At 42.5% G+C, this 144,179-nt stretch overlaps 4 protein-coding genes across 14 annotated transcripts in view; 2 read left to right on the forward strand and 2 right to left on the reverse strand.

Moving 5' to 3' along the window:
* Window positions 1-12,078: 12,078 nt before the first annotated feature.
* Window positions 12,079-58,773, reverse strand: atp11a (ATPase phospholipid transporting 11A). 6 transcript variants are annotated; one of them, XM_071464217.1, is made up of 33 exons: window positions 58,636-58,773; window positions 58,352-58,523; window positions 34,932-35,054; window positions 34,112-34,201; window positions 33,386-33,466; window positions 33,144-33,251; window positions 32,396-32,524; window positions 31,984-32,087; window positions 31,853-31,900; window positions 31,277-31,341; window positions 30,870-30,951; window positions 29,756-29,906; window positions 29,473-29,670; window positions 29,282-29,395; window positions 29,080-29,139; window positions 28,826-28,992; window positions 28,667-28,738; window positions 28,047-28,120; window positions 27,809-27,912; window positions 26,737-26,918; window positions 26,098-26,349; window positions 25,800-25,977; window positions 25,568-25,670; window positions 25,230-25,375; window positions 24,816-24,875; window positions 24,596-24,723; window positions 23,768-23,903; window positions 22,532-22,555; window positions 20,775-20,840; window positions 20,559-20,662; window positions 20,299-20,464; window positions 18,631-18,731; window positions 17,218-17,357 (listed from the first exon to the last, which is right to left on the reverse strand). In XM_071464217.1, the coding sequence occupies exons 2-32, from the start codon at window positions 58,394-58,396 to the stop codon at window positions 18,645-18,647; spliced, it is 3,447 nt and encodes a 1,148-aa protein (XP_071320318.1). In that variant the 5' UTR covers window positions 58,397-58,523; window positions 58,636-58,773; the 3' UTR covers window positions 17,218-17,357; window positions 18,631-18,644. The 6 variants fall into 6 exon arrangements, with proteins under 6 accessions (XP_071320316.1, XP_071320317.1, XP_071320318.1 ...); XM_071464218.1 differs by lacking the exon at window positions 18,631-18,731 and adding an exon at window positions 18,980-19,073 and having other exon boundaries at window positions 17,231-17,357; XM_071464219.1 differs by lacking the exon at window positions 17,218-17,357 and adding an exon at window positions 18,980-19,073.
* A 1,545-nt stretch (window positions 58,774-60,318) lies between these two features.
* On the forward strand, window positions 60,319-75,132 carry tubgcp3 (tubulin gamma complex component 3). The gene is made up of 23 exons (XM_071464761.1): window positions 60,319-60,507; window positions 61,638-61,745; window positions 62,871-62,938; window positions 63,180-63,257; window positions 63,448-63,656; window positions 64,458-64,636; window positions 64,960-65,072; window positions 66,306-66,431; window positions 66,540-66,608; window positions 66,693-66,825; window positions 66,924-67,090; window positions 68,383-68,493; window positions 68,598-68,706; window positions 69,471-69,660; window positions 69,805-69,940; window positions 70,076-70,144; window positions 70,291-70,426; window positions 70,539-70,627; window positions 71,019-71,150; window positions 71,248-71,388; window positions 71,533-71,649; window positions 71,773-71,867; window positions 72,424-75,132. Exons 1-23 carry the CDS (start codon window positions 60,432-60,434, stop codon window positions 72,488-72,490), a joined length of 2,718 nt encoding a protein of 905 aa, XP_071320862.1. The 5' UTR covers window positions 60,319-60,431; the 3' UTR covers window positions 72,491-75,132.
* Window positions 75,133-89,537: 14,405 nt separating this feature from the next.
* LOC139609774 (fibroblast growth factor 14-like) lies at window positions 89,538-138,446 on the reverse strand. 4 transcript variants are annotated; one of them, XR_011685352.1, is made up of 6 exons: window positions 137,107-138,446; window positions 110,798-110,908; window positions 107,109-107,212; window positions 95,717-95,915; window positions 95,356-95,608; window positions 89,538-95,269 (listed from the first exon to the last, which is right to left on the reverse strand). XR_011685352.1 is itself a non-coding variant. In XM_071464741.1 (5 exons), the coding sequence occupies exons 1-5, from the start codon at window positions 137,780-137,782 to the stop codon at window positions 95,460-95,462; spliced, it is 1,239 nt and encodes a 412-aa protein (XP_071320842.1). In that variant the 5' UTR covers window positions 137,783-138,446; the 3' UTR covers window positions 89,538-95,459. The 4 variants fall into 4 exon arrangements, 3 of the variants coding, with proteins under 3 accessions (XP_071320842.1, XP_071320844.1, XP_071320843.1); XM_071464741.1 differs by having other exon boundaries at window positions 89,538-95,608; XM_071464743.1 differs by lacking the exon at window positions 137,107-138,446 and adding an exon at window positions 118,657-119,371 and having other exon boundaries at window positions 89,538-95,608.
* A 4,663-nt stretch (window positions 138,447-143,109) lies between these two features.
* The window catches only part of rcbtb1 (regulator of chromosome condensation (RCC1) and BTB (POZ) domain containing protein 1), an 8,932-nt gene continuing 7,862 nt past the window's right edge, over window positions 143,110-144,179 (forward strand). For 2 of the 3 annotated variants that reach the window (XM_071464919.1, XM_071464921.1), the window contains exon 1: window positions 143,385-143,416. In XM_071464919.1, coding sequence (XP_071321020.1) covers window positions 143,400-143,416 — 17 coding nt within the window. In that variant the 5' untranslated portion in view covers window positions 143,385-143,399. Of the gene's footprint in view, window positions 143,279-143,384; window positions 143,417-144,179 lie in introns of those variants that run through there. The other variant, XM_071464920.1, reaches the window with a different exon arrangement.

A 144,179-nucleotide genomic window follows, 5' to 3' on the forward strand; every position in this document is an offset into this window, starting at 1 on the left:
TCGTTCTGGGCTCTACACTAAAAATAATAGAGAAGAAATAGAATAAAAATCTGAACAATTGCCTTGTATACGCGTCCTCCAGCTCACCGCGGGCTTGGACCCCTAAATATTTGATAACTAAGCCACACTTTAAGAACCACTGCTCTGACATTTACTATCAAATGTTCAATACATTGTGATACACAGATATACTGACGTAGAGTAGACATTGGCAGAAGCTAGGATGTGTGCATTAATCATATTTATAGGTTTTTAGGGTCACCTCTTCCCCTAACCGCTGACTTGTGTTCCCATCCTCCTTTCTTTAAGTCCTTTCTTGCAATATTTAAAATAATAAGGTAGAGCAGGTGAATGAGCAGCGTAACCAGATGTTTCAATGAAAACAAATACTGATTGTGGCAGAAGCAAAGAACATCAGACTGTGAAGCAGAGTGGCGTCTCTTATTTTTTAATCCAATTTCTGTTTTTGTTTTTAAATGTAATTATTAAAATTCTGAAGGCTAAAATAAAACACACTTATTGTCTACTTGTAAATTGCTTACTTACTGAATATTTGCCCATTAAATGACAAAAGCAATATTGCGTCTTCTTTCAAAACTCCAGAGAAAGCAGCAAACACAAAACACTTAGCAGTGATCTGTTGATGAGGGCATTTCCACTTTTGTTTCTGGGATGAGATAATTTGTGTACTGACGTTCTTAGGAAAATGTTTCTATGCTGCATCTCTCACACACACACACAGACACACACACACACACAGCGTTTCCTCCAGAAGCTGCTGGAAACATTCACACACTGACACTAATGTATGCTGCTGCTTTGAAGATAGCTGAGCAAGTGAGTAGGAGTAGGGAGGGAGAGGCAGAGAGGGAATAGCTGAGGGTCTTACTGTGCTTTCTAGCAATCAATAACAAAGTGACAGTGAGTCGTCACCGACATGTTTAGGTGTAACCTTCTCTATACTGGCGACGTCTGTAATTCAACATTCAGCAATGTTTATGTTGTACAGTTTGTCCCGGGGTTAGTCTTCACATTGTCACCTTTTTTCTACAGATTAAAGAAAAGCAGATACAAGGTAGCTACTGTAAGATTTTTGTTTTTCCTTGAATGTGGTGAAACAATGACGCCTGAATTTTTGCCTGCTTATCGTTAAACTTGTTAAACTTCCTCTGAGCAGCAGGATTAAGATACCTTTGATTTTCAATTCAATCTGTTTCTATAGTTTATCTGTTCACACATTTAGACCATCACTGCTTATGCAAACTACACAGCTGCACAAGTGACAAAGGCTTTTGAGTTGTTTTGCTGTTTTAACACTTTCCAGTTTCAGCGAGCACTGGGCTATGCCGTCTGCTACTTTTTGACTTAATATCATATGTTTTGTTAAAGAATGACAAAAATACTGCAAACACAAAAGGCATGGTGGCAAATTACCAGCAAACAATAACTGCTTCACATGCTTCCAAAAGGTAAAACTAACATTTAAAAAACTTTTGCACTGACCAACATAATATTGACATAAGATTGTTTTGATAAACTGCTATTGGAAAAAGTGCTTGAGATGCTCTTAAAACAAAATTACTGTACCGTGGATGAAAGTATGGTCCCTATCCACTAACAGAAACACTACAAAAAAACCCCAAAACACTTAACCTCTAAGATTGATTATCAGATAACACCGCCCTCCATTGTACCCAAGCCTTGTCCATACAAACACACCCACCACAGCTCTCACCTGTCGAGCTCCTCCAGCGTTCTTTACCTGCCGCTGGGACCGGCTCCAACAACTGTCAGTTATCTGTAAGTCAATCCCACAAGTGAATGACAAGCCAGTAGAGCCAGGGATCGAGTTCAGTCTCTTGGGGATCTGTGTGTATGTGTGTGAGTTAGTGTGTGTGTGTGGGATCAACCAGCAACACTACTAAGCTCTGACTTCAAGCAGCTCAGGTTAACTAGAAGTCGATGGGCTGATAAAAAACCACCAAGTGTGTGTGTGTGTGTGTGTGTGTGTGTGTGTGGTAGAGACCTTGACAGAGACCATGGGAACACATGGACACCGCTAATCCTTTAACTGCTATTGAGGGGAACCGCCCCATAAAGACACTCACACAAGAAGGCTTTTAACCTACATTCAGCATCTGTTAGTTTGATTTTCTGAAGTCAGTAATTAAACGTATTAATGCTGACTGATTAAACATAGAAAAGATTCCAGCAGTCAAAGCTACATCACATTTGTTGACCTCGACACCGACAGTAGAGAGGGATCTTTTGTTACATGAAAAATGAACCATCCTCATCAGAAAAACAACAGCAACGGTTATTTTTATTTTCATGCCACAAAATATTTATGTTATACTTTAAAGCAAAGCTTAACAAAGTACTTCAGTTGATGTCTTACGTATAACCATGTTTCTTGGCAGCTTTTAACAGTACACGTGTGCTTCACGGAGACTTCAGGCAGGACAGGATGTAGCATCTTTGTTGCTGTGAGGGAATTTCTTTTTTTTTTTTTTTCCAACATTCATTTGGACTCAACTCAGATGAACAGGTTAGATTTTGGTGGTTAAAGGTCAAAGGTGAAGGTCAAGGTGACTGCACAAAATACGGTTTTAGCCATAATTTAAGGATTCACACAGCAATTATGACCAAGTTTAACACAAATGGTTGATATTTTATTTAGTTAATAGAGTTAATATTTTTTATATGACTCTAGATAAACAGGGATGTAACCTGAAGCTATTCATAGTGCAGCTAAAACCCACACTGACAAACTGCTTCTGTAGTCCAACACTATTACTACAATTACTCAACTGCTGCAGATAGGGATACACAAATGTTGTAAACATGCCCACCAACACCAAAGCAATGCTTATTACAAAACAATGATAAGTGCTAACTGTAGTGTTGTGTGGAGAACCAAACATAAACAGACATAAAATGTTCTCATTTTTCATTTATCTAAGATCTTGCAGCAGATTTTCAACAGATCTGTACAACTGGCTTTCCTCTTCCTTCTCCTCATCTAAAAGTCAGGACCATGAAGCGCTGTAGGTACTCGGTGTGAAGTTGCTTTTGTTGCAAAAGAATTGACTCAAATGCATCAAGAAGAGGAACACCGGACTGTGGAGTCATTTTTCTCTCTCAGATTTCCTCTGTGAAAGAGGATTTGAGCAAATTCAACTGAAAGTAAAAGTTGAACTTGGATCAATCATCAGCCTAGAATCCTGTGGAGGTGGGGTATTAATGTCCTGACCTTAACACTGTAATTATTCACATTTATTGTCCCTGTAATAAAGCCCTATCCATCCGAACCTGACCTGACTAAATCAAAGAGGCACTTTTCAGCCTCTGTCAGATGACTGCTGAAAGAGGAGAGAGGAGGTCGGGGTAGAGGTGGAGAGAAAGGGTTAAAGAAGACTTCGTTTTCTACTTTTCTAATGATATTTTTGTTGCAGATGAGAAGTGAAAAGAAAAAAAGAAAAATGCTCACTTTTATCTGAGTGCAAGTTACTGCACTGTCCCTGCTCACAAATAATCCAAGTTTTTTATTTTATTTTTTTTATTTTCAACACTTGTCCATGGGAGGCTTTTAAGAAATAATGATAACAATAATAACATTAATGACAATAATAATATTTATAACAATAAAAACACAATAGAGAAAGAAAGAGGGACCATAAAATGTAAATTATTACAAAGACCGTAAAAGAAACGGTGTATTCAGAATTAAATACATGAATGATCTATGGAGCAAAGGCAACATGACCAGACATTAAACCAGTGACAGGAAATTCACGTGAACACTGTTGTTTAGAATTTAGCCACTGCTTGAGTCCTCCGTTGAAAATGTTATTACTGGTCTCTAGTTTGAAGTTAATAGGTAGGGAGCTCCAAAGTGTAGCCCCCTTTGCGGAGAAAGCAGACTGACGGAAAGAGGTCTCGTACATTGGGACAAGACAATCACCACTGCTGTGTCCTCTGAGCGCTCTGACACCTAAGGGCTAATTCGTGAAATTGCAATAACTGCCCATATATTTACTGCCCACAGTTTAACCTTACATTGTACATACATGCTTATACGTTAGGTAAAAGTATTTTTCAAGGTATTTTATAGATAAGGTTAGGGAAGAAGTTCTGCAGTAAAGAAGTGAATGACACCAACTGGCTCCAAGTATCAGCCCTGCTTCTATTGACACTGTATTCAGCTCCACCATCCTTGAAAACTCCCTGACAGTTTAAAAAAAAAATATGTAACCAAGTACCACAGCTTCCCAGATTGTCAACAGCTCCACCTTGAGAACAGCAACTCTCAGAGGCATCCAAGGTTGGAGGAAAAAGAAACACAGCTGGAGAGGCGGAGAGTGGAGGAAAAAGAGAGAGATGACGAAGAAAGACAAGAATAAATGCTAACAAAAGTGAATGCAGTTTTCCAAGGCTGCTCAGATTTGAGCGATTCAGACCGAGGTATGTGAAGAGAGGTAAACACGTTAGACTGTGTGTGTGTGTAGGGAGGGGGTGGGGTTAAGTTTTATGGATGAGAGTGTAGGAGTTTGAATTGTGTTAGTGTGGTCTGTGTCTTCAAATGAACAGAGTTCAATGGAAGGACGAGGAGAAATATGAATCCTCAGTCCAAACCAATTGATTATTCGCAAGGTTAGCAACTGTAACAGTGAAATATTATCGAAGATAAAGAGACAGACTGACGGAACAACGATCCTCTATTCTCTGTTTGTGCATCCTTGTTTTCTAGCACTGTCTGGTGTTTCCATGTCTTGGATCAGTGTGAATAAAGAGGTTTTGAAATTCCACCGGTGTTCACTGGATGTTCCCCTTCCTAGCCCCGATGAAAGAATTCATAAAACCAATTTCATCAATCAATTAAGGGCTTCTGCAGTACAAAAAAACCAAGCCCTTGGCTTGACCCCTTCCAGGCTCTTTGAAACCATGAAGCGGTTGTCAAATAAAGAGTCCGACTAAAAACATCTGAGACACGATTTCCGCTGTTTGTCACAGCGACAAAGTTTGGTTTTCAGTCTTTGTTTCAAAATTCTGATGATATATAAATGGGTTTGGAAGATTATTGTAGCAAATCATATTTAGTGAGCCTGCATGGGTTTGACTGTAACTGTATTTTCTGTTATATCCGAAGTCACTGCAACAAACGGGGGGGGGGGGGGTTCTTATGAACCCAGAAAGCGACACTGGACAAAACTGAAAGGGACTCATCTTTCGCTTAAAACCAAGGTTATTCTCTCGAGTATGTGCACCGTGTGTGTGCAATAGAAGCTTTCAAAAACCCGTATGATTCACACAGAGGTCGTCTTGAATTCACTGGAATTGCTGTCTTGCTTTCTTCTTTCTCTGGCTGACCTGGCCTAATTATCCATGTAATGATACAACCCTGGGGGGAAAGGGGATCTACCTCTGTCTCACGCACACACACACACACACACACACACACACACACAAATACACCGGGCCTTCCTATTCCCACAGAAGACCAGAAAGCCTCCTGCTGAAAGAAGCGATGGCAGGGAATGAATTTCACCCACTAATTAGACTGGACCCTGCCTTGTATTCACAGTGTAGAAGCAACCTGGCCATGAGAACAAAACCGAATATTTCAGAATACAAAAAGGTACAGTCTTCAAAAGGGGAGTTCATGTGCACATCTGCTTCTATATGCTTTTGTATGTCGCAAACCTTTTCCACAATAACACTTCAGTAAAGTGTCATTGACCAGATAAATGGACCATCATGACCCAGCATCACAGCCCAGTGAGGACGGACGAACATGCTGTTCCTGTCTGCGCTCTCTCATGGACTGCCACAGTTAGATTTTATGCTTTTATTATAGTTGCAGTGAGATAGAGACAGGAAAGTTGGGGGGAGAGAGAGAGGGGATGTCGGACTCAAAACCCTGGGCCGCTGTGGTTAGGACTGAGGACTGTCAGAATTTTTTTTACAAGTATAGTTTCTCTTCATATGATAGAAGTTTCCTGCTATTTTAGATCCTATTTTCTATTATTTCTTAATGTCAGACACCGACTGCCAGTCTACATTTTTACAAAGGTTGGCTGACTGCGTAAACACCAGGGACAACAATGGAAATAATTCAAAGACTTGAGTTTTCTACCCCTTAAAAAGCCTGATATATGTCGTCAATGAGCCAAACCAAACCAAAAAGAATGAAGGTTTGGGTCCTGAGCAAGATATCCGGACAACTTCTGTGCTGTGGAAATTACCGGAGGATGATATATGTCATGGACTGCTAATAATGACATAAGACTGTAATTCAAATCTTAAATCTTTTTTAGTTTGTGCTGTAGCCTATGCAACAATTATGGCTCCGGCAAACATTTAACTCTAACTATTAATTAGACAATAGAAAATAAATAACTAGTAATGGTCCAGATTACAGTATATTTTAATATTGGAGCTAAAGTAGAGTTGAAGGACAACCCACACATCCACCAGCAGGCCTGCGACAGCCCGGGCCTTTGAACGGTGAGGCGGGTCAGAGCAATTATATGAGATTGATAGCAGCTACACTAAAACAGACAGACAGACACACACACACACACACACAGAGCAGAGAGAGACTGATAGAGTCCTCATGGACAGCGATACAGTGCGTCTCATGTGTCTTGCCCCAGTGTTTTTGGTCTATTTATCATCGGCATGTTTGACAGTAACAGTGCGGTGATACTGCAGCTAAAATTAGCAAAGTAAGTTTGTTTAGCAGTTGTGCTTAAAAAAAAAAAAAAAAAAAAGGTACAAACTTGTGTGACCCCTGACAATCTGTATGATAACGGGTTAACTCATTTTTTCCTGTGAAATTATTATTACATTTCAAATTCATAATCAACTTTCTAAGGGTTTTTTAGAAGTAAGATCACAAACAAAGTTGTTCTTTGCATCGTACTCTTTCATTGTTAAATAGTTTTGAAAATGCCGGGGGGGCTTTGTTTTCCTCTTGAAAAGCTACCACCAGGAGAGCAATCCACAAAAAACTGAATGATGTTCTTTTCTGTCTGCAGTTGTGTGAAACTGAGGAAAAAAGACACTGACGAGGGGGAAACATTTGGGCACATTTTCAAATGGTAAAACATCTGAACTCATTTCTGTGACAGTCAAACAGAAACAGCAAAAACAAAAAAAACGGTTTTCTATAGACATGCAGAGCCTCAGGTGCAATTCAACAACTGGATTCATTCGCTTCTTTAAAACATTATGCCAGAATGTGACTAAGCCTTGTTTATATTTTTTAACCAAAAAAAACACCAAGGTCTTACATGCATATACTGTTATAGCATAATAGCTACAGTTATAACTAGGGACCATTGGTGATGTTCTGTAGGAGACACAGCAAAGAAACTGAGTGAATGAACAAGACAAAGGCTTCAGAAACATGAGTCACTCCCAGTTTCTGATTTTGTTTATGTGCAGATGGTTGGCGACTCTCTAGCTGGTCGAACCTCTATGAACAGGGACTCCAGTCGAAGAGTGAGATCCGGAGAGTCACCGCCAAAATCTTCAATGATCGTCCCGTTTAATGGGAAAGACAACAGTGAATGTTTTTTTTTCTTCCTCCCAACAGCAAATGGCAAAAAAAAGCCGGTTCCACAGTGGAAAACTTCCTCATACAAGCAACACACGGGAAACACTTCATCTGCATGGCATGCATGACAGATACCTATAGTCTCTATAACCACGACATCCAAGCACTGCTGAGTCGTGTTTAATCAATAACAACAATCAGGATTGATAAAGTGAGAAAAGCAACATGATAAACAAGGAACCATGGGACTGCTAGTGAAGTCTGAAAGGCAAAAAGGCTGCTCATACTGCTGTGTGTGTGTGTGTGTGTGTGTGTGTGTGTGTGTGTGTGTGTGTGTGTGTGTGAGAGAGAGCAGGGACAGGCGACATTTATTGACAACGGCTGCTCCGCTCGATAAGAAGAGGCATAAAAATCGATCAACCTGATTGGTAGACAGCAGTGAGGGAGGAGGAGAGTACAAAGGGCTGGAGGGGAAGTTGTGGGGCTAAATACAAATAAATAAATAAATAAATAAAAAATAAAGGAGGAGATTGGAGGTTTGATATCTGGGATGGAGGGAGGAGAAGGGGGAGCTACTGGGAAGAGGAGAGGAGAGAGAGAAAGCCTGAGGAAACTCTTCTTCTGTGATACTTTACAAACACTTCAAAACATAATTCGGCGTCTGAATCACTTGTGATTTAGTTATTGGTGAAGAAAACAGGAAATGAATTCATAGCAGAAAACAGAAAGAAAAAAAAAGAAAATGTCAGATTTCTGCCTCTGGCACTTGGACTCCATTCAGCACTGATAAGGGGGCTGCACACTAATCAGATTAGTTTGTTTCTGCACTTGTAAGAGGAGACAGTCATCGGCATGATGCAGCCTGTGTCCCATATTTAGCCTCCATCAGCATGAAATCAGCTCAGCCGTGGCTCCGGCCCATTTTAAATCCACAGGGGCCACACTGAGGCCAGCAAAACCCACCAACTTTAAGGCGACAACAGATTTAGGTTCACATCAAAAAAAAAAAAAGAAACAATGCACATATCATGTTTGCCCTCACACAAAAATACACACAATACTACAAAGCATGTTCTCTGATCCAGATAAAACTGGGGCTGGAATACTGAATGGATCAAACTCTGCAAACATTCACAGATCTAAAACTTCAAGAAGCAATGCATGACTCACATCTACACGACTGGCACACAAAGCACACAACAAGAACTACATTGCTGCAGTTATAGAGGCCAATCACTCCACAAACACACAGCTTAAAAGCAACACAGGAACTATTTGCAGAGCCTCTGCACAGGCCTCAGATCACTGAGCAAACAGCACATATGGGAAACAAATCACATATTCTTTCAAAGCTCACATACAAGCAGCAGCACAACAGCTTCAGTGTTCAGATGATTAAAAATAAAAACAGCATAGCAGGCATAACAACCCATCAGCAAGAGCACAGCAAAGAGTTAAAGACACGCAGGAAGCCACGGCGGGACATTTAAAGCAGCAGGAAATAAACGAAGCCACACAAACAGACTCACAGGTGCAGCGGAGCTCCTCTCTCCTCTCTCCTCTCTCTCAGGAAGACCACGTCTGCGTTCACCGTCCAGCCCCACCTGTTGCTCTGACAGTCACCTCGTCAAACTGTGTGTTGACAGGAAGTCCTGGGCTCCTCTCTCTGGCGCTGTGAAATGAAATGACCGTTGTTTGCCGTGCGGTGACTCGGGGGACAGGCTGCTTTAATCAAGACGTAAGGACTCTCACCTGGCGCCACTTCGGGAAACTTCGGAAAACTTCGGCGATGGTGCAGCGCCCCCCGAGGGAGCTGCTTCACTTGTTTCACCTGTTTGAGGTTTTTTTTTTTTTTTTAATGGAAAATGAGTGTGTGTGTGTATATATATATATATATATATATATATATATATATATATATATATATATATATATATATATATATATATATATTTTTTTTTTTTTTTTTTTTTTTTTTTTAATTTTTATTTTAGATGTAATCGTGAAGTAAACGTGTGCGCACTCCAGGTGACATCTCCAGCTCCATCAGTATTCAGCTCACCCGCAGTCTCCGAGGCTCAGATTGTCTCGTATTGTATTGTGTGTCAGGACATTGACGGGAGTGACAAAGACAGGACAGGACCAGAGGACAGCTGGGGATGAGGTTTCTGCACAATTTCCCCCCCGTTCAGACGAGATGCGGAGGCTGATGGTGATGGAAAATCTAAGATGGGGGGGGGGGAGCCAATCACAGTTTCACTGTTTCATTCCCAGAAACAACCAAAACTGTAAGTGCAATGTACATATTTTTTCCTCAGGTTTGTCAGTTTTTGTATTTAAAGCTCATCAAACAAGTTCAGTTTGTAAACTTCCCTGTTGGTGAGAGTTATGTGTGTGTGCATCCATCCTCAAATAACTCCCTTAAAAGCCAGGACATAATAATGAGAGAGGCTTTTGTACAGACAAAAGAGACCCCCCCCCCCCCCCCCCCCCAAAAAAAAAAAAAAAAGAAAAAGAAACAGAAACAGTGTGTACTGACTCATAAACAATTGATGGCAAATAACAGCAATTTCACAGCTAATTCATAGATTTTACGTGTGGCTGCCTCCATCACCTCCCTCCATTTAATACTGTGAATAGAGACACAGGCTGACATTACAGCCATGAGGGAGACTCACTGTGTGTGTGTGTGTGTGTGTGGTAGGTCTGATGATTTAAGGCTAGCTTTAGTGTCAGACCAACTGCTGAGCACAGAAATGTGCGGCAACACACACAAACACACACACCGTTATTACCCCAGGTGTCAAAATGACTGTAATCGAGAGCTGATTGATAATTACCAATCAAATTAACAAATCGATTCCCCTAAATTCTTTAGCAAGTCAACAAAGCCAGAGTGCATGACAATCACACAGCTGAAATGACTTGCAGCTTTATTTATCATCCCAGAAATTATGCATTAAAGGGTCAAAATACACCAGTTTGGGTTGAATTTAAGTAGTTGAGACAATTAATTCCTCTTTTTTTTGTGTGTGCCTGAACTAGATTATCACCAGTTCCTTCCCATGTCATCGGCTTTGACCATTTGTGCTGACAAAACTTTGCTCTGAGAAGAGATACCCTGTTAATTCCTCAGCAGCTCCAAACATGCAGAAAGAGCACAACCTGTGCAGCTTGCTAGCCCACATCGCTTCTTCGTTCTCTCGCTGGAGTTAGATGAGAAGATTTTCACCACCCCTCATTTCTGAAGGGTAAATAAGGAGCTGGAACTTGCACCCAGTTCGCTTAGTTTAGCACAATGTTGTGGTTGTAGCGGAGGGTTGTGTGTTCTTGGCTTTGTGTGCAGCACCTTGCAGATATCTTTGAGTCACTTGTTGCTGCAGCCTCAGACAGATAAGTCTGACTCTCAGCAGCCTCTGATCCGGAGACATTTCTCTGCCAGGCCCATTTCCGTCTCCACCGCGCCGTTCTGTGGATCTACTCCACGTACATATCCATGTGACCGGGGGTGTGAATTCATCTGAATGTCACATTCTTTTGTTACAGCCCTCACTGACACACATAACACCTATCTTTAAAAAAAAAAAAGTGTGTCATTAAGTCTCACTAATGTGCTTCAAGCGATCCAGCCTCAGGCACTTTGACATAAAGGAAGTCTAAACAGGTGGTGAAGAGGTTGTAAAGGACTTACTGCACCTCAAATTACGCCTCCCACCTGTCTGTATATTTTAAGTAATACGCCATAAAAATGAAATCAAAGGTAGACACAGTACATATTTATAGTTTAAGTTTTTAAGAGGTGTTGGAGTTGATGAAATAGGTGGTAAAACATTAAGACTTTGTTAAGTCGTTCTGCTGTCAGTCTGAAAGTGGCTGAATGAGTCAGGGAGTTTAATTTGGTGAAAACATCTCCTGAAAAAAAAAAAAAGGTGGACCGTGCAATGAAAACGCACTGCCACTTTTCAACATCTACTTTTCTTATGTGCAATTCCCCCCCCCCCCCTTCCTGTGATTTCACCTCTGACAGTCGTGCCCTAGATATTTCTCCATCCTTGTCAGACACACTAGCAGGTCTCAGCGGCTGCCAGCTGTGGAGGAGAGGACGTGGAGATCAGCGCAGATGAGAAGTGAAAAGGATGAAGGGAATCCAATCGATCCAAAACCTCCATCCTAATCTTGTTGACATCCTCAGATGGTGCAGACAGGAGCCCTGAAGCAACTTCGGGGAGGAAATTAAATCTAAAAATTGTCCTTTTTTTTTTTTTTTTTTTTAAACCATTTTCAACACAGCTGGTAGCGTAATTTGAGAAAACACAGCACATGTGAACACAGGTTAGTTAGATGCTCTGAATCCTGAGACTTCCTCTCATCCCTTCAGGTATTTAGAAACTCTTCAGGTGTGTTTCGATTTGTCAGCTCAGTTGGTAAGGTCTGACACATCAGAAATGCTCTACTGCATCCCTGTGGCTGATGCAGGAAGTGTAGGAAAAGAAACCACATCATCTCAGATTTGAATATTTCCACTTCTGGCTTTTATTTTCAAGCAAATGTACAGTTGTTTGCTCTTGATAGCTACAGAAAGGTTGGCAAAAATCCACAAGTAAATCTTGATATGACTCTGTTAAAAACTGTATACAAAAAGACCCCAAAACTGTACATTAATTAACATAACTACATTTATATATATATATATATATATATATATATATATATATATATATATATATATATATACTGTATCCGAGTGTACAGCGATTATAGATACTGTTGGTTATGAGAAATACACTATACAGTAATCCATTGCAAAAGAGAAAAGATAACATTCGGTTTGAAGGCTGTCAGTTAAGGTGGTCTTGAAAGATCAGGACAGAGAGGACAAGAGTGATCGGTACAGTAAGACCTTAAATCCACCATTAATGGCTTTGAAAAATTTCTACAGCAAAAGTGTCGATCATCAGACAAGACGGTTCAGTGCAGGGGTGTATCCGAGCTGACACCACAGAAATCTCTCTTTAAAGCTATGCAAACAGACATGTCCAGTGTTGTTTTGTCACAACCCAGTGTGAAAACTCTTCTACACAAATAAGACACACATCAAATATCCAGAAAGTAAAAAAAAAAAGTAACAAAGCCTCACATGATCTTTAACACACATACAAAAAGCTCTGAAGTAACTGGATATTTTTCGTAACATGTTCATTTATTTATATGGATCCCACAGTTTTCTGACGGTCTGTCTTCCAGATTGAGATACAGGACGTACCTGACTGTATTGCAATGATTAAATGAATCTTTAAAGAACCCTCAGGCGCCTCTAAGTTTTCAGAAAACTCCTATCATAAAGGATAAGTGTTTCTCAGATACTGATCATTATATAGTCAGGGAGGATTTTAGTCAACGATTGTATTGATTTCTATCTTATTACTTGTGGATTCAGGTGGGGAAACATGATTCGATTTTACGATGCTGAATACTGGCGCAGTTATGGGTGACAAACCTCTCCCTCTCCCCAAACATGTATCTGTCGGAGCCCAGTTTGAATTCACACACAGCAGGAGGAAGAACAGGATCCTTGATTACACGTTTACATTCACAAGCCTGAGAACATTAAAGGGCCAGTTCACCCAAATTATAAAAAACACATATAGTATTTTCTCACTTACCTCTAGTGACACTAAGCGATGCAGATATAGTTTTGGTTTTATATTTCCAAGTTTGGAGATATGTATCTCTAAGATTTGTGTGTGTTCATGTTACGCTTTTTTTTCTTTTGTAATTTTGGCCGAACTGACCCTTTAAATAGCAAATCACAGAGACAAGTGGATTTTACCTCAGAATCCAACAGTATTACTGTTTTTTTATATAAATATTTAAGTAGAAAACCAGGATCTCAAGTCAGACATTAAAGGAATCATACACAGAATATTTTCTAAAAAAAATCCCAGTTTATAATATTGATCGACCGCAGTTGATCGATCAAGCAGAGCAAGAGCTCTTCAAGTTTTCTATGTCTTTAAAATAAAGATTAAAGATCTTTCCAGTGTGCTCTGACCACGGAGTGAGACCTTCACTCACTCTTATTGTGGTGAATGGGACATTTATACTTTAAACATTAATGAAAACAGTAAAAATAACATTTCAGAGACAAATGCCCTCCTGGACATATATATAAAAAAATGAATAAAAAGAATAAAAAACATTAAACATTAGCTGTTGAATGTTCTGGTGCAAGTGGTCGTTAATTTGTTCATTGATTGTGTGTTAACAGTAATATTTCAGTGCTGTATTTGTTCCAAATGAGTCTTCTTGGACAGTAGAATCTGCGTTAAAATGAACTTTTACATTCACATCCATCATCTGCACTGCTTTCCCATCCAAACGCCTATTATTAATAGTCAATTTACCATAAAAGCAAGCAAAGACAGTTCAGCACGGACAGAGAAACTACCACAAGGCACCTAATGTAAAGCAGCTATGAGTATCTCTAGCAGCAACAAGGCTTTGGTTCAGAAAACTACTAAAAGTAGAGTACAAAACATCATTTCTACTCTGTCTCACGATGGATGGGTGGATGGATGGATGGATGGATAGATGGATGGATGGATGGATGGACAGACCTATGGAGGAATGGCCGAGACAGATGAGAGCGTGATGATGAGGATGGGCGGAGGCGGCTGTCGCGGAGGTAGGAAAACTTCCACATCACTTCAGCAGAGGGAGAAACAGAGAAAGAAAGGAAGAGCGATAGAGAGACAGCTAGAAAGAAAGACAGAGAGGAGAAGCGTTGAAACAGGAAAAGAGTGAGACAGAATTCATAGACTGCACAGCGACGGCGTCGCACTCTTGTGACGCCATCGTAAGGCTTTTAAAAGCATGAGCGCTGAGCAGTCGGATGCTATCATCAATCTACCATGCAAAACTACAACAGCTCACAAATATATTCTGTTCACGACATCAGGTTGAATGAACGTCTGATACATGAATTTCCTATAGCTCATAAACTAAAAGCTGACTGATGACGAGCAGACTAATTAAAGGCTTCATCTTGCTGTGATTTTTAACCAAACAGACCAGGTCAAAGTTTGGATCTGAATCATATTGAGAAAGACTCTGACCTTGGAGCACCATTCTGTAACATTGCACTGCCTTTTACTAGAACAGGTTTTTTTTTTTTTTTTTTTTTTGCAGACTGTCCCATTCGATGTTACTGCTCAGGTAAGTCAGGAAACAGTTTACTTTCTCAGGAGCAGACTTCAAGGTGAGCTCGGCTACGACAAAATAATGTTTTTGATGAATCAGTTAAAGAAAAAACATCAACATTTTGGGAAATATGCTTGAACTCGCTTTCTTGCTGATAGTCAGACTATCTCTCATGTTTGTACGATGAATATGAAGCTACAGCCAGGAGACGTTCAGCTTAGCTTGGCTGTCCGAAGGTAAAATAAAGCCACACTTTATTAGAGGTTTTTAGAGCTTTGTGGTTCTGATACATTTTCACAAAGCCGGGCTGTTTTCAGTCCTTGTGCTAAGCTGAGCGAACCAGCTGCTGGGGGTACCTTCACCTTTTTTTTTTTTTGTACAGACTCGAGAATGTGTCAGTAACTCTCAGCAAGAAAGGGAATAAACATCTCGCTCTGGCAAACGTTACATCGGCCGAGATTGAGAACATGAAACCGTGGAGCATGTCTAAGGCTGAATGATGAGTCACATGAATTTAACTTTCAGCTAAAAGATGGAAGGATCATAATAAAAACCACTGTGGAGATAATTTAAATTAATTCTATTATTCCATGTTCCACTTAATACCTTTCGTTTCTATATGTCCAGCTCCAATGCTGGATCAAATTTGTTTTGTTTCTCGTTTTTTTTTCTTTTCTTGTATTTTGTGAATATTATTAAGTCTGCTATGTGCAGGTTGTGTATGAGTAAAACCAAAACCATCAGTGTATATTACAGTGTTATGATTTTCTAGCACGACTAGGATGGGTGTGTGTGTGTTCTCCTGAATAAATGTCTATATGACCAACGAGCAAGTCTCATAAATATTATCTACTAATTTAAGGCATTAAGTAGATTGGAGCACTTGATAGAATCCTTGCGTTATGATTGGTATGTTTGTATGTTAATTTTTAAGGTGCTAAAAATAGTATGTAACATAAACTCAAACCTCCCCAAACTTGACAACTGACTTACAGACCACGCATCTAATTTAATAATTAAATAAACCTGCAGTACTTCTATCAGCTGTTGCCTCCAGGAGGTCAGGTTTTTCTGTCTTCTTTGGTTCATAATCTCTGTATTTACAAGGTGACATTAAGGCATTAAGAAACAGCTAGGAAAGCCGTCACACAGCCACTTCTACTGGATTCTATCACTAAATCAATAAGGCATAAAATAACTTAATTAGTCTCTCAGCGTTATAGATAAATATAAGATGAATGTCTATAGTTTAAAGTGCTTCAAAGACAATAAGAGAGGAGGAGAACCTGCAGAGATGAACACAGCACACACACTAACACGACCACTAGCTATCAGCACACAGATACACACATCTATCGCTACCTACAAGCTTAAAAGCTTGTGTTGGACACGGAGCTGAAGTTGGACTTTTTTCTTTAAGACACAATAAAGAATAAGTAATAAGACAGGAAAAAAGGCCAACTCAGATCCGCTTTTCAAACACAAGAGCTGTACTTCTCCACTACACTCCTCCTTACAATGCTGTAGGATCTGACCCCAGAGTCCTACGGAGTGTTTCGGGACAAAAGGTTTGCACACAGGCAACACCAGTTAGTCCTATAAAGAGGCAGAGCAGACACATGGAAAGAGAGAAGGAAGGAAAGAAAAGAAAATGTTTGGTCAGAGAAAGCCTGTGCTGGCTTTAAGCACTGTTACTGTCTTCGTCATCATCATCATCATTATCATCAGCAGCACAGTTCCAGTCACAACACGTCGTGATTATCGCCATGATCAGTTTTTAAAAAGTCATATAAATCCTAGTAATTAGAGGAAGGTACACTTCAGCTGCCTGCTGTCAGAGGCAGATGGATTTAAAGGGCCAGTGCACATATTTTCAGTGTGACATACTGTGCTTTATGGAATCATAACTTATTGTTTTTTTTCGTTGTGACATCAGTACACTGAGCCCTTTGCACGCCGTGGCGGTGAGCGAGGCCCTGTGGATGGAGTCCTCTCCAGAGTCGTCCCATAGTGCTTTGAGGCCATACTTGGCTGCTGACCTGGGACCAGTTATGAAAGTTACTTTCATTATAATCCCTCAGAGATGGATTACATAAACCTGCCATTAGCAACATAGCCTGTTATTTGACTCCAGCTCAGTAACATGAATAAACTCAGTTACTTTTCATTGACTTTACTTCCCAGCTCTGGTAGCAGTGACCTGATCCACTTCTGGACCAATCTATCATAATCACTCCTTTGTTCAGTTCGTCTCCAAATGGATGTCACTGTATCTGATATCAGAATGTAAGAATAGAAAAACACCAAAGATAAATTAGACTGAAGTCTCGGGCCCCGCCCCGCTGTATGCGTGCTCCTGCCTTGGTTGGCGGGACCCATCTGTGAATCGGAGGAGGGGGGTGAAGGTGCAGTAGTCTGGAGTTCTTTGCCAGCGTGTGAACATGACTTTCTTGGTAAAGGGTTCAGACCTTCGAGGGTTCGGGGCGTTCCTTTGGTGGCCCAAGCCCTGCCGGTGGCTGCCAGCCTTGGATGGGGCATGGAGAGATGCCAGGGGGGTGAACTCAGAGAGCTGGCCCTTGTAGAGTTTATCAGCATTCTGTATGAGAGCAAAGAGGGAGGAGGAGACAGAGAGGGAGAGAGGGAGAGAAGAGGGAGGAGAGACAAAGTAAAAATAGAAAAGAAAGCATGTTACTTGTGGAGTAATGCAGAGAGCAAGTGGAGGCCATACACTCAGGAGACACTGTTATCCCAGCTGGTCAAAATTCACACTGTGATGTGATTCACTAAAAACGTATGGACAGATCCTGTTTAATGGTCTGGTTTTTTTCAGCTACAGCCTGAAATTATATTATTATTACATTCAATTATTTATAATCCACCAATCATATCTGGGCGTAGTGTTTGTCTGTACACGTGGTAATGGTCGGTAACTTTATATCTGATTCATCAAACTGACTTTATATCTAAATAACGTCCCCTTCTGTATTACTTCCTAGCAGCTGCTTGTGAACTACAGCAGCATTTGCTATACCAGGTTAATTTTCTGGCTGTTTCACAAGCTAACTGAGCCGAGACCTAATTTTTTCAGGGCACTTGCTCTTCTTCAGCCGCAGCTCAGATGTTTTGGAGCAGAGCTAAAGAAGGGAACGACTGAAGAGGCAAGTGCTAAATGAGCGACTGCACAGGACAAGACAGTTTCCTGTGTCAGTAACCTGACCCTGAACACAACTCTGCATTACCAGACCATTCGGTTGTTTATATAATATAATTAATAATGTATTGCATTGCCTTTAATCCAATTGTCCAGCTGTGATAATGATGTCCCGCGTGCTCTTTTTAGACACAAGCGATGCAACCCGAGCACATTGCACATGAGTAGAAAAAAAAAAAAAGAATAAATAAGTAGATACGGTATCACCATGTAACACCATAAGCTTGCTTTTATGGAACCAAACCATGCAAATGAAAAAATGACAAACATGCATGAATGTCCAGTCCCACGGCAAGTAACAGTCTTTGGCCTCTGTAGTGATGCTGAAACGTGTCACTAGAGGGCGCCAGAGCTCCACATGAAGAACCACCCAACAGGCTGCAAACGCATTATACAATACCTGGAGACGCATCGGATCGATGGACTTTGAAGACGTTCCCACAGACACACAAACAAACACACTGCAACTCAGATGTTAGTCAGGTACAACATCCAAAAGTCAAATCCGCAGAACCACACACCACGGCAAAGTAAACCCCATCACTGCAGGATGTTAATCCATTACCCATTTACCACCATTACCCAGTCCACCCATCGCACACACACACACACACACACACACACACACACACACACAGGCAGGCTGTGTGTCTTTTACCGTGCTGAAGCTCTCTAGGCTTCTGTGACAGCTACTCCATCTAGTAACGAGTCCGAACTCTGGTAGGACAGGGCCCTCTCAAACCCTTTATCCCTCACACACTGCAGACACACACACACACACACACACACACACACACATTCAGAGACAAACACATTGAGGGTCTACCACTGAAACATAAACACATACATATTCTAACCTTAGTGTTAAAAGAAAACATGCACTGGCATGCAATCAGGCTGGTTCACATGAGAGTCACTTCATGCAAAAGAGTGGAAGGGATGTAGAAAAAGGAAAATACAGAGAGAAACAGGGAGCGTTAGAGACAGGAGGAAAGGCAGAGGGTCACCTCCAGGAGGGCTGGGTTAGAAACTGATTCTGCTGGAGGTCTGAGACAGCATAAAGATGGTGGAGGGCTCGGAGGCAAGGCACCGACGCTTAGTCTGCCGCGGAGGACGACCAGAGGGAGGGGTGCGGCAGGAGAGGAGGACGAGGAAGTTAGGAACCAGGAGATCAGAGGGACGAGTGAAGAGGGAGAGGGGAGTCAGTCAGATCTTTCAAAGAGCCACATGATCAACGTGACTTAAAACAGAAAGCAAAAGTTCCTCTGAGGCTTCCCCACAAGTTTCACATTTAAACAGCTGAGAGAAGATAAAGCCTGGTTATCAGCTCCTCACAACCACAGATAGTAGGACAGGTATGGGAAAGGGAGAAATTTAGGTCACGGAAGACACAGGAAAATGGTTTTAAGGTCATTAGAAGGCAAAAGTTCAAACCTCACTGCAAACAGTTAGAAAACAAACATGACAGACTGTGCACGTCATTCTCACTGCAGCAGCTGATCTAACTATCTAAACAATCACACAGGCCCTGGAGGAAAGTCCCTAGTTATCCATGTACTGCACCTGCACCGAAAATAACATCAGTGCTGTGCTTATCACAAGCTCCTCTGACTAGATTCCAGGGCCTGGGAGTGGTGTGGTTCAGCCTTTACAGTCACTTTAAACCGACATTTGGTTTCATGATGAGTGTCTCTAGTGCTGTTGTTGCAGAGAAGATCACACATCTTATCTGTTTCTTTGTCTTTGTCTTTTAGGGCTGCAGGTAATTATTTTTCATTATCAATGAAATTGATTAATTAATCAAAACTATTTAGTTTATAAAATGCTTAGAGAGTGGTGAAAAATGCCAATCACAGTTCCCCAGAGCTCAAGCTGACTTAATTAAAGGAAATCTATTATTGTCTATTATTGTATTATTGTACAGTATTCTGTCTCCTTTGTGACTATTAAAAAGTACATGTAAAGTTTTCCTGCATGTGACAAAATCCCTTCTGTACTTGACCTAGAAACAAAGGAGCACTGCACACAGACAGAGAGGAGCTCACTGACTTACATCCAACAGAGCAGGGACATAACGAAAGCCAGCGTACATCTGCTGAGCCACAGTCATGAGTTAAACATTTCACACACTGTGTTAGAGCTTTCAGAGCTGCTAACATTGTGATTAATATTCACTATACAGAGTAATGAAGCAGCAACATCCTGTTTGTGACAGGAACAAAATTTAGGTTTAAAAGCAGGACAATTTAGGATGTCATTTTTTTTTACTTTTTAAGTTAATAATATTATTTATACTTATTCTGTATGTACTGTTTAATGTGCCCACCTGGATGCGTTCAGTAGTTGTCGGCCACAGCGCCCTCCAGATCACCTTCTTCACCACATCTGGCAACAAACTGGCCGTTATCAGAAGGATTATACTGAGCCAGGCCGGACCACTGGACAACATCTGCATGAACACATAGTACATCCTCTGGTAGTTGAGGAAGGGCCTGGAGGAGAGGAGAGGAGAGGAGAGACTTTCAGAAATCCATCCAACATTATTTTTAAAAATGAAATGTAAAAAAATATGTTTTCAAAACCTACCAGATGATTCCTCCCCACAGCAGAGAGAAGACCACAAAGAAAATCAGGGAGCCCCAGATGACAAAATGATTGATCCAAGTCCAGTAATGAGTATCTAGAGCCAACTACAAGAGAGACAGGAGTCAAATGTTGGGTTTTACAGCTCCACCAGCGAGCTTTAATCCAGCCCTCCTTGGTCGCAGATACTGTCCGTACTGTATGAGTATGTGTGGTTACCTTGAATGTAACAGTGAAGACTAACACAGTGAAGACCAGAGTCCCAAACGTCCAGTTTCCAAACATCTACAGAGGCAAAGGGACAACAGCTGCTGTTAGTGACACGTTTCATCTTCAGTACATTTATTGTGAAATAAAACTCCCTCTGAATACCACACATACCGTCACATCAGTGAGTACACACTTTAGTGTTGTTGCAACTCATTGTTTATTTTCAGACAATCAGATTCAAAGCTGAAACTGTTTAAAAACCTTCTGTACACCTTTAACATGCATCATGAGTCACATGACTGTAATCGGGAAAAGTAAACGCACTCTTTCTGCAGGCCTGGTGTTAATATGGCACAAGGTGATGAACTTAAGTGCACATATTCAGTGAGGAATCAATCAATCAAACAGATGGCAGGGAGATTATCAATGACTGATGAATGAACAGGTGCAGTTATGGGTTAAATGTTTCTAGAAGAAGTGAGGTGCATGTTAAATGTGCAATGTATCATTTAGATATTAAAGAATAATAATTAGTCATGTAAATTTAAAACTTAGAGACAGTCAACATGGAGCAGGGCAGCCTCTGTCTACAGTATAATTACTACAGTTTCTCCACAATATTCTGATGATGATGATGACCATTGTTTAACACTTAAATGTGCTTTTTCCTGAAAATTCATAATAGTAAAATAAAAATGCCATACTTTAAAATCATAACTGTGTCATGTGGATTTTCACTCTGGCTCGACTTTAAATCCTTTGGCCACAAATATGCAAATTTATTTTTGCCGAGTTTCCCCAAATGTATTAAATCCATGAGAAAGAATAAAAATATGTGATATAAGAGTAAAGAAAGTAGAAAAGAACATGAAGAGAGGGAAAATAATGTAAAAAGTCCACCTGATGTGATGAGCTGTTAAATGACAAACCAGTGAGCCTTAAAATATTTGGTGGCTGCTATTATTTAAGCAACGCATTGTGATGTTTAACAGTTGTAACTAATAGGATTTTTTTTTTAACTTTTACTTCATATAATTAAAAAAAAACTGCTTGGCTGTTCAAAAACCAAAGGATAACTTTTAAAAAAGCCTTTAAAGGTTATAAAGAACAAATAAAATGTGAGTAGTGACACAGCAACACTTAAAACAGACGCTTCTGTGTAAATAATTCACCTACCAGTGGATTACAACATCATAAATATTCTGGGTCTTCCCTTTTACAATTTGTAACAAGTCAAAAGCTTCAGATTTGCATCCTGATGGATGAAAACATCGCTACATCTGCATCCAACCTCTTTCTTTACAAATGAACCTATAAATAGTCCTGAAGGTTCAGAGAGTAACCACAAACGTGACAATGTTCCTCCGATCTAAAAGGAGAACCATCATCTGAAGGAGAATTAGATTAGAAAGATGGCTCGGATGTCATGTAATGGAAGTAGGAGTGCAAATCTCTTTTCTATATTTATTTATCCTGCGCTTTAACTGAACACACACACACACACACACACACACACACACAATGCACACACAGTGTATCGCTAAGGTGTTTGATCACTACATTAACACCTGGACACGTGAGGAAAAAAGCAGGTCACTACACAAAAGCCTACAGTTGCTGTATCTACGGCAGGCACTAAGGGCTGGACGGGAGATGAACGGGGGACAGATGACGGGTGGTTCGGTATCAGGATGTGTGACGGGACGAAACAGGAAACTGAAAAGTGAAACTAGGGAGAGATGACAGAGAGACAGGGACAGGCTTACCATCTGTGTGTTGGTTGTCATTAGCTGGGAGGAGGAAAGAGAAGCAAAAAGAAAAAGCAACACAAAGGTAAGAGAAGAGGAAGAAGAAGAGGAGAAGGCCAGAAGAAGAAAATCATAATGAAATAAACAACAGTTTTGTGGCTGGAGAAGAAAAAAAAAAAAGAAATAAAAAATTAGATGCAAAACAATAAGTGAAATCAACCGACTCAAAGCAGTCCAAAAGGTTTCCGGGAGAGTAGCACTTCTCGAAAATGAAAGGAAGCAAACTGAGAACACAGAGGAAGATGGTGGGAAACCCGCCATGCTGTCGTGTCTTGGATGCGAATGGAAGAATGTCTGTCATCTCTTATACATAAAACTGTCAGTCCACTAAAATCATTCTTCACTCAGGGGAACACGTTAGAGCAGCAGCCCTCAAACTTTTTCTGCAAATTCTGCAGAAACAGAGGAGGGTTGCAAGGCCGTTATCTCAGACACTATTACAAACTAATTATTTGTAATTATCTGGAGACAAAATATCACATAATTAACATGTGCAAAACTGCAAGGCAATTAACAGCTTTACCTGTTTGCTACATTCACTAAAAACAATCCACCTTTAATGTTAACTCATGGTACAACCTGACAAATGACCTGCAAATTGTGCTTATGACATAATAACAAGCTACACGTCAGACTTGGCCACACTGTAAAATGAAGAGCTATAAAATGCAGTACAGACCACATTTAACTTTGAGCTACAATCAAAGTACAAAATAAAAACCTAAAAGCCAAAAATAAAACTCTCAGATGCTTCATAGTAAAAGATCCACTATCAAAGCAACTCTGTGTCTGTCATAAAGGCTACAGTTAATAAACCTGGGAAACAAAAAGGAGGAAAAATGTCTCTGGTTTATATTTATTAATAAACTGAAAACATCCCAGATAGACAGAAAAAGACAAATGATGAGCAGCAAATTATAGATGTGGCTGTGCCTGTCGAAAATGGAAATCAAAAGCAAAATATTTTTGATAAAATGATGCAGCCTTCAGTTTAATATAAATATAAATGTCCAGGATCCATGGATTTCAGTTTCTTTTTTAATGAAAAACTGGAGACACAGGCAGCAGTTCTGTCTCCACTCAGCAGTCTGTGGATACTGTCTCTTTGAAAGAAGTAAATCTCGTCCAAATTAGAAACATTTCAAGTAAAAAATAATAAATGTCTATGAGCCGGCATAGAGACACGGGTGTTACCTGTCCTTTGCTGGTGAAGGTGGTGTTGTCAAACAGGAAGTAAGCACCAAAGAACATCACAACGGCGTCGTACACGCCCAGGATGGTCCAATATATGAAGATAGGCCACCGCAGCAAAGAGTTCTTAGCAATATCTCTGTGGAGACAAACAGTAAACATCATGAATTACTCATGTCGACCTCTAACATGAGTGATGACACATTTATTGATCAATACTACATTAGCAGCCTTAGGGACCTTCCTTTACCCAGAAACTGATGTAAAGAGATATTTTAACCTGATTTAGCACAGGCACTGATTGATGAATACATTACTGATACAAGCCCATCATAAACACTAAAACACTACATGATCTGAGGCTTTTATTTCTCTTCAGGAGTCTGGCTGTCTGTGACAAGAGACGAGGGTCATACCACGAGAAAAAGGAAGAATTCAGCCTGAGAGGAAGAAATTCTTCATCTGATCATGTGAAACCTCGAGTTCTCACTTTGGAAAAGTTTCAGCTGTGACCAAACTGAATCCAAGAACAAGCCTGATCTGAATCCATTCAACAAATGTCTCCTCTGCGTGGACGCTAACACAATAGCAAATTGTTTGTGCCTGCAGTTTATTAGAGCCATAATGAATGAGTATGCTTTTGTTTTTGAAATAAAATCAACGTTATTATTTTGTACACCAACAATTAAATGGAAGTATTATGATTGGGATGTTTGAAATGTATGAAATTGAAATCTTCATGTGTTTCTTTTGCTTATGAAGGTGGAGTAAACACATAGTTCAGTATAAAACTGATAGTTTTCAATGGCTTAGGAAGATTTCAACACGAACCTATAGAGAGATGGGTCCTTCTTCAGGATGTCCATATTAATGTGCTGCTCTATGAGGCTGTAGAGCAGGATGGGCAGCGAGGTGAAGCTGATGTTGTACAGAGTCAAGTAGGCGGTATCATACAGAGGCTGGGGACACGCACAGAGAGCAGCACTTCAGTCATTTTTTCCCTTTCATTCTCAGTGGTTATTTGTGTGTGTGTGTGTATGTGTGTGCCTACCTGCTGTGAGAAGCCACAGAAGAACTGGTAGAGGAACTGGGGGAAGATGAAACAGACATTCTGCGAAAAGACAAAATAAATAAGAGAAGAAACAAGCAGCAGGTAAGTAGATGAAACTGTGAATGGAAATGTTAAAATCCTTCAGTTTTTATTTCTGTTTTTTTTTTTTTTTGGACAAAAAAAAAAGTAAATAGAAGATTAAAGGAGTGTTTCAATAGAAGAGATATTTTGGCTATTCTTACTAATTTCATGTGCATAACTACAAAATAAACAAATATTCAGAAACAGAATTGTAACTAAACCACAAGCAAAAAAAAAAAAAAATGAACCTGACAAAATAAAAATTCAACTTAATATCAAGCTAAAAACAGACAAAATCCAAAACGACTCGTCTTAAACAAACTCTGCTTCTACCTTGTAGAAGAAGTATTGCACGAGTTCAGAGATGCGTATGTAGTAATAGTGTCCATGGACGAGCAGCATCTTCTTGAGGTGTTTGAACTTTGGGATGGCGTAGTCACTGTTCCTCACGGCCTGACGACCCTCCTTACCCATAATACCTGGAGAGGCAGACAGAGGTTTGTCACTTCCTGGTTATTTCAGATTAAAACTGTACTGAGTGAAAATGTTTATATATATATTCTTTGGTTAAAGGAGCACTGTGCATGTAACAGTAACTGTATTGTGGTGCAAAGTAACTTGAAACGTCGTAGCATGTTGACGAGATGCAGGATGGCTACCAGAGTACTAACCAATGCCGACATGGGCCTCCAGGATCATGCTGACATCATTAGCTCCATCTCCAATCGCCAGTGTGATTGGGTGCTCCTTGGAGGCTTTGATCAGCTTCACAATCTAAAAGCAAAAGCCACATCTTACCTCGAAACTCTTACAGACCGAAAACCATCAACAGTTGTTTCACTGCTGCCCGTTCTGACTGAAATCTGTATGTTCAGATACAGGTGCCACCAGAGGTCTGGGTACCTGGGCTTTCTGGAGCGGCGCCATTCGACAGCAGAGCACAGCGCTGCAGTTGCGGCAGATTTCTAGGAAGATCTCTTTGTAGTTCCCTGAGTTTGAGTCCTCCTGGCCGGGCCTCAGCACTGCAGAGAGGGTGGCTCCATCGATGATCAGACCAAAGTCAGTACAGTCAGCTGACAAACTAGACAAACAACAGACCAGTCAATACTCAGGGAAACTCTATGGGAAAATAAAATACACAAGAATGTATCTCGTGGAGCTAAAGAGTGAACTATTGTCTCTAACAAACACAGACACACACCCAGAGAACGTGTCCCTGGTCATGCCTCCGTGCTGCCTCAGGACGGTCCGGCTCAGGTCAAACAGGACGTCGTGAAGGCTCTGCTCCTCCGTGCGTTTGGTGGTCAGCTCCAGGATCTGGGTGTTGCGACGGAAGAGCTTGCTGGCATAGCAGGTTGCAGCCGCCGTCTCCATCTTGTCTCCGGTCAGCACCCACACCTTCATACCGGCCTTGTGGAGAGACTCAATGGTGTCCGCCGCTTTTTCCTGGAGCCTGTTGTGTGAAGGAGGAGATGTGTGCAAGTGAATGGTTTAGTTGCACAAAAACAAATATTAAAAACATTCCTCAGTGGCAACAATAATGATACTTGGATCATTTTCTGACTGCGCAGGATGAGCTGACTTGCAGCGTCCTCTGAGTTACAGATCCCTTTGAAGCCTGCACTATAACTGCCCCAGTACTGTGTGTAATTGGAGGGTTGAACTGCCACTTGGTCTTGCTCAGTTTGGCTCATTTAGAAGTGGGGCAGCACTTGTCATGGCGGCAGCAAACACAGACTCAAGAGTTAGTGCTGAAGTGCAGACATAATGGTTATAAGAGACCAAAAGCAAAGACTGGATTTCTATACAATACAATTGCCATTTAAAGGAGATCCTCCACCTGTCCTCCACAGCTGTGGCTCCCAGCAGTATCAGGTCCTTCTCTATGAGGTCATAGGCCTCCGCCAGTCTTTTGTCCCGGTCCTGTAGTGCCAACTTGGCCCCGCTCAGCAGGTGGCAAACCTCCTGGTACTGTTCAGGGCTCAGAGGCCTGTAGGCAACACAAAGTGTCCTCAGACCCTCCTGGAGGACACAGAAGATTCAAACAGGGTTAGTCTGACACACCAAGGAAGAATTAATGATCTACTCAGAAGAACACAAGCATTTTCCATCCTCCAAAACACATTCAGAGTTTGGTCTCTGAATGCGAGTGTGTGGGCAGCGACTGCTCTTTCTATTTGGGCCTCACCAGCACAACACCCACCACAGATCATTCTGTTTTCACTGAAAACTACAATTTATCTGCAGCTGCAACCTCGACAAGTGTTGTCTTAGTGACCTGGTTTCCACTACAGGTTCCATTCGCTTTATTTAGCTCATCTTTATGGGTAAACTGAACCACAGACTCCATCCCTCTGATACTCTGCCACTGTGAGAATCAGCTCTGCATTTTGGGAGTTACTTTGTGATAAGATTTTGCAGTTTATTGCTTTATTGTATGTATTTCTGTAGAACCTGTCTATTTCTCGACAACCTGTCTACTTATCTTCAAGCTGTCTTCTTCCACCTCAGTTGGTTTTGGTGTTTTTTTCTTTAAAGTAGCTTTTCTCACAGAATTTGTTTTGTGTCTAAGGTAAAAGGTAACTGCCAGTACAGTTTTTGTCTATTAGAAGTCACACTGGACGCTCAGTACAAATACAGAACAACTGCTTGGTGGAAGTGCGCCGTGCTCCACTGATCTACTTCCTGTGGTAACCATAGGAACAGCTGAGGTCATGTGCTGTAACTGTGGAAACCACTGAAATCACCCAACCTTTTAAAACGCTCAGAAATGTTCCAGGAGAAAATGACTTCTATAGGTCTATGAGAGGATGAGAAAGTGTGTGTGTGTGTGTGTGTGTGTGTGCGTGTGTGTGTGTGTGTGTGCGTGTGTGTGTGTGTGTGTGTGTGTGCGTGCGTGTGTGTGCTCTCACCACTGCGTTGTGCTCCACCCGAGCTCTAACCTGATCCACCTTGCCTGAGATAACCCTGGGGAAGATGGAGGAGTCTGCACCTTTGCAGAACAGATAGAGCTCACCTGCTCACGCACACACAGGAAAAAAGAGAGGAAGAGAAAGTGTGTCAGAGAGAAACCATGCACAGAAATCTAACCACATATCCGTGCTGCATATATATACTTATACATATTTGTAACAGCTTCCTGTGTATTACCAGTGCTGGCCCTGACAATGACGCTCATCCTCCGTCTGACTGAGTCGAATGTCAAAACCTCCAGCAGCTCAAACCTGATAAAGATAATAATAATGATAAAAACACACAGAAACACTGAAAATATCCTCAAGCTACATTAGAATCATCTTATTTCATTAACTGAAACATGATCTGTCACCAGCTTGAAAGCTGAAAATGCTGAAAGTCCAGAGATACAAAATTTACCGGCAACAATAATCATCTCTGTTCATCACTGGTCTAAATTTATAATCGTGGCTGGAGGGCTGCTGGTTTTCACTGTTACTAGGCTACTCAGACTTGTTGCAGGAGTGACGTAATATTACAAACGCAGTTCGGATCAACTCTAATCACTGCTCTAAATTTATGTGTTGTTAACCAAACTGTGTAAGTATGGTAACATGCTGAAACTGTAAACTGAGTCCATAATGTCAAATAAACCTTTGGATAATCCAGTCAGTGGTGAAAAAAGAAAATACAAAAACAGTGATAATAAATACTACAGTTGCTATAAATACCTTGAAATAAATAAAAAGCTGATAAGAGAATTGTTGCTGAGGGTTAAAAAGATAAACAACATTGTTTCAAAGGGACGCACTCACCTCTCAATCTCATCCTCTCTATTCAAGATCTCCATGTGGCTGTCCTTCAGTCTCAGGTAGGTGAAACCGAGCCTGCGGCAAAGAGCGACACACAATTCAACTGTCTGATTATCACTGGCATTGTGTATGTGTGTGTGTGTGTGTGTCTGCGTGCTGCACCTCTTCATTCCCTCCACCAGCGCCACCTCGTCTGGAGAGGAGGAGATGTAGAAGGAGGTGGACTTGCCCTGGTGGATGCCGTGCTTGATCCCGTCCACCGTCTCCTCCTCCTTCACCTGCACCGTGTGGCACAGACACAGCGCCCGGAAAAACAGCTCCTCGTGCTCCTGTGGTGGACGACCAACACTGTTACCCTCTCTCTCACACACACACACACATACACACACACGCACTAACAGACAGGCTGCGCTCACCCTGGCTTCAGGACCTGGCGACGTGTCGATCATGTCCATACTGGCCGCACCAGGCATCACCTGCCAACAAGTCAAATCAGTTACATAAAAACTTTTATGTGACACATTAACATTGAGGAAATCCGATTCGAATACAAATACCAAAAGTTAAAAATATATAGATACAGATGAAGATGCATCGATCCATCCATCGGGTTGTTACCTGTCCGTTACAGATGGCATGAGGCACGTAAACGTGTCCGTCCACGCAGCACTCGATGAACTCCATGTTGTTCTCTGTCAGAGTCCCTGTCTTGTCTGTGAACACATACTCCACCTGGAAAGAGAGCAGGGTGAGCTCTGTGTAATATTTGCCTTTACGTTGGTCTGCTCAGAGTGAATGGACTTTGCTACCTGTCCCAGCTCCTCGTTCAGGTCCGACGTGTTGACCACGGCTCTCTCCCCCAGCTCCTCGTCGAACATCTCATCGTCCCACATGATGAAGTAGGAGCCCAGGAACTTCTGCATCTCCACGGTGACGTACATGGAGACGGGAATGATGTAGTTGAAAAGAACCATGAAGGCCAGGAAGTCCGTGAACGCCCTGATCAACTGAGGATGAGGATGAAGAGTGTGAGATGGTGAAGAAAACACACATTTGTTTCTGTCAGTGAAGCAGCGTAATGAGGAGACTCACGATGTGCCTCTGCCTCTCTGTTTCTGTCCTCTCGTTGTACCACGGCTCGTCTCTGTTGGGATCCGCCTGCCACACGTACTTCAGCGCAGTGTTGATGAGGGCCTTGCTGATAAGAATGCACAGGTAGACCACCAGGTAGGCGTTCATCGACCTGCAGGGGGAGACAACAAGCAGCTGCTCAGGGGGCTTCAGGGTTAGCATGATTTTTTCTTGTACCTGGTTCGAACAGTAAACTCGGTGCTTGTTAGCCTGTCTGCACACTTTGACTCAGTCACTCTGTCCCTTATCTACATCTTATTGTTTTGATTTAATGCTTAAATCCTCCCCATTCATTTCTTATCTCTGGTTCTCTCATGATGCAACACACACAAGTTCTGGGGTTTGTTTTTGTTAATTTAGCAGAAAAATAATGCACATGTAGAATAAGTAAAAAGATGCAAGCATGGTGCAATCATCCAAACTATCTACAGAGGCTGCCTGATAAGCATTTGACAACATCAACACAAAAATATCTGATCCACAGATAGAAACTAGAACAACAAATGCACAAGGGTTCAAAGAGACGGTGCAGTGTAGTCCCACAGGTACTACTGGTTTCGACTGTGACACACTGTACTTATCAGAATAGATACTTGTGTAAATGGAACAGCTGAGAGAAGGCATTTACTCCATGCCAAGTTCATTTTTGGCAAGAGGAAGACAAATACAATTCCGATGAGTTAATCAGGCACACACTGTAACCAAGTGTAAATGTAATCCACCTACAGCCAGTCATATCTACAAGCCATCTGGATACAAGACGCATGTCAACGCCAGATGGAAAGAAAGTGATCCAGTCAGTGCAGCGAGCCAGAGACACACAAGGACCCTCAGCCGGTGGAAAAATGAAGAATTGAAAAGTGAGCAGATGGATGGAGGGATGGGTAAAAATATTACAGATTATCTAAGATGTTGAGAAAAGAAAGATGATGCCAAAGAAAAAAAAAAAAACTGAGAAAAAAAGATGATGCCAAAGTGAACTGATGCTAACAGGTTCTCCTCCAGAAACAGTTTATATTATGTAAGAGAGAGAGAGAGAGATAGAGAGAGATAGAGAGAGAGAGAGAGCGCTTACTTTTCTACTGCAGACCGTTTCTGAGACTTGGACTGGTAGTTGAGAGCCATCTTGGTTTCCATGCCTGTGTAGATGGCAACAGCTAAAGGAGAAGAAGAGGTGAATGATGAACATAACAGTAATTCTTGACCAGTAGAGCCATTTATTAGCTCTTTCCAGAGCTTTCAATCAAACCTCGCAGTATCCATCAGCAGATGGAGTTTGCTCTGTTGTCAGGGAGATATATGCGACCACATACGACCACCTATCAACAAAGATCACCTGATGACAACTGAGCAAGCTTCATCCACTGAAGAAGACAGCAAAATGCATTTGAAAGCCCCCCAAAAAAGCTAGTAAGTGGACTTTGAGTTAAAAAGTGAATGTTTCTTCTTTCTACCATTTTAGCGGATTTCAGGTGATATTACCATAGATGTGCTCGGTGTTCTTGAGTGTGGCCCCTCGCAGCAGCAGGTTCTCGGATCCTAAGGGTCTGCACACAGACAACAGCTCATTCAGACGCAGTTTCATCACTGTCGTTGTGAAGGGGTTATTGATTTATCCGTATCTCCCAGCACAACTTCACAAGTTGATAAAAATTCACAGATAAATGTGAAAAAAGATTTAGACATTTAGAGCACAGGAAAAAGTTTCTTATGTTTTTTTTTTAAATATTTTTTTTCGAAATATTGACAGTTATAAAATACAGTACAGTAAGAACAAGTTTAGTCAAGTATTCCCCACTTTTTCATTTCTAATGTTTGTTAGAAATCACAAAAAACATTTCTATTTTAATTATTTTGAGGTTATTACTTAATAAAGACAAAAAAAAAAAAAACAACTCAGAAATAAAAGTCAGGAATTTTGTGTAAATGTAAACTAATTAGTGCATTAAGGTGGAATTTAAAGTTGTATTTTGGACAACTTGAATTTAATTGATTTATTCTTTATAAAAATTAGCAGAGTGGGTCGTTACACTGTAATGTGTGAGGGGTTGGGGTTACCTGGCAACTGGCTCATTGTCCATGTAGATGTTGATTCGTCCCACAAATCTGTGTAGAGAGAAGACGCTTTCAGATATTTATGAGGGGAGAGAGCGTTTTTTCAACTCTGCGAGTGTTTGGGTTGCACTGACTTGTACAGGTCGGGCTGTGGTTGTTCACACTCTATAGTGGCGTGGATGGAGTCCACCTCCTCCTCTGTGTTGTAAGCTTTGGTGTCCTGGACTGCATAATATGTCTGTGAGGGGAGGAAGAGAAAAAAAAACAAGAAATCAAGACGGACAAAGAGGAAGGCAGAAAAAGACAGAAGTGGGACAAATATCAGAGAGAGAGGAGGAGGAACTGAAAGACAAAGATTATTACAGAGGATAGATGAGTAAGAAATGAGAGAGAAATGTAGGATGGAGAGGTGATGAGAGGATGATGGAAGGAGGGAGGGAGAATGAAGGGGAACAGGGATGGTGGGAGGAACAGAGGAAGACAAAAAAGGGGGAAGAGGTAAAGAAAGAGAGAGATTATAAGTATAACACACACACACACACACACCTTGTGGCTGCTCTCTCCGTCCAGACTGGCTGTCGTGACGTAGCAGGTCCCATCATCTCGAGACGAGGAGAGAAGTATGAGGTCGCAAGGAAACGTTTCATTTTCTTTCACAAAGACAACATCTCCCACCTGAGACAGACAGACAGACAGACAGACAGACAGACAGAGGCCTTTTATATTCATCCCTATTATATACTGTGTGCTGAATAAAATATAAACAATTCTGAATTTTTAATCCATTTTCTTCATGCTAAGTTTCTTGTTTTGATCACTCAGGTCCCACGAGAGCATCCACTGGTCAACTCGATGACTCCAGAACAACATGGTCAAATTCATCTTCTGGGTCCAAATGAAAAACTCACCCCTGGATGTAATGTCTTAGAGGACAACAGGCACTTATCCCTTTAGTATTGCTAATGCACTTTCTACTAATACAGTTTGCCTAACAAGCTAACCTTCTGCTTTACCACCTGCAAGCTTCTCAAGTTCAGCCAGCAGTCAAAGACATTTGTCCTCTCACAGGATCGTCGATCCTCCATATCCGTTATTTTACCTTTAATTTCACTCCAGGAATTTGTTACATAACATACATTAATGTGACAGATTTTAAAAGCTACATTGCTCTCAAATGTGGACATGTACACACACACATGCACACATCACATGCACACACAGCTTAACAGCAGGAAAATCCCTCAGCATGAGCCAATACAACGAATGCACCAAAGCCGGGGTGAGAGTGATTTACCCTGAGCTTGCGACTTTGTTTGCGGACAACTTTCCCATGTTGCACCACGTGGACGGGACACTGGTTGACAGCGTTGTCCGCTTTGTGTCTCAACCAGTCCTCATAACCCTGAGAGAGAGACAGGAGAAGTTGAGAGGGCGCGGTGTGTTTGAGTGATGAGGCGTGTGTAGGTTTTTCCGGTGGTGATGTGTAAAGCAAATGAAGTTAAATTAAACCGATCACAAAAACCTTTTGTGTCTCACCTGTTTAATGGCGGTGACTGTGATGACGAAGAAGAGCGGCAGCCCGCTGGTGATCGGACTGGTGGGAGTGTCGATGATCAACTGAAGTCACACACACACACACACACACACACACACACACACACACACACACACACACACACAGAGGAGTGAATAAGTGACGATGAATTTAGGGCAGAAGAATATATCAAGATGACAGACAGCAGTAAAAGTGGCACTAAGTAATATCTGACCTTCTACATGGAGGTAATTATTATTTATTAATATTGACAGACCTCATCTCCTCCGACACTCAAACAAACAACGACTCCTTTGATTACAACTTTACTGCTACACTCACTAATCCTACGACACCTCCTGGAGAGGTGAAAAAGAAACAATCAAGTGAAGAAGATTGAGTCTGTACAACAGGTCAATCAGTAGATACATAAAAGCAGCACATAAATTAAAGGAATTTTTAGTGATGGTTTCCTTTTTAGCCTCATTATGCTGCACAGTGTTACCAGAATAAGTAACATAGTAACATATCTATATCTACAGGTAAAGTATCTTATGATCCTTTGTGGCAAAACTACAAATTAAAAAAGTAGAAATATACAGATAGAAATTATTTGGAAGCATTTAACTGCAGAATAGAAGCACGTAAGACAAATAAGACAGGAAAATGTATTTTAAAAATCTGCAGTGAATTAGAAATCAGCACAAAGAGAAAAAAAAAGCTTTTACCTGGACCAGAAATATGATGAGAAAGTAGAAGTTGGCGACTCTCCTGAACTGCTCAAACATATTCTTAGGGATGAAGTTCCAAAATGTGTACTGGAAAATATGAGACGGGATCATGTTCAGTCAAACAATACACTGATTGTTAAAATACCAACAAAACAAACAAAAAGTGTTAAAATCCCAGCCCCCAAAAGGGGCCACTCAGCGGCTATCCATGTCAACTACAGTGGGAACTTCAGGCAGTATTAATATATTTAATGTCATTTTAGCTTTTTGTAAGAAGTAGAAGACAACACAGTGCCTGTGTTTTGAATGCCAACAGGCTCTGAGGACATCAACAGATGCTTTTCATTGGCAACACCATCTGTAGGACTCAATATTTCAATAAAGACTTCATATATCATCTATCACAGTACAAATATAGATCTGTTATCAACAGGAGGAGGAGTATGATTCATAAACTACGGGATAAAGCGGCTAAAAACAGATTTTTAAAATATAATATCCAAAATCAGCTGGTCTCTCTTCCCAAAACACCTCGAACACTGAGTAGTCTTTTCAACACAGTGTGCAATTACCAGGAATAACTCACCCACACAATAAAAGACTGGGTTGAACTGTGCTGCAGCACTAACTGTTCTTTACTGTCACGTCCTTTTGTCTGTGCCCTGCTCTCTTACCCTGAATAGAGTAGAGTAGTAGAGTAATTGACTTTGAACAGGACAGAATAAAGAGAGACTTCTTTAACTCTGAACAATGTTTCTGCCCCGTCTGAATAAAGTGTGTTTGATCTTTCTGTGTACGTGTGGGTGTTTTCACTGACCTTGGAGGAGACTATTCTGTTGTCTGGAAATCTTTGTTGAATGAAGGCCTCAGTTCCAGGAGGAGGCTCCTTGTGTCCAATGTAAATGGTCCTGCTGTCCACCCAGTTCTCCTCACCAACACACTGCAAATACAGAACAATTCAGCGGATGAATCTTTGCATTAATACAACCAAGGTCTGAATTGATTTTCTGGATGAAAACATCCAACATCTGTCCAAGCATTTTTCATTTTGACTTAGGTTTAAATAAATAAATGTGTAATGACCCTTTACTTTCACACACACTCTGTCAATACACTCCTAATAACTAATGACAGAACACTGTGTTACACACACACACACACACACACACACACACAGATTCACAGACGTTTACAGAGCCTAACAATGAATGAGTAATTTCTCCTCAATGAATGAGAGCTTTTGTTACCACGGATACACAGACCTGCATGTGACTCACACTGGTATGCAGAATACACACACACACATTCTCCGAGACACACATACACACACTTGAATATATACAAACACACTGATAAGACACCTGAAGGCTGAGGCCTCTTTTGTTCTTTTGGTATTTTGTTGTTAGTTTTTTTTTCTTGTCTTTAACTAGGCTGATGTTTCTGAATGCAAATCAAATATTCTGACTTCAATGAAGACGACAGTCTGTTAGCAGTGATTTCTTTTTTCAGTCATTTGCAAGAAAATCACACAGCACATTTACCAAATACAACCATGATACACAGTGTTAATAGATGTAGTGTACAGGCCTGTTACTTCCTCATAACATCTGATTGTTTATGGTCTAATGTCTCAAATTTAAGTGCTAATAATTATTATGTAAAATGCATCATGCAACATCTGTTACAAATGATATATAAAGCTTCAATCTAAAAAATAACCTTTACCCTATGAATTTCAAAATGCTTTGACACTCGATGGTCAAAAACTGCAGCAGCTGTCATGTCACTGTAACCTCTGATGCATTTTTCTGTTTCATAACGCCACAATATTTAAGACCCAAAGAATATATCTGTTACCTTTTTATTTCTCTCATAAAAACCATCTAAGAACTACTAATCCCAGCAGAGAGCTTACAGTCTGGCAGTTATATAAACAAGAACAAGCAGTCTTTCAACTGGAGAGTATGTAGGAGACTCTAATGCTCCAGCTTTAAGTATTTCAGGCAGGACTGCACTCACTTCATGACCAGATGGATTTGGGGAACAGCCGACTAATCCAGCTCCCAAAGTTTCACAGAACAAAACCAACACAAAAATGCGAGTGTTGTTGTATTTATATGAGTCACAAGTGCACTCTAGTGTTTTTATCAAATGCTATGCTGAGCACAAACAAACGATTTGCCTACAACAGAAGAAGTGGAGGTAATCTCCTCTTATTCAAAATGTCATATTTCCCAAATCAGCAAAGCATAAAACCTCTTGAGGTGATAGTTGTGTGTTTTTTACTGACATTTCCACGTTTTTATGTGCAAACTGAACACGTGCATAAAAATGTGGTTGTAATGTTTTAAAATGAGACCATCAGCAGCTTCTGGCAAACAGTAGTTTGACTTGTGTCCAGAGGGCGTTCGTGTCATAGCAGGCCACAGCCATCATTAAGCACCTGGTCATTTTCAACGTTAGCATAGTAGCCAGGACCAGAGACAGGCCTGGGCGAGACAGCTAAACTTTAAACACACCTAATCCTCTCTCTCTCTTTCTCTCTCTGTCTCTTTCTTTCAATTAGGAGACATTTTCCATACATGTCCACTGGCAGCTGTCCATCACGACAATCACAACAAATAAACATGGTGTTAGTTGCTCACTCTTAGTGTGTATACAGACACACACACACACACACACACACACAAATTCACACAGGCTAACAAGAGGTGACAGTAATCTGTGGCCGGTCAATGAGATTGAGTGTCAAGAGGCCACATGGCCCAGTTTCTGTACTCTCTCTCCCTCTCTGTCTTTCTGACACACACACACACACACACACACAAACATACACACACACACACACACAGAGTAACCAGTTAACTCACTGCTCTAAGATTACCTTGTTTAAAATGGAGAGCTATTTATATCCTGTGACCTCCAATTATCTATGGGAGAGCAGAGGACTGGAGATGGAGAGGAAGAGAAAACTGATGCACGAATAAAAATTGATATCTTCAAGACACAGCACCCGTACTGCCGTCTTCTTTACCTTTCTGAGGTCAGTTAGAATTATGTGCTTCCCATTAACAACCAGTTGTAAAATGAATATGTAATCAAACCAGCGTCATATCCATCATATCACGGGAGGACCACACTGACGGGCTAATATCCGATTTACAGTGAAGCAGGAGATGAAAACCAGATCAGGCGGTCAGCTTGCCAACTCCGTCGCCCACACAGTGTTGCTGTTCCTCCTCTTCGCGCCCACCTGCCTGCTCCGTCTGCTTCACCTAACACATCTCTCACACGCCTCCCGTGAGCTGTCTGCATATGGACCAGGACCATACATACACACAGCACAGTGGTTGGTGCGCTATTAGCGAGCGCTGACATCAGATCTGACGATGACTTTTTCTCATAATGAAAGCAGTGTCTGGTTTCTGTCTCCTGCAGCTACTGACAAAACACTCAGTAGTGAGCAATGCATTCTGGTGTGGTTTTAATGCTCATCACTGACTGTTTGCTGCTGCATGGCTAGCCTCTGGCCTGCAAAAACATCCCAATTAGTAAAATGCAGAGGCGCTTGTAGGCTGGACGGAGGCTGGCTAGCTGTTTCCCCATGTTTCCAGTCTTTATGCTAAGCTAAGCTAACCGTCTCCCGGCTGCAGCAATCTTTCCATATACCTCTGTGCAAAAAAAAAAAGAGTATTTCCTAACATGTTGAACTGTTCCTTTAAATCAATCAGCAGTACAGAGTGGCTCAACGCTCACTGTTACACATGACAATGTAATTTATTTAATATTTATTTAATAAACAAGTGAGCGCAGTAAATGCAAAGAGGACAAAATAAAGGCACAAATATTAGCACAAGCTTTAAAGCTACAGTTGTCTGATGACAGTTACACAATAATATGTTAAAAACAGGCATCAGTTGACTTTCAGCGTTGTGGTTTGGTGTCATGTGTTTAAAAGACAGATACTTTAAAAACACACCTTGTCATTTGTTGCGTGAGCCTCCGTTATGATCGTGAAACTGCACCGTGTGGGAACAAATAGCTACAGCATCTTATAAAGGACAGTAAACTGAATCTATATGGAAGTCGTGAGTCTGTGTTGATCAGATACAGTGAATGGAGACAGATGGCACTGACTGAGAATCAGTGGGTCTCCTCTCTTACTGTCATCTCCTCCATTTTGCCTGTAATGCAGCTTTATTGGTTTTCTCACCTCTTTCCTCTCCATCTCTCACCACAACCTGGACGGCTTTAAGCCAGCAATCTCCCTCCTTATCGATTACGTTTAGCTTTCATCCGGATTCAGGCTTTTTACACGGAGGCCTGTCTGTGCTTAATCAAATAAAATGGCATCTTTACAAAATAAAAGCTGGGCTTATAAAATAAAACTGAACTGTATTACCTCAGGCCTTTAGCCTTTGAATGTAACTGGAGACTTTGGACTATTCTGGACCTTGATAATCACTTTTAGCGGCGTTTCATGTTTCAGGACGCGGCAGGTTTCAGGGGTGTATTTATAGTTGGAAGGGAAACATTTGTGGTCAGGGGAGAAGGATGGAGAGAGCTCGCTGGCTTTGTTTCTGTCCGTCTCACTCAGCACCCACATCCACTTTCCTTAAAGCGCAGGGAGCCCATCAGGGCATCACACACACACACATCCCTGCCACATCAAACATATATGAGGGCAGTCATGACACACAATGGTAGTCACTGGTTCACAGGATATATTTAGATGAGCAGACAAGCCCCACTTCTCCTTTTCTTCTCGTCACTTGTGTGTTTGAACATAAAGGTTGGTGTATTTTTTTCTTAAGTTAACACAGGTGCATAGAGCAGCTGCGTGCGTCTGTCTGGGTGTTTTAAAGAAGTGAAATTAACATTGGAAAATTAAAATGTGTTACGTCTGTTTCATGACAGAGCAATTTTTTAGTTTTCACTTTTCACAGTTTTCAAGGACATTGTTTTATTTCTCTCTGTATTTTGAGGATTTGTCTGAAGGTTTGTGCAAAAGTGATATTTACCTTCTGAAGGCTGCAAATGAGCTACTGTAAGTAAAAAACAAAAAAAAAAACTCCTGGCTTCAGAAAAATCCACTTTTTTTGATTTCATCTTTTTATAGACACTGTCAACTATCTACACTGCACAGGAAAAATGACTTATATCCTTTCACTACAGAAAGAAACTATTGAAACCATTGAAAATATTGGATAAAATGGGATTGTTGCTACACTCTCATTCCACTAATATAAAATGTTATAAAAAATCAAAAATAAATAAAAAATAAAAAATGCACAGGCATCCTAAGATTTTTAAACTTCAACCACTGCATCTAAACACTGATTTAAATGTGTTAAATCGGTGCTGATAAATGACATACATTATTCCCACATAACCCGAACACAGCATTGGAACCAGAAACTGAAGTCCCACTGTGATCAGGAACAGAGGACCATATTGTAAACAGGAAGAGCTGCACCCACCCACAAACTCACAGACACACAGATACACACACTTCCTGAAACAAACTCCCTCCACCCCCAACCCCACCCGGTCCACTAGAGACACAGAGGACAGAAAGATTCAGGAACAGGAAAAGACGAGAGAGCATGAGACGTGGAGCTTTGGATCTGACCAGGTGTGTGTGTGTGTGTGTGTGTGTGTGTGTGTGTGTGTGTGTGTGTGTGTGTGTGTGTGTGTGTGTGTGTGTGTGTGTGTTAAACAAAGGAGCTGATATCTAATGTCACTGTCTGTTGTCTCTGCCAGTATCACCAACAAACGAGGTGCCATTCTGATCAAAGAAGCACAGAAAACTTTGAAGACATCCTCTGGATTCATTTCCATCAGATTAGAGACGCTTCTGTGTTTCTGCATAAGAAGGAAATTCATTTCCAAGGCCAGGCAGACTCAAACACCTCCATAAAAATCCATCACTACACAGCACATGACTTAGACGTGACTTCCAGACTGACATGATTCAGACACACATCATCATCCTCACGGAGGCAGAGCACAGCAGGAAAACTGGGCCAAAGTACTGGAGATTATTATCAGCACGAATGTCACTGGATCAGTATGATATTAAATTATTATATTATATTAAATTATTCGTCTTGTATGATGATTTTTGGAATGGTTTGAAATCAACATCTGTTTTGAGAAATGTCAGGTCATCTCAGCAAATCTCTACTTCTTCAAGTTTCAAAGTGGAAACAGTGCAACACAGGCAACATCTGGTGGGACAGATGTTGGTGGCTCAGCTGGTTAAACCTCCCTTCAGTGCCCTCCTGCTCTCCATCATCTCCCACCGTGTTTGAAGCAGTGCACATTTAACAAAGGTTATTTGACTGTAGGTTATTAAAACCACCTACATAATCATTGTCCTGCAGAGCCCAGAGGCTGATAAAAACAAGTCAAATTTAACTATACGACCAAACATCTGAAATCAGAAATTTGCCTCAAGGGTTTTAATCTGTACAGCACTCGAATTGGACAAAGAGAACACCACCCCCAGACAAAACCCTTTAATGAAAAAAAAAGGAAGAAACTTGATGGAATGCAAAAAGGACAAAATACGTAATGAATGACGGAGGAGGGATCCCGCTTCCACAAAGACAGACAGATTTCCTGTTTACAGAGTACAGCAGTGAAGAAGATTTACAGTGCGAACAGTCAGGACGTCGAGCAACTTCCAGGTGCTGCCAACGGACACGACCTCCTCTCCACCAGTTTATACCTGTATCATGTGATCGGCTACACTTTACATTAAAAAAGGGGATGGATTTAACTTTGAAGACAAACAGCTCCCAGTCAAGCTCAGGCAAAAGCTCTGCTTAACCTGCCCACATCAAAACATGCAACTGGTGTATTGAGTTTTCTTGACGTAAAAAGCAGAGGATGTATCACACGTACAAGAGCTGCAGACTCTAGAAAACAACTACAACAGTCATCAGCATAGTATTCAGTCTCCGCAGCAACATTAGAGTTGCTGTATGAAGCCTGAAAAGTAAAGATAACATTGCCGGATACTGCGAGCAGAAAAGAGGAATCACTGCAACACACACACACACAACTTTTGTTTTTTCTGACGCTTTAAAGGTTGAGCTGTTGTTCGACTGATGACCAATCCCGAAGTATTTATCTCCCGCTGCAACAGGCGGCGCCGAAAATGAGGCTCAACAAAAGCTACGGACGGAAACCTGCTCTCTGCGATACCGCCGACAGACACACACACACACACACACACATCCTTCACACATCTAAATCCTGCAGCATATATCGGGGGTTGCATGTGCAAACAGCATTGAACACATGAATGTGTGTTATCTCTGCTGCCACTGAGCTGGGGAGATAAGAGAAATCCCATCCTGCTCCCTAAATCACTCGGCATCAAATACAGACATGCAGCGTGTGTGTGAGAGTGAGAGTGTGTGTGAGCGTGCCTGTTGACTACTGCAGTTAAGACTGGGTAGTAAATGTTTTGGCAAGAAGGGTGAAAGCATGAATACATGCAGGGGTGTGAAAACGGGTAGAGATCATACTCTCAGTATTTAGAGCAGCTCTTTAGCAGAGCATTTTTTTTCAAAGTCACCACTTTTCTCCACATCTGCTCCCGATGGACTCAGAGTTTAAAAAAGACACTGGAGTAGGTCGAAAATAGCAGCGTACATGTACTATCCTGCGTTTTCTATGCACGTGCAGATCCTGTGCTCCTGTGCTGTACGTCAGCTGGTAGGCCTGGGAGGTAATAAAGTGAGAGAGACCGTGTGTGTGTGTGTATGTGTTACCTGAGTCACCCATTAAATACCAGCTGTGCTACCCATCTGTCACTATGTCGCTCAGCCTCACCTGGGCCAACAGGCCAGACCAAATAAGGTAGTGATAAATCCTCATCATCCACCTTTAAACGCCGCCCGTTAACCTTTATCCATGACGCAGTGTCCGCGTGTTTAGAGCTGAGTCAAGATGGTCTGAAAAGCAGCCTGGTCCGTTAAGCCAATCAGAAATCTGTGGTCCAGATTTTAAATTCAGCCTTTGTGAAAAAGTGAGAAGAAGCTCAATAATAATTGTGTTTAAACAAACCGTGAAGACTGACGGAAATAATAACAGGAAGTAGAAGTATGTGGTTAAAAGCTCCAGAAAAAGTAAGTAAGTTGACCCTAAGTTGGCTTTAACAAGTGCTGTTGATGAAATCATAACCGCTACTGATCTGGTATATTAACAGATCTGTCTCCGTGACAACTGAGCAAACACAATCCACTGATTAAGACCATGTGATACGACTGAAAAAGTAATTTGTCAGTGATATACTTTGTTTTCCTACAAACACGGCAAGATTTTAACACAACATCTCTACGATCTCCATCACAAGATGATCACAGATGTCAACAGTCAGAACAGGGACAGGCAGAGAAAACTGTTTCCCATAAATCCCCAGCAGTAATACCGAGGTAATACTGGTACAGCAGTTGTACCTTGAGGATTTATGTTGGGATGCTTGATTATGTGTCCCAACAAATGCCTGTAAGGAGGGGGTTGACATGACTAGTGATGCTCCTGGCTGCAGGAGGAGCTGCAGGCCACAACGGGGAGAAATAAATATATAAAATAGCTCCAAAAAGCCAAAGTAAATCCAGAAAAAGGGATAAAGAGAAATTAAATAAATCTGTGATTGTGGTACTGTTGTGTGTGTGTGTGTGGAGATAAAACAGTAAGCCACTGTGGTATTACGAGAGATGGGACAACAGAATAATAATCAGTTAAAACCAAGCTAGTCTATAAAGCAAACTGTGTGTGTGTGTGTGTGTGTGTGTGTGTGTGTGTCACCGGAGGATTTAGTGATCTGGCCCTTCTAGTCCTCACTGCTTTGTAACCATCCACACACACACACACAGCTGGTATATTAATCAGAGTCAGTGGACTTTACGATTCAGCATTTGTACTTGTAGGTGTGTGTGTGTGTGTGTGTGTGTGTGTGTGTGTGTGTGTAATAATTTTTTCACAGCTCTACACCTGCGTATCCTTACATGCCCTCATTTCTGAAAAACATAGGATGATAATAAAAACACAGGGAGGATGATACAAAGTCTCAAATTAATGAAGAAACAAGTGTAATTCATCACAAAATAGCCTTTGTTTTTGTTACAATTCTATTTACTATTTACTGTTACTACACCTGCTACACTTAGCTACTGCTACTACTTCCTATATTAATACTTTAAGTGCTATTATTACTGCAAGTGCTGCAACAGATAGTAAAACCATTCTTCTCTCTGTTAGAACCTCTGCAACTCCTCCTCCTCCTCCTCCCGTTGCCACAACTGGAAACATAACAATGCTCCTCCCTTCGACGCTAACACGTTTAATTATCCTGACTGTGCTGCCTTGACCTGAGTACAATCAGGTCATGCAGCAATATCTGCATCCATGCAATAAAACCTGAAGCAAACCGTCTCAATCAGCAGCTCTGTCCTAAGTAGTGATTTGAACCTCCTGAGCTTCCATTGACTCCTCTCCTCTTTGATTAATGAGCGACGGCATCGCTCAAAGTGACAGGCGGTTGGTCCAAACCTATCTGTGGACCGCGAAACACGCGCACACTACATGCCAACACACCTGATACAAAATCATGATGTGGTGTGGGGGCGACGGTTATAAAGGTTCCTAGCTCTTTCAACATTGCTCGTGTGGTTATTTGTATTAATAAATCAAAGTGACGTGACCACAGGTGCTGTAGACAGCGGTGGTCAACCAGATGATGCATGGTTTTAAGTGAGTAAGCTTTTTCTTCCACTTTGCACTTGCCTACCGTCCCAGATGGCGAGGTAAAACTCATCCTATCAGGAGATTTTATGGAATGAATATGCAGATAAATACAAATCGCTTCCATGCACTTTCAGCTTACGATTGACCTCTGATCAAAAAAGTGTCGGTCTACAGTCAGTTAAATGCAGTAGATAATTTCTGAAGCCCATTTCAAGATGACTGTATGAAAATACACTGTGAAACTTCTGATCTAACAAAGCATTAACTTAAAGGAAGAAGACAGATACAGTAAGACATGCATCTGCAGGAGTGTGGAAGAAAAGTGAATTTTGGCCAGAGTTGGCCCAAGTTATCATCAAATCTTGGGGTTCATGGTTGATAAAATACACCTGACTTATTGTCATATTCATGCAGAACTAACATGACAATGACAAAATTAAAGTAAAGATCTGAAGCCTAAGGAGATGTATCTGAGGGTGAATGACGGCTGACTCTCTGGAGATCCACTACTTATGTGGGTCAGCAGACCACTGTGCAGCCGTGTGTGTGTGTGTTGACTTTTCTGTGGTTTTAACTTTTAAAGAGCTGTGTAACTTGCTTTTTGAGAAAGTATTGTATAAATGATATTATCAATTATTAACAAGCACTTATGTGTATGATGATAAATCACAAGGCTACTGCAGCCTGCACTGTACCTCTGTTATTTGTTGATGCAATAAAACTCATCTTATGAGAGGATGAATACAGGTTAATCTTATCTACAACAGATACATATGTGAATACATGAGAACATCATTATGCTGTTTGAGAGAGGTAGTGTTATCTTTGCACACCCACACACACACACACACACGCCCACACACCACTCCCACAGAGCAAACCCTTCCTGCTGAATCACTGTTTCCCTGCTTTGATAAACTATAGAAAAAGAAATAGGACGAGAGCAGAGAACAGGAGTGGTGTAACCTCAGTGCTTCTGTCAGCTATACAGAGAAATTCATTAGCCTGGTTTTCACAGAGCAGATCTCAGTAGGGAACCGGGATAACACGCCTGCTTCTCCGCACTGTATGGACGTCTAGCACTAGATTAAAATTTTACAGCTTTGATGACCCAAAATGACAAATACCCAGTGTTTTTCCAGGATATTTTCTTCAGCAGCAGCATTAATACAGACACTCCTTTGAAGGCTACAGTGGCTGCACAGATTTAAGTAGGTTTTAAGCTGATTTAAGCAGTTATTGCACTTAATGAAGCAGATGCAGGATAATGCAGGATAGATGCAAGGCGGGAGGCGGACCAGCTAATACACCAACTACTGTGCTTTTCCTCAGAGCTGGACAGAGGGCCACTGTTGTGGATTTCCTGTGGATAAGCACAGTCATTCTTTGAGGAGAAGGGAATAAACTTACATGTGCTCATACTTGTTTCATTGTGTCTGCTCCTGGGTGTGAAGCAGAGGGACTGGAGGGGAGGGCTGCTGCTGGTCACATGACCCTCCCCCCATGATTTGACCTAATGCTGCATTCAGGTCACATGGGAGGAAATGTCGTAAAGGTTTGGCGGTTAAAATCTACGACTCAGAAGCTTCCAGGACTGCTCTCTTGATCACCTATTGATCACCTATTGATCACCTGATGACAGCTGCAAGGAGGACAGTCCCTTTAAGTGGGAAGTTTGCAAAATAATTAATAATGCAGCACAATAGGAAGAGGTTTTCTTCTTTGCTCTCTGTCTCTTACTCTTCAGGGGTTTGTATATTACTAAATGATAATCAATGATTCAGCTCACAAACATCACACAGAAAACATGACCAGTCTCACTCTGTGTCAAAAATGTGCAGAGATTTTGGGATTAGGGCGACTCAACCAACATGCATACCAAGCAAATCAAATCAATTCCAGCAAATAAGGCCTACAACTCTCCCGCATTTCCTATGCAATAAAAAAAAAAGTGTTGAAAATGATTTAAATCCATGTGTAACACTGCTCTCCTTCCCTCAGCAAACTCTTCTGTTAAATATGTCTATTTGAGAGAGTGTGTGTGTGTGTTAGTAGCCAGGTCACACAAAGTGCTGGCATTGATCTGTGGACACTCAACTGGCTTTAAATAACTCCAGCGCTGCCATTCAAAAGCAGTGGGCTGAAACGAGTGGATAACACCTCACTTCTGCAGGGATAGCACCCCCCTCCTCACTGATATGTAGAAGAGACATCAAATATTATGTGGGCACAGCTAAATTTGATGGGTTTTTGTGCAGGATATGGTGTGGAAAACAACTGTTTTCACTCATTTTGACTAATTAGACGTTGTTACGTGTTGAAGTTGAGGGTCAATTATCTTCACAGATTCCTCAACCATATAAAAAAAAATATATATATATTTATATATATCTCATTAAGGTGCGAGCTATCCCGGCTACATCATGACCAACAGAAGAGTCAAGGACATGTCAATCAAGCAAGATCTGACCATGTCCACACACTCCAAAAATCAGCCGAAATAAGTGTGTGTGTAAAAAGTCAAACTGCTCATTTAAACGTGGTGGTTTTCGTCTTTGCTTCAAAACTATTGTAGCTCACATTTTGTTATTATCTTCATGTCAACTGTGCACAATCACATAGAATCAGGATTATAGTACAAAAATATGATAAATGCATCATCCACTGCATGAGTTTCTTTAATATTTAAGATTTTAGTTTTTAGTAATATCTGATTTGGCTCATCCACCTATAAAAACTCTTATGGCAGGAGCCCTAATGCTTTGATATGATTGGTAATGACCTGCAGCCCTGTGGGGTTTCATTATATGGGACTCTTCTGTTCATCAGACATTTTTATTTTCCTCAGGGTGACAGTGCCATTAGCTGTCGGTCTAGTGTAGACGTGTTTTACCTCACTCCGTTAGTGCTCTCACTTCCTGCTGTAATGTAATACTGTCTTCTTGCCTCTGAGGAGCTCAGAGAAAAGTACCAAAAATGCTTTTAATACTTTGTATCTTCTGCCAATGTGTTTATTTCCCAACTTTTCATCCTCTGTTTTTCTTTTAGTCGCTAATGGGAGCACTTCTCGGTCTTCCCTAATGTTTGTCCTGCGGGGACACAGCTGCCTAATGGTGTTATTACACTGTTTGTGTTGCCGGTAATCATAACAAGGAATGATGAGCACGCGCACGCACACACACACACACACACACACGTGCGTGCGCAGACACACTAAAATAATATAAATGAAAGCTGTGTCTAGTCTGCTGCTGCATTTCCTCAACTCAGCAATAAAATTAGGGCCACAATTAACATTTTTTTCACTCCCAATTAATCGCCCAATTATTTTTGGGTTAATGAATAAACTGATAATCACTAACAAAATGATCAATAAAATGTACATATACATACATTATTCAGTTTACTATCATATGTATATGACAAAGAAAAGTGATGACTAAACTTAACATTTAGGAAAGTTTAAGTGTCCACACATAAACCAGCAGACGTCTCACTTTGTCCCCACAATACTGCGTGAGTCAACATGAGCGTGCTGTAGGCAGTGACGTCACCTCACAGGTATCAAAGTTCAGCTAATGCCACAAGTGAAATAGGAATTATCCAAAATGAAGAGTGTAGCTTTACATAGTTAATTGATATCAATACAAACTGCCTCCAACAGATTGTAAGCTTGCCAAAAGCTGGGTTCAGGAGAGTTGGGTGCGATCAGATATTGTTATGGTGTACCATTAGCTCTCCAGGTTACTGCTGTCCTACTGAAACTATGCCACAGTGGAGCCAGGCCAAATAAAAACAGAGAGACAACAGAGAGAGAGAGAGAGAGACTGGATGAAAAGAAAACATGAGGAAACGAGGCAGTGAAATATTTGAGGAAATGAAAGCTTTACCTGAGTCAGCCTGTTCATTCTCACTGTCTTAGCAATCCATTCATACCCTATCAGACAGAAACTGAAGCCCCGCTGTAGTCTGGGGTTATGCTACCAGGAGTTGGCATTAATGAGGCCTCACTCTGCCTGATTATTCATGTCTGTCTGACCTTTCTCTGTCTCTCTGTCTCCAGTCCTTTTCTGTCTGTTTGCCAGTGTATCTGACTCCTCAGTAGCCGGTCCACCCTCCCTCGTTGGTCTCGCTGGTCGAGGCTCCAGGGGCTTAAAATCGATCACATGATGATCAACTGATAAAGAACTGCAGTCAAATCCTAATTCAAGCCTCCCTCAGTTTCCATCCAGCTTCCAGTCTGAAGGAACTTCTGAAACACTGTTAGCATTTTGTTAATGTTAACAATGTTTCCTAACAGACTGTCAGCAAAAAAAAAACATCCACGAGACAATGAAAGGGATTTTTGTTTCGGCTCAGTTACTCTCCTTTCCTCCTGACGACCAAAACAAACACTTGAAAAGCACAAACTAATGATCACATATTTACAACAGGTACAACACCTTTACACTATTTATGAAACAACAACACATGCAGAACATCTTTTGGTGGCTGTGATTTCTGAATCTCAGCTACAGCCCCAGCTTTGACACCAATGGGCCAATCATGTATACACTTTACATTTTACTTTGAAAAACTGCCTTGAAAATAATCACTCAGAATTACTACTGTACCTGATCAAAATTAAAACTAAAAAACATACTGAAATGATGTTCTTACTTTTCTAATATTCATCTGTCGGCCTTGGATCGTTCCAAATGCTGTCCTGATTGCATCTCTGCAGTCGGCTACTCTGGTCTTTTGCATCACTGTTACTGTTATATGATACAAAGGACTCTGTTGAATTAAACAGATTTTATGTTTAATTTTATAACAGATGTTATGATTTTTGTGATTTTATGCAACATTTTCCATTTTCTCTGCTCTGTGGCGTGACAAGATTTCGCACTACGTTACTTCCTGGTTTGTTGCGTTAAGTTCAGATCCTCATTGGTCCGTTATGTTTGTTTAAATGAAGGTTAGAGGGTTTGTGACATTGCAGCACAGTAAACAAGGCATCACATTGGATCACAACAAGTTGCGACTGTGCAAAACTATTTTTTATCTTCTGTTCTACTGTATTTTTGTCTAACTTGTCCTGTGCTCCGTGCCGTTTTTACGTCACTTCATTTCACGTCCCCTCAGTTGAGTTCAGGTCTGTTGAGCGTCACTCTCTCTGCTCTGTTCTTTTCTGTCCTATTGTTACACCGTCACGTCCTCATGAATCCTGCTGCCCTTCCATGTCACCTACGAAGACAAACACACACTCACACACACTCGAATGTTGGAGGGTGCAAGGGAGGAGAAAATTACTATATGGTCAGTTTGTTCTTCATTATCTCCTTGACAACCATGAGATTAACAATTTCCCTCTTTCCCTGCACTCACTTCTACCACTGACTCTATTATCTCACTGTCTCAGTTGCCTTTCTTTTTTTTCTTTCTTTTGATTTTGTCTATCTTCTCTGAATCTTTTTTTCTGACTGCTCATCTCCTCCTTCTGACTCTGCCTCTCACAGTGTGATACTGATGCTATTTTAAGGTCAACTGCTGTAGAGGGACGACACGGCATCAAGTAAAAAAACTTTTTAGGGTATTATTTCCATCAAGAATCATCACAAGTTCCTGAAACAGCTTTGCAATTTGTGTGATCATCTCATCTCAGTGGGAGTAAAAGTCACAGGATGAGTCAGAGGGGTGAGGGGAACCTAATGGCATCATGTGGCCCCCATGTGACCAGTCACCTGACAGGGGCCGAGCACCATGGATTCCTGCAAATTATGAGACCTTTGCAAGATCTTCACACTGTCCAGCTTTCTGAGACATGCAAGTGGTGCAGTGCTTCCTTGCATAGTCACAATTACAGTTGCAGCAGTGGGAGCTTCAACAACACTTTTTTATTGCCTGGGACTGAGGGATTTTATTTACAGTACCATTAAATATACTCAGTGTTTCATATAGCTGCAGCTGTAGGACAAAATAATCGATTATGAAACAAAGTCAAACTACCCACTGAATAGAAAGCAGTTTAAAAAAAAAAAAAAAACACACAAATGCAATTCGCTCCTGGTGTTGGCACAACACCATGCTGGTTTGATGCACCAATCCTGGCAGAGGTCCAGTCCACTACTTCTCACCAGCGCCAGGCTCAACTATTTTAAAGATGTTGCTGTAGCTGAGTTGTATTTACTGTACAGAAATCTTTAAGACCACTTAAAACCTCAGAGGAAATTTACAGCAACAAGTCTTCTTCATTAAATATGTAGAAAACAGAAACCTGCACGATCCAAGTCCAGTATTTACCTCCATGTTAACGATGATCCTAATTCAAAAGATGCATTTACTTATATATAATTATACATTATATAATTGGTAGCTTAATAAAACAACCGGCAGCTTTCATCTCATAATAATTTTAAACTGGACAAAAACAAAATCTCCAAAAACCCTAATGCTGCTTTTTGCCTTGTTCTTCATTTAAGTGTTTTATCTTTGGCTTTGCTGATGACAATTCATATGTTTAAAGCAATTGTTTCCATTGTACTTCCGCTATCTTCTATTGCCAAACCTTTTGAGAGCTTAAGTCTAATGGAAACACTGCTCTTCATTCCTGAGTTTGTGCCCTTTGCGTCGACCTTTGTGCCGTAAATCAATCCAGCAGATTTAGAGCCTGATCCAACCTGGTGGGCACACAATGAAATAAAAGTGCTGATGGGTCGCAAATTTAGTGGTGGCCTCTTTTGTTTGTGGCAATTACCCTTAAAATATTAATGCAGTGATTATTTATTCATGTTAAAACGCTACACATAGCACCTTTAAATGATTAGGCGCTGTCACTCTGGCTCACCGTGAGTAATGCTGCACTCAGAGAAATTTATTTAATGCGACCATACTTCCATTATTTATATTGTTCTCCTGCGTATGGTCCTCTGCTTTATCTGTTTCTTCAACCAAATTCTCAGAAACATCTTCATGAACCACTTCCAGCACAACTCCACCGCTCCTCAGTGCCGAGCAGCTTCTATTCTTGGGTTTAGTAGTCAAAAAGAATAATATCTACAGCCTTATCCATCATGGACTTCAGAAGAACAACTTTTTGATTCGATCCCAGAGTCTGAATTGAATGGATGTAGTCCTGTCATCATCTAAACCAAAAATGAATACATGTGTAAAGCACGTTTTGGCTCCAATGTGACAACATGCCATCTCAATTCCGTCAGACATTTCAAAATGCAGCGGTGTGTATGCTCAGTATTATATTACGTGGCCCTGCTCTGCTCTGACAGCCTGACAGAGCAGAGTGGTTAGAGAGGATCACTGTTATGGCGGCCGCCGAAGTGCATTGATAATGTTACAGCGCAATCAATGTTGTTTCATGTGCACAAGTTGTTCGACTGTGGAAAAAACTTTCGCGCTCAGCAGTTTCAGCTTAATACTGAACCTTCACATGCAGCTCACAGCCACTTATCATCTGCATTTCCAGGCAATAACAATAAAGGCTTGTATCGAGGAGCCAACTGCACCTTTTATAAGTTGCTGTACTACGGCTTGCAAGCTGCAAAAGTGGCTTCACAAGTGCTCCCTTTAGGTGTCATTGAAAAGCTTTTAACTCTGCCTCTGCTGGAGCTCCATATTCTGTAATAAATCAGCCATTTGGGAAAGAAAACACACTCAAATGTCAGTGTTAATCTCACGAGGGAAAGATAAGACGAATGCCAAAAGGATGACCTCTTGACTGCAAATCCCCCGTATTTTCTTTTCTGCAAGTACAAACTTGTAACGACATAAAAACAGTGTCTTCCGCAGATGCTACAGAGGTGACAAAAAGTGTAAAGCCTCCCTGCATTTGAAAGCACAACCTGAGATCGGTTGAGTCAATACACAAAAAGAAGGGAAACCGATTTAACTTTGCGTTGTTTAAACTTCCTCTGTTTGATTTTTCATTGTTGCAACAGGAGTTAAGTTCTGCACTTTACAATAGCTGGTGTGTGTGCGTGCAGCACGGTGTGGGGCCACTTTCACAGGTATAAAGTCATCTCATCACCTCCACACTGCAGATTCAGGATGAAGACACACACTCAGACAGAGCAGAAGCAGTGGAAATACATGCAAAGTCAGGAAAAAGGAGGCAAACAGCACTGATAATATTTGTGAGAAGTTTGTCTGATAAAGTGAAGCAAAAGCCAATTAACTCCAACAACCCTTGGATTCCCTGGAGAAGATATATAAAAACGGCCTCCAACTCATCATACACCACTGACAAAAGAAGACAAGCACCTGCTTTATTATGGATAAATGTCCATCAAACCATTTATCTTAATGGGGCTAATTGGAAGAAACTGACCACAAGTGATCAGTTTCTTGCAAGCAGGCAAAATATAGCTTCACTTCCTGTGTGAATGTACGGTTAGAGGTGAGTGCTGGTAACCAATAATCCTAACGATCAATAGCTAATGTCTCAAGAAAACAAAGCAAAGAGAAGGAAAAAGAGGGAGATGTTAGGGCTAAATGGAGGGGGGGGGGTTGATGTCTGCAGAGTGCACCCTCAGCATTTAGGAAGAGGGGGTGTTCGTTCTTCCTCTCTCTCTCTCCCACATGAGGACCGCGGGGAATGGTGCGTTCCAGCACTGAGTCGACCAGCTATCACTCCCTCAGACAGGGAGAACATTAAGGTGTACCTGCCCCCCTCAGCACTTTCACTGGCAACCCGGAGCAATGTTATTATGATGGCCCAAGTTCAAACAACATCTCTCTCGCTCTCTTTCTCTCTATCAGTCTCTCTTTGGATAGAGGCCTCTACGCGCCATTAACCCGGGGCCATCCATCATCTGTCTCCTTGTTCAGTGGGCTGTAATACACTGTCAATGTTACTGCTGCAACACTGATACCGTCCCTTGATGGAGCTCGCACTCTTCAGCGGGCACTGTTGCAACGAGGAGATAAACTGTTTTAAAAAGCAATGATAAGGGAATTTTATAGCCGACTTTACTCATTATGAAATCTTTTCTTTTTAATTTTGAGAGAAAGCAGCTTCAGACATTTACGCCATGAAAAATATATATATATATATATTTTTTTTTTTCTTCTGAACCAAATAATGAATAATCAATTTACATGGTTTATAGATGCAGATTAATATTTTAAATATAATCTGTGACTTAAATACTTTGGATGACCATTTAGATGTATATTGTTGGAGCAGATATTTTTTTCTAATCTGTAAAATAGAACTAACAGAATAAAACATATTCCTATATTCCTATTTTCTTCATCTACAGTTATTAAATTAGTGTTTTAATGACTAACAGCATAACTCATGCTGCTAAATGAGACTGAAAAGTGACAGCAGACAAAGCGAGGGGCTTAGTGGGAGCCTGTAAATCCTTCAGGTAAAGAGGTTAACGCTGGTGCACTCTGAGGACTGTGCAGAGTGTGGACGGGCAGGTGTTCCATGATTATCAGGAGGCTAAGAGGAAACCTGCTGGTGTTGGCATACACACGGGCATGTTTCATTACACAGCAATACAACAATACAGCTCTCCTTCAAAATAAAAGACTGGCATCTGAAAGTAATCATCATCTTCTGTCACACCCACACACCTCTTATCATTCATGTACTATCGTATATAACTACACCTACTGCTACTGTCAACTACAGTTATTTTAGCATCAGTGGCAGAAAAAAAAGTTTGAATTCTGCTATTCTTTCCAGCAGTATTAAAAATAATTAACAGGGCCTTTAAAAAAAAAAAAAAGCGTACTACAATAATCACAAGTTAATCAGTCTAATCTGTCTGTCATAACTGATTTATTCTGTCCTGTCCCATCACCCTCTCTAAAGGGTCCAAGCAGTCTTGTGACCCAAGTAGGTTCCTGGAGAAACTCTCAGGTGGTCATCAGCAAAGAGGAAATATTGAACTTTCACTGCCTTAAAATGACCATTTATTGACAATTAACAGTTTAAAAGCATTTACTCTCATGTGTGTCAGATAAGATACCATAGGACAAAAAAAATGGAGACAGAAACTGAGGAAGGATCCTTGAAGTGTTTGAATGATTAACAACTACACAACGTCACCGATGGTAAAACTAGTCTACGCTGTATTTGACTGTGGTTCGTGGTTAAGCTAAAAACTATAATTAATTGGGATATTTTCAACTTAAGTTGATATCAATACGATTTATCTACTCCTTATTTGGCTGGGGTCCCCCTGGGATCCTATCAGGCACCCCTGGGTGTCCCTGGACCCCACAGTGAGCAGCGCTGCTGTGGAAGCCTCCATAACAAGCTACATAAACGCCAGCCCACATTGTCAGCGAGTGCGCTTATGAATTATTGACAAACAGACAGCGCCAAGGAGTGCATGTGATCCGCTGCCCTCAGCGTCACCTGGCTACTACTGTATTCCACCTCCTCACTCACCAGCCTGCATGAAGTAACAGTAACACAGCACAGAGGCAACAATAGGCTCACCAGCCACTATTCACTCGCTCTAAACAATTATTTTTGCCTATGCACCAAATAGAACAGACAGCAGGTAGAATATAAGCAGTAGGGGATCAGTGATTTAGCTTAGATTTGAAAGTATTGCTGTAAACTGGATTAAGTGGGAGAAGGTATAGTGAACACCAGTAACCCTTTAATCCACTATGTGAAGGCAGGAAGCCAGACAGGGAGGGAGAGGAGGCACTTCCTGTCAGGGAATCCAGATTAGTCAGCGGCAGAGGAATGCTGCCCGGCTGCTTTAACGCACCTCGACACAGACAAGACGTCTTCCGTTTCTTTCATTCGCAGCTGCAGCTGTTGATTCTGCAGTATATCATTCACCCAAGACAGCAGAACAGAAATGTAAATATCATTTTTTCAAACAGGTAAATTCAGTGTAGGTAAATCCAGATTTACTGCACACTACTTCCTTGTTGATTTCACGGTACAACTATCAAAGCTCCTCTTCTTACTCATTTAATCAGGGGTGAAGCCTCAAACACTGAGAGAATTGATGTCATTCTAAGACAGAAACGACTTTCCGCTACATTACACATAATGTCTTGTCATCTTTACCCATCTTTTGTCTTGCTTTACCCAAGTCCCAGTTTGTGCCTCTCATGTATTAACATCACATTCGAGAGCCTGAAATGACAAATATCTTTCTTTTGTTTGTATGAAATGAAAAAATTATAATTCATTAATTTGTTAGAATTCTGTATATTGACATTACTTTCTGCTATTTCATATTTTCACATGAAAATAGTGTGTTTCTAGTTTTTGTATGTCAAATAAAAAGAGCAAGGAGATACATCAGTTCTGACCTGGATAGGAAACAAGAGTCGCAGCTTGGGAAACAGGTTAAAAATAATCAAGCAATGGAGAGATGTTTGTTTTTCAGATGGTTTGAAGAGTCTTTGATGCTTCTGGAAATAACTTCAGAACAACAGTAAGTGTTCTTAAATGACCTTCTTCTTCATTAAAATGGATGTTTTTGGCTGTGATGCGGATGTAATGAAAATACATGACAGACACAGACTGAAGCTAATTTTACCTCTGACATTTTATCAACACACATGTGGGTAACCATCAGGAAATCAGTACCTCATTTCTGTCCCACTTCTTTTAAATCAGTATATATGTCAGTATGGTGAATTTGTTTCTTCTTTCTACAGTAGAAAATAGAGAAGCGTCACCATCATATAGGTATGAGATACTACGCTGGCTAATTAAGGATGTTCTGTTAGTCCAGAGGTAAATGGTAAGAAAATAAAGATCATAATCAGGGTAGAAGGATTAGAGAAGCTAAATTAATGTGATGTTATAAAAATGGAATCATTCAAAAAACTAAAATACAGCTGAGAAGAAAAGATTTCTCTGGATTGAACAACCATCAATCAGCAAAACACAAAAAAAGGTCAATTGAAAACACCCATAAATGCTACTTCTAAAACTGTCTGAGCCTAAATCTGCCCCGAGAGGAGAACGAGAGAAGGGAGGCGAGCCAGCAGAGTGAGTACAGTACAAGTACACTAGGTCTCAGTGCTCCTGCCCGTCACTGTGATTACAGTTTGTTCTCATTCAGCCTGGACAAGAGCGACAGCCACAAAGATTACAACTCTGCATGTTAAGCTTTCAAAGAGAGCTATAGGATTATATAACATCTTCTGCCTTTTACTTGATCAGAGATGTCAGCAACTGGAGAGACCGGCCTTAACGACCAAATCACCCTGCAACAGTGCAACTGGTATCAAACACGACCTCAGCTAAACTTAATTTGAGTAACGTGGTTAGAAATAATCAAGACAACTTAGCCTTGTTTCTGCAGATCTCTGTCAACACTGACAGCACGCTTTTTGTTTTTTTTTTTTTTGAGGCGATATATTATTTTCTGGTGACTCCACTTTAGTTTTATAAAAGTCACTGTAAAAATATTAAGCAATGTGTGATCACTTTTGCAATTAAAAGGAGTTTTTATTTTGGAAAAAAGTCAGACAAGTAAATCTTGTGTACCATTTTTTATACAAATTTAAATCTTTGTCAGGGTGAAGATGCTAATTTATAGATATTAAATTCAAGATTAGACTCATGCAATGTAACTGCATTTACAGTGTGTGTCAGACGCAGGTTTATTAGACACAGAAATGAACTTTCAGAGCTTTAAAGTCCAACGGCGTTTTCACAAACCCAGCTTGATTCAGTTCTGTTTATTGTTTAGTTATCATGAGACTACCTGGATATCTATCACTCCGTAAAATCTGTTTGTTCTTGAATCACAGCCGTTATCTGTTAGTGAGTTTACAAACCTCAACATGCCCGAAGCATAACGACTGTCCGTCCAAACAGCGGACTGCTTCCTGGATGACAGCCGCTAATAAGAAAGCCTGGTATCAACCAGTGGAAAGCTTCTAACGTCGGAGAAATACTGGAGAACGCACTGCATTTGAAAAGAATGTTGTTATCATGGATATTAGATTGATTCTGGTCCATATTATTTGTTCCTTTACACAACAGTTTCTAATTACGTAGTTATGGACATGTTGCACATAGAAAGGCAGATGTAGAATTGGCATGAAATACTTTGACATTTCACATGATCATGTGAGTTCTTAAGAGCATAGCAAACTGATATGTTAGGTTTTTAAATAAAGACTGAAGAACAGATAATTGCCCCATGCTCTAATCTCAAGTATTCAGCAGTCTCTTTGCATCTGGGTTCTTGCAATGGCAATACGATCAATTTAACCCTAACCCATTTGTCTAAAGCAGTTATCCAGATCAATTACAGCAGTAGACCTCATCAGCATCCCACATCCTACCAGTCACGGGCTTGTCTCTGCACGCTCCTCACTTTAAGGCTCCATTTCACCCTCCACACAGCAGGGATTTTATTTAATCAGCCATTTGCAACAGTTGGGAGGCCATGTCTAAGCCTCAGCTGAGCATGTAGCCCGGGTGTAAACCTCACTATCTCTCATGTGAGCCGGGCTTGCTCTGTCTGGATTATCGTCAAACACATTACTGTGGAGCCTAGTGCAACCCACAGCCATACAGGCCGGCTGCTCCACCGCTGCCCATCGATTTGACTAGCAGGGAGAAAACAACTGGATTACATAATTCATGCCACTGACTGTTCCATTTGTAGTCGTGTGCAACTGGAAGAGGCAGCATAATAAATGAAGAGTGAGCGGCACAGGAGCTGCCTCACTTCACTGGGAATGAATCAGCTCAGCATCTCTACAGGGGATAAAAGAACATCCATCAAATTATTATCTGATGCAAAAACATGTAAGAGCCGGAAATCATCTTCTTCTACACTTGGAATTCTCCACAAATACAAGAAACACTGATTTTGAGATTCTGACTCGTCAACATGTCAAAATGAATGATCTTTTCCGTCCGTCGACATTTCTCAGCATGTTCTGTCATGAATGGATAAACTCCACATGGTAATAACATGAACCGACTCCACCTTCCACCTATTTGAGTGCCAGTGTGGTTTTGTTGACTGGAGACGAAGGCTGGCGTGCAACAGTTTTATCAAGATCCAAAAATAATAAAAGATAAATTTAATGTGTGGAAAATCCCATTCAAAAACCCTGCCTTTAAACGCATCCTTTATTACTAACAAAAGTCACTACTTAATTTAACAGAAATACTTCACTTGTACTAAGAAAATCACTTTTTTTTAATAGTTTCACAAGTGTGTTCGGATTTAAAATGAACAAATAAATATTATATAGGCTTTATATAATATATAAGACACGGTTTTGAGTCCTTTAGTGGTTTATACTCTTCAACTTCAAACTGACATTTCTTTTATGTACAGGGAGTTTCCCAGTAGTTTTACCCATGAGCTTCTTTTCACTCCCCCTTCGTGAGTGAAACTTCATCCGGATGAGTAGCTGCTTCGGCGGAATTTGAAACCGACCAGTGACAGAAGCTCCCGCTTTCTGTTTACTGTCGGAAACTGCGCAAAAGAGAGAACAAGTGAGGCTGCAAAGACTCACATATCTGCTGATGAGGGTCCGAAGAGTGCTGAAGTCCATCCCCATCCTGCTCCTCTGCCCTCCCCGGGCTCCTCTCCGTCTCTCTGAGTCGCGTTTTCACTTCACCGCAGGCGCTGGCTTCTTTCTAAACCTCCTCCTCTGGCCATGACTCCCCTCTGTCTTTCTCGTCTTCCTGGGTTTAAAAAATAAATAAATAAATAAATTATAAATAAATAAAGAAAAAGAGAGAGGACTCGGTTCGACAAAGCTGTTTCCCCACTGCGCTCTGCGAAGAGAGAGTTTACCAGCAGGCTGTGAGGTGGGAGGAGGAGAGGGCTTCAGGACGGCTCCTGCAGGTACAGACAAGTGCGCCGCTCCTCCCTCCTCCCTGGGATCAAACTCATTTCCAGCCCCCCCCCCCCCCCTCTGCGCATCCACCAATAATCTTCTTGCCGAAAGAAGCTTTACTTTCAACCAGCGACGTCACAGGGAGCCAGGTGGTGATGATTGTTGGAGCATGCGCACTGTGGTGCTTTTTTTTTTTTTTATGGGGGGGGGGGGGGTGTAATTGATCGGATATTTCAGTTCAGACAAAACTGACCTTTAACTTTAATGAAACTGAGTAAAAATAGGTTGCATTTTTGGCAGTATTTGTTTTGTTTTTTTTACTAAACTTTACTAAACTGAACATAATTATGTGTTGCTATTTTTTTTTTTTTTTAAATAAGAAGCGCGAAACAAAAAGCAGCAACCGTCCACTTTTTCTGTACAGCAAATTAGTTGAGTTTAAATTATTTTGTTTTATAAATGATCACAGCAGAACTTTAACACAATTAATACAATATTAAGTTAAGGGTTTGATTAAGGGTCAGAACCAAGGTCCATGGTACAATGTTTCCGGAGGGAAATGTTTTCATTCATTTGTCCAACGTCTGTTTCCTGGAGACGCTTTTCGGCGGGTTCTGTAGAAACACAAGCGTCAAAGCCACAACAATAACAACCACAATATCCGGTTGTAATCTTCACAATAAAACCCTTGCTGAAGCGAGATTACTTTATCCTTTTTCTCCAAGTGAGGCGCTTGTAGAGGAATTTAAATTTAATGGGCAATTTGTGATTTGGACTTTTACTTTATATACTACATCACAACCATTCAGGTCTCTTTGTTTTTAGATCATGAACATTTTTTAAATTGATATATTCCCGGGATTGTGCTTTTTAGAATCATGTCAACATTTGTCTATATTTCAAGTTTGTTATACTTTTACTTTCGCACTACTCGATTATAGCTGACTACACCATTATATACATTTTCAGCCCTGCTAAGGAACCTTTCACACCAAGGCTTAATTCAGTACCAGTAAACCAGTCGAGTATATATATATATATATATATATATATATATATATATATATAATATAAAGCTGATTAAAGTGCAATTCCTGAAAGTTATAGTTTTTCACTTTGCAACCCTGTTTGAACTGTCAGAAATTGGCTATATTTTAAAAATTAAAAAAAAAAAAAAGATCTTATTTTTCTGGCCTATCCTCCATTCAATTCAAAATGCAATTGGCTATTGTCAGTATTAATTTGAGGCAATAAACACAGTTAGAGGTTACACAGTTCCTATGTTGTATAACATGTTTCCAGAATTTAGAAGTAAACATTCCTTAAGTGGTAAAATAATATGTAATCCATGGTTTCTTTTCCATCCTTATTTTTATTCTGACATAATAGAGCTTTAACTGTTTACTTAAATCCATTACACTCTACTATTATTATATTATACCATTATTTTATACAATTAACTTCTATTTAGTTAGTGTTATGTGGCAGTGTTTCCATTTTAGCCTGATATTTCATCCCCATTCATTCATCCTTGCTGATACTCATGCAAGGCTTCACCATGAGTGAGAAATTCCGTGCTTTTACTTTGAAGGGAACATGGCGTCAGCTGCGGTCATATTCTTCCTGCTTCGTGCCAGCTTGGCTCAACTTGTCAAAATGGCGGTGCTCATAGTGGGAGACCGGAGTTAGTGCATATTATCCAGTGGCATTTATCATTTGCTGGGCAGCTCACAAACGTTAGCCACGGACAGTAATGGCGACCCTGGACCAGAAATCACCCAATGTGCTTCTCCAGAGCCTCTGCTGCAGAATCACCGGGAAAAGCGAAGGTACATCAGCTGACGTTAGCCTGCTCCGCGCCAGTCCGGATCCGTGCACTGCTCGGAAACGTCAAAGCGAACCTCATTCAAAAAATCGGCACTTTGTCGTTGCTCTTCACATTTCTACTCACACATATTTTACCCATAAGTTAAAGACATGGAGGGAATCTTTATCATCTAGTGACAAATTCGGCGTATAATTCCCACACCAGACCGGTATCATTTTATTAATAATTAAACTTTTTACACTGCTAGCGCTCTCTCAGCCTGAAAGCGAATGATGTAGAAAACGGTTGATGTTTCACTGAAATTACTGCTGCTTGGTCTGTTGGACACATGCCGAACTGAAGACAGTATATTATTAATGTCTTAACGGTCTTTCAGTGCACTTGCATATGTCAAACTGAGTTAAAAAAAATAAATAAATAAAGCTGATGTTTGTTATCACTTTAGCTGTGTAGGAATACGGCACGTAAGCGGGGCTAGGTGAGCGTAGCTGTCAGCCAATGGGCTCTGCTATGAGCACATACATCCCGCTCACCAGCTTCATGGTACTCCCAGCTGTTACTGTAAAACACCATTAGCTCTGGTTTGATCAGCTGGTTAGCTGTTCACTTCAGCTATCTGGAAACCTGCTAGCCAGTTAGCTCCCATAGTGAGCAATGCACTGTTTGCATGGTTGCTGGATGCACTTGTGTGCTGCTAGCTGCAGGCCTCTGCTGGATGCAGGCATCTCAGAGGAAGGTTAGCATGTTTGATCAGAGCTGGATCTTGTGTTTTTTCAGTCACTTTGACGCGACTGCAGCTCTATCTCCATCTTTACTCCATCTCCAGATGACAAAGCTTGGCAGTGTTGACAGAAGTATAAGCTGTAATTTTTGTGATCCAATAACATCCAGTGTTAGCCACTAATTTTGTTCCATCATTCACAACCACTTTTCAAAGCCATAGCCCATTAACATCACTGTCCTAGTAAGTTTAAAGATTTATACTGTGTATTTCCAGCTTTTTGAAAACGACTGGGGAAAAATGTGGAGTAGTAGCAGCAAAAACTCCTGATCATAACTGATGGGTTGTTTTTTTTTTTTTTTACATGACTTCCATGACCTTTAGTCATTACTGGTTATTTATTTTTCCAGCTGAAGTTGCCCACCAGTTCCAGTATGCAGTGAGAGTCATTGGCAGTAACTACGCCCCCACTATTGAACGGGATGAGTTCCTGGTGTCGGAGAAGATCAAGAAGGAATGTAAGTGACATCTGGGCCAACACTGTCATACTGTAGGTCACTGAGCTGCTGCAGCAGAGGTGATGAACTCATTATCCATCATTAACCTACGGTGCATGACTCTGTTTTGTCTGTGTGGCATTTCCTCTCATTCAGAAATAAATCTGTGCGCCTCTGCTGCCGTCACGCAGTCCTGTGCGTCTCTTTGTGCACTTTTATGTTGGAGCCACTTCACAAAAAAGTCAAAAATCTTTATTGCACCACAATAGCTAATCCTCGGCGACTATCTTAGTAGCCAAGGTGGCACCATCAGTGGGAAAACATTGATCCAAGCCAGAACAGAAATAGCGCAGCTCTTACTGTACAGTTTTATTTATCCCAGATTTTAAGGTGGATTTATTGGAATTTTGATAAAGTATTTTTTTAAGACCACACAGCTGCAGTAAAAATGATAATCCAGGTAAAACAGGCAGCCACTGAGTGGACTTATATATTGGTTCCTGCTGTGATTAAATCAGATTTAGTCAAGTTTAACTTGAATCACCAGAGTTCACTCATGTGGAAGAATTTATTTATTTTATTTATTTAAAAACAGCCATGGAAATACCATTAGTCAGACAGCTCTTGGTCCCATCTGTGACATGTCCTACCAGAGCTGCCAGTTAGATGTTAATACAGAAACCAGCTAAAGAATTAAAAGGATGAGTGTGGTTTTTATTCTGTCGAAAGTAAATGTTCTGTATTGTGTCAGGCAGCAACATGCAGACAGGAATCCCTGATATTGTTCCGGTCTGAAAAGCTTTTGAAATGTGTCATTGTAATGAAGGTCTCAAGTCTTTTTCTATTCACAGTGGCGCAGTAATGACAGGTTTCCTTGTGCTGCAGAACAGAGCAAGTTGTGCTGTCAGCCTCCTGTCGGCTGCTCATCTTCCTCAGCAGTTGAATTCCTGAATTCTTTTGTTTTGCTGTGCAGTTAAAAAAGCGGCTATAGTTCATCACCCATGTTCGTTCTCCTTATAGGCTCTCTGTCGGTTATAAATCAATTGGGGAACAAACAATCAAATCATGTTAAAACCTGCAGGGTTGGATAAAGTAATGTTTCCGTTCAAACATCCCAGCTGACAGTTTGTCTCGATGCTGTTGCAGTGCTGAAGCAGAGGAGGGAAGCAGATGCTGCTCTGTTCTCTGAGCTGCACAGAAAACTACAGACACAGGTTGGTATTTATTTATTTTATCTTTTTTTAAGCAGAACTGTGGTCTCATAAACATTCATGTAGAATCTGATCCAAGTATCTCATTTAAACCAGTGCCGATTACAGAGTCACATAGACTGTCAATGTCAAATGTATTATTTTATTTATACATTAATTATACATGACCTTATTTGTTGATTGTCGATATTTTGATGTGGTGCACTGGCAGATTGTGATGATGTTGTGTTCGCTGTTTTGTCAGAGCGTTCTGAAGCACCGCTGGTCTGTTCTCTACCTGCTGCTCAGCCTCTCTGAAGACCCCCGCAAACCGTCCACCAGGGTGAGGGACACGCTCATGTCTCGGGCTTTCATTCAGTCCCATTCACATTTCTTTCATTGTGTTTATGGGTATTAATTTGCTTATATTTGCTATTGTAATTTTTTAAATTTTAAATACTTAATATTAGCGTCATAATAACAGTAACTGACTTGAGACCCTCACCTCCTTGCTGTCTCCCTGTCCTTCCCAGGTTGGTAACTATGGGGCACTGTTTGCCCAGGCCCTCCCCAGGGACGCCCACTCCACCCCGTTCTATTGCACCCGGCCTCAGAGCCTGGCCCTGAGCTACGGGGAGAGAAGCGGCGGGCTGTCGGCCAGCGTGGGGACCAGCGGCATCTCCAGTCTGGGGGTCTACACGCTGAACGGGCCCACGCCAACGCCGCAGTCCCTGCTGGCTGGGTAAGCATCTTCATCTGCACTTCCTTCACACACAGCCGCGCCGGTTGAAGACGCAGTCTATCTTCTATCACTGCTGGTCTGCAGTCAGTTTTATTGCTTCTTAATGGATACACTTTATTCAGCTCCAGATGCACTTAAACAAACTGTGGACCTGACGCCAACATTTCGCTTTGAATGATACCTACACTTGCTCTGTGTACTGTTCGTATACAGTATGAAGACTTTTAATGACAAAACAACCCTGTAGTCTGTATAATTATGAGGTCATTAGTTGAGAGAGGCCACTGACATCTTCATACCTGAATCACACCTCAGCTGTGTTTGGGCAGTTTCACCTGAAGGCCTCTGGAGAGAACAGTGTAAAAACAGGAAGCATCAATTATCACCAGCGAACGAAACATCGAGGCATCAGAAGGCCATTTAATTCCATTTCTCCTCATTAATAATGCAGGAGGCCTACAGTTACGAAATGACCACTGAGCTGTCTGAGCTCACCCGTTTAATTGAGAAAGGGCGGCTCGTGACTCCGTACATAAAAAAAGGCCTCGTGGCTTTGAATTGTAATCTATACTCACACAGTAGCAGCGCTTTAATTATGCAAAGGTGGGTGTCGTCGTTCTGACCTCGAAGTGAGCTGAGGTGTTGGCCTTGTTTGTTTTAGTCACTATTAAACATAAAGAGGTTCTGACACACACTCTTGTTGCCTTGAATCTTGGAAAAAGTGCTTAAAGATATTAAATGGTGCCTCTTAAAAAGCGTGTGGGCCATGAAACAGTGTGTGTGTGTGTTTGTGTGTTTCAGTCAACCCCCTCAGTCTGCAGCTGGTGGCGGTCAGCCTCTGGGCTCTCGACTGGCCTGGGCTCTTCCTGTCAGCTCCTCCCCTTCCTCCGCTTTGGCCCCACCAGGCACCCGGCTGCCCCTCGGACCTCCGGCTCTGTCCACCAGAGTGGTCCGACCTCGGCGAGACGGCGACACAGGTGGTGAGTGATGTGTATGAACCCAGGATGACGTTAATGTCCGTAAGCAGCGCAGGTTACAGGCTGACATCAATAATGTGTTTGATTTGTATGTTAATACACACACTTACCTGTTAGTCAGAGATCACGTCTTTAGACAATATCCATCGTTGCTCGTTTCGTAGTTTCACATTTTTGGTTGTTTGATTTCATCTTATTCAAATTTGCTACAATTCAGATGGTATAAAACCCAAACTTTCACTGTGACTCAAATGTTTTTCCTTCAAGCTGTATTGTTTTTTGAACGTGTAGTAAATGCTTTGTCCTCTCGTCCTCTGCCGGTGCAGGGGAGGTGACAGAGGCGGCGCTGGTGCGAGACATCCTCTACGTCTTCCAGGGAATCGATGGCAAGTTCATCAAGATGAGCGCCCAGGACAACTGCTACAAAATAGACAGCAAGGTACCTGGACCTGCGTCGGGGCTTGTAAAGCTTTTAATGGACTAATCGGTTCAGTGGATCGCACACATTACCCAGAGTAACCCAACAGTACAGTACAGTTCAGGTCATCATCATCATCATCATCATCGCACAACAACTGCTACCACGCAGACCAGAAGGTGAACAGAGGGAACTGGTGCAGGGAGCATTAGACCAATGATGCGACGGATCTGCGGCATTAATTCTAGTTGTTTGCCGTCTTACTTCGGAGAGAGTCTGATTAAGATTTTCCACTTAAGCGCAGCCGAAGTGAAGGTCGCCACATATTGAGAGCAGATGATATGAAATCAAGACTATTGTTGATGATTGGACTTTAAAAGAAAGATTCAACAGATCAATACCGAGCTCTTTGGCTCCAAGCCGCATCGACCTCCCTCTGCTCCCTTTTCTTTCCCCTCTCCTGTCAATTTTCTTCCCCCCCCCCTTCTCTCTCATATCGTGGAGAGGAAGGCCTCAGATGTAACCTGTCCCATATTCTCTCAGTGGCGCTAAACATAGACCTGTGGTCAATCTGCCAGTGAGACCAGAGATAAATGAGTCCAGGATGGAGATACTTTGGACTCTTCTTCGGCCACTTAACCTCTCTGTAAAGAGGTTTTGTTAAGCAGATGAAAATTTAATGCTTCATTAAACGTGAGCTCCTGCCCAGCTGGGAAACAAATGCCATGCCAATTACAGTTGGGCACATTATGTAAGTCACGATAATCTCCACGACGTAACTCCATCCAGGCTTTCCACGTGAAATTTGTGAGTGTGCACTGAAAGTCTGGTTGAAGTGTAATTGTCTGTATCAGTGACTTGTTTATTGTAATCGGTGTCCTCTGCTGAGTGCCCAGTGCATCGTAGCCTCTAAAATCTGTGGAAGATTTCCTCAAAACAACAGAGCTACGAGCCTGATTGGATTATGAGACATCAGACCCCAAGGCACAGATGCCTAAAAGGCCCCGTCTTCAACCACTTGGCGCTCGTTTTGCATCTGACATTACACAGATTTACCATAACTCTAACCTACTGTCACTCCTCACCCTAAATATTATACAGATAATGAGTAGATAGCCAACATTAAAGATCTGGGCTGTCATTCTCCTGTTGTTGACACACTAAATAATCATACGCACACGTGTCATTGCAATTCATACAAGTTTATCACAAGTTGAATGTGTGTGTGTTGTGGTGTGTGCTCGGCCTCACCAGGTGGTGCTGTGCAAGTCCCTGAGGGACACCAGCAGCAGACTGGCCGAGCTCGGCTGGCTCCACAACAAAGTCAGGAAGTACACGGACGCCAGGAGTCTGGACCGCGCCTTTGGGCTGGTGGGACAGGTGTGTCTGCGCTCGCCATGTGTTGATATGTTGATCTGTTCTTTTTTTAGCTAATCCTCCGCTAATGCATATCTTTCCATCTAATGTGTGTCCCCTCTGCGTCCTCAGAGCTTCTGTGCCTCGCTCCACCAGGAGCTGAAGGAGTACTACAGGCTGCTGTCCGTCCTCCACTCCCAGGTACAGAGAGGGATGATGTTCAGAAGCGAAATAACAGAAAAGATGGTGGATGGTGACATTGACCCGTGTGTGTGTGTGTTGTAGTTGCAGGTTGAGGACGACCAAGGTGTGAACGTGTGCACAGAGAGCAGCCTGACTCTCAGGAGGCTGCTGGTTTGGATGTATGACCCCAAAGTCCGGCTCAAAACGCTAGCAGCCCTCGTCGACTACTGCCAAGGTTGGTTGTGGTGATTTGGGTTTAACACGTGATGTGAATAGGAATTTCCCTCAGCGTGTGTGTGTGTTAATCTGTTTGTGTGTGTTGGTTGTGTTCAGGTCGAAAGGGGGGCGAGCTGGCCTCAGCCGTCCACGCCTACGGGAAAACGGGAGACCCACAGATGAGAGCGCTGGTTCAACACATTCTCAGCCTGGTGTCACACCCCATCCTCAACTTCCTATACAGGTGGATCTATGATGGAGAGCTGGAAGACACCTACCATGAGGTACACACCTCTTTCTCATCTTGTGCGTTTTGGAAAAATCTCCAGACTGGAAACTGTGGTTGTAATCATCCGAAATGTGGTGCAGTGTGTGTGTATCCGGAATTTACAGCTCAGTGCTGGAAATTGTTCTGTTTAACTCCTCTGACGTTTGACCCCAGTGAGAGAGAAGATTGGTAGGAGGAGGAGGAGGAGGAGGGAGAGAGAGAAATAAAAGAGAGGTAGAGGTGAGGCAGGACAGCTTTTCAAATGAGAACTGATGAGAGGAGTGTAATGGAGAACCCGCTGATGGATGTTTCTCCTTTACTTTTCCCTGCTCCCTCTTTCTCTTTCTCTCTCACTCAGTATTTATGTGTCCAGCATTAACCATTACTTGTGCTGCTCTTAAGTGCTGTGTTTAAGGAAACGGAGACAAAGTTATTGCACCTTTCAGGAGGGAAATTACCCAGTAGATCACACCTACACTGTCTGTGAAAACAGGTGCAATAAACAACGCCTATACACATGGGGGGAAAAAACATCTGAAGTAAATATGAGATGTTTTAGATCATAACACGACACAGCAGTATTATTGTGCACAAACAACTCAGATATAGATTTGTTAATTATCTTTATTATATTTTACCTGCAAAATATTCTTGTTCTGTACAGTCTGGTATTTTCCTGATCTTTGTAGCACCTTATGTTTTCGTTTTCCGTTCTCACCTCATAGAAAAACGAGTCATTAAACATCAGAAATCAATTTTATTAACCAAACACATCATAAAGAAATATGTTGGCAATGAGATACACACACACACACATACAAAGCTCAGAGCGGAGGAAAAAGGACGTAATAAGACTTCCCCTGCTCCTGATGCTGCTGTCCATGCAACTGCTACTTGCAGGTGAAATGATTCCAAGCAAATTACACATTAAAAGATGAAATCATTGGCGGATTGAATTATATGTGGGATTTTGTTTACATGCGCCATATTGTTTTCTAACTCGACTTTAATTCCAGCTAAAAGGCTGTAAGAGCGAGTTCATAGATGTATCGGCATACACAGAGTGCACAGCCCTCAGCTCGCCCTTTACAGAGCCAGCTGAAGCTTGTGCACGAGCCTCTGAAGTAAATCTAAGTGAAAGTGACAAAGGAGGAGAACCTCTGTCATGGACTGCACGCTGAGTCCGTAGAGTGTTTAATCACTGTTCGACCCTCAACTTTAGTTTGTCAAATGTTATATTTGAATCCATTCAAGTTAAGAGATTAATCAATTCTACTGTAAATAAATCTGTAATGTGTGTGTGTGTAGTTCTTTGTAGCATCAGATCCCAACGTAAAGACCGACCGTCTGTGGCATGACAAGTACTCCCTCAGGAAGTCTATGATCCCCTCCTTCATCACCATGGACCAGGCCCGCAAGGTACACACACACACGATCACACATGTTCACAATAGATCAGAGTTATTGGCTCTCCACATCTTTTTTTGTTTATTATCTCTTAACTCTCATCTCTCCCCCTCTAGGTTCTACTGATCGGTAAATCCATCAACTTCCTGCATCAGGTTTGTCACGACAGAACGCCGCCGGGCAAAATCACGGCAGCGTCCAAGTCTGCAGACACACCTAAAGATGGTAGGAGTCTCAGCTGCTCTCGCACTCTGTTGTTGACGTGGAAACAGTTTGACAACTCAAATGTCTGGACTTGCTTTCTGGGCATAATTTGGATGAAAAGAGTTTTTGCAACACCTGGTTATGGGACATTATCCGCAGAAATTACCAGCCAGAGCATTAACACACAATATGGTATTGCTGGCTTTATTGCCAGTCTTTATTGTTGTGTTTTCCTTTTTCCAGTGTTGTTATTGAATCAAGCACACTAATGATATTGACCAATAAGAAGCCTCTTTTTTTTTTTTTTTTTTTTTAATGTCGTCCTCGTCGTATTGATGTTGTTACATCGACGCAGGCTGGTGGACAGGCAGAGATCGATGCTCTTACCGTCCGCTGGCCTTGTCCTCCTCTCCTTCTGACTATGAAGTGGAAACAAGTATACTTAGCCATGTTCTATTGATTCAGTCTGTAGGACTTCATCAGACCAGTTTGATCCGCAGCTTTTACTGTATCTGTTGAAGGGCAGCACGCTCGCTTCTTGGTTGGAGCGGGAGAGGATGTTTGTGTGGTTCACCCAGAGTCCAGTCAAACGTTTAGCACATTTTTTTGGCTTTCTGTTCTCCTCCATGTTTTTTTGTATAAAAAATATAGAGAATATATCACTTCTATAGCAGTTGATGTAATGATGGACAAAAAAACAGAGCATCAAATCCTTGTTTCTGTTCCTGTAAAAACAGCCAGTGTGTGTAACATGCCGTGTAATTATTATCTCCTCGCTGTCGTAGCTGCAGAGCTGCTGTCAGACCTGGAGGGGGCGTTTCAGGAGAAGATCGATGCTGCCTACTTTGACACCAGCAAATACCTGCTGGACGTCCTCAACCGCAACTACCTGCTGCTGGAGCACCTGCAGGCCATGAGGAGGTACCTGCTGCTGGGCCAGGGAGACTTCATCAGGCACCTGATGGACCTGCTCAAGTTAGTAACAATATGCTTTTGATAGATCTTCTCTTTTCAAACGCTACTCCTGCTGCTTTGTACGTGTAAAGCACAGATGTAGCATCAGAATATTCAACAGCCTGCAAGTCTCATTTCACCGTATCCCAATTATTTTTGTCCCAGACCAGAGTTGGTGCGTCCTGCCACCACTTTGTACCAACACAACCTGACTGGTATCTTAGAAACGGCAGTCAGAGCCACCAACGCTCAGTTTGACAACGCAGAGATCCTCAAGAGGCTCGATGTTCGCCTGCTGGAGGTAACGTGTGTGTGTGTGTGTGTGTGTGTGTGTGTGTGTGTGTGTGTGTGTGTGTGTGTGTGTGCGCGAGGGTGCTGTGCGGTGCTGCAAAGTGTGATGTCAGCAGGTCCTCACTGTGTCGTTTATTGGCTCCAGGTGTCTCCCGGTGATACAGGCTGGGATGTTTTCAGTCTGGACTACCATGTTGATGGACCCATCGCTACGGTAACACTCACATTCTCCTTCACATACGGTTTGCAACATATTGGACATGTTTTTATCTCTGCAGAACTATTGTGCGAATGTGGAATTGAGTTAATGTTCGTGAATTGCTGGTGTGTGCTATCTGCGTGTGTGTGTGTGTGCCCCAGGTGTTTACGAGGGAATGTATGGGCCACTACCTGCGTGTGTTTAATTTCCTGTGGAGGGCCAAGAGGATGGAGTACACACTGACTGACATCTGGAAGGGACAGATGTGCAATGCCAAGCTGCTGAAAACCATGCCTGGTACATAAACTTGTTGCATTATCCTGCCTGTGTGGTTTTTTTTTGTTTGTTTTTTTGCTGTTTTTGTCTGTGACGTCATTTATTCAATGTCAGTGGATCTCTCACCCTCCAGAGTTGTCCGGCGTGCTGCACCAGTGTCACATCCTGGCCTCCGAGATGGTCCACTTCATCCACCAAATGCAGTACTACATCACCTTCGAGGTCAGAGCATTAGCGGTGCCGGTGCCATCGCAGGCTGTAAAGCATCAGTGAAAAGCAGTAATTACAGCGGGGGGGGGGGGGTTGATCTGCTGTGTCTGTTAAATGCAACGCCGCCTGAATTCTGATTTACAGCTTCCTTGAAGTCACTCAGAAGGTTGCTGGTTCGAGTCCAGACCGATGAGCCACTGAAAGTCAGACTGATGGGGTTGTTTTTAGGCAGGTTTTACTGTTGAGTAAAATCAATGAGTAAAAGTAAAGATTTCTCGGCTCAGACGTCTGATAAAATGATTATAAGAATAACAATAAGAAAAACATATTGACTGTAGACAGGGAGGCGCCACCATTACATCAAAGGTGAAGTGTGTGTGTATGTGTCCTTGTGTGTGGGCAGGTGCTGGAGTGCTCCTGGGACGAGCTGTGGAACAAAGTGCAGCAGGCTCAGGACCTCGATCACATCATCGCTGCCCATGAAGTCTTCCTGGACACGATCATCTCCAGATGCCTGCTGGACAACAACAGCAGGGTAACGCACAAACACACACAAGCAGAAATTACTCTGGCCTTTGTTTACACACACACACACACACGTCTTTGAATTCTCTTTCTACTGGTCCATCCAGTCTCTTTTGAACCAGCTGAGGGCCATATTTGACCAGATCATAGAGTTTCAGAGCGCCCAGGACTCCCTCTACCGCTCTGCCCTGGAGGAGCTCACCCTCAGACTGCAGTATGAGGAGAAGAAGCAGCAGAGAGAAGAGGAGGTGAGGAGCAGAGGAGGAAATGAGGTTTCTGGGCCGGTGATGAGCTACAGAAAAAGAGAGCGGGATGTTGGGAACATAATAGCTCTGAAAGGTGTGATATTTTTACCGCGATCGACTAACCTCTCTCAATCCGTGCCGACTCAGGGTCAGTGGGGAGTGACGGCCGAACAGGAGGCAGAGGAGAAGAGGAGGATTCAGGAGTTCCAGGAAACCATACCAAAGATGCGCTCCCAGCTGCGCATTCTCACCCACTTCTACCAGGTACCAGCCCGAGCCACCTCCGGGAGCAGCTGTCACTCATCTGGATTTGTTGCATGTCTAAGTGCAACCAGCCGTTACATAAATCTGTTCTGTTTCCCTCCTCCCCCTCCCTCCCTCCCTCAGAGCATCGTCCAGCAGTTCCTGGTGCTGCTGATGACAAGTTCAGATGAGAGCCTGCGCTTCCTGAGCTTCAGACTGGACTTCAACGAACACTACAGGTTTGTCTTTTAAGCACAGGAACCAAAACATCTTAAAAAGCTTTTCCATTGGCCCAAATCTAACATTGTCATGATCTAAAAATCAGGTTGTAAAATGTCTGTGGCAGACGGTGCAACAGGAGGAGGTCGTTTTAAAACAGTGTTCTTGAGTCACTTTGAAACGCAGCCTTGTTTCTACGTTACTGTTTTTCTGCAACACAACTGTTTTCAGGCGTGTTTCATATCCAATTATCTCAATGCAAAGTCAGAGACAAAACCAGTGGATATGAAGTCGTGTAGTGCAAGTGAATTTGTTTGGGACTTCAGCAACACGTTCAAACTGTTTTTTTTTTTAATAAATAAACCTCCAGAGGTGTCAGGCATTTTAAACGGATTATTACAAACCCTGACTTCAGGACCTGTTTCATTAGGGACTTGCTTGTGTTGCTTGTGCCACTGTTAGAAGATAGTTTCATTTACTTTAAACCATGTTTCTTATTAATATGTTGTAAATGTCAGTGGGGAATTCTTTGAGAGGAAACTGCCTTCAGTCACACAATTATCCCGCCCTCTACAGGGCCAGAGAGCCGAGGCTGCGAGCTTCACTCGGCGCCACTCGAGGGCGACGACCGTCAAATATCTGACACCAAGACGACGGCACTGACAAGCAACACTCCCGGCCATTGGAGCGTGGGGTATGACATCACAGAGAGGGGCCGACCAGCAGACTTTTAAGCGCTTCACGTTGAGATGATGTCATGCCTTGGAGGAGCGATCCTGTTCTGGTATCGCGGCTGTGGCGGCAGTCACCAAGTGATGACATCACAGCAGACGGCTCCAGCAAAGCCGGGATCGCAAACGACTAAAGTCCAGTAAACCAAACTTTTTTTTTAGAGCTTGTCGTGACACCCTAAACAGACTGCCCGGCGCTCGGCGAGAATTCTGCAAAAATATTGAGTAAATTTGGGAAAAGTGTGCGGCTGAGTGTGCGGAGGAAACGAAACGCTGCCGTCAGACCGAGCTCCCCGACTCACACAGGGCCACCTTACATGGCATGCCTTACTAATGAGGAAAAACAAAAACCTTTTCTCTCAGCACGGTTGCCAAATCTAGTCCCAACACACATAATGTATGTACATAGAGTTTATGCAAAAATGTATGTATGTGTGTGTATATATGCACTTGTCTGTACACGTCAACACCTGTGGCTTTGCATCCTCTCACTAGGGTTGGACAGATACGGGTGCGATATTGATATTTTTTCAATTTTGTATTTGTAGCAGTTATTAAAATTAACAATTGGGAGCATTTTTACTGCAGTCACTCCACAAGAGACAGTGTTTCTTCCCATTGCAGTGGGAAAAATATTACATTCAAAGCACTGTATGGACAGGCAGGAATCCTCAGCTTATTGAATATTGAATATTTATGGTCAATATTGGCACACCACTGTATCAGTCTAACCCTAGCGCTCCACTCTCCACCTTAAAATCCAGGGTTTTTTAGTACATCAGGTCAGCTGTCCACTCATAAACACACAGAGGATTTAGGATTTGGAATTGCCTACACAACACACACACACACACACACACACACACATGAAGACAAAAGTGGCTCATACAGACAAAAAGCTCCTTTATTTACACTCTGTATTAATATGTGCAGTTTGTTGATTTTAACCAGTTAGTGTTTGCCATTAGACTTGTAAGACGCCGGCGAGACGTTACCTTGACTGAGAACCGACCGATATAAAGAATGTTATCAAGGGTTCACTATGTATTTAAGTGTGGCTTCCCTCTGTTCCCCTGCTCCGTGTACAGCGTGTGCTTTTCTGTCTGTGTGAGAGATGGATCATGTCAAGGAAAACAATCCTCACAACAACCACAACAACCTCACTTTCTCTTGTCACTGCATAAACAATAAGAGCGATACACGTTCAAATATTTCAGTTCCGTTTAAATATTGTACATATTTCTAAATCAGAAAGAATCTAATGGTTATAAATGTGAACGCGGGCAGATTATTTTCTGAAACAAGTCTAGTCCCACGTTATAAATAAGAAAACAAGAGTGTTGTTGGGGTTATTAAGTGAGGTTTTCTCCATGTGCATATGAGATGAAGTTACTGACAGTATTCTGGTTCAGCGTAGGCTGTTGATCAGCCCCCAAATTGTTGCTTAATTGTTCAACTAGAATCTCTCGTTTTGTTTGTTAAAGACCATAAAAACCTTTTGGATTTGGTGATTTTATTTAAATGTTAAACAGACGAGGAGAAGCAGTGGGTACAGGCTGAAAAATGTCAACTGGACCCAAACCCAAAAATACCTGTCCAAGCTTTTACCGGTCAGAGAGACGCTTTTACTCCAAATTACACACTTCTACACTTACAATCAACCCTTGTTATGGCCCAGAACTGAACAGTGAGGTGAGAGTGTTACCTTTGCTTTGGCTCAAAAACCATCCGGGTCTTAACTGCTGTGGTAGGACATAACTATTTGCTGGATTTCCCTTGTAGTTCACATTCAGATGCTTTTCGCTTGTAGAAAAAGGCAGAAATGTTTGGTGAGATCGAAAAAGCCAAGTAGCATTTTAATCAGCAAGTTATACAATCATTTCCATACGAACAGCCATGAGCGTCGAACTCACCTTGTGGGAGCTCTGATCCTGGGTCAGGGAGCAGATGTTTCTAAAACTGCACATGCATTTGAAAGGATATGGTTAAATTACTAACAAACTTGCATCAAAATATAACGTGACACCTTTGTATTCCTCCTCACAGTGTCCCCACACTTGACTATACAATAATTCAGAGGTGGATATTAAAGTTTTGTTGGTTCGTTTGAGTTCTGATTTCAGTTTCTCAAGCAGTGCTGCTCAGTGAAAACATCAACAACTTAAACTATATTTCAGGTTTTGGGAAATCTTTTCACTTGGCAGCATGTACACAGATGTCCTCCAACATCAGCCCTGGAGTCTCTCTGCACAGATTCACCCGTAACAATCCACAGAGTGTGTGTGTGTGTGTGTGTGCAGAGAAGCTCCAGGTTAGATTTTTTTTCATTTTTACTGTTAGTGGAACAAATTGGTGCTGCATCTGGTCGTTAGACCAGCTAACTGCTTTCTGACAATGAATTTCCTTCATACACATGGATTTGAACAGCAAACTGAACCGGGGTCAGCACTCCTGCACTGTTTGTCTGTCCTCTGCATTGTATAGCACATGTATAGAGTATAGGGAAACAAACCATCCCGCTTCTTCTTTAATAAAATGTTTCTTTTTTTTAAAATGAATGTGTTTGCCTCTTTACTTGAAGCAGAATTGGTGATGCTGTGCTGCTCTGCCTCTGCGTTGATAGGAATGTGCTTTGACTTAGTGCCACCTTCTGGCAATAAGTAAAAGGTGATAAGAATGGAAAAAGATCATTTCAAGGTAATCTTTCCCGAAGAATCTGATGAATGTTAGTAGTTGAACACTGATTTTACTGTAAATCTTCTTCCCCCTGAACGATTTTCTCAAAAACTACTAAGACTTTATTCATAACTAAATTAGTTATTTGAATATCCAGACCTTCAATCCCTAGAGTAGATTTAATTTTTTTAAAAGCATTGGAGCCTACATTTCCCATAATTCACCAGCTTCTTTGGAGTTGACATTCCCTGCATTGTAAACACTTGCTTTTTTTTTTTTTTTTTTTAACTCTGCACATGCTTTTTTTGTTTTAAATTAGTTGTGTCCAACCCTGAGCGGAGACGACCCTGATGACATCACTATGACATCATCAGGGTCATTTTGTGAGACGAGCGCCCCTTTAACTGTTATTCAATTGTCTAATTAAACTGACAAGACATCCTTATTCAGCATATTGAACATATTGAAACGTCACTACAATAAAGTGTGACCATTTCAGTTTCGTACCAATGACAGTGACACTTTTGTCAGGACAGGTTCCCTCATGTTTTGCTCCAGGTGTGATTTGCCTTAAATGGATATAATAAAGTGGGTTTTGCAGTCACACCCACTCAGTTTTCATATTACAGAGTGAACGATGCAAGAGGTGAACCACTAGAGGGAGCAACAGCTTCTCTTTTCCATTGTCTGCCCCCCCCCCCCACTTCTGTAATGATATTATTTAACTGTTCTGTGGAGCCTTTAGTGTGGATGTTAACAAAGATCAGTGTTCGCTGCAGGAAGGAGAGGAAAGTGTGAAAGTCCACGTTCCACACCTCCAGCTTCAGCTTGGCCTCTCCCTCCTAGAGAGATGAGCTCTGTCTGCTTTCATTTCTGTCCCAAAAACCAATTCTTCTCAGCGATTCACTCATTCACTCGTTTGTTTCTCCCCTGTTTGTGGATATGTGTGTGTCTGTGTGTGTGTGTGCGTGTATGTGTGTGTCTGTGTACATACCTGTTTATTGAGCCATTTCCTCAGCTCTATATATCTTTATAACAGCTCATTTTTTGTGACTGCTGAGCTGGAACCGACACATTGTTTTTTCCCTTCTCTCCATCTTCCATGTGTCTCTTTGTGTTACAGCTAAGTGTACAGAGGTGTTTGTCAGTGTATTGATCTTTGACATCAAACTGGTTCCTAATCGCTCAAGACGTTTCTCCCAGTATTCCCAACACCCCTCACGTCATTTTTTTCCTCTCCACAAATAGCTTTGCACTGCTGACCTTTGTATTGAACAAGGCTTTCCTGTCAAACTGACCTGGGATCAGTTCATTCTGGATGTGTCAGTGGTCTTGAGAGTCTTTGACAGCCTCGGATATGTTCACTTACTGCTCATGCAGTGAGAAATAAATGCGTGTACTTTTTTTTTTTTCTCTCTCTTCAAGTTGAAAGTCTGAATAAGTTGACCGAAGTTATGGGCCTCCCCTCCATCAAGCCACGTACAACATCAAGGAACATTTCTTAGATGTAAATTGCCTCAGGCCTGTTGGTCCGTGCCCCGGTGCAGTGAACCGCCGCTAATACCTGAGAAACAGATCCAGCTGCACCGAACGGCCACATCTGCACCTTCACCAGCCTCAGGGCCCGTGGTCACAGAGGTGACAGCGAGGAGACTGAGGTCTGGTATATTTAAATTGGACATATTTAGGCTGATATAATCAAATAAACACACCTGAAGCCTACGTATTGTGTTATTATTGAAGAATCCGGATGAAGTTCTGGGACAGTTGTCTTAAATACGGTTTAGTTAGTTGTGTTGTGGTGAATCATTTCAAGATAAGTGCAACAGCTAAATTAAAAATAAATGTTATTAATCTTACGGGATGGTAGATTATGTGTTTGTATTTTGTGCTTATATAAAGGAAGTTAAGCATGAAAAGCATCAAAACTGAAAAAAAAGAACCTGCAGGGCCTTCTAGGGCCTAGAGAAAGCCAATCCTATCAGCATTACATGTTATATTTCATTCATTTTATTTAATAATTATTCTACTTTGATTCAAACTTTATAATTAACCCCCTCCAGTACAAACTTGTGCCTCATTTATTTTTATCAAGATTGCTCTGATATGTTATTAAATCAGTTAGGTGGCTCACTCAGGGGTCAGGACCAGAGACCGTACAGAAAAAGGTGAGCTCCACCCCTCACTCCTCCTCAGCTCCACCTTCTCCTCCACACATGGTTCCCCCTGGTCCCAAAAACCAACATGGCGGCGGCCCCACTGCAAACTGGAGGACAAGAGGACAGCTGCAAAGGTAGGGAGCTGCCACCCGGTCCTGCTGGAAGCCGGTCAGTGTGAGTGGACTTTAGTTTTGTGCAAATGAACTGATCTGCTGAGTCGTGGAGAATATCTGAGCGACCGTTTTTTTTTAAAAAATCTGGTCAGCATTCAGAGAGTGTTTAGCTGCCGGCTGCTAGACACCGTGCAAACTGGATAAGAAATGTATATAAAATATATTGTTCATATAATATTTCTCATGCCTTGGTTGGTGGTTCCTGATCGGAGCTTCTGTGTGAGATGCTGTGTGTTTTTAAAACTCATTTCATGCATGTTTGTTGGCATTTTTGTTTGAACATGACTTTTTGGGTGATGTTCCAGGTGTGACCCAGCTGTCGCAATGAAAGTAAAAATTTCAAAGTTGCATCTTGTTTAATGTGATTTTCATCCTATGGAAAACCATCATCCACTCATATGTTTGTTTCCTTTGGTTGGAGCCAGGTTAACTGTTTCCCTCCCTGCCTTCATGCTAAGCTAAGCTAAGGCAGCTTTATATTTACTGTGCAGAGCGGTACCAGTCCTCTCAAGTGCAGCACCAAATGTCTGCTCAGGAGTTTTCACACGAATAAGAAGAGATGTTGACAGATGCGCCTGTGCCACTGACCGGAGCATTAACTTGTTAAGTGGAAACGGGGCAGCTGGTTTAAATCTGGAGTCTAGTTTTCTGCAGACTTTATTCAACTCTGTTTAAACCCACTGAAGTAAAGCAACTGTCGTATCCCATCATGCATCAGCCATGCTGCGGATGCATGAGTGCGAGCTTCAAGAAGAATAGGGCGCCATCCTGTTTGTCCTCTCAGTGTTATGTTCTTTGCAAATGCCATTAAAGAAAAAGCTGCTTCCTTTCCGTGCAGCTGACTCGAGCCCTCGTCTCCTTTTGTGCGACCTTCCAGCAGTGTTTTAAGGTGAGACAGGACAAAATACTCTTTGTGGGTGTGTGTGTTTGTGTGTGTGTTTGTGTGTGTTGTCAACCAGGAACAGACAGCTGACATTTAATGGCATTTTCTGGCAGCAGGTGTATTTGGGAGAATCTTATCAAAGGCAGGATTTCTTGTTACTTCTCTCCGATCACTCTCGCCTCTGTGTTGACCGCCAGCTGGACCCACAGTTTTTAACCCCGTGCAGAAAGCGCAGGCTAACACAAAGCCTCCTCAATACGCACACAGCACAACAGACCTGATACAACTTCTCATCTCGCCTCCTCGAAGGCCGCAATTTGAAAACTTGCGCCTTCCTTCCTTTGTTCACAGCTTGCTTTAACAAGAGTCTCGAGGATAAGATGCGCCGCATTAATTGGACATTTGCATTTGTGGGGTTTTAATGAGGCTAATTAGGCCAGCAGATTGTATTCAAGTCTGACAGTTTAGCCCAGATACAGAGCAAGGTGTGAAAACTACTCTCCCCCCCTTCACCCAGAACCAAAACTTTCACCTTTTGAAGTGGTTTCTCAGGTTGGAGTTTCATTTATGGCGACTGTCTAATTAAATGTGAGGCGACCTGAGGCTCTGGGAGCAGTTTTTTGTTGTCATACGTCCTCTGATTATCATATTTAGTCTTCCAAAATTAGACCAGATGAAGCATGTTGAGGTATCACTAAGTCTCAGCCTTTCTGGTGCCTTGGAGCTCAAGGCTGAGTTAAACCAGGGGCCTTTCATCCTCCATCTTTCTCATCCCTCGTTTGCTGTCGGCTCGAGACCGTTGACTTTCCAGTAAGAATTCCCAAAAACACGTAGAAAACCAGAGGAACGTGTGGATGTGCAGCTTTCACAGCTGACTTTTAAAACTGACTGTTTCAGTATTTCCAGTGATTTACAGGCATACATAGACTGCTGGTGGAAAAAGGCACAAAAACAGGGTGAAATAAAATCACTTTACATCTTTCATTTCTCAGAAGAAGCAATATTTCTTGCAGCCTATAATTTCTACAATGATATTTCGAGGGAATATGAGTGGAGGTTTATAAATTGTCATTGGCGTCTGTGTAATTCTTTCGCGGGCGGCTTTACACTTTATTAAACTGGCTACATGAGAAGTCTGACTTCCAGCTGAGTTTGTGCTGAAAAAGGGAAAAAACCACGCATGTGCAGCCCGGACTAAGATTTGGATGCGAGAACTGGAGGAAGAGGAAGAGATGTGATCAGAAATATGAGAAGTGTCATGTATGTGAGCATGTCTAGATTTGTACCCGCTGCTTCTTGGACATGATGATATTGATGATGGAAAAGGCCTTTATTGGATGGTGTTAAGAAATAAACATTATATTAAAGCTAATCAGTAAAATAATGTTTAAAGCTACAAAGCCTGGTCAGTCCAAAGCCATTCCAGCCAGGCTGAGCGTTAAAACCACAGTGTAGAAAGATATTGACTATATGGTTAATAGAATTAAACAGACCACTGACCTCAACACATAAATAGAAGCCAGGATCGGAGTAGTTTCATCCCAGTGAACTCAAACCTTGCGGTTGTTGACAGCTGGAATCATTAGGAATGACACTGACATTTTAGAGAAGAGCGGGATTCAAAGACGAGACATGAAAGGTCGACTCAAGAGAAAACAGGGAGACAAAGAACCGACCACGGATGGGGAAGCTCAAGAGAGACGACTCACAACCAGACGGTCAGGTCTTGAATAAGTCCTTCACCAGCACGTCTCAATCACTCCATCGTCTCTACTTGACTCCGTCTCGCCACCCCGCCTTCAAAACCGTGGGCAGGCCAGCTCGCTTCAGCTCGGCTGGATTTCTTGACGCTGCAGCAGGGTTACCTTTTTCTTTTCAGGCTCCTCTCTGCTCCTCTCCCCTTGCGTTACCCGACTCCTCCGCACATCTACATCTTTTGACAGCTTCGCTCTGTAGTTCCCTGTTTTGAATTTTGAGCGAGTCTCACACCCGTACCATCCACCGGCACTCCCGGCTTCTTTGAGACATGGGTGTCTCAGCTGTCTCAGCCGCTTCTCTGTCACCGGGAGGAATCAGTGAAACCTTGTGAGGTTCTTGCTGTATCCACCCAAACTGGGTTATGTAAATGTACCACTAGTGAGGCCGGTACATATGGATTAGAAAACCTGCGCACCAGTTTGCGTGGAATTAGGAAAACCAGACCTTTTTTACTTCCAACCGCGGCATCGTCTTTCTCACTGAGCTCTTTCAAGTGTTTTGGCTTTAATGGCAAACTGCCCCCTCAAGTTCTAATTGGCGTGAAAAAGTCAGTACTCAGAGAGGATCAGCACCTCTGCAGGCGGCCAGCGCGCAGGCAGGAGGGAGCGTTCAACGCCAGGGACAGACAACATGTCGACGGTTCCAGCTGAGCTGCCATCACCCTCTGATCAAACCGTTCGCAGTTGCGGAGGGCGCCGAAGCTCCTCAGCGTCCACGGGACCGCAGAGCTGCCCGTCAACGTGCTGCAGAGGGACATGACAGCACAGTCTTGGCTGGAAGTTGTGTCTAATTATACTCACGGCTGCAGCGTAGTGTATCCACAAGGTTAGGCTGTAAAGTGTAGCCTTCATCTGAGAGAGAGGGAAAAACAGAAGTCAGTTTTCAGGCTCCGTCCCCAAGCTGCTGGGTTATCTGTTGGTCGTTTTCTAAAGCAACGATCAGACCGTGACAGATCTTAGTGGGATTATTTGTCATTTTATCCTGTTGGTGTCATAGTGGGGGAACCGATGGAAACACTAACCTGTCAGCAGAATAATATTCCTGAGAGTTTTGGGGGGGTTACAAGATGTCAAAAGGAGTTTACATCCAGATAGAAACCTTGTTTTATATCAGCAGTTTTTTATATCCTGCGCAATATAACATTTTAGAGCAATTAGAGCAGTGTCTCTAAAGTGATATGGAAACAGTACAAAATCAAATTGAAAAGCCATTTAAGGATTTATGTGCCAGCTAACCCTAATGGCCTTTTACTTTGAGTTGTATAATTTAAATGCTAATTTAATCAACTAATAGCTAAATCTTACACTTGATTAAATGCTGGAAAAGTCGACAATGACACACTCAAAATGTAAATTCGGTCTCAAAACTCAGTCTGTTTTTAAACACTTTTTGTGCAACACACTGCACAATAAGGTCAAGTGTGCAGGATTTTGTAACCAGTTTGTCAGGTGCAACATACCAAACAAGCCTCAGCATCTCAAGGGGTTATCTGAACAACTTTGATGGGTCAAATCCGGATGATTCAGTCACAGTTTCCACTGGAGTAAAGATCTCACAGCTCATGTAGACCACAAATAAGGATATCCGGCTAGTTTGTGTGTTAAGTTGACTCTTTAGCCTGAGGATGGTGCACGAATATTCATGAGAAGCATGAATAACCACAGTACATTTCATTTAGCCGATAGTGGTGCTGAAAGAAAGGTCAGAGGTCACCAAATCACCCACTGGACAATGGATACCCGCACCAAAGAGAGTCTTGTAAACCGGAACAAACAGCTCATCGACGTCACCGTTCGGCTTCCTTTAAAGATATTTATTCAGCTTAGACGGTCAAATGGATTGATGGACACATTAAAGGACGAGCAAAGAATGGCTTATTAGCACACTTGTATTCATACGCATGCACAAGAGTTCCGCCGTCAGTCATGAGGCCTGATGGGAGAAGCTGTCTGCAGGCTGGAAATGCCACCGTCTCCTCTATTGACAGACAGGCAAAAACAGAGGGAGAGCCAGATCGACGGACAGAGGGACGTGGGAGGAAGCAGGGGTGGGTTTGTTTTTGTTTGTGTTGTTAATGTCGGCTTGAAATATTGCAGCGTTTTCTTATTTTAGGTGATGGAAACATGATGGCGTGCCATCATTATTCCTCTGCTGTCTAGTCCAATGCAGTCTATATATAGTTTACAGTAGGATAAAAGAAAGAAACACATGTCATTTTAAGGAATGAGCTTTCTCTACATGGCACTCTGGGAATAAGCATATGCATCCATTTGGTTAGTAATTTGGTTTACCCAGAAAGGTATTTAGCCCATGTTCATTCTGTACAGCAGCCTGCGAAAAAAAGCAGCCTGCCAATCAGAAGGACAAGTATTGCGTGATGGTGTGAAGTCAAGTCATCTGGATCTGCAGCAAAGGCTTCATTTGTTAACTGTAATTACACCAACGTCCTCAAATTAATAAGATCATTTATTGATGTTAAAGTGCTACATGAAGACTGCTGCAGACTTTTATGGTAAAATGAAAGAAGAAGAAAAAAAATGAAAGAACTTTAATTTGGAAGAATTAAATTGAGAGTCATAATGTGATAAATGGACCTCCTAATGTACTGCCTCCCATCTGGTTCGTGCACCGACACACACGCAGTCATCTCGTGGTCCTGACAGCAGCTTAACTGAAAGGTGTGGTTGTTATCCAGGGCAGGTTAACAAAGTTTACCCCCCCCCCCCCCATCCACCACCACCACCATTTAGAGTACTTGCCGTAACAGCTGCCGGCACACACCTGGGCAATTACCTGCTGCGAACGCTGAAATGGCTGAGATGGCTAAAATGGCTGAGTGGCGGCAGCACCCACGGGTGAAATTGCTGGAAGGCCAGACGTGTGCCAGGCTTTGATCGACCGACAAAACTGTCTGAGTCATCAGACGGAGAAGCTTCTCCTATTGTGCGAGCAAACTAAATACTCATCAGGAGGACAAATGGGCTTTCATTCTGAAAGAACATCTGCCTTTTCTAGGTGTATGTAAAGAACATATTGATTTTCCGTTTGAACATCTTGACCTCGCCTGCATGTGACACACACTCACATGCGCGCACACACCAATCAAATGTTCTGCTTCCGTTGCCAAGGTCACCAAACCTGCACACCCGCCGCCGCCGAAAAGCAAAGAAAAACACTTTATTTTTCTTGCTCTTTGTGCCGCAGTCGAGCATTGATCTCCCTGCCTGCCTGACTTTTCTCCTCTCTCTGCTCCAGTCCCCCCCCCCCCCCCCCCTTCTGTACCCGTAAAGAAGAGACAGACTGAAATAAAGCGGCCTATTCTCAGAAATCTCCAAAGGAAGTGCTCTCTCTGGCTTTCTCTCAAAGCACGGAGCTGCGACTTCAAAGCCACTCTCTAAAAATGCAGGGGGGGGGGGGGGTTCAGTGAAAACCGCTCAATATGAGTCCTACCTGGCATAGAGGGGCTGTTTTGTGAATGAACCAACATGCTGAGTTACCTGTTGGACCCAGAAAGCTGGTTCTTTTCACCCAGCTCTGCCTTATTCTTCTTTTCCATTCACACCCTGGTCCTCTATTTACAGTGGAAGAAAACTAATAAAACACAAACTGCTCCCAGATGTTTTGCTGTTACTTTTAGAGGTAGCCCTTCACAAAAGTACCACAGTGACCTCAACCCTGATTTTTTTTTTTTTTTTTTTTTTATAGTTGCAACTTTTGAAAACTAGAGGCAGTGTGCTAAAAACCTCCCGGTGAGGTACTAGTGCTCTCCTTTTTTCTAGTGTCTGTTTTCTTTGCTGGCTTTCAGAGAAAAATATTTTGTCTCCAGACTGTTTATAGTGGGGAATATTCATTTAGATATTATTATATGTATGTGTTTTCCATGAGAAATCACAATACAGATCAATTGTTCCCCTGATTTGGACATTTATAGCCAAAAATGAATATACACCTTCCAGATGTTAGAAATGCAGATGTGATGTACAAACCCCAGCCCTCTGACTAGAATTTGCCTGAGTCTCTTATTAGTGAGTAAGAAGCTGATGAGGCAGCTCAGTAATGGAAGCCTTGAATATCCCAAATTATAATGGGATATTGGTGTGTGTTTGTCGGATGAGAGCCAGCCAGGGAAATCATATTCATATGAAATGCAATATTTATGAATTCTGATATTGAAGGCTTCTTTCTAACCTCAATATTAAACCTGCTGAGGTGCCCTTCAAAATCATGTAATAATCCAGTCCTCCTCCTCTCTGCTCTCCTCATGCGTTTGTCTAATAAATATCACGTACACAGAGATATTGAAACACAAAGGTGGTGCTCGCTCTCTCAGTTTAGTCATTGTGAAGGAAAATTTCCTCCGTTTTTTTTTTTTTTCCCACCTTTACCAAATGTGGAGTGAATAAATAATACGGAGTTGCACGAACGCCTTGAGTTTGTCGCCAATTTCGAAAAAAATTTAAAGAGTTAAAACCCGAGATGACACAATAATCTGCCTTTTTCATCACTCTGTGCAGCGGTCAGGCCGAACACAACGCTCCACAGAGACGATAAGTGACGCAGCGGTTTGGAGAGGATGTGATTATGTGAAAACCACCCCTATGAGTCATGGCTTTGTGAGCGTGTGTGTGTGTGCTGGCAACAGCGCGGTCGGGCTGCATGGTGAAACCTAAATCATGGGGATTGTAAATATAAGATGCCCTGAATGTGCCACATGTTGGAGACATCTCCTTTAATGCAAAGGAAAGGCCACCGTCTCTGATCACGCTCCCCGCTGCAGCACACCGCACAGTGTTGTTTCATTGTGTAGGGAGGCGTGGAGGCATGTCACCTAATTCTGAATTAATTCTGAAAGTCTAGATTGAATGTGCAGAAAGGGACGTCGCTGTTGGCTCCATATGGAATAATAAAGCAGATTTTCATTGACTCTTTCTGTTCCGCCCGTCACTCTCTGTGTTTCTCAGTCCACTGCGCCTCATTTGCATGACAGTTGAGAACAATATTGCCGAAGCAGCGAGACAAAGGCTCTCTCTCTCTCTCTCCCTTTAATTTTGTTCTCTCCTCTCTCTTTCAGTGCCTCTCAGATAATAAAATGTTTCACAGGCCTCAAAGTGCTGCCAGAGTGAAAAAACCAGCAACAGGCTCGATCACATTGAGACAAAGTGCCTCGACGTCATTGGTGTGAAAACATCAGGCCTCCAATTAAGAGTTGCATGAATCAGTTTGAAGTTTGCAAATGAGGCCAATTGTTGTCACCAAACGCTGCAGCTCCACGAAGCCTTTTAGCCTGTTTTGGCTCATTGTTTTGGTTCATCACCGTTAAGCAGCACAGAGAGTAAGGGATTCAATCAACATTTACAAATTATAGATTTTTAGGTTTTAAATTCAACTGAATTAACCAGGAAACGACATCAAACGTGACATTTAAAGACAGTAAAACTCAAATAGTTTGGGACATAAAATTGCGCAGGGGCTGCTTCACTGAATCATCATAGAGGCCTCTGGAGGAGAATGGCAATAAGAAGGGGAAGATAAGCTGCAGTGACACATTATTACCATATAAAATTATAGCTGTAAAAGTGTTAACACGTCCTGCAGGTAGAGCAACATCATCGCACAGGAGTCAGTCCTCTGGATAACAGATGGCTGTAAATCCTCTGTGCACCGGTCACCACGAATGACACCTTTCACATGACACACTGTCATTTCATCAGGTGTTACTGTGAAGATATTGATTAGCGCAGCTGAAAGACGGCTGCCGATCAAACAGGTTAATCATTTTTAAGACCTTTCCATAGCAACCGGCGTGTTACTGAATGAATTCAAGAATTAATATTATTTATTTTGTCTTTTGTCTTTTGTCTTTCCGAGCTGGAAGAGACCGATTTGTTGCTTCTCAATCCAGCATCAGTACACACACACACACACACACACACACACACACCAATGTACTTCCTCCCTCTCCTTTCAGCTATGATGCTTTTTTGGTTGCCATGGCAGCCAACGAGTATCTCTGGTGCCGGGCAGAAATGGGCTCTGATTGGTTAATCAGTATTCAGACTGCGTGTTTGCTTGACTGGGTGCCACTCTGCCCTCCTCAGTGTGTGTGTGTGTGTGTGTGTGTGTGTGTGTGTGAAATAGAGAGAGTGTGTGTGTGTGTGTGTGTGTGTGTGTGTGTCCATCAAATGTCACTTATCACCTGAGAGATAAATTATTCCTTTCTCTCCTCCAGCCTTCACGTTTCTCCTTCTTCATCATCCCTCTGCTGTTGTGGAGAGGAAGAGGAGGAGAGAGGGAGGAATGATGAATGGATGGGAGGGTAATGATGACAGAGGAGAAGACGAGTGGAAGGAGATGAGGAGAGAAGAGAAGCAAATGAAAGAGGGGAGGGGGTCAAAGGGGAATAGTGAGCAGGGAAAAGAGACGAAGAAGAACGAGAGACAGCGACAGTGTGATGTGTGTCTGACCTCTGACCTTCATCTATGCTGTTAAGGAGCTTGATTTTTTCAATTCTGATGAGACATTTGGAGCAAACTGCGCACAAACAAATCTTTCTCATCTTCATGGTCAGACAGGTCGTATCCGTGACGACCGAGATCCTGTTTCACAGCCTCAGAGGAAGAAAATTCCTGGAGAAACACTGAATGTTTTCCCCGCATCAGTCAAATGCTGATAATGAGACATAAAAGCGGTAATTATGAAAGAGTAGGGGGTTTGATCTTAACCTTTCAGAGAGACTGACAGCAGCCCGGTTGCCATGGCGATATAATGAAACTGCAGACTGCCTCGCATCACGTTACTGTTGTGTGAGAACCTCATATTATTGGCAAATTTTTACACACTGGACCCACTTTGGTTGGTTTCACCCTTGTTGACAGTTTGGAGATACAAGGTTTTCACGTGACAGCAGCAGTGAGGGACACAGTGGCTTGAAGTGGCTGTAATGACCATGGAAGCCATCTATGACGCAGGCTTTTGTGTGTATGTGCATATAAGGGTCTGTGTGTGTGTGTGTGTGTGTGTGTGTGTGTGTGCGTGCATGTACTGGAGCGCCTGTTGTCTTTGATGATAATGAGGCAGATAGAAACTGGCTCTCAAGTGAGCTCTCAGTGCCACCTCAAACACATTGCTTCAGCATGGGCATACTGTGTGTGTGTGTTTGTGTGTGTGTGTGTGAATTTGTGGCAGATAAGAGACCAAAAAAACCCCAACTCGATGCTGTTTTAATGAAATTAATCAAAAAAGAGGGGAAATCGAAACATTTTGTGCTACGTGATAACAAAATGTCATTTTGCTCCGCGGCTATAATTGGCTGCTTTTTAATAAGAGATTACTGTTCAGCCATTTTGCTTTGTGCATAATGGAGTTTTAGTTTAGCTGGTGGCCAAAGCGATCTCATTGGTTGAGTCAAGCTACACTTGTTGGGCTCAAGTGAGGAATTAAATTGAATAAATAATGAATAAACTTCACATTTTATTTGTTTTTTTCAAAGTTTCTGTGAGTCTACTCTGCAAGGTAGATGGGTCTTTCAGTACTTTGCTTAGAAACCCAACATCATTGTATGTTTCCAGTGGCATATCATGATGTTATTTTGTCGTTGAGTCAATGTGAGGATATCTGATGAATGTCAACGACTGTCCGCAAACCAAATTACTCTACATGTGTAAAATAAGCCTCCCAAAGTCCCAGGAATATTATTAAAGACACAACCTCAATGTCTTCAGTTGTGTCTGAAGCTAAAGAAATGAAGAAAGGAAACATTGTGGATTCAAGACAAACGACAAATTTATCAGACAGAGCTGGTAGAGAGCTGGTAAATCTGAATATCTGGCCAAAGTCTTGAAAAGATTGTTAGAAAACGTCTCCATGTTGATAAAATATATATAAAATAAATAGCCTGGGTCAACACAGTTTACTGAAACCCAGAGTCGACACAGATCCAGAGCCTGTCACTGACGTCATCCATGATCAGCTGCATGGTTTTTATAGAGATTGCATGAGTTTGAAATTGAAAAACGGCCTCGGAGTAAGACAATGACTTGTAATGGCTCCGTAATAAGGCCGACGTACACGGCGTCTAAATTGTAACAGATCCGTGAACATAGACGAACTGCAAATGAGCAGCTGAAGCCGCTCTCTGAACTCCACTTTCTTCATATTAAAGTAGTCTAATTGAATTTGTCTGCAGAGTGATGAATTACACAAGTGCCGTATAATGACAAAGTATGAAAGTTAAAAACCCAAATTTATGCAGGAGGCTTCTGATCTCACCATGACAGAAGCTGCAAAGTCTGGAAGTCACTGCGCGCAGGATGACGGAACAAACGGTGGAACAAATTACCTTGAGATGACAAAGAAAGACAAAGGAGCCATAACTCATAAATCATGACAGAGTCTATGATCTTAAAAAAAGAGTAAAAAAAACAACTGGTTAGAAAAGATCTTTAGTTTGAATGGGAGATGAAGCATTGCAGGATTTCACTGGATTTAATCCCCTCCTGCTAATTAAACACCATGTTGCCCTTCAAAGTACAACTCATTTACATTAAATTTACATATGTGAATTTTAATCACATTCACCTCATTAGTGAATTTGCGGATGTATCTGTCATTTAAAGGAAGCAAGGCAATACACTGTGTTTGTGTGTGATGCGTGTCGTCATCCTGTCTGCATATGATAGTGCATCTGTTTAACCCGGCTTCCATCTGTTGTTTCTCTCTCTCTCTCTCTCTCTGTGGCTCTACCTTGGAGGGCACAGTCTCATCTTGAACTCCTGTGTGAAATTTTAGGTGCACTTCTATTTCCTCTGTTAATTCAGTTGACATTATACTTTTTATGGTGCGAATTTCACTCGCTCTACATCATGCATCCCAACTTTCGTACAGATCCGAGCAACCGTTGTGACATGTAAGTGTTCGTGACCTTTGGCGCCCTCTATTGTCCCATTTTGTGCCAAATTCGGAAGAGAGAGTGTGGCTGACCTTCCAAAGGAGTCCGTAAAGTCAGGCTCAAACTGTAGGAGGAGGACCTGAAATGCAGGCAGCTGAATGGTCACTGTCCTTTTCCTGCGCGGTGTCAGTCACTTAATGCTGCTTTTCTGCTGCTGAGACAGGTCATAATACAGCCTGCCCTTCAGTCAACACCAAGGATGAATGGACTTTATTGAAGGGACCACCTGGTGTGTATTAGTGTGTGATGCTGGTTGGAGGGCGGTGTAAACCTGAAAATGGACGAAAAAAACCAAAACAAAACAGGGATGTTAAATATAAATAGATGAGAGTGAGATGGGCAGTGAATCAGTCCAGAGTCCAGTCACGATTCCTTTCTATAAATCCTTTATTCAATATCTTTGTTTTCTGTGTGTATACAATGGATTGGACACAAACTGTACAGTGCAGACAAACTGTTTGCATAATATGTACGTAAAGGTAACTGTACATTTACTGACAGACAGAGAAATCTCCTTTTAAAGTTAGCACCAGTCACGGTTTGCTTTTGGCTCATAGCTGGCACGGTTTGCACGAGTGGGATGCGACAGGTCCCCCCCCCTACACTTTTAAAGTGCCACCCATCCAGTGAAGTATTATATAGTATGACTAACCTGCACATACCTCTAACTTCCTGAGCTCTAATCCATCATTGTTAAAAGAAGAAGCAAAGACTATCGAGCAATTGCTTGTTGCTGTGTTTTTGTTTTTGTAATTTTCCAATTTTCTTGCTCTAAGCCTCCAGAATGACGCACTGGTGCTCCGCTTTCCACGCAACACACGCTTCGGTGTAACAACGTTAGCGATGTGAAGTCATTTTGATTCATTCTTCCTTTGCTCCATAATTGCAGTGATGGATTATGTTTTAAGAACAACATGTCTTTGTAAGTTGTTTTCTGTTGCCCCAGGGAAGCAAATGTATAAGATCTGAGTGTGTAAATGAAACAAATGTGGAGAGACACTGTAGCATCTGCGGCAGCGACAAACCAGAGAGAGAAACGAGCCAGAGGCAAAGTTTTACTGGTGCTAGGCTGTAAATGTTTGTTTTGTTTTGATAACACATTTCCTACATTACCACATGCATTAGCCCCCCGCCATCTTTCCTCTTTTGAAAAACCATGCAACAAGTGGGAAACAGTCCAAGGAGGAGGAGGAGGAGGAGGTGGTGGTGGTGGTAGAAGAGAAAAGAGGAGGTGGGAGTAAGTTCTCTGGCTGCATGATTACAAAACGAGCAGAGAGCGAAAGCTAGCATAGTTACAGTGAACAGAAGATTGTGGATCAAAGGATAATTGAAAAGTAAAATAGGATGAAGAGTGTGTGTGTGTGTGTGTGTGTGTGTGGGATGAGAGTGTTCAGAGAAAGAAACAGCTGGGAGCAGAGCGGGTTTACTGTCTCGTTTCAGATTCAGATGTAATAAGGCAGTCTTTTGTAAGAGGAATAAAGTGGAACGGGGTAAAAAAAAAAAAAGAAACGACAAAGAAAACCTGAGGGAGACGAGCTACATCATGAGTACAGTGCTAACCATTACATGTCTCTAAAGTGCACCTGCTCGGCGGTGCTCAGGTCACAAAGGCCTTTTTTGTCCTATTAGGCCTGGTCCATTTTTCTGTCGTCTGATTTCAGAGCTACAGTTCACGCAGGACAGAGTAAGATGGCTACGTGTGTACCTGCCGTGAAAACATAAGTGGTACTTGTATGTGGAAATTAGAAGTGAGCCGTGATTGCTTGCTCCTAATTAAATCAGCCGCTCTCTTCCTGTGCAAGGGCCCGCTGTTACATATCTCATAATTGTAGCCTTGCTACCTGGCTAACCACCAGTGGAGGGAAATCTCTCAGGAGACGCTGACAATAATTGCGCCGCCGTTATTTGAACCAGGAACTGTGATTACAAGCCTGGAAACACTATTGTAGCAATGTCTTTGGTCAGTAGCCAGGAAACCAGACCACCCCCCCCCCCCCCCCCCCCCCCCCCCCTGGCCTCAACTGTAATTAATTCTCGAGCATGCAGCACAGATCTTCAGTAGCTGCTTTCACAGGATTTGAACCCTTCTGCTAACCTAACAAGCCGGGCCTCTGCGAGCTGAGGAAGATTTGGTTCCTATTCCTCTGCCACCAGTGTCGGACAAATTAGCTGCTTGATAATCATTAAGGGGAAAGCAGTCGCCACCCTGGAGTCCTTGTTACCCATTGTATCTGGAAATAGTTGCTCAGCCAAGCACAAAAACATCCTCCATCCTCCATACTGTCGTTAAAGCTGCCTCTCGGAAAGCTTCTGCTTGGACGCAGGCGCTCGAGACAACACAGGGTTCATTAACAAATGAAAGGGAAGTTTACAGACCTGATTGTCAGGGTTCATTTTTTTTTACCTTTTTTTTTTTTTTTTGTTAGTTAACACAACAAACAGTCGATAAATGTTACATCCACATTTCTTTGACGTGAGACAAGTACAACACTGCTCAAAAGACGTCTTCTTCTTCTTCTTCTTCACCACCACTGTCCCACTTTGCTCTTTAAGTAACATCAGACAGGAGCTGAAGCTATAAACGCCTGTGAGAATCTGGAAATCTTGTGTAAACGCTGCTGAAATCCAGGAAGGCTGAGCGTTTAGCGAGAATCTCCAGCCGCTACCCTGGATCTCGCTCACATCTTGAGCTCGGCTGGGGATGAGAGGCACTCACACACAGTAGCTAGTACTATCCAGCAAAATATAACACTTCCTGATGAACCAACAGCAGCAACACATTTTCACTTTTGGTGACACAGAAAAATGCTGAACTCTGATCTCATTTTTTTTTTTTTTTTTTGTTTTTTCACATTAATAAACAGCTCTTTTGTAATCGCTATGGTCTCAAATGGTTTCTCTCAAAAAATCAGTGTTGAAAGGCCAAGAGATGACACCAGCATGAGCGCATTAGACAGGACAGGTTTGTGTGATGTAAGCCGGTCAGCTACACATATTCCGAGGCGAGCAACGGCTAACGAGATCAGAGGAGAGAAAAATGTGAGGAGAGGAATCTGAGAAATGCCAATTAGAGACGCTGTGAGCTGTCTAGTATTTTTCACAGCGCCTGGATCCTCGGTGCCGCACAGCAGGACAACATTTAACACATCAGAGTGGCTCCAGTGCAGCGTTTCACCTGCGACACAGAGACACATGCGGTACCTGTCACCGAGGCCGACCTGGGCTGGTGCTTGTTTGATGTCAGAGCGCTTGTGAGTTTTAATCTTACAGCCTCGATTTTTTTTGTTTTTTTTTTATTTAATTTCTGCCGTCGTCAGTGGAGGTCATTCATCTTCAGCAAATGAGACAGTGTTTCAGAGATCTCATTGAAATGCAAAGAGGTTATTTTGCCCCCCAAAAAATTGGGACTCAAAGCAAGAGATGCACAGTTTCTCTGTGCATACTGTCTCCTCCATTGTCCCTGACACTAATATGAAGTGTGGGATCACAGTATTAATATCTCCTCCACCTACTGGTGTAACTTTTTGATGAGTTAATCGGCATCTGGACTAGAAAAGGACGAGTAAACAGAAAGCCGAGGTGTCGAACAGGATTCAGGTCCAGAACAGATTGGTGCCGTGTTGACTGTCACAGTGAGAGCACGAAGAATGGGAATCTGTTTGGTTTAATTTCATTTGATTTTCCGCCTTGTAGCTTCACGTTTCACACAAAGCCGTATTTCGGTGTTTTGATTTGATGACAGCTTTATGTAACACTGTAATCAATGTGTGCTATTTGTTTTTTTTTTGTGGTTTTCTACAGAAACCACATTTCTAATACTTTTTTAAGTAACCTAAACTGATTATAGGCCATTGTGCAGACTAGTTTAAAGCCACTATGTGAGGACAGCATTATTCAAATCACTGTCCGAGGTCCTGCAGAAAAAACAAAACTTAAATGAATTTAAAACAAAAGTCAGATCCATTTAGACCCGAGAATAATTCGGCTCAGGCCGAGCAGAACCTCATATAGTGACAACAGCAGCGTGACGACCACGCAGCCACAGTCAAACAGTGTAAAACTACAGGTCATTTTCCCAGCACTTCACAGTTCTCACATTTTACACCCGTGATGATTGTGCTTGAGACCACAGCCGATACAAGAGTGTCACACATATTGACCCACAGGCCTGAGACCAGTGGTGGAAAATACCCACTTCAGTGCTGAGCTGAAGGACAGTCTGAGGCACCTGTACTTTACTCAAGTATTTTTATACCTCAGAGGGAAACCGTTTACTTTTTACTTTGCTATATTTATCTGGAAGTTGTATTTACTAATTATTTTTCAGTTCAGGATATGAAAAAATAAGCTTGTAAAATGTATGTTAAAGACTTAACCACTGGTTCCCTTTATTATCTATAAATTAACACCAAATTGTAACCTCGCACCTTGGCTCAACAAGGTCACATTTTTTCTTTCCTCCTGGTAATCATGCTACGACCCCTCAGACTGATCATGTGACTCTTTGGAGGGGCCCACCCCATAGATTTGGAACCAGTGGAATAGACACTGAATAAAGTAGTTAAAACTACTTCACCTCAACCAGCTACAACACGAAAATGATTCAGTTTTAAAATCTAATAATGTCATATATGATAATGTATCAGTGGAGTACGTATTTTTACTTATGAGTATATTTAGCTGATAATAGTTTTGTCCCTTTGCTAAAGTAGGATTTTAAATGAAGGATGTTCTTTACTAATGGAGTGACTTTACACTGTGGTTTAGTACTTTTACTCTTATAAATACTTCTTCCACCACTGCCTGAGACTTGCAACAATGCAACAGGACCTAACCCGACCTGATTAGACTGGGTCTTGGCTCCTAGGAACTAAGTGGACCAGTGAAAACCTCCGGTACCAGATCTGTGTGTCTACCACACTGTATAATAAAGTCAGAAATATTCAAAACCTACACATAGTGGCTTTAAAACCATTTACCCTGTTAACTATTACCCTCATTCCTACCTTTCATTTCAAGTACTTGGCAAGGGAACAGAAATTAAAAGTACCACCATGTTCTGACCCTTCTTTAGGTCTGATGAACCTCCGACCATAATCTCTGCTTCTCCATGTAAACACTGACTGCTACCATGCTGCTCAGACGCCAGCACGCCTCCCGCACTTTCCGTGTTGCTACAAACAGGGAACTTGTGAAAATTCTGCTTTCAGCTACACACTAATTTGAGCAACTCGATGCCGATGCCCCCCCTCCTCCCCCCACCCTCCCTTCTCCTGAGCTACACTTGTGTCAGCGACGTGGAAACCACAGCAATCATAAAGGGAAATTTAAAAAAATGTTTAAAAAACTCAGACAAAGAGGTAGAAACTAAAATCTGTTGTGTGTCTGTACAACAATGTCGCTGGATAATCACTAGTGCTTTGTGTGCAGATTAATAAAGCACATAAATAGATAATAAAGAAATACTGAAAAGACAAACATGCTCTAAGCTATGTGGTCTCAAGTAAGATCTCTCTTGTTAGAACGGATATAGAGTATATGATTAAATTAGAGACTGGTCAATGGTGTGTTCACCTTGTATGTTCATTCATTCATTGAAAATTGTAAGCTTAGTGCAGACTGTCCAACGCCGAATCTTAACTGACGGATGACTAAGCATCCTCTGAGTCATCAGTGTTTGGTGCTCTAAGTGCCTGATGTTTGCTGATGTTTTTAATCTGGTTTTTTATTTACTCAAAGATCAAATCCAAGTGATCGATTTTGGGTGGGAGCTGTGTGTTTGTGTGTGTGTGTCTGTAGCCACTAGCGTGCAAGCATACCTGGCAACGGAAAACAGGAAGGAAAAAAAGGGGCCTCATTCTTACAGATTGTCACAGAAAAATACCGGTGAGACGACTTTTTTTTTTTTTTTTTTTCAGTTTTTCTGTTTGTGTTGTTGATACTTTGAAGAAGTCATTTTGTCTCCAGTATGAGGGCATGCCACTGTCCCTGCTCCAAAATATCTGGCTGGCACTGGCCCGTCTTCTTCCTCCTCTTCCCCCGCCGCCACCACCAGCCGCAGCGCTCTGTCCCTCTGGCCCCCGGCCCCACAACACCTGATCCGTCCAATAGGGAGAGAGGTGAGGCGGGACGTGCGGCCCCACTGCTGACCAGTCAGAACTTGAGCTGTTTGTTTTGTTACCTTTTTGTTGTAGATTTGTTATTTGAGAGCGCAGCAGTGGGGCGATGTCTCTGGCTTTTCCTGGCCTCTGCTCGGCCAGAGGTGGGAGAAAAAGGGGGGCGGGGTTATGTCTCCTCCTTGTCGGGTTTGCTGACTGGTTTGCCGCCATTCATGACCACCGGTTCGCTGGTTGTGCTTTTGGAAGGCGGGCCCCCGGCGAGTTTGGGCACCGCCTCCCCTACATCGTGCAATGAAGGCTCTCGGTACATCGCAACTGGAGGAGAGGAGGGAGAAAAGAGGACAAAGGGGAAATTAGTTGAAAACAATATATAAATAAAACCCCAGTTTGTGGGAAAACATGAACGTACAGTATTTAAATTACCTTCTATAGGTTTAGGCAGGAAGTGTGCAGCTGGTTTGGTCTTTTTGACCCTGTTACCCTTCATGGCCTGCCCCTCTTTATTGAGGCCCAGAAACCAGGCCCGGCCTGACTCCTTCTGTCTGTAGAGCATAGAGCTGTAGATCACATAGTAGTTCTCAAACACCGACTCCTTAAACTTACACTCAGCTGTAAACAGTTCCTGAGGAGAGAGACACACACACACACACAGAAATATGGGTCAATAATTTCAATTTAAACTCTTTCTGTTGTCATTTTAAAGTTTGTTGTTAAACTGTAACACATGTTATATGTTTATGCAAAAAAAACAACCAGATTACCCAGCGATTTTCTTTAAGTATAAAGAATCCCAGTTATTGGTTTGACAATTAAATGATACATCAGCTTGGGTTACGAGGAAAAAGAAAGATTAAAAAAAAAACAATGAACAGAGCCTGTGAGGAGAAACAGAGCTATATGCTATTTACATTGAGTGATTGTCAAATTAGAGCCATTCTTGATTTATATATTAACCACTTTCTCCAGCCTTTAGTTTAACTTTCTTCCTTCATTTTTAGTCTAAATGTGAGATTCTCCATCACCTGGAAACTATACAAGATCGAGGGATTACATAATTCAAAACCTTCACATAAAGATATACAGTATTTTTATCTGACTTGAAGTGAAGCAGTGATGTTGTATTGGCCTCAGAAATCCATGTTTCGTTCAAGTTGACCCATTAAACCTGTATAACTGGAGCAATTTCTCTGCTCCGACGTGTGATATAAAAAATAATGGAACCATATTGACCGGCCACAGACAGGGAGGAGCGGCTCCACTCGGACTGGATGATGTGTTCCCCTGACCCGTGTCACTCTGACACCCTGACACTCCGCTCTCTCTGTATGCACATGAATAACAAACCGGATAAAAAAGCAGGTTGATTCTGGTGACACAAAGCCCAAAAGATAGCACCTTCCCGCCCACATCTGCTCTACTGTTGCGTGTCAAAGCTCCAGCGCCTCCAGCGGAGCATATTTCAGCACAGAAACAAGGTGTTATTCTTACTGGGAGGAAAACGGTCTCTCCCTGGTGTCCGCTTTCACTACTGGGTCACAGCAAGCACAAAAGGCAGCCTGACATAAAACATTCTTCTTCTGGGGAGGTCAGACAGTCTGAGAAGTCAGACTCCAGCTTCAGTTGCATCTAAAAGCTGAGGTCAATGATATGTAATGTAAAGTGTTTTCTTATATGATGTGAAGTCAGCATGAAATCACTCCTGGATGGCAGGCGCTCTCATTAGGGCTGCAACTTAATGATTATTTTCATTATAAATTCAACAAGAAAAGAAAATATTTAGCATTTCCATAGTATCATAGTAGTTGTTGATTTTCTGTCTAAAGGGGGAACATTTTTAGGTTTTAGACGTCAGCGATCCAGATCCCTACAGCTTCCCTTTTACAGTGACTGCAATACATTATTATTTTCTCTTAATATATAATAAGTTACATTAAACTTTAATAAGCCTTGTGGGGAATTGGATTATTTTTCAGCCATTAGACCAAAAGACAAGTTAAAGTAACGACTTTGTATCTGGATTGAACAAATATGAATGTAACATGAATGAAATATACTGTATATACTTTGTCTCTGATTGCTGGTTTTCAAACCGTGTGGCCTGTTGTCACCTTATAAAGTTGTTATGGCAAACATGGCGGCCAACAGTTCCACATCCAGCAGACGTGGAGCAACATTCAACCTGATGATTTGGATTTGGATGCTTCTGTGTGCTCGACAAGTCTGAGTTGAATATTCACTTTTCTTTTAGCTCTGGTTTGAGCCTCATCGGGTCATCTCGAGCTGCCGGATGCTGCGTTTTCCTCACTATCTGGTCTCTGACTTTGACAGGCACCGTCAGACTGTTTCTGGTTGCTGCCTGAAAACCAAAACAATGAGCTAAAAGAGGCTAAAAGGACCCGTGTAGCTGAGCTGGTGATAAATCTCTGAGAGGCGGTCACTATGAGCAGCACCTTTCCCATCACACATACTCAATGATCTCATTTTCAGTAGAAACATATTGATTAATGCAGCTGTAACTAACCCTGTAATGTTGTAATCACAGCATTTCTTTTACTCCCTTCTTCCTGTCTTGGGGCAACATGTTTATCAAACAGATTTCATAAAGGAACCCTCCTAATCTTCCAGCATACAATAACATACACATTTTCTCATTGAGACATCTGCTGAGGAAATGAAAAGCACTAGGGTTAATAAACTAGCCCTCATACGGCTGAGGAGGCTCCTGCCAACCCAAACAATCACCCCCAAGGTCCCCAGACCCCAGACTGGGAAGTGTTTGTCTAGACCGTCTCTTATTGGTTGTTGAGGGCCTCATGCCAGAGCCACAGACACATTGTCATTCAGCTCAGGTCTGTCGGTCCGAGTCTCATAGCAACATGAGGAAGAGAGGCGACACTGTAGCCGTGGCAACCAACCAGCGCTGAGAGGGAGGGGTCAGTGTGTGTGTGTGTGTGTGTGTGTGTGTGTGTGTGTGTGTGTGTGTGTGTGTGTGTGTGTGTGTGTGTGTGAAGGGGAGCTGCAAGAGCGAGAGAGAAATACACACACACACGCACACACAAACACTTGCACTGGTTATTTAACATAATGTGCTATATCTAATGCTCTACCACATCCACTCCTGCTAACATAGGAAGACACTTAATAAAGGTGGAGCTGGGTGGCACCGATACGCAGCTGCGAGGGATCAGACATTAGCACACACACACACACACACACACAAACACACACTTGTGGCTCTAGGGGATGAATGGAGGGAGGTGCAGGAAGGCTTGCTGGGATATGAAATGTGACTAAATGATTGGTTGGCAACAAAACAAGACAGGTGATAATGAATGAATGCTCTATTTATTGGCAGTGTCAGCGACACAAACAAACACGCCACCGCAAATCAAATTTTCCCCTTTGGTAACCATGGCTTTGATTTGTATTAACAGCCCAGCTCTTCTCTGTAGCTTCATATTTTTCATCCCTGGATTAAATTAATTTATAATGCATATATTTAGTCTTGACCTGGACCCCGGATTCATTATTCATTTGTTAAGGAGGATGATCTTTGCTGGTGTGCAGAGGCCAGTGCCAGACACTTATTAATGTTGGTCAGCGAGGTCATGCATCATTTAACGCTGATTTTAAAATAAAAGATGCTGGAGGTCTCGTCTGAAGCAGCAACGTTCATTCCCGAGTGAAATCAGAGAGAAAGAGTGAACTCGCAGCCTTACAGGTGAGTCATTTTAACAATGCTCCCTGCCCCGATGTGATTCTGTCGTCATTTCCAAGTAGCTACGTTCACAAGCTGCCCACAGAAAGAAGACAGGGAGAAGGAATGAATGAAAGAATTGGAGGGCGGGGTGGAGAGGGGTTGGAAATTGGGACATGAAGGAGAGGAGAGAGAATAAATCACCCAGTGAGGAGGACGATGCCTCCTGATTGGAAAAACAGCAGGGGATTCTCTCTCTCTCTCTCTCTCTCTCTTTCCCTTCTCTTATCTTTGCGTTTCTCTCATCGCTCTTCTTCTTCTTTTTTTTTTCTCGCTCTGTCATTTCTCTGTGCTGTGCAGAGATTTAGTGGAAGCGAACACGCTGCACACATGCATGCACATCGCTTGTCTTTTGAGCCACGCACGCATACACACGGACGTGCATGCTAGGCTGAATGGCCGCTGTTTGTCAGACAGCTATAATCAGACGGACAAGAGCCCATTAACTTGTTAAATATCCAGCTCCAAAACAGACTAAATTGATACAGGCAGCACTTTGTCCCTCATCCATTGAAGACCTAAAAATAAGGAAACTCAAAAACACAGCGGGAAAAGCAATCTCAACTCTTGGCACAACACACGGCTGCACTAAGAACAAAACTTGGCAACTAGCTGCTGAGCGCTGCCACAGCCTGACTGCTGGCCGCTGGGAGCTTCCCAGTAGAAGCACACTCACAGTACAACAATATCCTATTGTGAATAATAACTGTTCCAGGGTATTCTACTGTCTTTGTAATCTAGCAAAGCCTTTAATCCACAGTTAATCAGGACCTCGTCTTGATAAAGGGAGGTGGATTAGTGGCATCAAATATACTGTGAAGGAGGTCAGAGTTCAGGCTGGTCACCCGGTGACCGGGGCCACAGGTTCTCCCCCTTTAAGATCTGACTCCACAGACTCACAGGCTGAAGACAGACACAACAGGAAACCCCAAGGTCAGCCTGGACTACTTGTGTTTTCTTCTGCACATTTCTGTTGTTGATAATGAGGAGCAGAATGGAGAAAGCTCAGTAATCACCTGTTCAATAACACACATCTGACAAAGCCGTCAGCACCGTCCTGCTTGTTGCAACGGACCCTCAATCACAGCGAATGAAAAAAAAGCACCATTACTTCCTGAAGTCAAACCTTTCAATATCTGCCATGTATGAATTAAAAGAAAAAAATGTAAACACCATGACTTTGAGGTGTGTGATTAAATATAACTGATGTTGTTCTAGTGAAATCTGATGCTCGGCTATAAATCAGTCCCTGTAGAGGAACTAAGTTTGATTTAGTGGAGGTGCTATAATCCCAAAAGATCCTGACAAATCCTCACAACCAGTCATTTGTTTCTGCATCCAAAACCACCCCAGTGAGTGTTTTGTGATCTATCACCAGGTCGGCAGTTTTTGCCACTGCCTTCCCAACTCTCGATGTAAACATGTTTTTCTTCTCAGGGCAGATTTAAATTTCCCTTGGTTTGTGAAGGAGCCAGTTTCCTGATGCTTGGCTGCCAGCCACAGTCTCTATGACATTTATCTCACTTCCTTTTGGTGAAAAATCCTGAAATGATGTAAATCTTTGCTGCAGCTTTAAAGCTTCAGATCTGCAATATCCAAATACTTGTATCTTATAAGGCTGAAATCAATACAACAAATTGATATTTAATAAAATCAACTATGTCAGACAAACTTCTTCAGCTCATATTTTAATGACTATTTGCTTTGAATCTTTAATCCAAACTAAGCTAAAAACCACTTTTATTTTTGGTTAAAACTACATAAAAGTGTGTTTAATTATTGAAAATGACAACTTTGCAGTTTTATTATTCATAAATACGGAGAGGTGGCGTTCAGATTTATTCCCCCTCATCTCGAAGGGGGGTGCAGTCACTCTACTCGTAACATTACTTATAGCGACGAAGCTCGAGGAGGTTGTTTTTCATCCCAGTGTGTGTGTGTGTGTGTTTGTTCGCGCGTGTCTGTTTGTGTGCGCCACTCAGCGAGTGGGTGTGTTTGTTTCCAACACCAGTTATTATCACAGCACTAATTACCCAGGGGAATTGTGGGTAAACAAATCATTCTAAAGAAAAGGGGCTCGGAGAGAAGAAGAAGGAGGAGGAGGAGGAGTGGAAAGAAAAGTGTTGGAACATGAAAACAAAAGAGTGAGGAGCGCGGTTAGAGAGGCGACATGAAAGGATGCGTCCTCCAGCCCAGACACACTCCATCCGACTGTGATCACAGTCGCTCTCGGCGTGACAGGAAGCGCCACGGTGCTCCTCAACCACCTCAGACCATGTGCACCTGATCCAATCACACTGTAACTGGATCAGGTGTGTTACAGCTGCAGCAACGACTCGCAGCGCAGGTACACTTCAAGGACACACAACTCGTGGATCGCATTAGGAGAGCACTTAGATAACTTTTATTAATTCCACTTTATGCATATACGACAGCACCTCCACCTGTTGCCAGACACACAATGAGTTAGTGATAAAATGGAAGGAATGAGATAGTTGTGTAGTTTTATATTAAAGAGGTGATTATGTCTTTGAGTTTGGGGTTTTGTGTAGATTTCAGCATCAGTTGTGTTAGTAAAGCAGCTCGATGAGTGTTTGAGCTGCTAAACAAAAGGTGCTGATTGTGATTTGTTGTAGGAAGGTGGAGGAAAGGCCACACAGTGTGTTATCACCCCGAGTCACAATCTGTGGGCTTATTTGTATTTGAGTTTATTTTTGTTTTTAATTTGATTTTTAATATATTTAGTTTCATTTCTGCAAGTTGTTGTGCCACAGGGCATCCTTGGGCACGGAGGAAGGGGGGGAGTCAATTTTTTTTATGGTAAGCTCATGTTTTCCTCAGGCCAGGCAGAACAGCTGAAACACCAGTGGACCATAGTTTGGTCCAAATGTTCAGAGCTGTCGGTCCTGTGGTACTTCAGTGCCATGATTCAGAGTGCGGCATCTCTGCTCCACAGCTCACCAGTAACTAATTCATTCTCTAGCCACCAGAAAACATTTGTGTGTGTCTGTGTGTGTGTGTGTGTGTGTCATGACTCACATGGCTAACATTTATTCTCTCTGCCACTCCTGTTCCTTCTCATCTCTCTGGATGTAGACATCACAGGACTCGCTCTGTCTGAGTGCTGTACCGACTGTGTTATGAATGGAAGCGCACGCCTACGTACACAGACGTGAGCCACACACACACACACACACACACACACACACACACACACACACACACACACACACACACATATAGCACACACACCCCTGTGCTTGTTGTAAGAAAACATGATGCAGCTCAGAAAATGAGGGGTAGAGAGGGTGAAAAGGAAAAAGGCTGAACGAATATATAACTATATTTTTATCATGTTACTTTATAATCTTACCACCATATGTATGTGCGAGATTTCTGCTGGTGAATGTCTTTGAATACTGTCTTTTTTTGTGCGATTTTATTGCTCATCTTATTCATCTCCCACTAGACTTCATTTCAGCACCAGGAGCTGTCCACAGTGATGATTTATACTGTGAGATTTCTCAAACTAACGCGCTAAAGCAGAGGGAAATAGTTTTAATGGAGGGCTAGATTTGACTGCAGGCTATTTGCCGACCCCTGCAGTACTGAGAGATGTGTCTGTGACCTGGACGTAAAGGGAAGGAGGCAGAAAGAGGAGATGAAGCATCGGCAAACAAACACGAGTAGCAACAAGAGGACAAAAGAGACGGATTGAGGGTGGACTTGAATTGATGGTGTTTGGGCTCCCAGGGCCTCTCCAGCAGACAGACCGGGGCTCTAACAGTCTGACTCAGAGGAGCTGGCATGAAGGAATACATTTCCATTTCTAATCTTGGCTGGTGGACTGTCAGCACTATTCACATTTCAAAAACAAGCAGATTTTAGGGGACCACTGCCGTGCACGAGCCTCAGTCATGATCTCAACACATCTCATGGTGCACAGACGGTTTTAACTCATCACAGCCACAAAAAGGACGTGAGTGAAGCCCTCAGACGTCTCTTTGAAGAATAACAACTGTTACTGTTGACAGGAAGGCATTTTAGGTTATTCTATTCCTAACATAATATTGTATCACCTTATTCGTCTGGCAGGAGTGGGAGTAGCAGTAGTTTGTGTGTGTGTGTGTGTGTGTGTGTCTGTGTGTGTGTGTGTTACAGGAAACAGGCAACACTTCTACTGAAAAAGTCAATTTTCTCTTTCACCTCTCAGCTGACATCCTGACAGCTACACCTATCCACTCCCACACACACACGACATGCTAACGTGTGTATTACGCATACTTTTGTAACACATTCTCGTCACTCACACACACACACACACACACACACACACACACACACACACACACACACACACACACACACAGTCCCAAACTCATCAGCACTTTTTTTTTTTTTTTTCTCCCACTTTCCCCAGCATGCTCCATAATTATCACATAGCAGCTCATTGCACACTGTGCCATCTGTTGGCTGCACGCACACGCACAGACCCACACGCGTGCACGCACCACCACGTACATGCACAACCACACACTGCCAGATGCTTTGGATCTGGGATTAATAAGACAGTCCTACCATGTATAACTAAGTTTGCAGCATATCATTAACAATTTGCAATAAGAGGATAAAGAATCTCATTAAGAGCAGAGAAGCAAATTTAGGAACAAGCTCAGACTGAACAGCTCTGAGAACGAACTGCACAAGGAAACAGGTCGATATCACTATTAAAGCAGTCACAGAATGATCTTGACAGCAATAAGTTGGTATAATGATAAAAGTAGTTTCTCAAGTGTGAGGATTTACAGTTCTTCATATTTAATATTGTTGATTTTGTTTGGATTTTCAAGCACTTTGAAAGCATCACCTTGAGCTTTGGAGAAATAAAAGCTATGTCATTTTTTGCTCTTTTACAACTACATGATTCATACATTGAGTTATCAATAACTATAAACTATTTAAGATCAGTGTGTCACAGTTTTTTTTAAGATTGACTCAGAGATGAAAAAGCAATGACAGCTCAAACTGAGGATTTAGTTCTGAGATGGAAGCCGCAGGTTTAGACATTTGTCTCGGGTCTTGAATGCAGAACATAGGGAGTGAAGTCACGTGAAGCCCTCTGGCAGTGTGATATCCACAACTAACAAAAATGAATGCTGTGACGTTTATTATTTTCTGTCTACCAGTGACAGAACACTTGAATTGCACTGTGCTGCACACAATCATATTTGTCCATTAGGCAACAGAACCCACCACCAAAAATATGACACATTTACTCTGTAAAAACACCTCTTCATGCAGCCTGTGTTCAGCACATCGTGTTCTGAGCAAGAGCAAGATACAGCTACAATGAGATGTAACAACACCTGCTATCCAGCATCCCCAGCATCTCCAATTGATAACAACTGCACCACGTTTCAGTGGAGTTACAGGAAGTAGGATCTGATTTGTGTCAACTTCCGGACACAATAACTGACCTGGATGAAAGATAATCCAACCTGAGGCCCAGTAAATCAGCTGCTGAGCCTGAACAGAGCAGTTACAAAAAACACATAAGGGTGAACGTCAGCGCTGTGGTTCAGCCCAGGATAAAACAAAACTCCTAATGTTTAATGAGAATCTCTTCGGGCACAGTCGCACCATCTTTACTGCACACTGCACCTGCCAGGACCTTTGCAGCAGCCAATTAAACATCAAACGTGGTGATGAATTAGACCTGCTGTATGTAATTTATATATTTGTTATCACGTAGCTGCCTGCACATCAGTCACAAAGCTGGAACACGATCAAACATCCACACTTTTCCCTCTGCGCAGCTTTAGAGGGGATTTCTACTGTGTGTGTGTGTGTGTGTGTGTGTGTGTGTGTGTGTAGGGGGGGAACTCCCCCTCTTCAGTTATTTACAGGCAGCCCTCATGCATCTGTGACTTTCAGTGACAGACTGAGAAAGCCCAGCAGAGCAGCACAGATCTCCTTTCTTTCTCTTCCCGATTATGCCTCTCCCTCCCTCTCATCCCTTTTGTCTTCCTCTCCATCTTTTCCCTTTTCCGTGTCCTGCTTTCTCTCCACCTCTTTCTTCTTCTGTCTATTATCTTTTACTCCTTGTTTCAGTCTTTTCCCTCCTCTGTCTTCAACCCTTTTCTTCCTTCGACTTCATTGTTTTTTTACATCTGCCTACAACATTTTTCCTCCTTCTTTTCCATTATTTTTTCATTTTCTGCCCTTGTTTCTCTCCATCTCCTCCTCCCTTTATCTTTTCCTCCTCTGGCTACCTTCCTTTCTTTCTTCAGTCTTCGTCATTTTTTTCTCTTCTCTCCTTCTGCTTTCCTCTTACCTCACCATCTTTAACCATTGTCTACAACTTCTTCTCTCTCCATCCTCCAACCTTTTTTTTTCCTGCTTTCCTTTCCATCCTTTTTTCCTCCTCTGTCTGGGTCCAATTTCTTCCTTCCTCTGCGTCGTTTTTCATCCTCTGTACACAACCTTTTCACTCCCCTCACATCTTTCTCCTCTCATTCCCTCCATGTCCTCGTTCTTCCTCACCTCCTTTGTTTTGCCTCCCACCCCGGTCTATCCTTTCTTCTCCCCCTTTTTCATGATTTGTCCTGGCCTCACCTTTATTCTCCTCAACTCTCTCTTTCATTTCCCTCCTTTTCATCTCTTCTCCTCTCCTCTCCCCTCCCACCCATTTTCTATCCCGCCATCCCCTCTCTGTATCTTCTCCACCCATCACCTCCTTTCCCCTCCTCTCTGGCTCCTGTCATCTCCACCCCAAAAAAAAAAAAAAAAAAAAAAAAAAGGAAGGGGAGGAGAGAGGGATGATAGAAGAGACATCGGAGGAAGAGTGTGAACTCTCTCTGAAGAGTCAGCGTGGAAATAATTCATATTCAGATCTCCTCGCGGTCGGTCGCTGCTCCTCCTCCCCTCCACTCCACCTTCACCACAACCTCCTTCTACTCATGTCTTCCATATTCTTCTGTCTTCTCTGTCTGAATCTTTTATGCTGAACGCTTCTGGACACTATAGCCAACAGTTAACAACTAATCAAGTAACTAATACTTACTTACTGCATACGTGTCCATAATCTGACAAATACCTTTCACTAGAATCCATTAAAAGCAATTCATCTCTGCTTTTTCCCACCTCCCTCTCTCTGTCTAATGAACCTGTCTCCACTCTTTTGTTCATCTAAACCTCAAAGCTTACGTCTTTCACATTGTCCTCTCACATAAAAAAAAGCTTTTTGTGTTATTATTATGCGCCGCTTGCTCTAACTCTGTATTCTCGTCTCAATCAAAAACTCAGCCAGGCTTTTCATAAGAACCACAAAGAAACTTCGTATCGCTTTTACTCGGCCAAGGCTCCCAGTTCACTTTTGAAATGATTTTAAACATGTATCAGTTGCTACTTCTTTGGAACAACATACATGATGATCTGATCAAAATCTCCTTTAAATTGAATGGTATCATTTAGAGAAAGGTTTGTTTGTGACTGCAGGTGACGTGTTTACAAGGAGCTGAAATCAAGGCCATAATAGGCAGGTTAATAAAATAATCCCCATTGTTTTCACACCTTACTAACTATGCCTGTTTTCCAAAGTATTTTTGAAAGCACAGGTGGTTACAAATTGAAACATGCAGAAACTTCACTTCTTTCATCATAGTTAAACAAAGTGAACAGACTTTCTTCCCCACGTTTGTCCTCGCTCCTGCAGATGAAACAAAAGCAGAGATCTGATGATATTTTTCTGTTTGTCTCTTATTGAAAAGATCAAAACCAAACACCTGGGACCTGGATGAACAACACACGTTTTGCAGTGAAGTCTCACAGTTTTCTGAAATCTAATTGTCTTATTGTGAGCCCCCCCCCCCCGGCAAGACTCGCCACCGCACAATAAAAAGAAAAGACCGACGAGAATGACACACGGCTTCAGTCGAGCTCCACAACGGCAGCGATGAACACAACAGCTGTGACATGTCGGACATGTCAAAAGACTTGTGTAATGTGTGTGTGTGTATGTGTGTGTGTGTGTGTGTGTGTGTGTGTGTGTGTGCTCACCGAGGAGTAGAGGTGACCCTCTCCATTCATGGCGATGTAGAGGCCAGTCTTCACCGATTGGATGGCCACGACTCTCAGACCCACAGGAATTAAGTTAAACAGAGCTGAGGACGAAAAAACAGACAAACCGAGTTTATGTTTGTGTGTCTCCTGTGTGTGTGGGTGTGGGTGTGTGTGTGTGTGTGTGTGTGTGTGTGTGTGTGACGTTCGTCTGCTGCTCAGTCACTGAGGTGAAGTAGCAGCTCATCATCACAGTGACCAAGCTGTACAATAGAAATTAATATTTAGTTATCAAACATTAACTGGAATGAATTCGGAGTTTAAATTACTGCAGTGAAGTAAAAGTAAAAGAGACATGTACAGTGCAGATCCTGACACTAATATCACCTGTGATGGAAAATATTCTCTCGTCCATTTCATTAGCATCTAACTTCCTCTCTTTATTTCTGTCAGTGATGGCGCTCACGGCGTCGACATCCGTGGTCATATATGAGACCGAAACGAGCAATTTACAGCGTGTTTGTCCAAAAACGTTTTAAGAGGTTTAAGGTAAGAAAATTAAAATGTTCTCCAGTGAAGCCCATTGCATATTTTGTATATTTTTACCAAAATTTTGTTCATGACATTTTCATATCAGGCTGTTCTTGTGTCTCTTTTTCTCGGCTCGCTCAGGTCAGTGTTATTTGAAGAAGGGCAGTCAGTGATGGTAAAGGGACAGACCACTGATCACATCCTCATAGCCTCGGGCAGGTATTTTAAAAGCCACTGCTGGTGTCACTGCTGTTTTTGTCCATGATCCCTCACTGTATTTTATTTTTTAGATTTATTCCCGTTATAAGATATGAACCGGCTCTCTGGAGGAGGTATTTTGAGGCCACATTCGTAAAAAGTCAAGCTTCCACATTAGCAGCTGATTGAGAGACTGGACCAGGGGAATCGTGTAATGAATGTTGGAGTTTACAAGCAGAGGGCACCTCTCGCCATGTTGTTTTTGATGTTATCATATTCTTCTCTCTTTAAAAATGTTTAGCATTTTCATTAAGAGAAATAAGGTTTATAACTAAGCAGCACTGGGGAAACGACTCTTACAAGCCTGTGATGTGTTCTTGTATCAGCTCCTCTCTGACGCGAAGATGTGAAAATGATCATGTGAATTCCTGGCCGTGATTTGTCGCGACCTCTCGGGGGTAGAGACATTCTCCGGCCTCATGCTGAGGTCAATTGGAGCGACCCCTCTTTAACCTGCGTGCCTCTTATCATCGCACAGTTATTGATTAGCCTGCTGACAGCACATGGTCGAGCTGTGGTGACAGAAACAATGTCAAACTAAATTCAAGGTGAAGCTGGCCTCTCTCCGTGCATCCAGCATATTCACAAAAATTCAGGCGTTACGGTTCAATCCTGTGATGGTGAACGTACATTATTTAAGGTAACCATGGTAACTATCTTGTCTTTTTAACCCTGGTGGTGTCCAGCTTTATTTTTCTGTCTTTTTAAGGAAACAGTTTCTCCATTTTTTTCAGTCTTCACTTATAGATTTTTTGAGATATTAACATTTCCTGTGTGATTCATTCCTCTTTAAGTTTACCAGAGCATTTCCAGTAGTTGTTGGCTGATCTACCTGCCCCTTGTTTTTTTTTTTTTAATTGCTTCAGTATTTCTTATCTCCAGCTTTCTATTGTATTGTGTGCATCTTGAGATGCGCTCTTTGTCTGATTTCAGGGATGTTTTCATCAATTATTGATACTGTAATTTTCCTCAGGTGTTCGTGACCTGACTCCTTCCTCGACTGGCTGTGGCTGCAGCATATAGATGTTGTTGTTTCACACTGAGAGTTTTGATGCCTGACTGTGAAATATCCAGCTCTGAGATTTCTGCCTCCACAGCAGCGTGTCTCTAAAACAACGTCCCAGATCCTCTGGATAATCCACAGACCTCGCTGTCAATAACTTCTGTTGGAATATTTTGTCAGTCTCATGCTTTTGAGATTTTGTCAAATAATGAGCATATTAGCTTGCATGGCTAATTTCAATGCTTGACTCTGATTGAATTGCCTGCATGTTGTTGTCCTCTCCAGCAAGAGATGAGCTGAGCTGAACTGATGAATGAATGATACCAAACATGGTGGAGCTGTCGTGATAGGTTGAATCGAATTCTGTTTATTTCATGAAGCCAGTGCAACACTTTAAAGGGCGTTGATTAGAGAGGTGTGGGCTGAAGCCGTGCTTATTCTGTTTTGAACATACTTTATTGACACTGTTACAGTCTGACAAGCTGATCGACATTTAACAACAGCAGTTTATATTTTAGGATGCTCCATTATGCAAAAGGAAATGTACACATATTATTGTGTAATTAAGATGTTATGAACTCGAACACAGCAATGACCTGTAATGGAGGCCGTGGCAGTGGATGTGCTATTTAGGACCAAAAGCCCTGCTGGTTTTCTCTCTAATCAAAGCTGATTACACCTGGTTATCAGCGTCCTCAGTAATCACGGTTGCATAGATGTCGTTGCTAAATCTCTCTGAACAACCTGCATTTACAGAGTTCAGGGTTGAGCAGGAGAAATGCATCAAAAGTGCACCTGCAAGTAATCATCCATGATAAATATCACACTTTCTAAACCACTATCAGGCTCGTGCACAGGCTTCATTAACCTGAAGATATGCACCCAGCTGATTAGAGATGGTAACAACTGCTCTCTTGAATGCTGCAGGAAATGTCACTGGTGTCTGCTGAACATGGCTCAGCCGCACAAACTGAAGCCTGGCAACAAGTGCGAGCCGCAGTAAATTCAGTTTGATCCGCACGCCGAGCCGTGGCAGAAAAATCGTCTTTAAAAAAATGCCGACGTGAGGACATGTGCCAAAAACTGATGTGAAGACATAAATAAATAAATCGTAGTAAACAAGTGGGACGATGCTGCAGCGGGCGCTTGGCAGAGAGCGACCGGCTCAGCCAGAGTGGAGAGGACACTTTGGACCGGGGAGATGCCTGCTGTAGTTATTACCCATTAGCATTTGATTTTCTCCCGGAGCGGCACATTAGAATATTGCAAAAGCAACATTTATCAATAAGCCATCCATCTGCAGCTCCTCCCTGAAGGCTGTGTCGGGTGCAGAGGTCCAATAAACACGGCCTTCAAAATTAAAATCCTCTGAGCAGCCACTTGTCGCTTTCAGTGGAACAGTTGGTGTGCTCTCTGAAAACACACTGCCTGCACAGCATGAAGTGTCCCAAACAGAGCCATTATCAAAACGCTATTACTGTCTTCTTGCTGCCTTTTTATGGCTGCGTACACTGAGAACCTCAATCAAAACCAACATTAACAATTTCATTAATATCAATATTCCTGAATGGTAGGTGGCATAGCCGTGCAATATGTCTGTAACTGCTTTGGAAATTGATCGATAATGTACATTTCTCGTACCAAGCGCAAGTCATGGTTGGAAGACAATACGAGGTGCAATACTTTGATGTTGGGGATCTGAGTTTAGGCACAAGAAGCACTTATTTGCTGTTGTAAATTAGTAGTGTATATAAAGCGCTTTAACCAGGGTCACCTTAGGAAAACATACGGTACATTTACCAGCTCTTGGCGTCTTAACTATCAAATTTACTACAACATAACCATACCAGCTTGTGTATGGAGTCTCTCAGCATGTGTGTTTGAGGTGTTTACTCACAGGAGTTGGTGCTGTCGTCTTTGGTCCCGTCCAGACTTCCATCCTGGCCCATCTGGAGATAGAAGCCCTGTCTGCAGAACAACCTGGTCACTATGCCCTTCAGCTGTGGTTCTACACAACACAGACCAAGAGAGAGCGAGAAGAGTAGTTGAAGAGAATTTGCCTTCAAATCGGGACATGCTACACGTCAAAGCTTTGCATGAGGGTCTCCAGCCTCAGCAGAAGGATTTATATATGATTTATTGTACAAATGCATTCTCCTGAATTCAATTTGTCCACACACACACACACACAGACACGCACCGAGAGGACACACTGGAGACACAAAACAGTTTGGCATTAAAGAATTAAAATGTGGCCACATGTAACCTGCTGCATCCCGAGGGATTTCCTCTGGAGAGACTAGTCAAGCACATCCAATCCATTACAGGATTCTTGGACTAATCCTTCCTTCGCCGTCATTGTTCCACTTGAATAACGTTGATAAATTATTTCTGAACCTTTTGATAGCAAAGAGCAGCCTTATGGTGGCTTCGAAGCAGCCACATCCTGTTTACTATTTATCTGTTTACCAGTATGTTGCTTTATAGGATTCCCTTTACCAAAGCGTAGATAAATGTGTGGCTCTTTCATCCAAAGCAGCTTATCTATAATATAAAGGCAGACACGACTCCACTGAACTCAAAAATACATGGATGCATTGGATTTTGATAAATCAACAATGCTTGATTTCTATAATCACCGATCTAATATCGCAAACAGAGGAGAATGATTGTCATGGAAATGATTGTAAAGCAGGTGCTCCCCCGGCTGTTTCATATCGCCACAGTCACTTTTGCCTCTCGCTGTTCGGTTCTTGCGTCTTGCAATCGAACAAGAAACGACTAAAAGTGCAGCTGCTCAGAGAGAAAGAAGCGATAAAGGAGATGGGAGGGAGCGGAGGGACTGAGTCATAGGAAGACTTTGGACAAAACAAAGTCTGACTAGACCTGGGTGAGGTGATATAATGGTAGAGCATCCTCGGCAGGTACAGACAGGCTTTTTTCCATCCTATCATCGTCACTCTGATCACCTGTTCTGCTGCAGAAAGCACACAAACACACACACACACACACTGATGTTGGTTGGCTGCTGGTTGGTGTCACCGATTATCTAATAAGGCTCCTCACACACACACACACACACACACACACTTACATGTGACCACACCCATTTGCACATCAGTGACTTCGCCTCCGTCGGTGCAGCTATGAGCAGGATGTAAGGGGGGGAATCCCCTTTGAACATCTGTGTGTGTGTGTGTGTGTGTGTGTGTGTGTGTGTGTGTGTGTGTGTGTGTGTGTGTGTGTGTGTGTGTGTGTGCAGGAGACAGTGAAAGTGTAAAGGTATACCCTTATGGATAGAGACGGAAAAAAAAGCCAAGGCTGACCCAGTTTATGAAGAGTATGAGTGTGTGAAAAAGAGAGAGAGAGAGAGAGAGAGGCAGGGGTGTTTTCCATCTTTGTGAAGGATCCATCTTGTGCAGCAGGAGGGAAGAGGAGCCGTGAAGCTTGTAACCAGCTCTCTGACAAAATTCCCTGCATGCCACTCAGCGTGTGGCGTGGCGTGGCCGTGGCGTGGAGCCGTCAATAATAAACCTTCGTTAGATTAGAAAGACAGATATTTAATCTCCTGGCAGGGATTGCCCTCCACTGTAGGAACATACATGTGTCCACACGGTACTTCCTGTAAATACAGAACAGCACAGTCTCTATTTTCATGCATTTAGTAAAAAAAAAAAAAAAAAAAAAAAATCATTCCAGCTGACATCTGTGGCATTTCTTGCCGCTTCATGATTGAGAATAACAGTTCACCTGCCCACAGACATCACAACACAGCCACATTTCAGCGTCTCCGTCCTCGTTTGTGTGACGCACGGTCTGAGGAAGCTGCTGCAAAACGTTATCTATCGTCTCATATCTTCATCTGTGTTCATTTATGAAAATATCTGTCTGGATTTTCAAAACCTTTCTGAATTAGACCCTCACAGTCTGGCTATGCATTTGTATGTCTGTCTGTCTGCTGGCTTAAAAACCCCTGTGTGATATGGATATATTACAGCAGGTGCATTTCAATGGTGTTATATGAATACCTCTCCTCGAAAATTTCATGGCCATGCCGTTTTATTTTAAAAGCATTAGAAAGCTTTGTAGAGAACATTTCCATTTCTCTAAGTAAGTTATGCTTTGAGATCTTGATATGATATTCAGACTACCTTTAGTTTTCGTCTTAAACAGTAGATCATTTATACAGTAAGAGGCAACATCTATTTTTTATATTCTCTATTATCTGTTTAATGTGTGAGGCCTAGATGATAAACCAAATATTTCTAATTAGTAAAAGCATAACAACCTCAATTTACACAAGCACTTTGTCTGAATTCTTTATAATTATTTTGAGAGTAGCTACAATAAATAATCAATCACATCTAAGCAGAGATTTAACCAGCCAATCAACTGAGTCTAATCCAGAATCTTGAACCAGTCATTAGTCATGTAATTAATTAGGACAAGAGGAAGTGAGCCAGCACGTGAAAACAAATTTAAAGCATTAATGTATTTTAAAAAATAGTACAATTAAATTTATTTTTCTTGATGTGATTTATGATACAGAGAGAGAGATTTTTAATCGCATCATCCGTCATCTATTATGAGCATGATTACAGTCTCAAGTGGTGTTATTGGTGGTGTTTGCATAACTCCCTGCTGTACTGGATGAAAGATCAATACTGCTCTACGGGGGGGGCTGCCCCGCTGCATCAGCCCCTCTTCTATTCATGTGTCTATCCGCCCGTCCGACATCCATTCACCCACTTACTCAAAGACCAGCCTGACGTGGCCGGCCGTTGCCACAGCGACATTCCCACAGTCGCCAAGGTGATATTCCCACTCTTCCCTGCATCTCTGCATCCTGTCTGTTACTAGGGAAATTCCCGTTCGTGCGTTGCCACGGCAACAGTCTCGTGATTCCAGACTGTTCCAGTGGAAGGGTATTCCCCCATCCACACACACACACACACACACACACACACACAGCTATATTTTCACCATAATGTGATCTGATTCAATCAGTCAGCCCGTCAGGCGGCCACGCTGATTTGACATGTCGTATTGTCTGTTAATTCGCCCCAGTCTGAGTCTGAATACACTGTTTAACACGCTATAAAATATCATCATGGGTGTCTCATAACAAGCGACGCATCGAAAATCTACTTCTCACACACACACACACACACACACACACACACACACACACACACACACACACACACACACACACACACACACACACACACACACACACACACACACCCCATCTCACCAAACAAAAGCACCCAAGTGAGGAATTCACGAGCGCCAACTAAATGCACCCATTTCACCCTCATTTACATCCGAGTGATCGCTGATTAGAGGAACACAGAGGGTGAGGAAAAGGGCAGATTTGTTGTTAAAACACAGATACTGTGCAGATCTGTGCCTAATATGTAGTATAGCAGCAACAATGCAGTTTGATTATGTATCTACATAAATAAATAATAAAACTCCTGAACCTGAATTTGTCCTAATGAGACGTGTTCGATTTTCAGCAAAACTGCTTATTAGTATGCGCTGACTGAAAGGCACGAGAACACGCTGTACAAATAGTCCGTCTATTACATGCAGGCAAACAGGAGTGACTGTGTTAACCACAGAGCCACAGATCTGTCTCACACTGACTCACATTAATCACTATCAGTAGCTTTAATGTTAAAAAAAATATTGGCAGTGGTTTTCTGAATTGGAGGAAACCCATTTTTACAAATTCTTCATCTATCCGTTTTCAAGCTGTGTGTCTGAGTTAGGCAGCAGTTTGCTCCTCCTGGGGGGGCGGGGGGGTGTCTGCTGGTCATCAGAGGTCAGTTTGATAAAATAGTTCCTACTGTATGTTCTGAGAAAATGCTGATTTTTACTTCATATTCACATGCTTAAATAACACGTCTTCTGCTGGCTTCTTACCAGCTGCTTGAAAAAGTGCAACTTGCCTTTGACAATACGAACAAGCAATAAGTCGACTTTTAGGTCCTCCCGCATCACTAGACTCTTCATCTCCACATTCTGGCGTATCCATAATCTCATTGTCTCGGTCGCTACACAGAGTTCATGACCACGGGTGAGGATGGGCGAGACCATTGTGGCTCAGCTCCCTCCCCAGCTACAGATCCTAACCAGCAGTCACTTTCATCCTCGTAGTTACCCTCACTCAAAGACCCAGACATTGTCGAACTCTCCCCACCACCTTCTTGGAAGTGATACATGCAATAATTATGATTTAGGTTTTTGCTTCAGTGAGCTTGGGAAAATGTCTCTTTGAGGGACGCCCATGACAAACTGGTCAGAGGCGAGAGCTCTCCTCAGCCCCATATCTATTGTACGGGACGTTTTCTGTGACCGATTTCACTCTGTGACAACTTCACAGCTTTTCCCTTTACATCATCTCTGAGCTTGAGACCGGTCGGCCAAAACAAGAAACATACCGTCTCATGAAAAACAACCTCAAATTAAATCTTACGTGAAGCCAAATTTGATTAAAGGTCTGTGTGCACAATCACATTCAGGCGCACCATTAAATGTAGAAGCAAGCAGGTTAAATCGGTTGTTATATAATGATTTCTGTGCTCCAGCACCAGGAAACTTTTTATTTTGAGACAAGAGGCAAACTTCTTTGTTTGTTATATATAAGACATAATGTACTTTCATAACATATGTTCCATGTTTTTGGTTGTGTCTGATACAATAAACTAGACAGTTGAATATGCTGTAAAATAGAAAAACAGTTGACTTTCCCAGCATCATAACTCTCTGCAGACAGAATGAAATCAGCCACGTTTCAATCTCTGTCCTTATTTGTGTGACATACGATGCGAGGAAGCTGCTGGAAACGTTATTTATTGTCTCTCATCTTTTTTTCCAGAACATGTCACATCTTCCGTGTTTCATCTGTGACGCGTTCATTTGTAAAACATAACGTTAGAATATCTCTCTGGGTTCTAAACGTTTCCAAATCCGACGAGGAGGTACAGCAAAGCGTGAACCTCGCAGCCTGGGTTTGCATCTACACATCTGTCTTTCTGTCGGCTTAAAACCCTGTGCCATATTGATATATGACAGCAGGTGCATCGCAGCGGCAGCGTGTAATATATGAATACCTCTCCTCCATGGTGTTGTGACTCAGCTGACTGGATTCTTTTTTTCCCCCCTCAATATTTTGTGGCAGCGATTATCTTTTAATTTGACCATCCATCATGTCTCGTTCAAATCCTCCACTCAAAGTCAGACTGAAGTAGTTTTAGGTGAGTTAACACCACCGGCTATTTAGTGAGGCTGATTTCACTGTAGCATTTAAACACTTGAGTAAATTCCTCCCACATCACCGCCATGAATTCTCCCCCTGGATGTTAATTAGTAATAACATTAACATACTGAGACTAGCTGTGGACAAGAAGGCGCTGCCATCACATAAGAAGTGGACTGATATCATATTTTTAATAAAAAGTCAGCTCTGGCTCCGAGTCAGTGTAACTCCAGGTGATGAAAGTATGCAAATCTAAGCTGTATTGAACCACATCTTTGATTGAGTGGTGAAGGCTGCAGATCCGTTGGAGTCAGGTCTGTGTGTGTGTCTCTCCTTCACAAAACCTCTGGAAGACAGTAGGGGATGTTGGCAAATCTCTGTCGCGCACACAAACACACACAGACACACACACACAGACGCAGACAGTGCAGAGAGATTGTGGACGTTGCCAAGCTTCCACCAGCAGCTCTCACAGCTGGGAACACAGAGGAGGGAGAGACAGAAGGAGGGAAAGGAGGTGGTAGGGAAGGGAAAAAAATGGAGAGGAAAAGTAAAATGAAGCCTGAAGGAGGGATGTGAGGAGAGGAGAGGAGGCTGTTGATGAAAGATCTAAGGTCAGAGGAGAGGATTAGGATGGAGAGGAGGAAGGGTGGGAGAATGAAGAGGAGAGGAAGGTGAGAAAAGTGGAAAATAGGGGAAGAGCAAAAATGAAGAGGGGAGAGGTGGAGACAGCAAGAAGGGAGAAGTGAAGGAAAGATGGAGAGGAGAGGAAGAGGAGATCTAAGAGAGGGATAAGGAGGAGAACAGGATGGGGAAATGAGTGACACAAAGAACTGAAGAAACAGAAAAAAGAAAGAGACAAGAGGATAAATGAAGAAAGATGGAGAGGAGAGGAGGAGAGGAGGAGAGGGGGGCTGTTGTCTGCTCCTCCCAAGGAAACGATGTGGGAAGGGTACAAGGAGAAAATGTAAAATGAAGCATGAAGAAGGGATGAAAAGATTCAAGATATGAAAGGGAGAGGAAGGGAAAGGAGGTGAGGTGACAACAAAGGGAAAATTGGGGAAAAAAGGAATAAAAATGCAAAGGAACCGAGGGCAACATGTAGGGAGGAGGAGAGATGGGAATAGGAAGGAGAGAAGGCTGCTGTCATGTATTCTTCCCAAAATGGAAAGAAGGGACCAAGGAGGGATGAAAAGGGAGGATTGGATGATCTAAGAAGGGTGGAAGGATGTAGGGACAAAAGGAGATGAGGGCAAGGAGAAGAAACGAGATTGGAGGGTGAAAAAAGAGGGAAGAGAAAAGAGAAAGAAGGAATAAAAATGCAGAGAACTACAGGTAGCATAGGAGAGGAGGAGGTGAAAAAGAAAGGAGAAGAGAGAAAAGGAGGCTGTTTGTCTATTCCATCTAAGAAGTGAGGAAAAGATCTACAGTAGTGAGAGACGGGAGGAAAATGGAGAGAAGAGGAGGTTGTTTTTGAAGGACTGAAGGACAAAAAGGGAGGAAAGGTTAGTAAAATGTGGAAAGGACGTAAGGGCAAAAGGTGGAAGGGAAGAAAAGGAAGAGGAGGGGGGAGAAATTAGAGGAGCTGAAGCCGAGACATGAGGAGAGGAGGTGAGAAAAAGGGAGGAAGAGAGGAGACCACCGAGATCTCAGATCCCACAAATTCCCGTCACTCCAGACCGAACTGGTGAAAACCAATTCCCATCAACATGACTCCTGACGTTCCCCTCCCCTCTATCTCGTCCTCCGTCCCCTCCTCCCCTCCTCTCATTTCCTGCCTCCATCTCTCCTCCATCCATACACCATCACCTGCTGGTTTCTCACACAATCAATTGATTACAACGGCACTTATCGCCTCTGCTGTTGAACGCCTCCCATAGCACACAATCACAACACTCTCATTCATTTGCATTTCACTTCCATATCTAATCACCTCTCTGTGCGTTAACAGAAATTTCCATCCCACGATTTAACAATGATGCCAATTTGGATTCGAATGTCAGAAATGTTTGACTTCCACATGAACAAAAAAAATAGATAAATAAATGTTTTGTGTTTTCTGCCAGAAAGAAAAAATCAGAATTACGTGAAGCAAAGTGGAAATTTCAAAATAGGAGACAGGTTGTTAGTTTTTGTTTTTGTTTTCTGGCATTTTTCTGATGTTGAGGCAAAAGTCTGATGTTGGTGATGGGGCACTTTGAATATCATGATCTGCAAATGAGAGAGCGAGGTAAGAGATGCACAGAGAGACAGACGGAGAGAGAGAGAGAGACTAGACAGACTAATCTGTGGCTTCAATAATGGATGTACCTGGAAACTACTGAACCATAGGGCACTACAAGACATGACAGTGTGTGTGTGTGTGTGTGTGTGTGTGTGTGTGTCACCTCAGAGGAGATAGAGGGGGAAAAGAGAGAGAGAAGGGGGGGCGAGTGTCAGTCTGTTTATGCATTGTTGCCCCCCCCTCACCACCACCACCACACACACACCTTGCCTCCGTAGCCTCCTCTTCTTCAGGCCAAATATCCGGACTTTGGAGAAGATGTCGACCAGGTTCCCGTTGCACAGCCCCTGCTTCTTACCGGGGCTCTTCCGCCGCCGGTGAGCGGTCGGTCGGTGGGCGTGTTGCTCTCTCGCCTGTCGCTTCTGCCGGATCAAACCGCTGGCGATGGCCGCTGCCATGTCTCCGCCGAAACAGCCGACACCAGAACAGCCCCGTCTTCAGCCGTGTCCACCGGAGACAAAACCAGACACAAACCCCCGGTCTCCGCTTCACCGGCTACAACAGCCCCATACTTCAGAAAGCGGTAAAGTCCAAATAAACACACCACTTGACGTTACAGCATATTTTCTGTTGTCGTTTTCCCCGAAGCCATTGATTAGAAACGCACAGCGGTCCACCTGTCCGTCACGTCTCACCGGGCCGTCCGTCCGTCCGTCCGCCCGTCAGTCCGACACCAACGGCTGTCACTGCCCGGCTCCTCCGACCGGATTCACCGGAGCCCGTTTGTCAGTTTGTGTTCCCATTGTCAACAGGCGAGACAGCGAAAAAACACACAAAAAAAAAACAACAACAACAAAAAAAAAAGACCCTGAAACCCTGAAAAGGAGGATGAAGCTAACTCGGTCCTCCTCGGTCCTCTGGAAGCGTCCGTTTGTATTCCGCTGACAGAGGCGGGAGCCGCTCCGGCTGCGTTAAACTACCGACAGTTACAGGCGCGTCACCGGAAGAAGGGCGGTTTGTCTTTCAAAGTAAAAGCCCTATAGTGGGTTGGCTTTTTCAAATAATTATAGCCTGCACATTGCTGATTCACTTTTGTAGGAAACAAAATAGGCTATTTAAGACTAAATTTAATGCAGGTTATTAGGCATATTATTATTGATAGCCTACTATTTTTTTTATTTGTCTGTCATTTTGTCTGCCACCTGTTGCTGCCAAGGGGGCAATTTAATCTAATCTATATTATATTAAACATATCTACATTTACATTTGCCTGCTTTTTAAAGGCAATCCCTGTTTCATTTATACATGTTGTTTTAGGGATAATAGCTATTTATTTTTGCGCTTTAATAACATCGACTGCTCATAGTTAAATTTCTCCCGCAGTATCAGTTTAAGCTTTTGTTACTTGCCAACCCTCTAGTGTGATTCTTTCAGTTCCTCTTTTATGATGGAGTGCAAATTTATTGCCCAGAGTCCGTATGTTATTACTGATAGGCTAGAGTATGAATAATTGCCTATTTCATCATTACTTTGAAAGTAAGGACCGGATGGCACATCCGATTGTGATTGTCGTTCTGGGTGAATTGACACCGGGCTGGTGTTCGGCTGGACCCGGAGCAGGCGCCCGGTGCCCGGTGCCCGGTGCCCGGTGCCCGGCTGCGGTTACAGACTGAAACTGTGGACTAATATTCTTTTATACTGATTTGTGTCCAAAACAGTAGAAGAGAATATTTATATTTATACTGTATCTGATAGTGTTGAACAGATCCTTTATGTGTTGCTGCTTTAATGTGCATATTTGTAGGATATAATATATATGAGATATGTCCTCCAGGCCAGAAACTAAGCTGTTATTTTCATATAAAACGGCCATTGTGCTTAAATAATTCTATACCGCAATTAGTGCAGGATTTTGCAGTATTTATTTTGAATACCTCTACCTCTGAGGTCGTGCTTTCTTTCTGCTTTTTTTCTTTCTTTTGTGTGTGTGTGTGTGTGTCTGAGAAATTGGGCTTTTATTCTACAATTAAAAGCAAAGACTTAGTGGATATATTTACAGGCTAATTACAGTTGTATAGTATATCTGTATGCTTTGGATGTTCGTGTTGGGAAATAAAATTCACTGAAAAAATAAAATATGAGCCATTCTGATTACCAAAGCATTTAACAGACTTTACTTTGTGTCAGTGTTAGCTCAGGTAGGAACAGAGCCTATGATTTTGTGGATCACAGCAAAACTGTGAGAATTTTTTCAGCCCTGTCTGTATCTTTAAGAAGCCAATGCAGACAGTGAAACCCACTCCACTCTCCACTCCCACTGTCTGTATTCGGCTCGATTGACAAAGCTGATAAACTGGAGGGCCTGCCCGCCTCACATGTCTGGTTTGTCCACTGGACACATGCTTGTACCTTTCAAACAGGTTTCCAGCTGTAAGCTTATACCACAGGACCGAGTACAGTACACTCATATTTCCTCCTGATGCAACAGCATGTGGGGCAGTGTCAGGTGTAGCACTGCACTGAGTAACGCTGTGGTTACATCAGACACAGTCAAACAAAGTATTCGTATTTTTGAAAAGTTCTATTCTAGCTTAGGTTGTGCCTAAATTCCACAGGCCAGCATTAACTGGAACCAGCATCTCAGTATTAATAGTGCAGCATGGAGTCAGTCATTTCTCCAGGATAAAGCTGGGCTGGGACTCAAAGAACACTGAAATTCAATTTGTCCTTTCTTCTATTGTGACACGGATATCAAAGAAAATCCCAGAACCTTTTCTCATCTGTCTGTCCCTATAATGAATAATGAGCAGGGGGGGTTTGGACGTGTGGGTTTTTGAGAGCAGGGTAAAACCTCCATCCTATCAGGGAATGACAAATATAGTTCCCTGTATCGATATCTATAGCTCTTGCAAGGAATCACTCTTGTGTCTTTGGTGACACCTTCCTTCAGCACCAACAATACACTAGAAATCTCAAAATATGATTTCCATAAATGTTCACATTTACGGCCCTGATGAATGAACCATTTCTATCCAAAATGTCAACTTTGCATCCATCCAGCATTGATTGTCATTCGTGTGTGTGTGTGTGTGTGTGTGTGTGTGTGCGTGTGTGTGTTGTCCACTAGGTGGCACCAGAGTGTGTCTAACAGCAGAGCTCACTGATAACAGTGCTAATGGTGGTGCTACATCAATAACACAGCAGCTGTTCTCTGTGTGTGGTACATAATGATCAGAGTGGTTCCCTGTGCAGGAAAGATAAACCTGCTCCTAAAACACTACAATAACCAAATGGAGTTCTGAATGCAGACAGAAACTTATTAGATTTTTGTCTTTGAGAAGTGAAAATATTGTCAGTGCCGTTGTTTAAAAAAAAAAACAACTTTCATCCTGATACATTTTCCTTTGCTTGCTCCTGCTACGCCTTCAGTTCAAACACAGCAGCAGCAGCAGCAGTTTGTCATCCTGGATCTTCATCTTTTGTCCCGTCTCAGCAGGTAAACCCAGAATCTTCGACAGGATGCCAGGCTTTCCTTCTTTTGCCCTTGATGTTGCTGACACACAGCTATTTAAATATATCTCTCTTGCTTCTCTCCCTCCCAGATAGAAGGGGAGGGGTGGGGGGAGAACAAAAAATAAAAGTGTGTTGGTGCGTACGATGTTTTATCCAGGTCAGACTGAGTGAAGTTATGAATAAATCAAAGCTACATTTACATTAAAATTCATCTCTTCTGCTGCTTTTTATAACATCCCAGGAAGGCGGGACGCAGCGCTTCAACTTCAAAAGGAAAATTCTTTGCACCCCGTCCTTCTTCCATCTACTTATTCCACCATCCATTCCCTCAGAAAAAATAAATAAAGAAAATATGCCCATCCCAAATCCTTTCTTCCTCATGGTCCACGGTTTGCAAGAGAACACACACACACACACATGTGCACACACACCAATCATGCAAGTGAGCAGAAATATGCAAAACTGTGCATGAATGAGAAAGGAAAGGCTCCCTCCTGAGAGAACACACATTTCATTTGGAGCTTTTTCTGCACGTCTGTGTCCTCACAAGCTTCCTCCGGGTCTGCACAGAGGCAGCAGCGTCCTCTACAGGCAATAAAACAGAACAACACTCTTTTCCTTTTTTTTTTTTTTTTTTTTTTTTTTTTTAACTTCTTTCCAGCCCATCCTGGCTTCAAAACAGATGCATTTTGATTTTGTACATTACTTTACTTACTGACTTTTCGAACTAAAGAACCTCTGGCCAATAATCCACATGTATATATATATATATATATATATATATATATATTCAACATTAAGTGAAGGATTTCCTGCAGATTGGACGATAGCTTCAAATGACTCTAATTATTCTAATAACGACTGTATCTTGTATTTCACTGGAGGACTCTTGTTCATTTGTTGACTCCCTGCAGTAGGTTGCATATTTCTGACGAACCCTTTTGTAGTCTTGCTACTGGTTCAGTTTTAGGAACAGTGAAATCACCACTGTGTTCAGTGGGGTCTCGAAGCAGCGGGGGTGAAAATTTTAAAATAAAAGTAGTAGCTTGTTTAAGTGCAGGTCTCAGTAGGGGAACAGACATATCCTGGTTAAAGAAGCTTTCAAACAAAATGCAATTTGGTATTCTGAGTTTAAAAAAAAAAAAAAAAAAAAAAGGGGCAGGGGGGGTCGCTGAGTATGTAATTTATAATTGGCATCTGTAGCCTTCTGCTTCAGACAGTTGGTCTTTAATGCAAAGCGTCACTTTAAGAAGCGAATTAATGTGAATTAAACCTAATGAACCAAGCAAAAAAAAAAAAAGCTGCCTCTGAGTTTCTTTTGTTCTCAGAAAGAAGGGCTGCCTACGCCAACAGGACAAAAGGAGTTCTCGTACAGCACTGGCACCAAAACTTCGTATCGAACATGTTGGGCGTGGGCAGATGAAGGTGACTGTTTGGTTCTGGTCTTTTTTCTTCCTGTGCATTTACCAAGAAGCTCATAGAGGCTGTTATTAATGTTAATTTATGAACTTCTCTGGGAAGTGTTGTCTGTTTTGTTGTTGTCCAAGTCTCTCGGTCAGTGAAGGGAAACCTTAAGGCTACAGCAGACAATTATATTTTAGACACTATTGCTCTTCCAACTCTGTGTCAGCAGTCGGGGGAAGGCCCCGCTCTGAACAATGCAATGACCCTCGGGCACAAAACCAGGTCCATAAAGAAATGGTCGTCCCAGTTTGGTGAGGAATGGTTTGACTAGCTTGTCCGCATACTTTTGGCCACGTAGTGCTTTTTGTTTTTAAATTTGATGCAACAATGAACTGTCATTCAAGGCAAGAAAATGAGAAAAAGTTTCTCAAAATCTTGAACCATTCCTTTCACCTGGTCAGATCAGGATTCATTTCTATTCTCAGTGTTTAATACAAAACTCTAGAGATCACATTTTGACTTCGATCCACTTTTCAGAGATTATTTGTCAATTTCACAGCGTCTCAGTAGGTGGCGCTCTCATCTTTGTCTGGCAGCTCTGGCTAATGAATGTGTTGCAGTCAAAGTTAAGCAACAGGTAAACATTACATTTATGAATTAAAAAAATAAATAAAATGATTAAAGAAGAGAAGAGAGTGGGGAAAGACGGGAGGACGGAGCGAGACGAGAAAAGGAGCGATAGGAGGGGAAGGAGAGACACACAGGGAGGGAACAGATGTGGGTGGGTGTTCCCCAGACAGGAGTGTGAGGATAGCCACTGTGAACTGAGCAGGATGAGTCATAATTCACACCCAGACACCCACCCACACACACACACACACACACACACACACACACACAGAGAGAGAGGCACAGACACGGGGAAGTCCACTGTTACCTAGGTAACGAGTGATTAGTGACGCAGGTGGGTCTCCGAGAGGAGTGAGAGACACCTGCTGAATGCTGAGAAGATAACGCATCCATGTACACACACACACACACACACACCTGGGATCAATTACATTCATCGTACTGCGTCTTTGCGCGTGTGTGTGAGGAAGATGGAGCAGGAGGACAAAGTCAAACGCACATTTATGCACACACACAATCAAACTACTAAAAGTCAGGCACAAAAACACAGATGACAAACAGCCTTTATTTCTTCTTCTTCCCTCTCCTTGTTGCCTCTTGTTTCCTCTCCTCTCATCTCCTTTCCTTGTGTCAACAAACTGAATGACTGACTCCAGCACGGTGCATCCTACCACCACTTCTTTTTGAACGTGAAGATGGTGTTCGACCCGAGGGCAGGAGGTGACCACCAGCCCGACGACTATCCACAACGCAACATGCTCTTGTTTCCTCTGCTCCTCTCCTCCCTCTCTTCCTCTTTTCTCCTCATCTGCTCTGCTCTCCTCATCTACCTCTTCACTTTTCCTCTTCTCTCTTCTCCTCTCCTCTTCATAGCATCCCCAGCTCAGCAGGGAGAAGGCGAGAGGGAATGGAGGGACTAAATTATTCATTCACACCCCCCACCCCCTTTTCTTCCACCTCCGTCTGCTGTCTCTAGTGTCTTGAATCCCCCCCCTTTTCCTCTTTCTCTCTATTATACCTATACCACTCTCATCCCAATTTTTCTTTCAGCGTCTCTCTCGCTCGCAGCACAAAGACCAATGAAAAACTTCTTCTTCCATCTTCTGGGTGTCAGAAAACTCACAGAGGTTTTACAGGAGCACACACAGTTACACATACATCCTGTCACACCGGTCAGCTTTATTATCACATCTAACTTTCTGATGCAGGGGGACCAGGTTAGGTTGACACCAAGATGGGCCACATCACGTAACCTAGCAACCAGACAAAATAATGTGCATCATTACAGATGTGGAGACAGTCATTTTTTTCACTGCCTATCGTATTAAAGTGAAACGTTCAGAGGCATGAATGTGCGACCAAAGTGCGCTAACATTAGCCACCATAAGCTACAATGAATTAAGGTTAGAAAAAAAAAATAAATAAAAATTGAGCTGAAGAATATTGTGATAGAAAACAGAACAAGAACAATTATCATGACAAAGCAGATGGACCCACACACACAGAGGCATATTGCGTTGACAGTTGTGTTGAGCCGAGCCTTACGCTGCTATTCGCCGTGTTTTATAGAAGAGACAAATCATCTCAATGAGTAAGACTTTGCACCTCCTAGGATTCAATTATGGCATCATACGAATTCCCTTTCTCTTACTGTAGTTGCCTTATAGCTGCATCAAATGCAACAAGTGGCTTGTTTTACTCACAAAAACACTTGAACCTGAACTCACCATAATCTCAGCTCCAGTTGGATGTCGACAAACTGTTTTTCTTCCAACACACTGTATGGTTTATTCAGGAGTGTTTGAAATATTAGGTGATGTTTGGGCTGAAATCTGACTGTTCAGTTTTTGTATATCAGCCCAGGACTGCTGTGCTGTGTCTGCAGCCGCGGGTGTCGACTCTAAAGTCAATAAGTATAATCTTAGACACTGGGGACATGTTTGATTCCTCTCACTATTGTAGACAAATGTATTTCCATGACCAACATGTAAACACAGCAGAGATCAATCCACATGTCCCACTGGGGAATAAAAGATATATTTTTAAAAATCAGCCTTTGGAATATATCAAACAAATATCAATGTATCAGTCTTAGAAATCTCCTGAGACCAGTCTACATATCAAGCAAACTCGAACGCAAAGTGGTTCGGACTTGTCAGTAATAGAGGGATCCATGGACCGTGCTCCTTTAAACACCTCACGTATTACTATTGATCTCTCTTCTAAAAGCTCCCTGTTGTCAGCTCCGGGGACATTTCAAGGAGATATTCCCAGGAAGTGCTGTTTCTAATATTTCTGGTGTTGTTGGTACTTTGAAGTGTGAAGTCATAACAGTGAAAGTCAATTCCTGTTAGTCATGCCTGTTCCCCAGAGTTAACTGTAAAAAAAAAAAAAGACAAAACCAAAAAGCACTGGAGCAGTCTGAAATCATCCAATCAGCTCTAACTTGATGTTATTCATAAAAAATGCCTCTTAAAGTAGCAGTTCATTAGCAGAGACTGCTAACACTAGCTCATAAACATGCAAACGTTGTGTTCACTCTCAATGGGAAAGTACAAATCTGTACCTGATATTTTATTGTGGTCCAGATATCTAGAGATACACATATTCAGTAGATGCAATCTAATTATATGAAGCATCATCGCAGCTATTTTTAAAGCAGTAACAGGGCGTCGTCTGGGGGCTTTTCCATGTGTGTTTGGATTTTCCCAGAGAGGTCAGAGGTCACAGAGCAGCCGCCAAAGCAGGTACAGTAGGAGGCTCGAGTCGTCAGTCGACAATTTTCCACGCAAAATGATAACAGCTGAAAATGGAAGACCTCTGCGTCACAGCGGTTACATAAGCGCTCCAGATCCCCCCCCCCCCCCTCCCCCCAAAAAAAAGTCTGAACTACAGAGGAAGAGGAGAGGAGGGGGGAGAAGAGAGGAGAGGGTGGAACTATGGGGATGGGGGATAAGGGAGAACTCCTCCGAGCAAGAGTCTGAAGTAAGGGGGGTGCTGAGAGTCAAAGCTGGGTGTAAAGGAATGAGTGTAAAGAAAGGAAAAAAGGTAGAGTCTGAAACACAATCATTCATTTGACTTTTATTACATTCTACCTGGCGTTGTTTAAGTTTTGACTCTGAGTATTAAATGAGCAGTCTTGCAGGAGGCAGAGAGAATATGAGAACTAGGGTTGAGAAAACCAGCTCATTGAGATGAATCTTAAAGGTAACACGAGGAAAATGAACTCAAAGTCCTTAAGAAATAAAAAGAATGAGAAAATGCATTATTCATCAAAAGCAAATCCTGATCTCTCATCCTCACTGAATCCCTCTATATATAGATCGAGCAGTGCAGCCAGTCAGTCAAGCAGACTGTGCTGAGACCACTTCATCGTCGCCGCTTAACGTACGCATCATGCTCGGAGAGCGTGTGTCTTTTTGCTAAATTACAAAGAGCACCCATGACTGCAAGAAAACAAACAAGAAAAGCACGACTTCTGTCTTTGCTCTGGAGGAGACAACAGGCGTCATTTGCATGGCAACAAGATGCCCATGACGGGTAGATGTAAACATTTGTTTGAGGCATTTGAACAAACAGTTAATACTCTAGTATTTCACACTCATCCAGCCTACAGATCAGGAGGAATAAGGCCAGAGAGCAGGGCTGTAATATGAGCTGTGACGTCTTACTGGGCCGCCTTGGTAAAGCACCGTCCCACGCCTCCTCACACACCTCTCACACGGTAGACTCCCTTCCTGTTGGGTCCCTTGGGCCAGTTTGTGACAAAACACGAACCCCAGTTGATACCGCTGAGTTGTAAAATGAATGCAGACAGCAGCGCCATGCAGGATAATTAAGTGCAAACACTTAGGTACGGCGTTGTGCACGAGGAGGACATGCAGCACAGTGCAGACTTGGACCACAGTCAGAGAAATCTAATGCATCTGTCAATACTAATTAATTTACTCCGTTGTGTGTTCCTGTATGCGTGTGTGTGTGTTGCATTGATCTGGGTGAGAAAGCACTAAGTGCCAGAGTGGAACCGAATGGTTCCCCAGCAGCTGCACTCTTCCGATCTCAGCTAAACCACCAACCCCAGCCCGCCGCCCCTCTGCCAACAGCGTACTGGCCCTTTAATGAGTCACGGCAGTGGTCGTCCTCTCATGCCTCTGAGATGTTTACATCACTGTAACCTCTCTGTCACGAGTCTGTCACATCTCAGACGGGTCATTATTTAATTGTGTTGGCATGTGACAACACTTGGGCGTCATGCACCAGGCTGTACACTTGAGTTTTGCTTTTGCTCTTGCAGATTAAGTTTAATTTTCAAATTAAAAAATTTTTTTTGCATGAAAAGCGTTGACAATATGTCACCTACTTTTTCCCAAAGAAGGAGATCAGAGCTTTTTTTTTTTTTTAGAGTGCTTTCAAACGCTCCTGACTGAATAAAACATCAAATTAGTTTTTGAATAACGGGAACACAGAGCGTAGGTAGACAATGTGCCGAGAGATAAAACTTTGTCAAGCATTCAAGGCTCAACAAAGGAGAATGTTTTCAGTGCCGCCCACATTCCTGCACACCCCCGGGGCGGCAGCTTAAGCTTATTTCTCTCCACGCAGCCACAGTTTGACTAATAAAATGGCTAATTTCAGCTACTGTGTTAACGAAAAAAAGAAAATTTTGTTATTCCTGACACCTCTCTGTGGAGAGAAGTTCACAGTTGGATGCAGGAGGGGGAGGAATGACCAGGTGGTGGATTGTTGGAAATAGATCTTTGTGATAATGATGTTTAACTCTTAGAGGATCTCATTCAGCCTGCGAGGCTTGTGTAAGACTGGATGACTATTGTGCATTGAAGATACTATAAGCATTTTAGGTCTGTGTCCACTCCTTAGAGAGGACAGGCCATCTGAGATGACAGAGTTTTAATGTGCGTTAGAATTCACGCAGAAATGAACAAACAGGCATGAAATTGCACCCAATCTTCTCCCTGCACAAGAGCGAGTTTGTCAGAGAGCAGAGAGTCTTCACCGTCAAAACACAATATAAAGAGCATTTTTTTTATCTTCTCATTTTACCCTGTTTAATCGCTCCAAGTCAGCTTCAGTGATTTTTTTTTTTTTTTTTTAGAAAATAAGAGTTAATGATAACAGCATGTTTAAGGAATGGTTTTTCAGGAGGATTTGCTTTGGAGTCATGTCATAATATTGTAGGTGAGAGATATTGATATAGTTGTTGGTCTGTGTCGGTCGACATGTTCTCTGTTGTTCTCTGATCAAAAGAACTGATCACTTGCCCAGTGAATAAACACCTATTGTGGTGCATGTGGGACTGCATTTGCATTCATGGGGGTGTTTGCCACTTCATATTTAATCTTACCATCACAGCTTTTCTCATTTATGACTCTACCATAAAACCATAAATCCCAATGCTCAACAGGTGGGATAGTTTAAAGTAGGAGATTTGGAGGAGCTGGTTGATTAAAGCTTGGTATTTTTGGCTGTCGAGACGAGCAAGAGGAAGAAGAAAATGGGTTTGTCAGAGAGGAAGCAACAGATGAGCAGCTTCAGTAGCAGCCATCGTGACCCCGTCTGTCTACTACACACACAACACACACAAACATATCATTGACACCTATATAATACAGAGTCCTCCAGACAGACATGACGCCCGACCTATCAACTACTACAAAGGACACGTCAGTTTGTGTGGTGTCCCTGTGTGTGTCTTTGTGTACGCTCTCAGTTTTTGTTTTTTGGTTCCATTTTCAATTTTCAACGACAGCGAAGTTGACGAGATCAGACGCAGTTTCTCGTCACTCGAAATGACATAAAAGTATAAATACACACAACAGACAACCACAGCTGGATATTTGGATGACAGATGTTTTGAGGAAGTTAAATTATTTTACTGATTCTCTTTAGAGGTGTAAGTAAATGATGGTTCATGATGTTTCCAGCGTAAAGAGCATCTTACCTGGTTCAGCTCTGCCCAAAGCCGCCTTTATTCTCCTCTCTGCTACCTTCAGTATAAACTCAAAGTCCATGACTAACACACACACACCTGTGAACACCAGCTCAACGGACTCCTTGGAAAACTCACTTTTTAAAGTGTCCCCCAATGTGGCCCCACGCACACACACATATATACACACATAGTGAGTGGGACAGATATGGAGATTATGTCATGCGGGGCTGTCATCAAGCGGGAGGTTAACACCGACACGGGAAGATTAAAAGTCAGCTCAAGTGTGTGTGTGTGAGTGTGTGAGAGGTGGAACAAAGGAGGAGGAGAGAGGCTGAGAGCAGAGATAAAGAGAGGAGGTGCCGAGAGAAAGAAGTCTGCACACATGTGAGCCGCTCAGCTTTCCCAGCGATGTTTGCATCATGTTTGGTTTTTTCTTGCAGACTTTGGGTGGGTGAACCCTTTCACCCAGCCCAACCTGCTGTGTAGGAGCTTTCAACTTACGCCCATTATGAACATGAGTGGTGAACAAAGCAGAGAGCTGGGCTTAGACATGAAGCTGAATAGTTGCTGAATGTTAATGAACTGGCTCCAAAAATCATGGAGACAGACCCAAGACTGAGGATGCTGCTGCAGCGCGTTATTTTTTGCTCTTCTGGTCCTTGTCAACCATAATATGTTTTAAATTCTTAGTGCTTTGTCTGTTACTTCAGAAGAATCGATGTTCATGCTTAGCTTAAGGCCAAACAAAGCACTGTGGGTGACTCCTACTGAGCGTGCATGCCATTCTGTGATGTGGTTGAAAGCTCTGGGAAAAGTTAGTAAGTGCAACTTGGAGTTGGGATCATTAACATCACCGGCCTTATGCGTCTGTCCTGTAGCATTATCACACATTGATTGTGTATACTCTGCGTTTCCAGCCTCGCCAATTAAACACTTTTTGAGCGGCGAATCAGTGAGAGACTGAGTTGCCGTCGAGTGTTTCTCTGCTTCTTATCATTCGGTCTGTGAAAACCCTTCTTAGTGGAGTCTTTGATGCCCTGCTGCTTTTAAAGTGCACTTGGAAAAATAACACTCAGCACTCACTCTCTCTCTTGACAGAAACCTGGAGCGAGAGCTGTCCAAACACACACATCTACACACACACACACACAAACACATCCCCATCCTTTACTCCTTTGCTCGTTGCATCATTTTGAAAATTACAGTGTTTCCACTGCTGGGCAGAGTTACACTATAATCAGCAGCACTGGCTTCTCATATGGTTTTTTTTTTTTTCTTTGTCCGACACCCAGTAGTACCTGCACTCATTCAGCTCCACATCAGTGCTGCTCCTTCAAAGCAGAGAGGAGACACTGTGCAGATGGCGGCTTCACAGTCTAGTGCTCAGAGATGTAAAGGAATAATGATGAAGAGATCAGATTTACTCTCCAGAAAAGAAAAAAAAAAGATTTATATGCAAGTGTAGCATTTCATAAACCCACTTGTACCGTGATTGATTATAAGGGAATGTGGTGTTAGTTCAGCCGCAGCCCTGAAGTCACACTTGCATCGCTGGCTCATTCACTGGCTGTTTGGCTACCAGCTGACTACTGTACATTCATGTAGGTGCACACCTGACACTTGTCACTGTTATGCTGTATCTGTCCCTCCACCCAAGGGTGCAAGTATTTACCCGCTGCTGGTAAATCACTACGCCTGGTTTAATTTGATTTCACACTATAATAAACAGCAGAAGCTAGTGGATGTCGTATAAGAAATATTGCATCGTTTTTCACTTTTGTCTGCAAAGTTCATTTAAGTTTGGTGTGTTTTTGCCAGCAAAGTGGTTTGTTTTGTTATATAAAATGACATGTGGCTGCACTGTATGTGCTATGGGTGTGATTAGTTGACAGTTTCTGTGTGTGCGTGTGTGTATCTGTGTGAAGAATGACGTACGTGACGAGTCCAGGCAAAGGCAGATCAGGCCAGCAAAGTCATAATGTCTTTCTGCAGACTCAGTGTGTTTGGACAATGAGGCCATGAGCTAATGAACACATACACACGCACACACACCAAAGAAGCATATTAGAGTACTGCACCAAAATCCTCCATGTGACCTTAAGAGGACAGACGTCACTATGACTGTCACTGTTCTGTCAACTCATCACCTTTCGACAACGTAACAGCACACAACTCTGAGACAGAGCAACAGACGCACACAAATTCACTTTGTTGCAAGCTGGGGGGGGGGGGGGGTGTATGAAATATTTCCGACTATATCTGCCCATATGACTTCTGAGGACATGTCCCTGCAACTTTTGATTCTTGACAAGGTTGAAACTAAAATAGAATTTAAATACACTGTATTTAAATAACTGTGTGTTTGTGTGTGTGTATGTGTGTGTGTGTGTGTGTGGGAGGGGGGCCTTTTACTTACAGAGACAAATCTAAGTTGGCACGAACCCCACTGCTATACTCCAGTGTTTAAATAAAATATAAAGTACGATGCCTTAATGGCAACTCTCCAGAGGAGGGGGGCATGCATGTGTGTGTGTGTGTGTGTGTGTGTGTGTGCGTGGGCGTGCGTGCCTACGTGAGCTATAAAAGGTGAAAGTCTCTATCTGGGTCACGCCACATGGGACACAAGACATTGAGTAACATTGTGCCTTATTCCTTTTAAAAATGAATGATACTGATTCATCTGGAGGAAACGGAGGGGGTCCCATTTACAACACCGGAACTCCATTCACACAGGAAGGAGCTGCACAGCAGTGGGACCGGATCGCTGCGCATGTTCTGAAATACATTTCCTGGCCTCAAATTGGGGGGGAAAAGTTATTTTTCTTGACTTGACTTACTTGAAACATCCTCCTTGATCTTTAGCTTGGGATTATGTCACGTTTTTGATACTATCTATTTCACTTTTTCAGAATCGCCAGAGTAGCCAGACTCTCTCTTCTCTCTCCTCTCAGTCTCCTACAGTTGGAACAGAGTTGAATTTTTTTTTTTAATGCAATGCACATTTTCTGCTGTTTGGCATTAAAAGCAATCAACTGTTGACTCACGCGGGCGCTTTTATTGTGAAGCAGCCACAGGACATCTAGTGTATTTGTCATCAGGGATAGCGGCACTTTGTTACCGATGCTATTATTCACTAAAAATAGGTCTGTTTCCAGCATCTTCTGTCAGCAAGTCAGCTGAATATTGTGAGGGAAGAATGGAAGATGTAGAAACAGCCACAGTGATGCTCGGCCGCTTGACTTCCTCCTTTATTAAAACAATAAGACGATGTATCTTCTCTTGCTCGTGATTTGTTTGGCTGCACTGTAAACAGACAAACCACTTGCTCTTCTTCTGTTGTTTTGTAGAAGGAGAGTCCAGTCGAGACCTGCTGTTACCAGCAGTCACCGAATTGGATTAAATTATAAATTTCCTATGAAGGAGACTGACTGAGCACCTTCCTGCTCCAATGGGGGAGAAGCCTTTTTGGTTTTAATGACCCTGTGACCTTTCCTCTGGTACTAAAATATTAGTGCTTGAGTCCCAGTCCTGCTAAAAAATAGTGCGGATTTTCATATTGTGAAGCGTAACAAACATTGCATCCTCTCTGGACCACCAGTGGGGCTTTAGGCTTTAAGTTTAGTTATTTTGCTAATTGGAAAAGAAATAAATAGAAATCAATCTTGCTAAGAAAGAAACAAGAACCTAAGCTTGGTTCTCAGTGAATCATCGTACGCACACACACACACACACACACACACAGCCATACACGCTAAACAAGGCTGTATTTCTGCCTTCCCAGTGGACCGTCACTAAATAGTGCAATTCAGAGGAAAAACCGCCAACAAACGCTGACTCAGCAAAACTCCCCAGCTACTCCCCAACTACAGCAGGTCCATATTTCACCACCAACCGTGTGTGTTCCCCATAAACACACTGAAACGGCAGGAGAAAGAGTCCGTACGTTTCCTTTAATTAAAGGAGAAAGTGACAGCTAAGTGGTGCTGGATGCTATAAATCCACGGGCCCGGCTGCTGGACGTGGGTGGGGACGCAGTGTGCAGTGTGTGTCCGTCCTTCTTTGCGTTCCCACTGTGCGTGCGGGGGTGAGTGAGATATTCTCTCTCTTGCTAATCACCTCACATGCCAGAAACAACATATGGAAAAGCCAAGTTTCTGAACTCCTGTTTGCAATCACTTGCGTTTCAACTATTGACACATTATCAGTGGGGTTGGCGTCACACCAGGAAATATGGGCAAAACGCTGAGCCAGTCAGAGTCACTTTCACCACGATGCAATAACTTCAGTGGCTACATTCAGAGATTTGCTCCATTGGTGCTGAGAACTGGCAAAATGACCAAAATGTACTGTTTTGTATTCAGGTTAGAATGACATGAAACAGAGGAAGCAACAGACGAGTATTTTTATCTTTGAACTGAACTTGGACATTAAATGGGAAACTGGAACATCGGCTAGTTCATTAATCAACTTATTTGACAATATTTATTTATTTACCAGAGCTTTCAACTGCATCTCACTTCATTAGCGGATGGAATTGGCTTCATCCTATCAACTTAAAATGTAAGTCACATGATCTCAACTGAGGCACAAACATCCGCTGAAGAAGACAATGACATGCAGTTGAAACGGTCGAAAAAGAAAAAAGCCAATAAGTGGACCTTGAGTTAACAGACTACTAACTGACTGTTCCACTACTAATTTCACTGTGAGTCATGTTAGAGGAAAAGCTTCAACTCTCTAGTATATTATGATTAATGACATTTTTTAGTAACACCGTACCTGGTTTATTTTTACTTTTACTGATCAAAAGGACATTGAACTGTCATGAGGCATTTGTGCTGTGAAAATTCAACTGTCCGTGTCTTTAATGAGGCCCCACACCTAATGAGTGAGTTTGAAACTGCAGGGTGACTGAGAGTCAGGAGCTTCCGCTCACTCCCTGCTTGATCCAGCAGGTCCAGCTTCAATTCATCAAAAGAGTCAACGAGGGGCACAATATAAAAAAAAAAACCCAAAACAATTACAGCAGAAACACAAAGCCCAGAGCGCACACACAAAAGAAACCACCAGTCACGTGGCCCTTTGTAAATTGCAGGTAGTGGCGCGTTGGCAGGCAGTGAAAAGAAGCTGTGAAAACCTTGCAGTTAGTACAACTGTTCAGTTCTGTGCAGCAAATGAGTCCTTTCACCTGCGCCAACACCAACAATGACTGTACTTGGTTTGTTTTTTTAGCTTTAATCTGCAAGATTAATGGTTCATCAGCGCACACATCTGTCTCCTCCCTTGAAATACTTGTTGATGAGTCACAAATATGTTTCTGAGGACAGACCTATCAGCCTTTCATTAACTGTTGAATCACCGTTAGTCAGTGAAGGAGAGCAAAAAGCATATTCATGTGTCAGAAAATATCACCGATCAGGCCGAATGCAATGTGATGCTCTCCAGGAAAATGAGTGAATCCAGTATTATCATAACTTTGTAACTCTGACATGAGAGTAATCTCTTAACAAACTAAACTCTGTGGTTATTTAAAGCAAATTAAATATCTGAAACATAATGATATACACTGGAAATTGGTTTCCAGCTCATTACAGCAGCTGAAACTTGCTGCAGAGGTTGTGAAGGCCGTAAAAAGTGCTGTCCATGGTGCTGAACTGTTTTTGCATGACTGTCCTTAATGCATCAGCTCCAAACTGGAAGGACATAACTTTGTGACCAACAGACAAAAAAAAAAAAGATTGTTTAGCATTCAGGGACAACGAGTAGACGCAGCATTAACGCGTCTGACCTCACCACAGCTTCAGAATTTCCACTCTGTGGTTCGGTTTTCTTTTCAGTGCTGTTTTTATCGCTTACGCCACCACGTATGAATGTTAATGCTCTGTTCACTGTCGACTCGTTATGCTCGCTGTGCATCATTTGCATGGCTGCAGGACAGATTTGAAAGTTGAGCTGAAAGTTGAAACTTTTTTCACTTCTTTCACTTTTTCATACTTTACATGAAAAAAAAAAGACACAATTTTTTTACGAATGGCTGCACATTAACGACTGTCCATAATAGTAACTGTAATAGAGCTTTTTGTCATTTGCTGTGAGGCTTAGGACCTTGTATTGCCAAGCACAGACTTTGGACCAACTTTCACTTCAGTTCATACAAACATTATGTGTGACGACAACTTTCTGCCTCACGCAGCCTGTTGTTGCCCTCTAAACACTGTGTTGAGGATCCGGGGGCCAACTCTCTGATGCAATGTCAATATGCCAATAATGTCAACAACATCCACTTCCTGTTACAATGCCAGTGTCAATCTCTGCTCTGCCCTCGCCCACAGCAGATGGTGGAAAATCAGGTGGAAAACAAAGCAAACTGTTTGGTTTGGTCAAAGCTTTTAGCAAATCTGAATGTGTCCTGTACTCTCTGGAGAGAATCAAAGGATTTCACTCTTAATTATATTGTCCCTGAACCATACGGGCAGAAGGCTCACACATCTGCACACAAATCCAGCCTCAGAGGATGGAGACGTTGCTTGTCAGTGTACCCATGATGCTGGACATAATTAACATCTCACCTTAATGGAAAAAGTAGCAGTAAACACTGTATGACCCCTTGAAGGCAGTTCCCCCAAGAAGCTGTGAGCTCTGCTGAACACGGCAACACGTCCGGTCTTGGATCTCATGAGAGGAGATGTTTGCGTTCGCGCAGTCTGACTGAAATGTCTGCAGCCACAAGGAAAACACACAAAGACTCTTTCCACTGCTCCCTGTTTCCCCAGTATATATATATATATATCCACAGTGGCAGGCTAAATAAGGCCATGTGCTGTTTAATCATGCAGGTTACTGGAGCCTGAACGGGTCTGCATGCTGCATTAGACTTGATTTTCTGCAGCATCTCTGCCACTGTAGTCTACCTGTGCTAATAAGTTATCACCCCACCCCTCCCTCTGCCTCCCCCACCCCACATCATAACTCCCTCCCCTGTCTCCCCCTCCCTGTAGTGCACTCACTTGCTGCACAACTGCGATTGCAGAGAAACACCAGCAAGCAGTCGAACAGTGCAGTCTCAGGAGGGAATACGCTCACACACACACACACACACACACACGCACACGCACAGGCTCAGACACGCAATAAAGTCTTTCTTGATCACCTCACACACACACGCACGTATACATAGAGAAAGAGGCACACACACACACACACACACAACAAACTCACCAGTTGGGTTCTTGTTTTTCTTGAGGCTCCTGCCACAAAGACACTGCAGCATATGCGATCCTTTGCTGAAAATGTTGTTCCAAATAAACCGCATGGATTTGGCCGAGACGGGGGAGGAGGAGGAGGAGGTGGAGGAAGAGGAGGTGGGGGACGAGAGGCGCTCCGGATGCGGCAGCCTAAAATTCACCCACCGCATGGGGGCTGATCCGCCCCCCTGTTTGCATGCCAGCAGAGCCGGCCAGCTGTTGGGCTCAGTTCGGTGGTGCTTCGGCCCCCCAATCTGCACCATAGACAAGAATAAGAGCAGGAAGCCCGGCTCGTCGCCCGGTTTCTCGCCCGGTTCCTCCACAAGCCCAGAGACCAGCAGCCGCACGTATTCCGCGTCGACGTCGTCGTCGTGCGGCAGGAAAAGAGCTACCGCTGCGGCGCTTTTCTCCGCGGTCTCCGCCTCCGGCTGCCCCAGCGGCCGGTGGTCCTCAGCGGCGGAGGAGCGGTCGCTGCTGCTGCCGCCCGGCCGCCGCGGCGTGAAAACCCCGCGAACGCTCCTCTTCAAATGGCGTCGTCTGCCGCGCGGCGCGGGGAGAGGAGCGGCAGCGGCAGACAGGCATGCGGCGGCGCTAGCGTGAAGTCGGCGGTACGCGGCAGCTGTCGGCTTCTGCACAAAAAACCATTGCATATTAGTGGGGATCGCAGGGGTCGGTGCGTCCGTCCGTCCGGGAGGGGGGGGAGCAGGAGGAGGAGGAGGAGGAGGAGGAGGAGGAGGAGGAGGAGTGCGGATACCGGGTGTCCGTCAGCAAGTCGGTGGCATCCCTGTACCCACACAGCAGGCAAGTACTGCAGCAGGGGGGCTCCTTTCCAAACACACACACACACACACACACACACACACAGATGCAGAATCCTCCTCCAGCAGCAGCGCGGGACCGGGCAGGTGAATCACTGCAGGGAATCTCTGCACTATCCCGCTCCGGGGTTTTTTCTCTTTAAAAAAGTCCTGATGAATATTTGATCCGCTTTTCGGCCTCCACTTCTCAATAATCCATAAGCTCCAGTGCGCCAAGATACAGCTGTCTGTCTGTCTGTCTGTCTGTCTGTCTGTCTCCTCTTCCTCTCCTCTCTCCTCTCTCCTCTCTCCCCTCTCTCCTCTCTCCTCTCTCCTCCTCACCTTGCTGATGAAGAAGAAGCTGCTGGACTGTGGCTCTGCTGCCTCTGCCGCTCCAGAAAACTAAATGCAGAAGAAGAAGAAGAAGAGGAAGAGGAAGAAGAAGAAGAAGCAGAAGGAGACCGGGGTCCGGCTTGTGGTCCTCCCGCGCTTCTCTGTTGCTTCAGCGTCTTCTTCTGCTGCGACTATCTGGTACCCAACCAGCGGCAAAGTCCGCGCAGTTACACCAAACACGCATTCCGGTTGGCACCTTCAAAATAAAACACCCTAACTCCGGATTTAAGTTTTTAACACTTTCTGAGCACACTTGCCAAGCTCATGTGAGGAGACTGCAGCACTGTTTTCTTAAGGGTAGGCGATTTATCTCATATGGGCCTTTATGCTACGTTTCTACATGGTTTATGAAAGGAACATTGTTTTCTATATGAAAGAAAATGTGGAGTAAATTACAGCAGAAATTCAATACATTACTCCTGCTACCTGCATTGAAGTGGTAGATAATATGACATTTACTTGCACTTTCCCCCAAATTAGGCTCAGCTGTCCTTATAAGCCTGGTTATTTTCATGCTGTTTGTTTACTTCAAATGTATTTCTCTTCTGTCCGCAAAGCAACTTACACTATTTTCTGACTGAGCGTCTCAGACACAGCCACAGTCCACTCCACTTTTATTCTGAAGGAGTGGCCGCCTCCGGTGTGCCTGTGCAGCTCGACGCAGCCCCGCAGAGAGCAGCTGTTTGCAGTTACGTAGACATGTGGTTCCCACACCGTCAGGATGTGGACTGACTGGATATGAACCGTGACCGGCAGCATTTTTGGAGAGCGGGGGCGGCGAGATGGCGTCACTGATACGGGCACAGGACCACCGCACGGCTGCCTTCTCCTCTAGCTGCTGCCTTCTATGCATCAGAGAGGCGTCGCTCCAAACTCCGTTTAAAAATCCGGCAATTTAACGCCGTCTCTCCTCTGAGCCAATGTGCACACCTGTTGCGTGACTCCCTTGTTACACTGGGCTCTTGTAGTCACTTCGGCTTGCATGTATAGTCCAAGGGAAACAGATTAATCTGAGTATTGCTTGTCTCCTGTGCTTTTTGCTGAATAATCTTCAAACCTTTTAATGTAATTTAGTTGAATTGGGTGCAGCTCGGTGTGTTTAGCAGAGATGATTTGAACCGTCTTCCTCTCACGGCGGGTTGAGAGGAAAACGCTGCAGTGGTGTCGGAGGCTGGAGCTGGCGCTGTCCGTAGTGCTGAATCCGCATCAGCTGCTCAAACCCACAAAGCAGCGGGCAGCTTAATTATCCTATTGACATGCACATGAGCTCTCTGGACCGTGATGTAACAGTGTCATTGACATTTCTAACCGATTAAACAAACAAGACCACCAGAAAAGCAATAAACCTGACTTAGTTACTTTGTAGATATGAAAATGTTAGTGTCTGACAGAAAAAAAAACACCATTACATCCCCTGAGAGCATCGTGGCATCCTGAAAGGCTTTTAAAGCACGCCATCCATTCTCTAGAGAGGTCTGTGGTTCGTTTGCCTTTGAATCAGTCAATTTATAAAGGACAGAGGAAAAGTCTTTAATGCATAAAGTGCCTTTGATGTTCGCAATATAATAAAATCCCCTTTTTCTGAACTGACAGAAAAGAAGGTGTAGGTCCAGGAACTTAAGAAGAAAATTCAAGGTACGAAGCAGCAATTCACCCTGAACAGGAACTTGTTGTTTCAGTGAGAAATGGTGGCAAGCTGTAGTTAAATATTAGATTTTTGTTATTGCTGTATGGTAGAGTATGACCTTTTTCAGTACAGTAAATATAAATAACACAACCAACAACATGTATAACTAAATAAACTCCTTTTTTTTTTTAATGTATTGACTTGACAAACAGTGTTTTTTTTATCTTTGTGCTGTAATTTCAGTTACAACCTGTGTTTTTCTCTGTAACTTCTGCGTCTTCACTGTAAGACACAGGCACTTGTTATGCTGCCGTTGTTAAGGAGCAACATATGCTTTTCTGAAATTGCATAATAATTGCCACTTAATGTTTGCATCATTAGTATTTACTACCATCACCGTGCAGCCCGGCAGCCTTATGTTGCATTTTATATTGTACACCACTGGTGAGACAGAAAATGAGATTGTTTTACAGCACAGAAGGAGAGCAGGTGGTGTTTTGTTGATCCAGATGATGGAAAGAATGAAACGTTAATGGTGAGACACTTTTAATATTGTTCTTCTCAGTGAGGATAAACGTGATAAAGAGCTGGTAGCTATTACAGCCCCTAGTCAAGAGGGGCTTCTGGGAAATGGGGCCTTAGTGTTAAGAAACAACAAGCATACAACCAACAGTGTCCACCATGGTCTCATCTCCACAGAATGATCATGTCAAGCTATCACAGTCAATCTGACACAATGGTATTTGGAAGCTGAAAATGGCTACAATGAGTGATATTCTGCAGTGGCACAAATTACCAGTTGCAGGCAAACACTGAACTTCCAGGAACAAATCTCACTCTCGGCTGCACTGCAGTGTTTGCAAATGAGTCCAGGATAATGACCCCCCCCCCCAAACAGCCACGTCTCCTGCTCAACTCGTCTTGTATATTGTGACATTTGGATCACAACAAAGACCCCCCACACACACACACACATAAGAGATACACCCACGCACAGTCATTACTGCAGGATGACTGACGGCTGGCAGATTTTTTTTTTTTTTCACACTCCGTTCACGACTTGTATTGTTTTGAGGAGCTCAAGGCTGCAGAATGGGATTGCTGTCATCAAGGGGCAAAATATCATCTGTGTGCACAGAGAGCTGCTTCAGCTCAGTGAGCAAACAGCCGCAGCTGCATGTACTGTGTGTGCGCTGTGTGTGCGTTTGTTACACACAGCAAATAGTGGAGCTGGAAAAGGAAGAAGGAGAGCAATAAAGGAGTGAGAATGCAGGGAACGAGGAGGAAAAAGGCATCGGAGGGTGAGGGGGAGAAACAGGAAAAGTGGGAAAAGGAGCAGTGAAAGGAAAGAGGAAGTGAGGGAAGGAAACAGAGTGAAATCTGAGAGGCAAAAAGCAAATGGACCAGAAAAGAGTTGACTTTTAATTACAACACTCACAGTAATAATTTAAACCAGAAAGAGCCCAAAGCTTCTCCACTTGATTAAAAAAAATCTCTTCTTATTCCTGTCCTGCAGCAGGACCCTAAAATGTCATCGTCACACACTGACGCTGTTTTGAAGGAAACACATTTGAAAAATGAACATGACCTGTAGCTTCTCTTCCACCATGGAAAATATAATAGAACATTTTTTTTACAGGATGTACATCTGGTTGCATTTATTGCTACAGGCACAGGGGGATGTAATTTGTTTCGTGTCACCTCAGTATAAAATGATCCTGGACAGTTCCATCTGGTGCTATAGGTCCGTGGTTTCTTTATAATAAAGAATTATAAATCCGGTACTAACCAGATTTAGTACCGGGGTAAATAGGTAAATAGGGAAATAGAGGAAGTTCTGAGACAGTATTTTAGAGTTTGGTTAGTTGTGTTTAGAACTTCAACACTTAAATAACATTAGAATAAAATATAATGGAACAGCTGACTGTGAAAAATAAATCTAGAGACTTTTTTCAGGGCAGGTTGTTGGGCAACTCATGGCCTCTGTGTTTCCTTATATACTGGGCACAGATGGAGTTCTGCTGTGCTACACTAAGGGAATGAAAAATATATAATGACTTAGCTGAGAGCCTTGCTAATGAATCAGGTCTTACTGTATAAAATGTAGAAGATAAATATATTCACACTTTCATCACCTTACCACAGAAATTGTTATCCTTTTTGTCGATTAAAGAAGCTTTCATGTTTCTTTGTGTGTGTAGTGAAACCACTTGTGCACCAGATGACGCGGGGAAAGATGGAGGAACATCTGAGTGACAGTACGTGTTGACGGCCGCACACCATCAGTGAAGGAGCACAGCCTGCGAGGCTGGATGCAGGACAAAAAGTCTGTCTTCACATTGAATGTCGTGAATTTATGTGAAATGGATTTCACAGTAAGCAAAAGGAGATTTATTGCTCCTTCCAGCAGCTGTTCAGTTGCTTCTGAGTGGCAGATTTGCAGACTGGGTGCCTGGAGCAGCGTGTAGTGGACACCGGGCCATTGAGAAGTGGGTTAGCACTAAGCCTGCTGATGTATTGATCTGTTGGCTGCAGCACAACATGGCCTGTGACCAGCCACAGCATAGCCTGCAAGACGAGACTGCTGGACAAATGTGGAAATGATTATTCAGATTTACAAGGATTCGTGTTTAATTTTGAATCCCCAATTTTTTTATTTTTTTATTTAACAAACGCCAGGAAAAATATACATGTCTTTGGGATACATCAACCCAAGACAAACTCTAGTCAGCACATTTGGTCATGATTGTGATTGGCTCCTTTTCCTTAAGTGAAATCTGAGGCGTTAACCTTTGAAATCATTAAATGAAAACATTTTCCAGTAAGATCCACTGTTTGCAAACCACCATGATAATCAGTCTGATGAAAATACTGAACACTGAAGCCCCCAAAAAAAAAACTGAGTCATATAAAAGATGCAGCACATCCGAGTGGCTGAGCCCAGAGCTATGTAGTAGTACACCACCTGCAGGCCATCAAGGATAATTACAAATAAGAGTTTTGTGCATAATCAACAAGTTGAAGTCACAAATCAATCAGTTCCACCCCCCCTGCCGAATAATGCACCCCCTGTCTGTCTTTAAGCGTATCAAGAATTTTATCATTTTTTAAAACCGACAAAAATAATGCCGCGTTGTTCCCAAGGCGTAGTTTGCCGTGGAAATCAGCACAATGTCCGGGCAGGCACCGGAGGAGGCAGCAATGCGCCTGCGCAGCGCCCAGTCTGCCGGAAATACAGGAGGCGAAGAAGAAGAACAATTGCCCACAGTCGACGCAGTGTGATCCGGCAGCGTTACTGCCGACAACACCGGGCGAACAATATCCGTCGGGTAACTGCAAACTGCTTGTTTACATGTCGTAGATGTGGGTGTTTCACCGCTAGAGATGTTGTGATTAAATGTTGCCGCTGTTTGTCTGTCTGTCTGTTTTTTTCCCAGTCGACTGGTTGTCATGGAGCGATGCTTTAGGTATGAAGAGCAGAGGAAAGCGCTTAACTACGCTACTAGCTTCTCCTATGTACCATATGCTTCAATGCCATTTAGCTTGCTGTCGTGCCTTACTAAATGGCTACATTTATTTTATTATTTTATTTTTTTTAGATTTGGCTAAAAAGGGAGTCTTGAATTAGACAAGTCAGTTCTGGCTCGCTGTCAATGCTATGTGATGTATTTTGGCTAGCGCCCGATGGAGAGGACGCTTTGCCGAACTCCACTCAAAAATATAGCAATTTAAAAGTTCTCCTGCTTGTAAACTACAGGACATATAGAGCTAATAATGGTAATCATGATAATTAAACGTATTAATTAGTTAATAATAATTATTATTATTATTAGTCCGAATTGTAATTATTATGTCAACCTCCTTTAAAAATGTGCAGTTACTCTGCAGTTCTTGGCCATAGAAAGTTACAGGGCAAGATATTACAGATGTGTTTAGTATGTGGTATATATGCCGAATTATTGGGCGAATTCGGGTTAGTAAAATCTGAAGTCATTGCTGCTTAACGAGACATTTATCATTTCCAAATAAGCAAGAATAGAATGAATTGCCAGATTTTGTGGCCCATCTCAATGGCAGCAAAATAAGAGGCATAAAGCCTTGCTTTAATAGATCATTTGTGCTGCTTTGACTGCATGCTACGCCTTAGTGTCCATGAGCTAGTCATGAGTTAGACCAGGAATTCACCTGCAAGGAATTTAGTTTTTTGCAAGACACATTTCTGGTTCTTAT

Source organism: Trachinotus anak, unplaced genomic scaffold (assembly GCF_046630095.1).
Source record: "Trachinotus anak isolate AG129_WGS33_773 ecotype Australia unplaced genomic scaffold, CSIRO_AGI_Tana_v1 ptg000026l, whole genome shotgun sequence".
In the NCBI taxonomy this organism is placed as follows: domain Eukaryota; kingdom Metazoa; phylum Chordata; class Actinopteri; order Carangiformes; family Carangidae; genus Trachinotus; species Trachinotus anak.

Excerpts from the sequence above, each read along its gene's own strand:
- atp11a (XM_071464215.1), bottom strand. The coding sequence starts at position 58,396 with ATGGGGATGGACTTCAGCACTCTTCGGACCCTCATCAGCAGATAT. Across the intron at positions 31,901-31,983 it reads CCACAGCCCGACCTGTACAA|ATTTGTGGGACGAATCAACA; the intron begins GTCAGTGCAACC and ends CTCTCTACACAG. Across the intron at positions 25,978-26,097 it reads ACCAGGGACACGTTCTCTGG|TTTGTCAGCTGACTGTACTG; the intron begins GTGTGTGTCTGT and ends TTGTTTGTCTAG.
- tubgcp3 (XM_071464761.1), top strand. The coding sequence starts at position 60,432 with ATGGCGACCCTGGACCAGAAATCACCCAATGTGCTTCTCCAGAGCCTC. Across the intron at positions 66,609-66,692 it reads TGTCCGTCCTCCACTCCCAG|TTGCAGGTTGAGGACGACCA; the intron begins GTACAGAGAGGG and ends TGTGTGTTGTAG. Across the intron at positions 69,941-70,075 it reads TCGATGTTCGCCTGCTGGAG|GTGTCTCCCGGTGATACAGG; the intron begins GTAACGTGTGTG and ends TATTGGCTCCAG.
- LOC139609774 (XM_071464741.1), bottom strand. The coding sequence starts at position 137,782 with ATGCAATGGTTTTTTGTGCAGAAGCCGACAGCTGCCGCGTACCGCCGA. Across the intron at positions 110,909-137,106 it reads GAAAAACAAGAACCCAACTG|AACCACAGCTGAAGGGCATA; the intron begins GTGAGTTTGTTG and ends TGTGTTGTGTAG. Across the intron at positions 95,916-107,108 it reads AGGGTCACCTCTACTCCTCG|GAACTGTTTACAGCTGAGTG; the intron begins GTGAGCACACAC and ends CTCTCTCCTCAG.